The sequence below is a fragment of the Lycorma delicatula genome, chromosome 12, assembly GCF_047948215.1.
Source record: "Lycorma delicatula isolate Av1 chromosome 12, ASM4794821v1, whole genome shotgun sequence".
Classification (NCBI taxonomy): Eukaryota; Metazoa; Arthropoda; class Insecta; order Hemiptera; family Fulgoridae; genus Lycorma; species Lycorma delicatula.
Window position 1 is genome coordinate 20,894,100 of NC_134466.1, and position 113,670 is coordinate 21,007,769.

General features: G+C 32.9%; 1 protein-coding gene across 4 annotated transcripts; it reads right to left on the reverse strand.

Moving 5' to 3' along the window:
- Positions 1 to 373: 373 nt before the first annotated feature.
- Positions 374 to 108,210, reverse strand: LOC142333180 (uncharacterized). 4 transcript variants are annotated; one of them, XM_075380132.1, is made up of 18 exons: positions 108,021 to 108,210; positions 96,436 to 96,492; positions 91,707 to 91,742; positions 78,829 to 78,876; positions 77,188 to 77,226; positions 68,784 to 68,804; positions 64,622 to 64,720; positions 61,217 to 61,240; positions 54,197 to 54,238; positions 51,544 to 51,573; positions 48,070 to 48,108; positions 46,093 to 46,122; positions 33,821 to 33,856; positions 29,528 to 29,563; positions 26,657 to 26,701; positions 17,278 to 17,389; positions 8,232 to 8,375; positions 374 to 622 (listed from the first exon to the last, which is right to left on the reverse strand). In XM_075380132.1, exons 1-18 carry the CDS (start codon positions 108,086 to 108,088, stop codon positions 578 to 580), a joined length of 951 nt encoding a protein of 316 aa, XP_075236247.1. In that variant the 5' UTR covers positions 108,089 to 108,210; the 3' UTR covers positions 374 to 577. The 4 variants fall into 4 exon arrangements, with proteins under 4 accessions (XP_075236247.1, XP_075236244.1, XP_075236245.1 ...); XM_075380129.1 differs by having other exon boundaries at positions 17,230 to 17,389; positions 108,021 to 108,208; XM_075380130.1 differs by lacking the exon at positions 91,707 to 91,742 and having other exon boundaries at positions 17,230 to 17,389; positions 108,021 to 108,208.
- Between the last annotated feature and the right edge of the window lie 5,460 nt (positions 108,211 to 113,670).

Consider the following 113,670-nt stretch of genomic DNA (forward strand, 5'->3'; position numbering starts at 1 on the left):
GAAAGAGCTGCTGCCCTCTTTCAGAAATCATTTCTTATTCTGGCTCTCAACAGATACCTCTCTGATATGGTTGCACTTAATCTGTGTTTATATAGAGAGATATTAACCATTCAAAAGAAAGATTAAAATACGTATTTATACCAGCAGTTCCCAAAATGCAAAATTTTCTAAATCAATTACAGATATATTCCTGTACAGGGAAAATAATAATGCAGTAAATCATGCTTTTCCTTTTACACTGACAGCTGAATGTCTGTGTAAAGGAGAAGTATTACATTGTAAAGTTCTCTAGATCCTTGCTGTTTTACTTCAGAATTAAAATAAAAAGTAAAAAAAAAAGAAAGATACAGTTAAAGGATAGTTAATAAACCACTCTCTGTTACTTTTTTTTATTTATTGTAACAATAAAATTTTTATTTGCTATATAATTATACTTTTAATTAATTAATTTTTTTAAATATTTTTTATAGGATGCTGGATTTAATTTTGTAACAGCTGTAGGGTGCTTCTACTATTAAACAGAATCACTCATCAACAGCATTTTCAACACTACCCCTTGTTAGTAATTTCTGCTTTATCAAACTTCAATCTTGTATAAAAAGTATTCATCTAAATCAGAAACCTAAAATGAAACAAAACATGTTTAAAATGAAGTAATGCACAATTTAGTAAATTATATTGTTCATAATTAAGAGTTATATTTCTGGGAGATTTTTATGGCAAAATAGGTAATAATCAGTCATTTGTGAAGGAACAATTCAGTACATTAACCTTTTTGATAGTGATAGAACCAATACTTATAAAAAATTTAAATGATAGAAGCATCAAATACAAGTGGCAGAAACTTGTTAGCGTATTTTGCAGATTTTTCATAATTGATAATGGTAAGGTAACAATTAGTGCACCTTATGTGAAGTAGTATCATTTATAAGCTATTTTCATTGCACTTAATGTTATAGTTTTTAAGAATTTTCATTGGGGTGGGATTTTTTTTCTGATCAATTGGAGATGGAAATTTCTTTGGAGAATATAATGTAATAATCACTATAATATTCTTTCTTTTTCTGTTTATGCTCTGGAACCACCATAAGGTATTATTTCAGAGAATGGATGAGGAAGATATGATTGAATGTAAATGACGTGGTGTAGTCTTGTATAGTCTCAGGTCAACCAATAATAACGTAATTAATAATGCTCTGCCATTTTAAATCGATTACTCCTTGCGAAGTTAAATGTAATCGCATGGTATTATTGTTTATTGCTGCCACTTTATGAATGCTGAACCAATTTACATGAAATATTTATCAAATTATAACCACTGTGATTATGTCAGCAATGGGGATCATGATTTGAAACAGAACAAAGTAGCAGTAAAAATTTTATTTTGGCATTTGTAGCTTAATTCTATCTTAACTATTTATTTAAACCTATGTTCCAAATTTATATGTCAAGATCAGTGACTAGTATGATTTATAAGCAGTCTGAAATCTAAAGGCACATACCTGTGCCTCAACAACTCTTTTAAAGAATGTTTGAAATGGCTCACCTTTTGTATTCTTGCCCCTTAAACCTTCTTCAACTTTCTGTAATGACTGTATCCAAATATATGCATTCATATACATTGCTCCAATATGTATACACTGTTACCTTGCATATCTCTGTTCAAACATATTTTTATATAGCAATACCCCTTGAATTTCATGTTGAATTTCACAGTGTACATATTATGAAGCCAGTAGCAAGTAATGTTCAAGATGGTATTTCTTCCTTATCTTTTTGCTTCAATCTTTTTCTTATATCATCCATTTTTTTTTTGTCTTCCGTCATTTGACTGGTTTGATGCAGCATTCCAAAATTCCCTATCTAGTGCTAGTCGTTTCATTTCAGTATACATCCTACATCCCTAACAATTTGTTTTACATAATCCAAACATGGCCTGCCTACACCATTTTTCCCTTCTACCTGTCCTTTCAATATTAAAGCGACTATTCCAGGATGCCTTAGTATGTGGCCTATAAGTCTTATAGGCCTCTTATAGGTCTAGACTTATGGGTCTCTTCTTTTAACTATATTTTTCCAAATGCTTCTTTCTTCATCTATTTGCCCCAATACCTCTTCATTTGTCAATTTATCCACCCATCTGATTTTTAACATTCTCCTATAGCACCTGTTTTCAAAAGCTTCTAATCTTTTCTTCTCAGATACTCCGATTGTCCAAGTTTCACTTCCATATAAAGCGACACTCCAAACATACACTTTCAAAAATCTTTTCCTGACATTTAAATTAATTTTTGATATAAACAAATTATATTTCTTACTGAAGGCTCGTATAGCATGTGCTATTCGGCATTTTATATCGCTACTGCTTCGTCCATCTTTAGTAATTTTACTTCCCAAATAACAAAATTCTTCTACCTCCATAATCTTTTCTCCTCCTATTTTCACATTCAGTGGTCCATCTTTGTTATTTCTACTACATTTCATTACTTTGGTTTTGTTCTTGTTTATTTTCATGCGATAGTTCTTGCGTAGGACTTCATCTATGCCGTTCATTGTTTCTTCTAAATCCTTTTTACTCTCGGCTAGAATTACTATATCATCAGCAAATCGTAGCATCTTTATCTTTTCACCTTGTACTGTTACTATGATTGTAAATTGTTCTTTAACATCATTAACTGTTATTCCATGTAAAGATTAAAAGGTAACGAAGATAGGGAACATCTTTAACGGACTCCCTTTCTTATTATGGCTTCTTTCTTATGTTCTTCAATTGTTACTGTTACTGTTTGGTTCCTGTACATGTTAGCAATTGTTCTTCTATCTATGTATTTGAACCCTAATTTTTTTAAAATGCTGAACATTTTATTCCAGTCTACGTTATCGAATACCTTTTCTAGGTCTATAAACATCAAGTATGTGGTTTGATTTTATTTAATCTTCCTTCTACTATTAATCTGAGGCCTAAAATTGCTTCCCTTGTCCCTATACTTTTCCTGAAACCAAATTGGTCTTCTCCTAACACTTCTTCCACTCTCCTCTCAATTCTTCTGTATAGAATTCTAGTTAAGTTTTTTCATGCATGACTAGTTAAACTAATTGTTCTGTATTCTTCACATTTATCTGCCCCTGCTTTCTTTGATATCATTACTATAACATTTTTTTGAAGTCCGACGGGAATTCCCCTTTTTCAAAAATATTACTCACCAGTTGTGTATAATCTATCAATCGCTTCCTTCCCTGCACTGGGCAGTAATTCTACAGGTATTCCGTCTATTCCAGGAGCCTTCCTCTCATTTAAATCTTTTAATGCTCTCTTAAATTCAGATCTCAGTATTGTTTCGCCCTTTTCATCCTCTTCGACTTGCTCTTCTTCCTCTATAACACCATTTTCTTATTCATTTCCTCCGTATAACCCTTCAATAAATTCCACCCATCTATAACTTTACCTTTCGTATTATATATTGGTGTACCATCTTTGTTTAACACATTATTAGATTTTAATTTATGTACCCCAAAATTTTCCTTAACTTTCCTGTATGCTTCGTCTATTTTAACAATGTTCATTTCTCTGTCCACTTCTGAACACTTTTCTTTAAGCCACTCTTCTTTTGCCAGTTTGCACTTCCTGTTTATAGCATTTCTTAATTGCCGATAGTTCCTTTTACTTTCTTCATCACTAGCATTCTTATATTTTCTACGTTCATCCATCAGCTACAATATATCGTCTGAAACCCAAGGTTTTCTACCAGTTCTCTTTATTCCGCCTAAGTTTGCATCTGCTGATTTAAGAATTTCCTTTTTAACATTCTCCCATTCTTCTTCTACATTTTCTACCTTATCTTTTTTACTCAGACCTTCTCGATGTCCTCCTCAAAAATCTCCTCTTCCTCAAGCTTCTCTAAATTCCACCGATTCATCTGACACCTTTTCTTCAGGTTTTCAAACCCCAATCTACATTTCATTATCCGCAAATTATGGTCGCTATCAATGTCTGCTCCAGGGTAAGTTTTGCAGTCAACGAGTTGATTTCTAAATCTTTGCTTAACCATAATATAATCTATCTGATACCTTGCAGTATCGCCTGGCTTTTTCCAAATGTATATTCTTCTATTATGATTTTTAAATTGGGTGTTGGCAATTACTAAATTATACTTCGTGCAAAACTCTATAAGTCGGTCCCCACTTTCATTCCGTTTGCCCAGCTCGTATTCATCCACTATATTTCCTTCCTTGCCTTTTCCAAAGCTTGCATTCCAATCTCCAACTATTATTAAATTTTCATCTCCTTTCACGTATTTAATTGCTTCATCAATCTCTTCGTATACACAATCTACCTCATCATCATCATGGGCACTTGTAGGCATATAAACGTTAACAATCATTGTAGGTTTAGGTATCATCCATAGCTGTTAAAATAGAAACAAAGTTTACTTACTATTTATAAGCAGTGGAATATTACTCTCCTGGACTAAAGTTTGTTAAATCCAAAACTATTCAGTTTGAAATAAATATTTTTCTGTCTTTATTTTTATATACATATAATTACAATTTTTTTCCTAATTTTCTTTTTTTTGCTCTTTTAAGAAAAGCATTTAATTGGGCTACAAGGATAAACAGCTCCCTCAAAAAAGTTAAATTATATTTTTCACAAAAGTACAAATGAAATAAACATTTTTAAATGTTGTAAATTTTGAAAATTTTATTATTTAAATTTCTGAAAACTTTTTTCTGATATTAGAAATCAAAAATTATATCTCCAAGTACAATGACAATATACAAATGGAAAAGACTTAGCTAAAGCACTGTTATGCAGGTGTTATTTAAAGGGGCTACTACAGAACAAATTCCTTGCCCAAAGTGGATGTTATAGGATATTATTTATTTCAATTCACTTTAACGTAGCATTTTAAAATCGTTATTGTAATATATTTAAAGATACTTTGTGCAAATAAAAGCAATTAAATTACTTGTCTGTTGTTACAACTGTTGCTTAATCTAAAAATGCCCAATTGTTTATTTTTTAATAAATTCGGTTGGAAATACAATTTATTTGTACTGATTCATCTTTGTAAACACAAATGTTATATTTACGTTTGTATGCATAGAAGTACACAGTGAATTTGATAAATCTTGCATTAGCACTATTTCTTTTTCAGCTTTTCAAATGAAAGAAACGTACAACATAAAAGAGCAAAGCGTTCATGATTCTTTATACTATTGCAGAATGATTATATGTAAAGTTATAGTATAATAATAAAAGACTTACATTATTTATTTTTTTAATAAAATCAATGAATCAATGAAAAAAGTATTGTAATGCTCCTTAGACAGATCAGATATACATGTGAGTTAATATGATGAAGAGTAGTCAATTGAATCTAGCCCATCTAGATGGGTCTAGTGGTTAACTTTTCACAAGTCAACTGATTTCGAAGTTGAGAGTTCTAACATTTAAATCCTAGGAAACTCAGTTACTTTAATATGAATTTGAATACTAGATTGTGAATACAAGTGTTCTTTGGTGGTTGGGGTTTAATTAACCACACTCTCAGGAATGATCAATCTGAGACTGTACAAACTACATGTCATTTACATTCATACCATCCTCTGAAGTAATACCTTACAGTGGTTCCACAGGCTAAACAGAAGAAGAGAAAGAGAGAGTTATTTGAATCTGTGATGTAAGTTGAAATCATCTACCTGTAAGGTATGAATCTAGTATGTAAAAAAAATAAATTGTAACATCATCCTGTACTAAATTCATTCTTTCTCAATTCACTTTATTTACTCAGATTCCGTTACTTTTATGTTTATGTTCATCTCTCTTTTAAAATTTTCTAATTTCTTTTTTTGCAAAAATGTTTCTACATTATATGTACCTACATGTATTTCCTTTCAATCTTTTTCTGACTTCCAGTTGTTGATTACCTAAACCAGGTTGATAAAACATAATATTTATAGTTATTAATTTTAATTTCTATCGCATTTAAAAGACAAAAAAAAAGTCAGGAAAAACATATCCCTATTTATAAGCTGTTAAAAATTGCTTTCTGCACTCTATAGTAGATGTGGTTTCTAGTAGTCTGGCTCTCACAAAGTGTTATTTTCTTGAAAACACTGCATAAACCACTCTACATCATTCTGTTTCACATGTATCAGTGAGTAAAAAAAATCATCAACAATTTAAAAACTGAATATAATCTTTAACTTTCAGGCATACAATACAAAAAGTACATCATAATATTAAATCCTAACATTGAATATTTATACTTTCTCTTCATCCACCAGTTGGCCTTCATTAAATAGTTAATTCCTTTTTCCACCACCACTTTCAGTTCTCTTCAGTATCCTCTTTAAAACCTCCCTTACTTTATACCCTAGCATTCGTTATGACTTATCAGCACCATCCTTGTCACTTAACTGCAGTTTTAATTTACTGATCAGGCAAACACTGTTTTATTCACTCCTAAACAATCACTGACAAAAAACATAATAAACGAACTGTTATCGCTACTTTCTTTTGGAGCTATAATTTAGTATCTCTTCTTGCATGTTCAACAACAAAGACCTTCTTGCCATGTATCTGGATAAAATTCATGGGTTATTTATTTATTATTTGAATAATTAAAATAATCATCTGAATTGCGTATGAGGTATACTAAGTCTGGTACTTTAGCAGCTCCTAAACCATGCGCATGTTTATCAAGAGCCGCTTAAAAACTTTTACAGGAATTGTGCACAATAGGTGTACGAGTATGTATCTTGTCCCAGCATGTTGACTAATACAACTGGTTTTGTTAATTTTTTTCCCATAAAAGTTTGGAAGAACTGTGGGAGTTGTCTTTTTCCCCAGAATTTATTAGTAATTCATACCGCATAGATAAATTGCTGCCAATTTTGTGAGTAAATTGCATAAATATTACTACAATACTGAATAGTCACAAATAAAATCAATAATTTTATTGTAATACCTCATTAATGGAGGAATGAAAAAGTATTAAACAGTACCTACCAAATTCTAATGAATACGCTATTAAATCTTCATCAATGTCTATTGAATGACACTGGATTAAAGAAAATTTGAAAATGTATTGATTGATTTTTTGCAAGAATAGGACACCGTGGTTCAACGTAATTACATATCGTGATTTAAAGATCACCACAATTATGGCCTGTGAATAGCATTGGAAACTGTTGAACACATGAAAGGTTACAAGGAAAAAATACTGAATTAGTATAACAAGTAATTATTATTTTAGGACTTAAGCAGTTCGCACAAGTCAACACGACATGCAGCACCTGAATTAAACATTCCTCGTTCAATTACTCATAATGTCTTTAGGAAGCTTTTAAAATTTGTTCTTGTCAAGTAGTGCCACCAATCACACAAGAAGATAGGATTAATTGTAAGAATTCTGCTTGATTTGTTTGATGATGACAATTATCTTAATGAAATAACTCAATCTTATGAGGCTACTTTTCATTTACTTTTAAAGGTAAATAAAACATCAGATTCTGGGGTTCAGAAAACTCCCATTTCAATGCTGAGCACATAAGGACAGTTTGAAAATTAATGTGTGACAATTGACACTGGTAAGATCACTTCATTTTTCCTTATGAACATTTACCTTGATATATTGGAAAATTTTGCCTTTCCTCATCTACAGCATTTACAACTTATATTCCAGCAATTTGGACCATGCTACTGACACATCGAGTATAACCGTTCATAAATTTCTGAAGAACAATGTTTCTGGTAGATTGATTGGTCGCGGCCAAGTGGTTAAACAGTCTGGTCTATATGAAATAGACCATAGCTTGGAATTTAATAATCTTAAAATTTAATAATGGTTTTTTCCAAAGTAAATAATTTTTATAAAATAAAATAATGAATTACAACAGCTGCAGGCTTTAGCTAAAATATTACAGCAGCTTTTTAACTTAATTCAACAAATAAATTTTTGGACTGAATAAATATACATCAGGGTAGACAAATGTAAAAGTTATGAGGAAAATAAAAAAGGTTTTGTGTTTTTTTTCTGAATAGCATTAACCATATTCATATATAGGTGACTATATAAATAAAATAGTTTAATAAATGGTAAACTCTTTACATAAAATATACAACTCTTTTTTACACAAAATATACACTGTAAATTATAACAAGCAAACAATTTTTTATAATGCTATTAACCATAAAGAGAAGGCTAATTGGATATTACAAAACTTACATATTCTTCAGCATTTTGATGTTTCAAACAGTATGTAAGACCAAGACATTCAGGTGTTGCTAATACTCCTTTATGATGATAACCATTAACGGTGAAGTTTAATATTTTGTATTGTAAAATATTTTTGTTTGAAGAGATCTGCAACTGAATAGTTTTATATATTAGAAATAAATAAATAAAGGATATTTACATAAACATAAATTAAGATATTAAATAAGGCACCTAAAAAAAATTAATGGTCATTGGAATTAATAAAATAAATAAATACATTCTTTAAACAATAGGTGCATTTGATGTAATAATTCATGACTGTATACAAAAAGTTGTGTTTATAAATCACACACAATATATATGAAATGTGTGTTTAATAATGGACCCTACAGTCCTAGTTTGAGTTAGTACAGCTATAAAGTATGATAAAGAGTCACGGGTAGATCCATAGTCAAAGATGTACTGATCAAATCCCAAAAAAACCAGGATACATCAACTCAAGCTGATCCTGATAGTGGTCTCGGTATGGATCTAACAGGCATCTGGCTGAACACTACATTGAGAAATGATCATAGAAAAGAAAATAGTGGGTAATAGATAAGGGACCAAATTCTCATGTTGACCGCAATACAAGCTCATCCAAAGATCTTTAATGCACTCTTCAATCCGTATCCATATATTTTAATTTCTTCAGGAAATTGAGGTATATTTATCAGGATAGAAACAGCCCATTAGTGATATATATTTTTGCATTTATTAAGTTAATTATGCATTATTTATTTAATGTTTTGACCACCTCAAATATATGCTTTGTTTTTAGATACTAAGGAATCAGCTGAGAACTGGTTTGGGCTTCCTGAAGAATTTTAGAACCTTCACTTGAATTTTAAAACGCTCAGAACTACATAAACTGAATATAAACTACTTAACCAAACCCTAAATGTAGCAGTATGTTTATTAAATCCAATTGCGAGATAAAGTTATTAAAAAAAAATAGACAGAGGATATATAATCAAACTAGAAATATTACTATTAAAGAGTAGGTAGTACTTTGATATTTAAGATTAAAACAGAATAAAATTTGTTAATAATAAATAAGGGATTAAAATATTACTCTAACACGACTATGAAATTAGATTTATGTAGTAACTTGTTATATTATTTTCTATCTCATTTAATACACGAATCTTTTCAGGGCATCCTCATTCTTACTTATTTATACTTAAAATGCACCAAAATGTTCATCACTGTTTACAAAACATGTAATACTATTACTTTATTTACAAAAATATAAACCTCTGGGAACAAGATTGCAAGTGCAGTTGCATAATAACATAGGCAGTAGCCTGGATTTTCTCCAGGGGGGAAAATATGATAATGTTTTTTGTTAAAAAATGGTTTTGTATGAACATTTTAAAACGCCAAAAGTAATAATTGCAATGCTATTCGAACCTATCTAAATCATAGTTCAGCACTAGCTGAACTATGAGTTCTGAATTAAACCTGACAAAATTTCTTCTCAAATTTATTTTTAGCTTCCAGAACACTCTTTTTATACACACTCATAATGCAAAGCCGATTTTCTATCATTGTTGACCGTAACCAAGTTTTTGTCCTGCGTAAGGTGCTGAAGGATCTTTCGATAGTAAACGTTGTGGAAGTGAGATAAATAGCGTCTGTTTTTTGGATGGGTAGAACAATTGTATTTCTTTAACTACTGCATCTAGTACTACCTCCTTCAGTTCGGCATTTGGGACATTTTTTCCTTTCCATTGGTTGTACTAAAATACAGCTTCACCAAGAAAATCATTAAAATTGTTGTTAACTAAAAAACTTGTAGTTTATTTAACAAATCCTCATATGTCATATAAAGCATTAAGTGAGGGTGCAATGTAAGCAATGAGAATGCGGGCAAGTTCTCAGAAAAACTCTGTTCCAGATACATTATTAATGAATCTATATGTGGAATAATTAGTGATCTTCGTCAATACCTGCCAGGAGTCTATGCTGGAGGATTCACACGATGTTTCTGCTGATTTATGACTCGTGGCATATTGAAATCTTTTGTAAGATGCTCAGCGATTGTTTCAGCCTCTGCTATCACACTTTCACTTTCAACAACCGCATTTCTCATGATGAAGTCATGGTGTTAATGATTTCCACACTAAAGTAAGTCCATACTTGACTGAAGAGCATGTACCACCGGTTGCAGTGATTCCGACTATTTTGCTATGAGACAAACACTAAAATGAATTTCTGATTTTGTAGCAGCATAACGCATTTGAAAACCGCTTTTTTCGTTGCATTGTTACCATCTGTTGACAATTTTTCAATCGCCATAACAGTTTGCACAAAGTATAATGCTCTCGTATTCTAAACTCGAATAATTTTCTGGTGGACACCCCCATCATTCCCTACCATATTTGAACACTCATAGTAAACTTTTCCAATGCACTTTTCTGGATAAAGGCCTACCTTTTCTACAAAGATGTTAATTGCACATGAAACAGATTTCGCATCATGTCAATCAACTCTACATAAACTAGAAATTCCTCACGAACCTTCATATTTTCATAGTCAAAAAATTTAACCTCAATGGAAAAATGCTATTTACCTAATATGCCGGTGCTCTTGTCTGCCAGGATACTGTAGCACATGCTTTATTTATGTCATTAGTGATGTCGTCCCCAATAACGTCGTCACATAGGCTGAATATTTCATTTTTAATCCATGGTGACAAGTGGGATTTTTTGTTTTCTTTATAATGTGGTCTTCAACGTCAAGTTTGAGTTTCTTCAAGTCTTCAGAAACACCAAAAATAGGTCATGTGTACCACAAAACATCACAACAGAAATTAATGATTCAAAAAATTTTCTTGTTGCGTTCTATTTCTTGTAGGTGGACAGAAATCAGATGTACGTCAACGGTTATATTTTCAACAAAATATTTTGCTGCTGTGGCCGCCAATATGTGCCACTGAGACGAAGTGTGAGATTTCACAAATTAGTGGTGTCTTTATAGCGAGCGAGTAATAGGGCTCAATATGAAAGAACCCAAAGACCATGCACGTTTGTTGGTGGAAACAATACACATTAAATGTACAACGCGACCTTTAATTTCTTGAAGTACGCTAGCCGCGGAGCATAATCCGCCAACCATCTGTATTTGAATTTTCTTTTTAATTGCACAGCATCCGTAGCAAAGTCATAACTTGTAGTTGGTGAGAAAAGGTTTTTTAAAACTTCCATTTTTAGAGATGAGGTCATACTCAACGAACGTCCAAGTCGGTGATCCGCATCGTTATCAAATATGTTTGATCCTATACACCAGAACCAGATGGTAGTGAAGATCCAGTTGATTTTTCACCAACATTCTGTTCGATTTCTCTTCTCGCCGCTATCGCTTTCGCTGTTACTTTATCAGGTTGTGTTCTCTTTTGTCTCCCTAAAAGAAAAAAAAATAACTACTACTACACTTCGCAAAAAAATTAAAGCAACTAAGAATTTAAGCTTCTGAACGGAATCTCTACTAGAAACTTCAAGTTAAATTTTTTTTTTTTTAACTGGTTCCATACAATAATTTTTCACAAAATTACAACGTTTTGAAAATCATTAAAATATGTTTTTCGTTCGTGAAAATATTCTTAACCTAGATATTTGTTTATTGGTTTCAAAATCTTCTAACATGTCTTTATTTTCATTTCTACAAAGGTGTACTAGTGGAATAAGTGGAAAAAATACAAGGAAACTGATGGATTGTTCAAATCTAACAGGCTCTGGCTGTGCACTGAATGAAATTACTGCGAACCAAACGGTTCTGATTGAGGTTAGAAAATTTTGTGTCAGATTGTGTTGTGTTTAACATAAGAACTTTTGTAGTGATTGAACTCGATCACAACAAAAATTGGACTATTATGAATTTTGAACTATTCATTACTAATTAGCTATCGAACTCTTAATGTTTTTTATTATTGAAGGACGGTATTTTTAATCAACCTTAAATATTTTGTACAAGTTTGTTTTATTATTTGCAACTAGCAGAAGTAGCTATTTGTAAAATCAAACATTTCTAAATTCAAAACCATCTACTTAAGCAGAACTGCTGAAAAAATAGCTAATTTCAAATTTCAATCGTTATTCAAAATTATTGGAGTGTGGTATATTTGTTATTATTTTCTTATTTAGTATTATATGATTTTTCTTAAAATTTCAATAATAAAGAAAACAACAAAATCACTAATATTAGAAACAAAAATTCAGTCTTCGCATTTCCTGAAAATTTTAGGTTGCTTTAATTAGATGGTTTTGCAACTCATCTATTCAAATGAAAATAATGAAGATACATACCGTTCGTGTCCAGTAAGTTTTTGATACCATTTTAGATTGGTATTGTTACGGGATTGTGGCCTCAACTAGCTCAAATGCGTCTACTCTCCCAACTGACTCACTCGCACTGATTGCAGTGTTTAAATAGTTCAACCTATAATTCAACCTAGTTCATAATTCAACCTCGAACATTCTATAATTTTCGAGTTTTTTTCCCGCTCAAGGCAGTCCAGAAATTTTTTTTTTGTTGATACTCTACTTTCCTGGGCCGGTCCGACTGGTTGATATTACGCCTCCCAGGGGAGTGTCTGCTACACTCTAACGAGCCTTCCCGCCTACCGGCATGGCAGGTCGGCTCGCCAGTCAGATCTTTTGAGTACTTATTTTATTTTTGTCCTGTTTTCTGACACCACGCCATACCATGATTTGTTTTCACGTGGTGTCGGGTCTTTTCTCTTTTATTTAATTTAATTTTACAATTATTCCCCTAACCTAAATAACTATGGAGTCCCCAGTGGATCCTTGAAGCCGGCACACCTCAGCATGCCGACCCACACCACTGGGGCTGTCCGCCCTTCCCTATCACTATCCCTAAAAACCTAGTGTCCTCTCATCCGCATCCTTTTGTGATATAACCCCCCTCGCGAAGTCCACCACATTCCTCCAATTATTCTCGTTGACCATCATATATCTAAATACTTCTATGGGGGTTTTCCCATCAATTCCTGAGGTGGCCCTGAGTGTACTCCATTTACCACACTCAAAAAAGGTGTGTTCGGCACTGTCTTCTATCCCACAATACATGCAGCCCGGTTCCGGCCTTCTTCCAATTCTAACCAGGTACTCGTTAAAATTTCCGTGACCGATAAAGAACTGAGTAAGATAGAAGTCGACCTCTCCGAATCTTCTATCCAACCATCTAAATAAATCTGGGATTAGATTCTTTGTTCGTTTGGCGGTCCCCAGCACTCTCCATCTATTTTGCCACCTCGTCCTTAATCTATTTTTTGTTTCTTGTACCTCTATCCCCAGCATCTTCTCTACCCTACTTAATGCCATTAAGTCTATAGGGGGGACCCCAGACAGAACACATAGCGCCTCATGAGACTGTCATGTAGGGTGCTGAGACCACCCCCAGCAACAGTCTCCTATGCATCCCAGTAAGTCTGCGAAGATTTCTCTTTATTTCCACCGAAGGCCACCAAACTGGCACCGCGTACAATATTGATGATACCACTGTAGATGCGATAACTCTACTCTTTGATGGCCTAGGAGCTCTCTTATTAGACATAATAACATTAAAGCTCTTTGTCATTATCTCTGCTTTATTGCATACATTCATGATATGTTGCGTAAAAGGACAGCTTTTATCTAGGGTAATGCCCAAATATTTAACTGAATGGGCTTCTGCTATTGCCTGTCCATTTAAAGTAATGAGCGGAGATTCTAACTGTCTTTTCCCTGTAAACATTAAGAATCTGCTTTTTCCATAGCTATCTCTAAACCACATTCTGCTACCTAACTTCTGATTATCCCTAATGTTATATTCGCTTTCTCCTGAACCTCATCGATAGTTTTACCCTCTACAGTAATCGCCAAATCATCGGCGTAAGCCAATACCTGCACTCCACATGGATACCACATTTGTAATATCCCATCAAAGGCCAGGACCCATAATAAAGGACCTAATATTGAGCCCTGTGGCACCCCGCCATATAAATCAAATCTTAATATCTCTTCCTGTGCTTCCACCTGACTCCTTCTGTCTGAGAGGTACTCCCTAATTTGTCTGTAGATATGGACTTATAATCTTCTGAGCCATAGCTTCAATAATTAATGACCATCTAATGGTCCCAAAAATCCAGACCTTGAACCGTCAGTTCCCCACTCGTTCATTTGAGAGCTCTCCCGTTATTATTTAGACTTTTTTTGTCGCGCATCATATATAACCAACTGAAATTAACCTATAATTTTTCGCTTGACCAAATGTGGCAGGGGGGTGCAAGGGTTTCACCTATACATAATAAACTTAAAAAAATAACTGTATGCATATTTTACATTGGTAATGTGTATGCATATTTTGCTCAGCTTTAAATTTGCAACTAAGAGAACTGAGTTTTCTTTGCGATCTAAACTTTAGTATTTTGAAAGTTTATGTTTTGATTAATTTTATCACTAATTAACGTCTTTTTTTTAACTATAATTATTGGGGTAGTGTTAAATCCGATTTTCTGATTATATATAGTGGGTTTTATTTATCATGCACATCATGATACTATACACTATAAGTCCACTATGGACTATAATATACATATACATATCGTTTGATTCATGGAATGTAGTTTTGCACAACTGGTAATGGCTTACAGCAAGTGTTGGAAATGTCCACCAGTTTCCTGAAGGCAGGTCCAAACCCTTCATACCATATCTTTTGACCGTCATAGGAGATCAGGGATAATGGAATATATCTCAAAAATGTAGTGTGAAGGATTTGCCTTCAGGGAAATTGTGGACATTTCCAACACTTGCTTTAACACATTACCATTTGTGCATAACTACATTTCATGACTCAAGTGAAATGTGAGTATCTCTGAACAACGTGGAGTTATAGTGTATAGTATCATGTTGTGTATCTTTAATATAGTGATCTCACTATATTAAAGAAATCTGTTCATTAACTACATGTAAAACCTAAACTTGGTTTTCTGTTACTAAAATGATACAAGAGAATTTATTAACTTCAGATTGAAAACAAATTTGTTCTGTTGTGAAAAAATTATAAAATTTTACTAGAATAAGCTTCTTGTTTTGATATATTTATAAACAGATGTAATTTAAAACACGTCCTTACTCCTTTGTGACGATTTCTATCTCCACACTACTTCCTCCATTATTAGCCCTGATGGACTTCACCAAAGTTCGTCTTATTGATCCTCTGACTGATATTACAATCATCAGTTTGACATATATCAGATGCCACCGAAGCAAATACCTCGATAGACATTTCCATCAGTGTTTTAATTCAATTAAAGGTACCGTGTACTTGCGTATATTTTATAAAGTAATTAATCGAACAGTAATACATAAATTTAAAAAGTATTTCATCACAGTAAGTCACTGCAAAGAACCGAGTAAAAAGATGTTTTGTATTTACTGATTATATAAAACAAAAGAATAATGACTTATGTCGACAAAATTTGATTTCATAATATTATTTCTACGATGCAGTACCGGACAACACTGCATTCTATACCGTGTTATTGAAATAAGATAAAGTATTAAACCATAGTACAAACTTTACTAAAACCCGGCTTTTATCAACAATCTAGTATAAAATCGGTGGATATATTTGAGGCACAGGTTGCAGTGATATTAATCGATGTCTACAAAATAACCTATATATCATTTTCATCCTAACTTAAGAAACGTATTGTTTTAGTTTTTTTTCACAGGAAATATAATTCGAGTTTTTTTCTTTAAAATTATTTACGTAGTTTAGTCTAACAAAATAAGATTGATCAGAATACTGACATTTCCGTGTCAAGTCAAGTAAATTACCGAATTTCATTCCAAAACTGTCTTCCTTACTAAACAACCAGTCATAGTTTAAAAAATATATTTCATATGTTGTTCCCGAGTGAACCACTGTCATAATAAAATCATGGTAAAAGTGTTATTTTCTATTCAAACAGTTATTTAGTTAACATCACATTAATATAGTTGTATAAAATTTTTCATTATACTGAAATGGTGTGGAGTTTGGTTTTAATACAATTATATCACTGTCAGACACGTTTTTAACCTGTTTGATTGCTGAAATAGCAATATATTTGTGGTAACGATTGTTAAAATGAAGGGTATTCTGCTCGCTCCAGTTAAGAGCAGGCTTGGCTTTGGCAGATAATATATCTACATTTTTTAATACTTTTCATTTCCTGTAAGCATGAACTGTTTAGCTATAATAGCAGAGGATTCATAGCAATAATACAACTAATAATAACAGCATTTGGTGTTACATTATACTATGCAAGTGAAAGTTTGATTATCTGGTTAAATGTTACTTATCGGAGTTTAGGCAGATCACGACATTTCAAAAACAAAAAAGTATCTATAATTTTAGCATTCAAAACTCTCAGAAAGATTTACGTACATTTGTATAAATGTTTTTTTTTATTTTATTTTTTACACTTTTCTTTTTGTTGATATCTTTAAACCGGAGGGAGGGATTTGGATGCAATTTGTGAGAATGGTTTTGTATATGGAGCATTGATGCCTATTCATTTTGGCACAGCAACTCAGGGTCGTGGAGAGAAACGATCATTTTAATTTCCGTTTCTTAAATTTTACTAAAAGAGTAGAATGATTTTTATACACAAATCTTCTTTACATGCATCCTCACATATTTCAATGTTCTACTTTAATTTCCTCCTACGTAGCAGTTTGTCGAAGGCCAAGATCTCGGTAGTGAGAAAGTTATATGATTTTCCCGTCTTATGTATATATATATATTTCAATCACGAGCATATAAATATATATTTATATTTATATACATATTCGTGTTGCGAGTGCGTGATTGAAACAAATAGATCATATTTTATATTTTTATTTTCCTAAATACTTACATTTATAACTTTTCCGTTTTTAATTGCTACATATGTATATTTGAATAAGTGTATACTTACAGGGCTAACAAATTTACAAATGTATGAAAACCGTAATTCAAACCGTACATAGGTAGAAAACAATTTTTGCATCACTTTATCTTCATCTGTACTTGTGAGTGGAGTTAAATTTACAAAAAAATCGTTCATTATATCTTTGCTATTTAAACGTAAAGTACATCTGAAAACAAACGTGAGAATTAACAAAACTTAGGAAATTTTATAATTTTTATTTACCATTAAACACACAAGTTTAGGCTCATTATGAATTATGCATTAAAATGATAAATATATTTTTGTATGTTTTCTAAATTATTAAAATACTTTAATAATTTTACCACCTTACCAGCAAATTAATTGTCTCTTTTGATCTTTCAGTGCTTAGACCATCGTCAGGAGAATAAAATAAAGTCAAAAATTTTAAATGATTAAGCAGTCATGACGGTTAACTAGTATAGTAGTTGAACTAGCAAACAGTCATGACTGCTTAATCATTTTAATTTTTTGACTTTATTTTATAATATTTTTATTTTATTTTCCTGACAATGGTCTTAGGACTGGAAAATCTAGAAAGACACATTTAATTTGCTGGCAAGGTGGATTTTCACTTTTATAATAATTTATTTATTATACCAGCGGTAACCATCTTTCAGAAATGTTTTTTTTTAAATATGTTATTTAAAATATTTAACGGTCTAAAAATTTCATTCAAATAAAAATGAACATAACACATACAATTAAATTAAATGACAAATTAAAAAAAAAAAAAAAAAAATTAAACGAGTGCCCAGGAAAAGTAATCTATCGTTACTTTCAACTGCGTGTTAAACTAGAAAAGGGTGCTGAGTACAAAACACCTAAATACTGGAAATTAATGTAATAATTAGTAGCATAATATGTCAGCGCTTCAATCGTCATTTTGACCTTTGACTCCTTGAGTCCAAGTTGAAGCAGAACCTTAACGTATGTTTTCCTAGATTATCCTTTGTTTGCAGTTTAATTTACACGCTGAAAGTGTGGATTTACTGCAAAATATATAACAAAACACGGGTTTGAGATGCATCCAAAAATTCCAGAAGAGAACCAACTACGAAATGACGATTGAATCTGGAAGTCTTTTTTCACGGGTTTATTCGAATACATTAAAGAAAGGTTGCCTGCAATGAAGGATGTGTGTTCACGTTAAATATACATGTTGAAACAGTTGATTTAGTGAAAAATTCGTAGTAAAACATGTGCTTGTAATGCTCCATGAGGTTTTACCTATTGTATTTTTTTATATAGATTGCTGATGACGTCATGGGAATCCCGTTTCTTATAACATGACGTCAGCTGTCAATCATTCTTTATATCGTTGACCTTTGACCCTACCATCTGACTCTAATATAGTATTATTTTAGCAAACGATAGTGAAAAGCTTATATCTATAACACTCAAGAATAAAATATCGTATCGATTTATAGACTCATATAAATTTCTATCTTTTAGCCTTAATGAACTAGTGCAAAGTTTATTTCATAGTTGTCGTAAATTGTCAGACGGTCACGTAGCATATATATGCTTTAAAACAACTTATCCACAGTTTCAAACTGATATAAAAAAAATTATAACGATAATAAAATAAAAAAATAGATGTATTAAAGTTGTTAATTTAACGTAAAGATATTTTTATCCATATACATATATTAAATCGGCAACTCTTTTTGATGAAACACAACTGCCGCCCATCGAAGCGTTTTATGATAATTGGAAGAAACAAAACACCTCCGAATCGGATTATATGTACGCCCAAAACGTTTGGAATCGATGTAAAATTAAGACGCTCGGTGAATACAATGATTTCTATATGAAATTGGGTGTCACGTTGTTGGCTGATGTGTTTGAGAGTTTTCGTAATAAAATGATTGAAATAAACAATTCAGATCCGTGTAATTATGTATCTGCTCCACATTTACCGTGGCTTGCAGCCTTCGAGGCTACGAAGGTGCAATCAGAACTCGTTACAGATCCCGATAAGTATTTGAACCGATAAAATTAATTAAATATTATGTTGTTAGATCCCTTTATGGGAAATGTATGATTGAACCGTTGACTGTAGACGGATTCAGATGGTGTGATGAAAACGAAATTGAATATTTGTTCATAAAACGTCTAAACGATGGGAAAATTGATGCGGAAATGAGTTTTATTTAAAAGTCGATTAAGCATATCATAAACACTTACACGAATCGCGTAAAGATTATCTACTCGAGCTAGAGAAAAAATCCATTCCCAAAAGTATGATTTCTCCGTTTGTATCTGATGAAAAACGAGTAGCATGAGCATTTTAATCAATTTTGGGGGATAACAAACGTTTCAATGAAAGAAATCGAAATGTTTACGCATCGAGTAAATATGATATAGGTCGTTTAAAACATGAAATGAAGGGTCAACCAAAGTATGTTTTTGTTGTGTTAAGAGCTAAAATATATTCATTACTTTCGGGTGTGACCGATTATTATTTACAACAAAAAAAGACAGCCTAGGAGATAAAAAAGGGTTCTCATATATTTGATAAAGATTATAATTTGAAAATTTTAAATCATGAAATGTATAAAGATTGTTTATTCAATAGAAAAATTTCATATTCCACATCGAAATTAATACGTACTTTAAATCATCAAATTTACACGATTGATCAATGTAAAAAAGCGTTCTCTCTCCGTACAATGATAAAAGATTCATATTAGAAAACCTTATAGATATACTTGCATACGATCATAAAGATATCGATAAATATATGGTGAAAAGAAGAAAAAAAATAGCCTTCATCTATTCTATTAGCTTAGTTTAGTTTCACGGTTGAAAATAAAGAATCAGAAGAGTTAATTGAATTTTATAAAAGAAAGCCGATGCCGGAATCACAACTGCGGCTTTTGACGGGATAAAAGCCGATGCCGACTGTGGAAACATTTGGTAGCTGGAATTTCGACAATCAAAATAGTTTATATAAAAACTAGATTAAAATGATACAAACCCGAAATACTACATTTACATCGTATTTTATTTTTATCAGTTACAACAATTACGCGATGGAGTTCTAAATCTACATTTAATTCAAAATGACAAATACATTACATCTCTCTAAATTGCATACGACTTAATTTGTAACATCAATACCGCGTTTAAACTCTACATCAAGATAACTATATCCATTAGACTGTTTTTTCAAACTCTTATAAATTATATGTAGATAAGTTGATTGATCGATTTCATTCAAATCTTTGAGATTAATATTTTTCTGGAAACTTCAATTGATGCAATAATTGAATCACTATTTTGGCTCTTTGTAAACTCCACTTTTTCAATTCTATATTGCCTATTGTAGACCATTTCACTAATACTACTTGTATAATTTAAACTATTCGATTTATCGAAGATATTAAACATTTTTATGATTCTAAAAATAAAAGTAAAAATATTTAAAATCAACATTTTATTATTGATAATAATTATGGTTTTATTATAGACTTACAAATGAGTTTAATAGATGTGTGTTATGAACAGATTAAAGATAACTATTCGTATGATATCTTTGGTGATTTTAAGATACGGGTTATTTAAGGAGATACGGATTTTTTCAAAGCAACAAAATTATGTCATGATGGTGGGAAACAATTTAAACAATGGAATGAAAATAAACAATCTAAATTGTTATTACAATATATCTTATCGGCCGGAATTCCGGCCGATGAAATAATGTCGTAAGTTACGGGTGGTAATTTCCAAATTATAACAGGAACGTATGTTTGTGTTTATTTAATACTAGCAATAGCATCTTGGATATCCTAAGTTTTTATGTTCGATGTAATAAAATTATAAAAGATTTTTTCATCAAAGATTTTAAGTCGTATCAAAACGATATTATTCTGCAGAATTCGAAGTTGCGATATAGAAAATAAGCAAGAAGAATTGCTAATCGAAAATAAAAAAAGTAGATGAAAATTTAAAACGTAAGTTGCAAATTGACGAATTAAAAGGTAATGTAAAAAAAATTAAAATCATGACAACACCATATTTATCTACACTTTTTCCACTCGATGAATGTGATAATTGCATTATAATTTTGAATTAAATAAAGATAATGATCAGTATAAATATTACGTTATTAGCGTTCAATATAAAAATTTAGATCATGCATTGAATAAACTAAAAAAGATAACCCAATTTTATAAGAAATTAAAAGATCCAAATTGTGTATGATTTTTTAATATTGCTTTTAAAGATCTTAAATATAAAAGAAGACGTAGTCATTTTAATACCGACATGGAATTTGATGATTTTATAAATATGAAAAAACTTTTAATAAGTTACAAATCGCGGCAACAGCAAGGGAAGAACGGGAAGACGAGTCGGATTAATCTAATAAACATTATTATTTATTTTAATACGTTATTATTTATGTTATTTTTTCTTCTTTTTAGTACGGGAATAGCTATCAAAGCCGATTTAGCGAAAAAATTACACAAGCTGGCTAGCCGTAATTATCCTACTAGAAAGACCGAATTCAAGGTCTACCGACCTTGTACAAGCAGAAATAGTCAAAATGATACCGTATTTCGAACCAATAAGGATTATAAATATTTTTTGACTGCTATCGATTGTTTTATTAAATTCGCGTACTCTATCCCGTTAAAGAATAAGACGGGTAAAGAGGTCGCGTCCGTTTTGCAACCAATATTTGAAAAGCATAACAAGAAACATTTTCAAATTGATCAGGAAAGGAATTTTATAATCCACAAGTGAAAGTTCTATTGAAACAATTCAACATAAATCATTATTCTACATATTCAGATAAAAAAGCTGCGGTAACTGAACGCTTCGATAGAACCTTAAAACGCAAACGTGGACTAAATTTACAGAAAAGGAAAGCTGCAACTGGATTGATATGCTACAAGCTCTACTTGAAGAGTATACGATAGAAAAAAGAGTGTTGTAAAAATTAAATTTAATGTTGGCGATTACGTTCGCATAAGCAAACATAAAAAAGTATTCGAAAAAGGTTATTTACCGAATTGGGCGAATGAAATATTCAAAATACATACGGTGCACGCTGAATCTCGATCGGTTACATATGAACTAATTGATAATAGAAATGAACTCAGAAAAGGATGTTTTCATCAACACGAACTGCAAAAATCTGAACACAAAGATGTATATCATTGAGAAAATGCTCAAACGAAAAGGCAACAAGGCGTATGTAAAATGGCTCGGATTCCATAAATTTTATAATTCATAGATAGATTTGAGTGATGTTATTTAACCCAATTTTTTATTGCCAAAATTATCGTGAAAACAAATTAAAACAAATACATTATTGATAATACATCTTTACTGTATATATATCTAGATGATAATAATATGGAGCTTTTTGATAGTATAGTATAGAATCTGAATTTAACCTTCAAAAAAATAAGAATATTAAATATTCATTTTACTCATCTAACAAACCAATAAAACGGGAAATTAAAGATCGTATTGAAAATTTTGCAAATGATATTGAAAAATATTTTCATTGGGATATATTGCATTTAAAAATAATTATTCATGGATGGTTTTTGGGATTTTGTTGTAATAAATGAATTTTATGTTTAACCTGATGAGCGTTATGCTGATTTGCCAAAACATCCTTATCATTTCCTTCCAATTAGTAAAGTTGATGTAGTCATATCAACGTCGGGAAAAGATCAGTAGTTTATTGATTTAGATTTTTAATCATTTATAAAAGAGATAACAATACATCCACGAGCACTCATAAATTTTATATTAGTTATTCCTTTAAGGTAAGGAATAAACCAATAAAATCTCAAATTACTCAATTTATTGATGATTTTAATGTTTTTTGCTCATTCAATAATGAGCAAAAATGCGTATTAAATCGCATATTGATGCGATGAATTACGCATAATAATAACTCTTAATAGTAATGTTACTCTTGATTACATAGCATTAGAAGAATACTATCATAATAAAAATGATTTTGTTGAGGTATTTGAAAATAATTTATGAAATTGTCCTTATTATTTACTTTCAATTAAATAAAATACCGCGTTCAGATGATTCCGTAACATATAACCAACTCCACAATCGTTATTCATTGGCGAATAAAATTGAAAAGGAGATTAAAATCCCTATAAATCAACCAGATATGTTTACGGTTTCGGGTGAAAGTTATCTGATTTTTTTTTTGGAAAACTTGTCGGAGCAAACGGACAAAAATTTACTGCTTCAGAATTAGTTAATTTTGCCGTCATCTTTTTATTCCAGGATAAATGATATCTTATCAACGCGCAAGAAGTAGCCTCAGTAAGATATGTAGGCATAACGACCGGTATCAAAAACGCTCTTTCAATGACAAACTTTCTACTACCATCGGTCGAAGTAGACGGATGGATCAGTGGAAAAAATAAAGTCGATTTTGATGAAAATGGTACTTTTAATTTACGCATATCATTATTAATGTTGTTGGGTTTCGCCGATGATTATAAAAAAATAATCATAAACAATAGACAGGAATTAGTGTCGAGACGTTTCGATAGCGATATAAATGCGATACGCGCTACGGTTTCCGATCGTAAATCTAAGATAGAATTAAGAGAAATCGTGTGGGCTGTTCCATATTTAAAAGTGGCGCCTGAATATGAATTGAAATTAGCTAAGATGATAAATGAAAAGAATGATGTGAGTATGGCGTTCAGAGCGTGTGATCTTCATGAAAATACAGCCGTTCCTCAAACGAATTCTTTTATATGGAGCGTGACGACGTTGTCGCAGATAGATAAACCGTGCTATGCTATTGTAGGTTTTAAAACCGATAGGAAAGATAACGCTATGAAGGATGCGTCAGAATTTAATTCTTGTAACGTGAAAGATATTATTGTTATGATAAATTCAAATAGATATCCGTGCTGTGATTTGCAAGGGAATCAAGCGTTAATGAATAGATGTTTATTAATTTTCAAAAATCATACTATAAATAAACAGGCCCCATGTACATTTTCCTGGTTCTTTGTCGTAATTTTGGACGCGTCTCAAACCCATGTTTTGCTATATATTTTGCAGTAAATCCACTCTTTCAGCGTGTAAGTTTAACTAAAAAACAGGGAATAATCTTGGAAAACATACGTTGAGGTTCTGCCTCAACTTGAACTCCAGGGATCAGAGGACAGCATGACGATTGAACCTGGACATATTGTACTACTATAATTCTATTACATAATAAGCTACTGCGAAGAGATATTTTTACCACTCTTATATTAACTCGCTCTTGGACTATGTATGTGAGATTCATGGTACGGAACCATTCAGTCGAATTTTGGAGCACTTCTGTTTATCCATTTGCTCTGAAATTTTGCATATAGGTTTGCTCTTGATAATAACACATTGTAGCAACATTTTCAGTTCGCTATGATGTTCCAAGTTGCTAAGTGAAAAGAAAATTCCCCTTGAACTTATGCAACCTCGTTAACATTTCAATCAAATTTTTAAATACTTCCGGTTATTCATTCGCTCTCAAATTTTGCATACAGATTTGCTTCTGATGACAACACATTTAACAACATTTTCCAGCCGCTAAGATGCCCCTAAGTTGCTAAGTTGCTAAGTGAAAAAATGCTTCTTTAACTTATGAAACCTCGTTTATATGCATATTTTCTTAGTGAAACAATTATCCATGTTTGTGATAAATTTTGGGCTATATCTCGGGAATAGTTTGACCAATCCCGGATCTGTTTGGTATTGTATCCGGTTTGGGCCCCTTCCAACCCGGTCCCCTCCGCAAACCCCTCGTAAAATCCGAACCGCAATTTTTTGCAATTTTTCTAAAATATAAATTTGACCCTGATCCGACTACCCAAGCAAAAAACCATCCTACAGCTCCCAAACCCAATTTTTCGTTTTAAATAGAAAAAACGTTTCGACTTCCACCCCGCTAATTTGACCCCTACCACGTTTTTTCGAGTGAGGGCTCAAAAGAAGCGCTGTTTGACATAGAATACACTGTTGACGTCTTTTTCATTATGGAGACAAAGAGAAACCCGAGATTAGCGAGAAAACAAGTTGGGTCTACAGAGGGAGAGAACAGATGGAACGTCAGTTCCCTCAAGCCACGTTAAGGCGGTAGACAAACCAAGTACCTCGGAGAAGATGGAGTGAGTGCAACTGACAGAGCCACCTCTATAGGTGCAGGCGTTTGCCTCAAGAATTATTGATGTTTGTGATATTGTCGTTTCAATTGATTAAATTGAACGAAAATATTTTTTTCTACGGCTGAGGCAATAATTCAAATTTCATGTAACCTTTACATTCAGTATTTATGTCTGATGATTCATCAGACAGCCCGTGTGAGAGCAGGATGGACTGAATCCAAAAGCAAATTGCTGCGTCCACATCTAGATTATGACAAGAATGAAAGGCAAAAAACCCCAATTTCTCCATCTTGCTCCAGTCAAGTGTATATGAGTATATACAGTAATATTTTAGGATGTACAAACGTTTAAAGCTGTCTGCGGTATTGGAAACTGGAGGCATGAAACTTTCGAAAGATTGCTCAAACCTGTGTGCTAGCGCAGCTGTAAAGTATAATCTTATGAAGACTAAAAAGTAGACTAAAAGAAATGAAAAAAATAGTTTTAAAACACCACTTTTTAATTAAACGCACTGAAAGCTAAAAAATAATTTTAGGACGGTATCCCAGACTGAATTTGACAACAAACTTTGATAATGATATGCAAGATTATGTGAAAGTTTTAGCTTCAAATTAAAAATTTGATCTTTCTGTCAATTTTTTATATGCGTGATGGTTGACGTAAAGAGGTGCTTTGTCATCAGCACCCCACTCTTTAGGGCATCCATCACGCATATAAAAAATTGCCAAAAACAATATGTTTTTAATTTAAAGCTATGACTTTCACGTAAAGCTTGTTGTCAAATCCATTCTGAGATACCAGCCTAAAATTATTTTTTACCTTTTGGCGTTTAATTTAGGAGTGGTTTTTTAAATACTTTTTATTTTCTACTTTTTTAGTGCATTTAATATGAGTGGTTTTTAAAAACATTTTTTATTGTCACTTATACTCAGAGTGATGGGTACCGATCGATGTGAAATATTGAGTCGTGAAATATTCAATTTTGGAGCATGATACAATCAAAATTCTATGACCACAGTTTCAAAATTATTCTTTAAATTATTCCTATATTAGTTTCAGTATAATTTTCGTTATACCATCTCGAGAATGTAACTTCTCTTATAAAATCAGTAGAAAAAAAATCGCTACCAACGTTGTTTAATCGAATTAGAAATAAACCCTATTTCACGCTGAACTTCAATAATGAAATTAATAAATGACAATATATAACTTAACAGATTTTTCTATTTTTATACTATTTCACTGAAAAAAAAATTACTTACGGGATGTCAATTTTCTTAATTATTTTTTTTTCTGTTTCTTCATCACTGAAATATAAACAAAAATTAATGAGTTAGAATTCTTAACAATACACTTATAATCCGTGCTGTAGTCACACTACATCTTTGCCGATGAGTTTGAATCTTAATGATTTGCTTCATACGTACATTTAACAACTTTTATTTATGATATTCCTAATATATTTGTTGTAATCTGGTCAGCTAGTGAAAATAAGCAACCACCCTATGGCCCAATTGAACCCCAACTACCAAAGTACACCGATATCCATTGTCTAGTATTCAAGCAACAACTTTACTAGGAATTGAACCACAGAACCTTCGACATCGATAATCACCTGTTAAACAAGTGATCTTGCGACGACGAGTTTACCACTTGGTCAGCCTGGTGGGCTATGCATTAAAGATAAAAAATAATTTTTACTTATTCATAGTTTCTTTCGTTATTTTATTTACTAACAAAAAAGTTGAAAGATTTTAATATTTTGTGCGAAATCGTTTTAATAAAGCAGTGAGGTGGGAAGAAAGCATAATAATCAAGAATGATTTGTTATTATCTGAGTTATCAGTGGAGAACGATTTCCAATCACATTTGTGATGAATGCGGTATAAATTTAATATTTCTTTTAGTATTCTTTAGTACAGTGCTTTCAGAGAGCTGCTGTGCACTGCAATTATTGACGTGTAATGACGAAACCTTTTTAATTATTACTTTGTATTTTTATTCCATTATTTTACAGGAACGGATAATACAATAACTGCAATAGTTTATAAAAGGTGTTGAAAATGACCTCTGCAAACATCAGTGCCATATTGCACACCTTTCAATTTGTTGTGAAACACTTTAACCAAGTGATGTACTGCAATATCTCGTACATATGTAAATCGTACGTGGTCTGTATTGCCATACACTGCTATTTTCGACGCTGCTATAGAAAGTAATCTTTTTCTTTTCTGTAAATCCTCCCTTATGAAACCATTCTTCATCTGTTAAAAACGTTACGTTGAGGACACCTACGCAATTTTGGCCTATAAAACGTTTAAACCATTGAAAATAATTTAGTCTTTTGGCATGATGTGTAGTTTTAATTTCTTGAATACATATTATTTTGCAGGAGAAAAGTTTTAGTTGTTTTCTTACTGGTTTATGTGCGGTAGCCAATTTGATATCTTGCTACTGTGCTAACCTACGCATTGGCTTTGATGGACTTTTAGTGATATCATCCGAAATATCAAGCAGCTTCTGTTCGTTTAGTTTAGATGGTCTTCCAATTCGATCAGCGTCTTCAACAGAGACTGTTGCCGAAATTTTTTCGAGAAGATTTCCAATTGCATTACGGTGAAAACAGGAGTATTTGGAAACTTTTCTGAAAAAGTTTCCTAAATCAGTATAATTGTCATCTTCACGAAAGATGTGTTGCGAAAGAAAAATTCATTACACTACTGAAAAAAACCACTGTATTTCTCGCATCTAATGATTGCGATAAACGAAATAACACAAAACGAAACTAAGCATGTTCAATCGCAACTCAACAACTGACGTCTTAGTTTATTAGTGACAACGCTCAACGGACCCACAGGGCAACCAACCTAATGCCAAAAGAACAAAATGCAATACATAATTCTATAGTATGCTGCACATCACAACTTTTCGAGCCCAGTGTATAATTTTGAATACCGTTTACATATCTCTTACGCAACTAATAGATTATTCATTCAACATTTTTCTCATCCGATCCGACGCACTTCTTTTTTATTCAGATTTTCTTCACTTTTAAATTGATTGTCATATTACATACACTTTTTCTTTAAAAATATAAGTTAGTTAAGTCCTTTTTTAGTAACAATAGTAAAAATTTATGCAAATAATATGTTTATAAGAAGGTACTTTAAATATGTAACTGCTACTTAAATCTTTTTTTTTTGTTGATTCAGTTGAACTAATTTATGCTAATAAAATCTTTATAAAAATGTCATAAGAAAGGCTTGTATCCGTGGTTTTTAATATCATCCTGTTGGAAGGAGATATACAGGTAGACCAACATTATGATGGGTGTCAGAGTAGAAATATTGATAATACAAAAGCCTAATATTTTACAAATAAAAAATAAACTTTTTTAATTCAGATTCACGATTTGCTGTCACAAATTATAAGAATCAATCCTTTAACCGCTTTTAAATGATTTTATACACTTAATTAAAAGTAAACTCTTTTATCCGTCGCAGTATGGTCCTACAATAAAAGGCGTTCCACAATATTTTATTTTTGTAGTCGTTAGTAATAACAGAAAACTTTACAACTTGACGTTAACTTTGACTGAAGAATTTAAAATGGAGGTCCCACAGTGTCATTTCTCAATTATAACTTAACAGATTTATTTTTTTAATTATTTATTATATTTGTTTCTTATTGTCATCGAGATAAATTTACAAAAAAATAAAAAAATAAATAAATAAAAAATATTACTATAATTATGAACGTGGAATTTTTTTTAATCATTATTAATTATTTTTTGCTTTTATTAATAAAATTTCTTTTTAACAGATCGCAAATGTGTTTTTACTATTATTTACTGAGTTTCATAAAAATAATTGTTCAATATTAATTGCAATACAACTGTGGGATCACTTTTTTAAATTTTTTCAGTCAAATTAAATTTACCAGCGTCGTACGTTGATTAAATATTGTTCCCAGAAAATGCAGTACCGCCTCGCCTTGAATTTGGAACATAATTTTATCCAAACTCTGTTTTTAAAGAAGTTTAAATCTTTTCAGAGGACTCCTGATAAACATTTTTTATAATATAGAAAATAAATATTATTATGCACCTATAATTTTGTTAAAATAATGCTTACCTTAACCGAAATCCCGCTTTCGTCAGATTATCTCCGCTGAAAAATTATTAAAATGTAACCAGTTATAGAGGTAAAATACTTATTGCATCATTAACATATGACTTACTTAGTAATTATAAATAAATTTCTTTGCTCTGATTAATAGAATGTGGTTCAAACATAAAAATTAAAAAAATATGTTGTGAACACCACATGACTTCGTTGTACACCTATTAAATTACACGTACACATTTTTTTTAAATGAAGCACATAAAAGTTTATTTCATTAATAACTTCTGATATTTTTTCTTTTTTTTTATTGTCATTATTGAATTATTATTTAATGTAATTTTTTTTTACAATCACAGGTGAATAATTATTATTAAATTTATAAATTAAAAAAAAAAATTAAAAAAAGGAAATGAAGTCGAATTTAAACCGATGTGCCTTCCCCTTGTAATATTATAATATTTCATTAGTTAAAATGTTATTTGGCTATAATTCTGGAGCCAATGAAAATAAGTACCACTTATTATATATATATATATATATATATATATATATATATATATATTGTTTAAAAGCTCTCAATGAAAGCTTATTACTGCAGTTAAGAAAAAGTCCAAAATCTAACTTTTTGGATTTTGGGCTTTTTTTGAACTTTTCGGTCAGTTGTTTGCAATTAAAATGAGAGATGCACAACTACACGTTAAAACAGTCCTAAATCTAAAATTTCAACATCCTAAGGTTAGTTGTTTTTGAGTTATGCGAGATATATATCCACATACATACGTACAGACGTCATGCTGAAACTAGTCAAAATGGATTCAGCAACGGTCAAAATGGATATTTCCGTTGAAAACTGAAATCTTTGGCGATCACAATACTTCCTTCACTTCTTACAAGGAGGTAAAACAATATCAGTAATTCTTATGGATAGTCATAAATAATTTTACATTAAATTAAATTTGGTTCTTCTTTCCTAATAAGAACGTAGCAATCTGTTCAACAAGAGGAAGAAACCCTTCGTCCAATGACTGCCCAAATGATATGAGGGTGATAAGTGTGGCATATAAATGAGGTGTAGTCATCTACAGTCAGGTCGACCGCCTGAGACCTCTGATTAATTAAACCCCTATTGCCAAAGAACACCGGTATTCACTTTCTAGTATTCAGATCCGTATAAAAGTAACTAACGTTTAGTAGGATTTGAACTTCAGAAATCTTGACTTCGAAAATTGACTGTAAAATAACTGATTTGCGACGATAAGTTAACAAAAAAAGTACTTTTTTAAATTTATGGTACTGATTTATGCTAATAGAATATTTACAAAAATGTCATAAGAAAGGCTTGCATCTGTGGTTTATTAATATAATACTTTGGAAGGAGACATAAAGGTAGACCGAAATTATGATGGCTGCCAGAGCAGGAATATTGATAATACTAAAATATAACCTAATCTTTTACAGATGATAAAATAAACCTTGTAAATTCAGTTTCACAAGCTTCTGCCACAAATTATTAGAATCAATCATTTAGCCGCTTTTAAATGATTTTACGCATTTAATTAAGTGAAAACTCTTTTATCTGATACTAAATGGTTCTTAATCTTTATCGTTAAAAGTCGTTGCACAATATTTTATTTCTGTAGTCGATTCTGTTTAGTCATGAGCATGCAAAAGAAACTATTTATCTAACGAAGATTTTACTTAAGCGCATTACAAGAGCCACCCACTTTTTTATTTCATTGTTATATTGTGTTATCGATTCAATACGTTATACATAAGTTAAGTTTACTTATAACCGGTCGATTTATGACAAACAAAAATTCCTCAATGTCATGAGAGGCTTTGCAGTATTATAAAGAGTCATCCACGATATGATGCTGCCATTGGACCTCCAGTAAACCATGCAAAATATGAATCCAGACAATAATTTGCACTTGTTTCATTGGTCGTTTCATTTCCTATGATTTTCGTTTTTTGGGTTATTTGTATGACTCCGGTTTTTAAGATAATACCAATAGTTAACTTTGAATTTTTGGAACCCCCACCCATTTCAAATGTGGTAATATAATTCACTAATCATAAACTCGATCATATGTTTTTTTTTTTTTTGTATTTATGAACTGAAAGAACAATTCTTCCCCTCTAAGGACAGTAAATCCAAAATCATTAAATAAAAAATTACATGAAAATACCTAGTAGGCCTGATTAAATGCCCGTAAGTGTTATCATATTACTGACTGCGTTGAATCGATTGTAAGAAATCCCTTTAAATTAAAAGTCCTCTTAATTAATTTACAGTAACAATAAATAAACATTAAAACTTAAAATGAACCACTGTTGTACTACATTACAATATCTATCCTTCTAATTCACCGGTTAGTAAATAGATTAAGTCGATACGGAACATGCATTGATATCGTATTATATAACATAATAAAGTTCGGCAGACAAGGAATTTGGGAGCAGATGTAGAGGGCTGTGAGACTAAAATTTGTAACATAACTTTAAACCATTAAATAAACAGATAACTACCGAAAGTACTTATTTTTACAATATTAACTATACTTATTGTAAAATAAATAGGCGAGTAGATTATCGCTTACTTGCATACAAATCACTGTTTAAATGTCCGTCTGAATCCCATTTTTTATTATTTTTTGAGATCATTCTCGTGTTTAATTAAATAAAATGTTAAGGTAGAATTTAGGCATATGTTAACTGAGATGGTAATAAAAATAATAAAGAAAGATTAAAATTTTAAAAAAAATTCCTTTTGGCCCGCCGGGAGGCGGAGGTCGATTTCACCGGTGCTAAGCAAGGGATAAAAAATACTTCCACCTTAAAGTTAAGAAAAACTTCAAACTTACTCAGTACGATAATGGTTGCATGTGAAAAAAAGTTTCACATGTTTAGCATTCGACAAGCACCACTTCTCATAATTCCAGTAATATTTTGGTAATCCCTTGCCATAATGGTTGGTTATATCCAAAATTGTTTCAGACAAAAGTTTTAGGTAATATTTAGAGGACTAACGAACACTATAAACTGCTCCATACGGTGCTTATTAAGGGAGGTATGATTTATTTTGTCTTCGAAGCCCCATTTTTTCAATCGCTTGAGCCAATGGTTAGTGATATAAAAAAACTTTACTTAGATAAGTTTTAAACCTTTATCCAAAAAAATAGTAGAAACTTTAAACGAATTCGATATTCTATTTAATGAGAAAGATATAGCGATATTTTTTGTTGAAAAGCCCCCCCCCCTTTTCTACCCCCATGGTCCGATTTTGCCCATTAACGAACTTGACCGAGAATTTGGTCGTTATATTTTATGTATAAATTTGAAAGTGACTGGCACAATATTACGGCAGTTATCGTGTCCACAAGAAAGTAATATATAAACCTTTGAACTGACGGTGGTTTTGGGGTCTGGGGGATGCGAAACGCGAAGATATGTCGAGATTTTCCGGAAGTCGAATCATGGTACCTATTACAATAAGTAGCCTTCTTATTAAATCTACATATTATGCAGGAAAACATAATGAGATTATCAAACATAAATAAAAAATTTCAGACCCGCAGTTTTATTACGTTTAAGCGAAACGATGTAATAATTCGACAATACATTTTTTTATTGTCTGGAAAGTAACTCGTGACTCATTAAATTTTCTTAATGAACGAAACATGTCAGTTTTAAAATTTTTCAACGATACTCTACGTGATTTTACAAATTTCACAGTAAATTTGGTTCAAGTAAAGCATCATTATTTACTGGATTTATATTACTCCACCTAAAGAGGTAGTGCAAACAATAGTAGATACACCGAAGGATTACACTGAAATAGATTAAAATTATATATTTATTCAATTATTTCATAGCTGTGGTCATTTTAATCGGAAGATGAAGTTTTGATGATATGTAGTAGACATCAAATTTTACCGACTTACAACAGCGAAGTCATGTCGGTTCATACACCAATAATTGCGCATTAATTGGGGATAAAAAACATTCCCACCGACTATTTATTTTACATAATTCTTTATGAGCAGTATTTTGTTTCAGTTTGTTCTGTTCATTATTAACTATGTATTACGACCATAAAAAGAGTAAAACCATTTTTTACAATATTTATTTTTTTTTTAAATCTGACGTTCAAGTATAGATGTGAATGTTAAATTTTACTAATAGAATTTGCCTAATTCTTTGACAAAAGACAATTAATAATAATGTTGTCATAAAATATCACTTTGTTCATAAATTTTATTGTTTTTCATTACGATAAAATAGGCTAATTTATCAACTTACCATTTATAGTATCCATAATTATAAGTATCGTCCATTCTGGAACAAAGAATAATTAAATATTATATAATTTCAATGATATTACATCTTGTTGTTAAATTAGTGGAGAAATATTAGAGAAAGAAAAAAAAACACGTCTGTCAAATCACATAACAAAACTGCTTATTAATATCTCGTCTTACAAAAACACGGATTATTGTACTTCTATTGTTATTAACAAAAACTTACCAACCTGTACTAAATTTCTTTTGACTAATTTATTAAAAATTATACTAATAATAACATCTCGTTACACTAGCAATATTACTTTGATATATATTTAGATAACAAACGTTATAAATCATAAAATAATATTAAAAGAAAAATAATATTAAAAAATAAAAATAAATTTGAATTAACTTTCCAAATTAATCTTTTGTTAATGATTCTATTTGATTATTAACTTCACAATTATTTCGTCTGTTTGTTATTACTATGTGCTGCAATTGCTCCTTATAATAGGTCAAACGTTTTTTTTTAATTTTTGTACACCCTATGATGAAAAATCAATATTTATTTTATCTGCATAAGAAAAAAAAGGTCCAGTTTCCATATTCATGTAAATTCTTGTCATTATAAATTCGGATCATATATATAAAATCATGAAGTGAGATGATGTAATAGTAACAACAAAAACTTGTGTACTAGTAACTTAAATGAAGCTTGCTAATTTCAGGGTATAAATAATAAGAAGACAAAAAATATATACGAGGAATATCACAAAAGTGGGCGGTGGGACACTTGTCATATATCACTAAAATGGGTAGGCATATCCCGTCAATTACTATAACATATATAAGTATCAGTAATTAATTTATCTTGTCAAATGGCATTCCGGGAATGTCAGTCCCAAACATCCGTCAATACCAGGTTCCACAGCAAGAGATCGAGAACGTAGCCATTCGAGCTTCCGCTGCTGACAGGATTTTCCACAAGTAGGTGCACATTCTTAAACAGAGCCGTGTGATCCGACAGGTAGTCACGTAATATGGCCTGCAGGGTACGGGAACATTGCGGTGTTCCAACTCATAGAGGACCGAACTCAAACACAGGAAGGAAATGCTGCCTTTATGTCAATAAAAATTGCCAAAACATATTTACAGACGGCTCTTTCCACCTTGGTAAGAGCATTTCAGATGCAGCCCTCGGTGCCAACCCCTTTCATGAAGCCATACTGGCCTCGAATTAGAAATGAGTTCATATCGATACTTTCCCAGAGCCTTTCCACAACCACCCTTTCAAGCAACTTGCCGATTACCGGAAAGAGGCTAATGGGTCGATAACTGCTGACATCACTCGAATCCTTTCCTGATTTTACGAGCACCCTCACCAAAGCCATCTTCCAACATGTCGGATAGCAACTCCAGTTTAGTCATCCCGAGAACAGTCTGCCAAGCGGCTCTTTCATGACAGGCAGCAGATGATAGAAAATATCTGGGTCAAGTAGGTCAATCCCCGGTGCTTTTCTCAAAGCCATTCTCAGTGCAAAACGAGGTGTGGAAGAAGAAAGTACGGGTGTATACCGGAGATTATATTGCAATTAGAAATTTATATTTCTACAAGATTAAAGAGGCAAAGAAAAAAGCATGCAAAGAATTGGAAGCTGAAGTTGACACAGATTCCTGGGGATGAGGGTACAGAGTCATCACAAAACGACTTAGTAAATGATTTCCGATACTTACAGAAGAGAGGGTACGAACTTATGTGGCTGCCATGTTTCCGGCGGCTCCTGAACCATAGAGGGATTTTATAGCTGCTGAACAGATAAGAGCCTTTCCAGATAGAACTTTTTGCCGCTCTACGCAAAATGAAATTAAAAAAGAGTTCAGGACAGGATGGTCTCCCTGTTGAATTGATCAAGATTATGATAGAGGTAATACCGGTGGTTGTTCTTGAATTAATGAACAACATATTAATAAGTGGAGAAATTCCAAGGTCATGGAAAATAACCAGAACACTTTTGATCCGGATGCCTAATACTGTGGATGAAAATGAAGCCTACAGAACGATTTCGCTGACTAACAATATGTGCAAACTGCTAGAAAGAATGGTAGCTAAACGAATTCTTGATGATGTAAAAGAGAAAGGTGTAGAGAGAAAACCAATACGGTTTTCGTGAAAGGAGATCGACCATTGACGCGGAAAATTTTATTATTGAAAAGGCAGACCAGGTTGGTGCTGGAACGCGGAGAACCAGGCGAATACTTGTGTTGGTTACATTAGATGTAAAGAACGCTTTTGGTTCCCTTCGAAGGGAGTCGATTTTCACGGGTGTTAGAGATTAAATATATGTGGCTCTTTGCAAAGACTCATCCAAAATTATCTATCCGATCGGTTTTCAATCTATATGATAGGTGATAGGACAATAAAGTTTAAAGTCAAGTGTGGTGTTCCGCAAGGGTCCGTGTTGGGTCCCATATTGTGGAATATGGTATATGATGGGTTGTTCAGCACGTATTTCCCGGGAGGATCTACGGTCTTAGCTTATGCTGATGATATTGCTATACTGCTTACAGAGAGGATTGAGAATGAAGTAAGTAGGATTGCAGGAGAGACGGTGACGAAAATCCATGACTGGATGGGAGGCAAAGGTCTTTCTCTGCGTCCAGAGAAAATATCATTGTTGCCCATGACAAGTAGGAGGAGAATTCTGGATATTGATCAACAAGTAAACGGGCTCCGGGTGGAAGTTCAAAATGCGGGTTAATATCTCGGGATCGGGATGGACACCCGGAGGTCCTTTACGAGGTACACAAAAGAAGTATGTCTACGTGCAGAGCGGGTAGTTAGAGATCTAAGTAAACTGATGGCGAATGTATTGGTCCACGTACATCTAAGGGGCGTTTATACGCACATGTTGTTAATTCTATTCTCTCACCGGTGTGGCACAGGGTTATCAATATAAAACATAATTGCCGAATTCTGGAAAGTATGCAACGTCGATTGGCTCTATGGGTAGCAGCTGCATACAGTTCAGTTTCAACCGAAGCCGCTATGGTGATTGCTCGAATGATACCGTTAAAACAACTTGCTGAACACCGTAAAAGAATTTATGATGGAGAAGACAAAAAGCAATCTTTCGAGATCATAATGAATGATTGGCAGATGAGGTGGGATGCCGCTGATAATGGTACATGGACCCACAGACCAGTTGGACCATTTCACAATGGTCCAAATGGAAAAGCCAAAAATTGAAAAAAAAAAAACAAAAGATAACTAAGATATAGCCTTTGGTGATATTTTGGCTATTTTTGCCATAAAGGAGAAGAAAAATGAGGATCAGTCGAAATAGCTTCGTGCTTGATTCAGCACTTAACAGAGCACGCAGAAAAGGCTGAATAAGATAACTTAGAAATCGTATTTTATTCAGATAACTGCGGCGGCGGTTACTTCTTCTTATTTGAATGCAGTAGCAAATTTTAACATAAATTCCATAACACAAATACAATAATTGTTAGACACAGAATGAAGCGGATGCATTAGATTCCATGGTTAAAAAAAAAACTAAACTGTCCTTAAAATTTGGACCGATCTACATACCTTATCAATGTGCGAGTCTGATACGTACAGATAGAAAAACCGGTCCTCCGTTCAAGTAAACTGAAATGTCCTACGATTTTAAGATTCAAAATTATTAACTGATTGCACTGTGATAAATTTTAATATTAATTTTCGACTAATTTTACGTAAAAACACTGAGGGTGAAAAATTTAATGTAATGACATTAGCGTTGCAAAGGGAAAGAAAAGTTTTAATGGCATTTTAACACAAATTAACTTATAAAGATCGACTCAAAACGGTGTGTCAAAGAAGGACAACAAAAATTACAGACCACTTAAGAAAGAAAAACGAGGAAGTACAAACAAAGGTAATGTTTTACTTTTTAAATACAGTAAAAAGAAAGCTTATGTAAAGATACTTACTATAGCGTATAATAAGTTTCAAGATCTTCAAACCCACTAAAATCTAATTTCATTCCTAATTATAATTTTCATTTTTATAATTCATTAATTCCCATATTAAACTAGTGTGGAGCCGACTTGTGGGGGAGGTCCTATGCTGTTCTAATGAAGTAAGCAGTAAGACCCAGAGCTATAGTTATGAGGTGTCCGCAAGAAGTGCTGAACATAGTTGATGGGCTCTTCCCCTCGGGGAACGAATTACTTCCAGTGGTGAGAAGCGAAGCTGGGACTAAATCGCTGTTTCGCGCCACTGGAAGCGGAGAACACACGAATATCGTTGGCAAGGACGCCAGGCCCGGTTCTTTTGCCTAATATGGTTATAAAGGTGGCGGCTCAGGCTGAGACAGAGGCGTTTCTAGAGACAAACAACACCTGTTTCAAAGAGGTAGTTTTTACTGGCAAATGGAAGCGTCAGTGGCTGGTGCTAGTTCCTAAACCGGGGAGGGATTTGGGACTTCCCTCCTCGTACCGGCCGCTGGCGATGATTGATGCACTAGCGAAAGTGCTGGAACGTATGCTTTAGCAAAGGTTAGTTGGTGTACTGGAAGAGCAGGGCGGGCTCTCTGCGAATCAGTATGGATTCGCAGGGTAAGTCCGCCCTGGATACTGTGACTGCTGTCTGCGACTTGGCGGGAAGAGCCTTGAGAGATGTGATGGTAGGATCTGCGTCCAAGTCACACTGGACGTATGAAACGCGATTAATTGCATTTGACACTCAGCAATAATGGGAGCAATGGAGTGCCTTCCTGTCACTTCATACCTGCGACGGATTGTGCGAAATTACCTTTTCAGACGTCAGATGATCTGTAGACTGCATGATGGGTATGTTGAGAAGAACCTCGTTAGAGGGCTGCCACAAGGGTCGGTCCTTGGACCGACCCTCTGAACCATGGATTATAATGGGGTGTTTCGGGTTGTTCTCTCACAATCGGTTACATTATTTGGCTACGCAGATGATATAGCGTTGCTAGTGGAGCAGAAACAGGGAATGGGACTGTAGGCAAAATCACTGAGTCATATACAAGGATTAGTGAGTGGATGGCTGAGATAGGACTGAATTAGGCTCCTTGAAAGACGGAGATGGTGGTGATCTCTGCCGCCAGGAGGAGGCTAACTTTAAGTCTGATTCTTGATAGCAGAGAAATTGCGTCTCAGGTCACCGTAAAAAACTTGGGAATTTGGGTTGACACCAGACTAAGATTAAATACTCACTTACTCCGGGCTTGCGTGAAGGCGGAGAAAACGAGGAGGGTTATTTCGAGCCTACTCCGGAATACAAGAGAGCACCCAACATAGGAGGAAACTACTTATTGGTGAGGTCTATTTAGCCCTACTATATGGCGCAGAGTTGTGGGCGGGCGTTGTTACATTTGACTATCCCTATACTATCCCAGGACTATCCCTGTAACTACAGGGATAAATTGGAATCCATCCTTAGGAGGTGATGCATCAGAGTAGCGGCCGCCTTCAGGACGGTGTCCAGGGGGTCGGTTGAGGTGATTGCTGGATTCCCGCCCGTAGACTTGATGATAATGCGGCGTAACAGAACTAGGGAACTGAGAACATTCCCATTAGAGGAAAGGAACCGTTCTGCTGAAGTGGACCCTTTGCCTTGCTGGGGAAAAGGGGATTGGAGCCGGAGGACCCATAGCACGCTGAGTTTTGAGTTAACACAATTCCTGGCTGGTCTTGTGGGTTCAGGTCTTATTTTTATAGATTCGTGCTCGATCTATCTAAAATTTTCCGGAGTGCGAGCTGGAAGAGACCCCCAACATGTATTTTTTGTGCCCGCAATTCGCCATAGAGCGTAGAGAGATGGTCGGAAACCTGAGACGTGAGCACATGTTCCGCCCTGAAGATACCCTACGAATCCTATTACAAGGTGAGGCACAGTGGAAGACTGTGGAAAGATTCATCAGGATGGTCATGAGGAAGCTGCTATTATATGAAAATTAACGGAGAGGAGAATGGCACCTGACGGCGCGGGATTGGACAGGTTCTCAGCTGAGTGCCTAGGGGTACCCCGTACGTGTGGGGGTCGCCTGGGTGCGATGAGGTCGGAGACACTCTTCTTTGCGTGTGATGGTGGCCACTGGCAAAATGGTGTGACTATTTGAGATTTCTTTCTTGACTGCTGAGTAGATATGTAACGCGTGGGTGTTGTGGATGTTAGAAGCTTTGTCCTGTTTTCTGCAGGGTTCTTGTGTGATGCCGGTGTTTGCATTTGACGTGCTGTATGTGTTGCTTCCAATGGTGTGTGACATTTGTTTGTTTGCTATGACTGTCTGTTAGGGCGATTCTCCCTTCTTTTCATGAAATGTCTTTATAAGCAGTCCCAGGAGGATGGAAGCCAAGGTTGGAGGTTTAGTCGGTAGTGCGGAGGACTCTTGGTTATAACTGGCGGAACCTGTTAGCGAGCCCGACAATGTTTATGCGGCCGTAAATGTGGTTGCTCCAACTTTAAAAAAAAAATTAATTACTGTGTTTAAATTATCAAAACTTTTAGTTTTTTCTGCATAATGTTCGGTTTTAATTTTCATGTAATTTTTTTAAAACCATTACAATTTTCATTATCTTTATTAGAAAATGTTTTTTTTATTTTTCATAAATCATGAATATTTTACAAGAATATTATATTACAACATGATCATAATTAATTACTATACATTTTCATAAAAAAATTAAATAGTATTGTTAAAAGACGTGTATGTTTTTTTTTCATAATTATGTAGTTAGGATTTGTCCTTAATATAATAACAGTGACTCAAAGAAATAATGATACAACTGGAAGAAGGGTTGTATGGTAAAACTCATCCTAAAATTCAAAAGATGACCCTAAGATTCAAAAGAAAATTTAAAAGATGGGAAGACACCCATTTTGTAACGATCCACATCGTTCCTAGCCCTGATGGGGGCTTTACCGGATTTCGTCTTTTAGACCATTAAACTTGATAACACAATAAAGCGCAATCCCCGCGCCTTCCAAAACACCGAAGGATTCACACGAAATCTCTTCCTATATCTAACTTCAATTAGACTATGAACTCAGATCATTACTTGGTCGAGTCTTTAAACACAAAAAATACTATCCTCATTCCAACATAACAAGTCTTGATCGCAAGAACGACAATTTTGTGCTACAATTCAATTTACTCAAAGTTCTCTTGTTTTACTTAGAAATAAAAAAACTGATTCACAAATTTAATTAGCCTCTATTGAAAACATACTTTATCTGTGTCTGTTCTCGTTCGCTTCCGAGAGCGAGGTCAGTGCCTACACCCTCTCGCACTGCAGCTGGATCTCAGAGTTTTCCACACATCTCATTCATCTCATCCTTACAGAGAATATCTATGCCTACAGAGCTCATTGCCCAAACTATCTTGGCGAACACCCAGGCGGGCCCCTAGCCACCGGGTTGCTATTATATCTATACATCAATAACATCATCAGGCCCCTTTAGCCATCCTCCGCAAGGCTGAGAATATAAGGATGCCAGAATCTATACCCACTACTTTGTTGCACATCATCAATGGCCCTACACTCCGGTCACAATCCAGGCCTTTTTGGCAGCATATTGAAAGTGCTCTTTGAATCGAAGATTCTCATCAAGGATAACGCCTAGATATTTCGGTAGCGGAACCTACCTAATTCGATGAATTGCCATTGATATTCGAAGTCGTTGTTTAATAGCTACTCTGCTCTTGAGTAATTTCATCGTTATTTTCTCTGCGATAAACACCATATTATGTTGGAAACTTCACGGCTAGAGTAACTTGCAAGCCTGGGCTGACCTTAATTCGATTTTATTTCTCGAATTTCTTTAACAGCAAAATCACATCATCCGCATACGCGATGACGCGGTATCCACTGGTAACCTCAACCACATCAAAGAATTGAATTCTATAATTCAGTGCAGGGGTCCTAAACCACTTCTCTGCGGACAACCTTTAGATAGCGTTTTTCCTACTTCTGGGACGCCGTCTCGAAGAACAACGTCTCAATTGCTGCATTATATATATTATATATATATATATAATATATTCAGCTCATTCTGCATACAATCAAACTTCTGTAACTAAAACAGGGAAGAGGACCACCACAAATTATAAAAATCTCTTGATGTTTCCATAGAAATACTTAACACAATAATCAGACTTACTAGAAGAAGCAATATTTATAACCTTCAGAATAGCATCTTCCGTGCCTCTGCCTGTGGTAAAAACATACTGATCATCCATCAGCAACTTTCTAGAATTCAATTTATCACTAACACGAAGATATCATATAACGCTTGCTGTTTAGGATGACTCTTCCACTGAGCAGTTCTCCTGAGATAGTTCACACGGACTGTTTCAACAAGGATAACTGTTTAGTTCACCGAGGAGCAATTCTCTTTCAACTCGAACTACGGGGAATTGAATTCTCAGCGGCAACGATGAAAGATACAGAAAATTGTCTTACTAGGTCTACTATTTGAATATCAAGAGTTTGGTCTGAGACACGGAGTCTAGTAGAGAGACTGTTACAAATGTAGTTCAGTCCGCCTTCCTATTCAGGAAGCGCTCCTGATAAACAGGGTATTATGTCTATAGGCGTCTCGAAACTTCCTAACCAACTCAAAGATGATTAATTGAAGATTACTGGAACAATCATCAACAACAGATCACGTACAACCTACCAGGAATATTCCTACCAACAGTTATATCAATATTCGTTCCAGCAAGTAATCTCCTTTCATCTACCATTCTAGTATATGTTGGTAAAATATTAAAGACCTTTAAACCATACTGCACAACAAAGCCTTCAACTAATTCACCGTTGTCATCTGTGATTACAATATGTCAAAGAAGACCAAGTATTCTGTCCCACATTTCTAAATATTCCTCAGTGGGATCTCTATATTGGAAATACGAACTAACAACACAGAAATCAAGCTCATCCATAACATGTATAACAGAGAAATGAAAAGTATCAGAAACATGCAATGAATTAAAATATATCTCAACAGTTCTCAAGCAATAACCACAGGTTTTACTATCGACCGAGTGCTTGCAATCCTTGAGAAATCTTCCGCAACTTACGCAAGTAGAACTTCAAATTTTTCACGAAACACTTCACAGTTATATTCGTTGTCACCATAATGCGCACAAAGTAAAGCATACTAACCGAATTTAGCAGTATGATCAAATCTACAAAACTTAAAACATCTCTGACATCAATGTACTGCTGATCTACCTTGACCTCCAACCTTTTACTAACTACAGATTCTGAAATAACTGTTTTATTGCCATCCGCTACGCAACCATACCTTTCCTATTTTCCTCTATGTTCCTAATTTTCAAATTTGACCTCTTGCCCTGAAAGGCAGCCAGAAATTACTCTCTAATTTCTTTAATTGTGTTTTTGGAGGCCTCCTTTCTGCATAGGAAGATAACTTCCGTCTGCTTGCGGACTAAGATGCTTTCCGCTTGCCTTTAAACACCTCGGCGTAGCGTTTCCGCTGCGCCATAATAGACACACTACTGGTACTGGGACTGAAACTGAATCTTTAATTTTAACCTCTCCGACTTCATTCGGCATAAAGAAAGGCCCTCAAATCCATTCGCCAAAGCAGAGAACATTGCCCTAAACTCATGAAGCCTCGGGATCAGTCGGGAAGCTTTGCATTCGTTGAAGTAGGAGAAGTCGGAAACAACGTCCACATACCTCCCGACAACGTCTTCATTTCTAACGCCTCTGGGTGTTCCCTTAGATTCTCCAGACTCTATAACCGACATCTTCGCCAATGCTTTTCTAAGTAAATAAAATAAGCTAAGGTAATCTATCCACATTCTCGCTAATATCTACTACTTTGTCAGGCTAGCCCAGAAATGTGGCTATTATTTAATATGCGTGTATATTATTTAATATACTTGTAGAGATATACGGGAAGCCGAAGGCCTGGTTACCCTTCTGTCACCCTACGCATCTCTTAGTCGCTGCTGTTGTTTACGCAAATGAAAGCAATAACGAAAACACAGAAATCGGTCCCCGTTCTAAATCAACTCAAGCAGGACTAAGGCGTACACTACCTGCTCGAACTCTTGTTTGTTACAGATCACAAGCAGTCGTTGCCACATCTTCGCTACGTGCCTTGGAGAACAAACACTCGATCGCTTTATATGGCTCTCTATGAAGCTCGTCTAAATCAGACACCAGATACCAAGAGGTATTTTGGCGAAAACGAACAAATAATGAGTGCTCTACATTTTTATTAATGATTTGCGAAAATAATTTGCATATTTATATCTCTGTGTTGTGACACGACGTTATGTTTTTCAAATAAGACTTGTAATAACTTCATAAAACAAATTTGGCGTTCATAAAATCATGGCTTGCTAGTAAATAAATAAATTAAATTGTACTCATAAAAAGAATTATGTTACTGTTTGGGTGAAAAAAAGACCGACTGTACGTTTTTGCCAAAGTTACAGCCTAAGTTGTGTCGGTTATTGTAAGTGAAATCAATCTACTAACAGGATGACACACGTTATACAGCATTTAATTTGTTCCTCGATTAACTAAAAAATATTTCAGAAATAAATAACCCATATTTTCTCCATATGTATATATATATATAAAGAAAATTCTCGAAAGAGTGATAGATGTTGGCAGAAATTAATAACTTTTGGTTAAGTCGGTATTATTTTCTCATTTGTCAAATTCATTCATTTATAAAACAAAAAATAAAGTAAAATCTTAAGATGACTATCATACTGAACATTAGTGAATTTAATTTATAAACAAACCGTATAAAGCATTAGGGACCGACGATAAAGAGTAGATCATGTAGAAAAGTGAAGCCCTGTTACAGAAATGAATAGTAACTGTGCATTCTGTTCCTGTTACTTTTTAATCTGTACAAAGAAAAAAATACAGAACAGAAAGGTTAAATATGAGAAGGGAGTAACTGTCCAAGGAGAAAAGCTAAATACATTTTTTTTTTTTTTGACTCTCCTCCCGTGGGCCGGTCCGACTGGTTGGTATTGCGCCACCCAGGGGAGTGCCTGTTGTACTCAAATGGGCCTTCCCATCTACCGGCTGTATGTCCGACATGGCAGGTCGGCCCACCGGTCAGTTCTTTTGAGTATTGATATGCCCATCCCTATATATCGCCACGCCATACCATGATTGTCTTGACGTGACCATTGGGTCTTTTCTTTGATCTTTCCTATCATGAAAACTCTTGGAGTCCCCAGTGGCTCATCGAAACTGGCACACCTCAGCATGCCAGTCCTCACCACTGGGTGACTACTATCACCCGTATAACTACTAATATACGAAAAATTTCCTGAGTCCTTGTTTACAGTTAATTTCAGACTGGTATTAGCCTGTCGAATAACAGAATAATTTGTTATTATAAGCTCTATTATAACCACAAAAAACTGTTAACAAAGTTATTGTGCAATAAGTTTACTCACTTTTACACACACTGGTAGTCTTTTCGTTATTGATAAAAGTCACCAACACTTTAGCACACTATAATATCTAAGATTTAGCGAGTAAAAAGCACAAAAATATTGATCTCACTAATGAGAACCAAAAACTATTAAAAACTTGATAAATCCGTAACCAAATAACTCAAAAATGATAGTCCGTATTCCTTGTCCAATCCATTTAAAGTTCCAGTCCACCAAATCAATGTAAAAACCAAAAAAAACAACAACAAAAAAGGCGGAGCTCTAGAAAGACACCTCTACACACCGTGCAGTCCACAACTCGACTCTTAAATATATTTTAATTCACTAACGACACTACCCTTTGAACAGAAATCAAAAATAGTGGTTGAGAAAATAGCAAAGTGCACATATTCACTGCCTGGAGAGAAATTCAATTTGAAAAAAAAACAATATAAAAAAATAAGAGTGAACAATCATAAGGAATTGTAATAAAAAGGGTAGTAATAATAAGGAATTAAATACTAGTGTAAGGAAACATAATATAATTTTTATCGCAGGAATTTTTATATCAGGATGAGTGAAGTACTGTATTCATTGAAAGCAGACTAGAATCCCAGAAGAAGGAGGCTTTTAGGAAAAAAGCCAGTATGAAATCAAAAAATATTTCAGAATTAGAGTTATTCTTAAAAATAAATTTGTGGATTGTAGTAAAACACGAATGTCAAGTAAAAATAAAAACAACAAAAGAAGCTTTTGAAATGTGATGTTAAATGAAAATGATGACAATTAGGTTACGTGTTTGATGATAACGTTGTTATAGAATATAAATACTTACACTACGAATTCAAGATCAGCATATTGATCCCTGAAACAGAAATATTCCAAGGTAAAAATGATAATAATATTCATTTGTATATTTTTATTTCCTGATGATTCCTCAGCTCCTGAAACATCTTCTTGAATCTTTGAAAATGATGGGTATAAGTAGAGTGAATCAATAATAGTAATCCACGAACAATATAATTAACTTCACATTTGATGCTGTCTACTGAAAAACGAAACAACAATAAATTGCATAAATTTCTCGGCTAAGGCCGTCAAGTTACTCAATTCGTTTTTGAATTATGGCAGTTATAAAGCGATAACTAAAATTATTAATATTAGTATATTAGTTATAATGCCCAATAATCGTCTTACAAAATAAATATTTAATTCTTTTTTTAAAAGAAAAATTGAAATTAATTTGGCGGAACAGCGTAACATTGATAAAAAAAGCAAAACATCTCAGAAAATGAAATATCAGACAGAAAATTTTATAAAGAGAAAATTGAAAAGGAAAAAAGATAACGGTGCTCAAGGATAGGCGTAAAAAGAAGAGAACAACAGGAATGAGAGAAATTTTGGGCAAAGAGAAAAGTGCAAAGAAAGTGAAGACTACTATGTGGTCTTTTGGAGGTCAAAATCCCCTCAAAAAAAACAATGTTATGGTGCATAACTAAAATAGATCAATTTTATTTTCATTTTTTTTTTTTTATCGATCTATCTACTTTCTCGTACTAGGAGAAGCTGCTATAGCGGCATATATCGTTCTAAATGGGAAAGTAAAAAATATTGAAACACATACTTTTTTTGTGACTTACTCACCATCAACATAGAAATAACAAAACACTTAACACTGAAGCAGGCTTAAAAAAAACATTAACACGTAAATTAAATCAGATAAGAAATTTTAAGTAAATAAACTGAAGTCATGTAGAAACAATTTAAATATTAAACTTAATAAAAAATATTTTTGTGAAGGCATAACTCCAGATTAACGTCATATAACAAAAATCATGAATTAGGAAGCGGTATTAAATATACAGAGTTAATCGTTGACTGCAATATTTGCAATTTTTGGATATGGCTGATCGCAATATTTGCATATTGAAATATGCAGTACTTGCAAAAGATAAAAATTAACTAAGAATTATTGACTGAATGAACCGAGAAACTGTTTTAACATGACTTTTTGAGTTTGTGATGAAGGTAGAGCCAAACGGATTTTTCAATTTTAATAAAATTTTTCAGTGAGACGTTTTGCTAATAGGTGAATTTGTTCGTCATGACTTTTCACAAAATTTTCCATTTCAAAATGGTAACTGGTGTTTTTTTCAGATAGGGTTTGATGTAGTGATTTAGTGGAGATGAAGTTTTACTTCCCAAAAGAAAACAAAAAATACAAAATATTAGTCGAGTAAATATTTTTTATGCTGATTACAAAACTCATCATAACTGAAGGGTCATGTTGAAAAAAATAATTCAAATATGCAATATTTTTCATTTGGTCGCTTTCAAGGCTTGAGAGCTAGATGCCCTTCAACTACAAGAGAGCTTGAAACACCCAGATAATATATTTTACATTTGTTTTGTAGTAGATTGTAATTTGACAAAGTTCGATACAAATATCAACATTCCATGATTTGGTAATTAGGGGCAGTAAAAGAGGCCTTTAGAGATAAAAAGAAAACTAAAATCTTTGTTCACCATCTTGTTTTTTAATTCTTTCTTAACTTGATTACACTCTAAAGTAGAATAGTCCCCATACACAATAATTATAATTCTCCTCATCTGCTAAAATATTCAGCAGATAGTCTTAGAAATTGAATGATTAATATTTCAATTGATTATTGTTAAGTCAAGCAGTTTTTACAGAAAAGTAAACTTAATTTAAAAAAATTAACACCATAGAAATAGCAAATTAGCTTAGAACTTGCTTACTTAGAACTACTATTTATTAAAGCTATATTATTAAGGTGTGGTAGGTACATACCTGGAATAACACAGTACTTTTGTAAAAATATTTCCATAACTGAAAAAGGAGATAAATAAATATTAAAATGAATCAAAATAAATAAAATGTGACATGTTTTTTTATTTTTTTATTGACAAAATTAATTTATAAGTTTATAGGAATTGAAGTTGGAGTATGTGAAACAGAGTATGGTTGTGAAAGAAATATATTGCTAACCAACTATCCAGTCACTTCATTGTGACCGTAATAAAAAAAATATTTGCAATGGTAAATAAAGTAATTATATAAATCATTATTATTAAATTAATTCTAGTGATATTTTGTGGTGTAGAAATCATTGTTCTAGGAAAAGTAACATATTCTGCTAGAAATTGAATGTAATAGTTATTGAAGATCAATCTGCAATAATTTTTTTTCATCTTTTATGATTAACTGATCCATCTGCATCCAGTCTTGGTGTTTTTCGAGTCGAGATTTGACTCTACCAGCTGTTTCAGAAATCTTAAATCTTCAGTTGAGACATCCTAGTCTCCTCTGGTGCATGATATCAGTGGTAGGCTCTGACTCTGCAACACGCTGTTGTTGAGCACAATCAACCAATGCCCATCTTTCTTGTACTTTCTGTTGATGTAGGTTCTTCCAATTCTTCTTTAGATTTTCTGGTGTCTGTCGGTCTTTGATTGTTCGTTCAGGTATTAGTGTTTCTGCTGCATATGTGATTTTCAGTTTTATAATTGAGTTGCAGTCTCTTATTTTTGCATTTATAGATAGACTTTTTTTACTGTAGGTGTATCAAGTTAATTTTTGTACATCAGCTAGTATGTTTGTTGTTGTTTGGATTGCGGATTTTACGTTTACCTTGTTTGTTATTATTTCTCCAAGATATTTGCATTGGGTTATCATTTTGATTTTATGTTTTCTATTTTTATTTTTTTGGGGGTATAATTTCTGTCTTTTCAAGTGATATTTTGATGCCAGTTTTATTTACAATATTTTGAAGTTCTAATATCTCTGTTTTACCTTCGCCGATGTCATTTCTTTCTTTTTCCTGTTCAGCCTCCGGTAACTACCGTTTTAGATAATTCTTCAGAAGATAAATGAGGATGATATGTATGAAAGTAAATGAAGTGTAGTCTTGTACAGTCTTAGTTCGACCATTCAAGAGATGTGTGGTTAATTGAAATCCAACCACCAAAGAACACCGGTATCCACCATCTAGTATTCAAATCCGTGTAAAAGTAACTGACTTTATTAGGACTTGAATGCTGGAACTCTCGACTTCCAAATCAGCTGATTTGGGGAAGACACGTTCACCACTAGCCCAAGATTTGCTAGCACTGCCAAGTCATTGACAAAATCAAGGCAGTTTGTTTTTTTTTTGGGCCATTTTTATTATTAGAGAGCATTTTTTGAGCCATTCCCTCATGAAAATTTCCAGAGAGCAGTTAAATAATAGCAGTGAGATTCCGTTCCTTGGTGCCTTCCTGTATTCTGAGAGTTCTTAGAGTTCGCCTCTGAATTTCAGTTTTGACTTAGTGTTTATGCGGGTCAGTTTTATCATGTTTATTAATTTGGAATGTAGTCCGAGATGTCTCAGAATTTTTAGTAGCGATTCTCTGTGGCTTTCTTGAATTCCACAATTGTTATCTCAATGTCTCTGTTTCTTTACTGTTGTAAGTAATCTATTATTAACTTGAGAGTCATGATCTGATCTGGATAGCTCCTCGCAAGTCTGAAACCTCTCTGGTATTCTCTTAGTTCTTTCTGGAGTTGTAAACCGATACTATTAAGGATGATTCTTGAAAGAATTTTGTATGTTGTGTCTAGGAGTAAGATTCACCTTTAGTTGTTACGGTATATTTTAGGCATTTTTTTGTTTAGCGTGTGGAAGAGGGATGTCATCCACTGTTCTTTTAGTTGTTCTTTGATCCAGATATTGATAAGCTGTTGATAAAGGGAGATTTTTTCTTGTCTTCCTGCATGTCCCAAGATCTTTACAAAGGTCTGATCTTCTCCTGCCACTTTTCCTTTATCTCATCTCGTGCTTGGTACACTTCTTTTATTGCGTGAGGGTTAATGTTTAGTGGTTGTGTTGTTATTGGGAAGTTGGTTTTCTTACTGGGTTCGGTCAGTTCTTTTACAATTTAGGAGTTTGTTGAAATATTTTTCTAGGATTTCCGCGTTGTTTTTATCGTTACGGGACAGTTTATGGTTTTCATCCATCATTAGACGTGTTGGGGGTTCGTATTTTTGGAGTTATTTTTTTTTAAGATTTTGTTGTAGTCTCTTTTGGAAGGTCTCGTTTTGGAAGGATGTTTCTGATCTTTGGGATCGACGTAACAGTCATGCTTGATATCTCTTTTCCACTGTTTCGTAGCATTCGCTGTTCCACCACTGATACTTTATATGAGTTTTTATTGGGGGCCAATTCTTCTGCGATTTGTTTAAGGTTGTTACCTTATTAATAATTAAAATTAAATATTATAACTTCCTCTGTCAATAAGTTTTTAAGTTTACGATTTTTAAGATGAAAAACGCCTGTTTTCTGTGGATCTTTGTTTACCTTTGAAAGCTAATATGTTTTCGAATTCTTTGCATTAATCTGTTCCGTAAACTTTAATCATCTTACACTTTATTTTTTATTTGGAAGGTTCACATATTTAATTAACTGTTTGTTATTTTAAGTATGTACTTTAATGAACAATATTAATCTTTTTTTTGTGAAGTATATCCGTCCTCTGCCACAGAGGACGGATTTAACGTAACTGACGCCTGGCGTCAAGAATGGAACACAAAGCACAATAACCAAATCCCATGTTTTACTCAAAGGCCGCCGGGTTTTGACTTGCCACGTGAGACATTGTCAACGCTAAACAGAATACGAACTCAGCATGGTAGGTGCGCCTATTTCCTGTATAAATGGGGTAAAACACCGACGTCTCTTTGCGAGTGTGGTGAAAATCAAACTGTTATACACATCACAGAAGTTTGCCCTAGGACAACTTATGAAGGGATTCCTGAAGATTTCCTGATGGCGATTCCAGAATCAGTACCTTATATTAATTTGTTAAATCTTTGTTTGTATTTTTTGACTGTAAATGGAGTTGTGTTTTTAGTGCCATACGCTAAATAAAATAAATAATTTTTGTGAAGTTTAAAAATAATATATATCAAAATAGTAGAGTCACTTGCTACTGATTTATAACAGTATTCAACTTGGAGTCTACTACGTATGAATCTGGCTTACATCGAACATTCCAATGAATGTCATAGATCTATAGAAGTGTGCGCATGTGTGTTGATGATACACACACACACAAACACACAGATACAGACTCAAACACATACATAATGTAGTTCTTTAGTATGTATTTCAACATTATTGTTATTATAATATTATCCTGTTTAATAAGAATATATGTACATAACACACACACACACAGACACTTATCCAATATGAAAACACTTTAATAAATTATAAATTGTACTTACGTAGTTGAGTGACTAGGTCTAGCTGAAATTCTGAAATTATAATAGTAATTTAAAAGCATCCAAATTATTTATTTAATACAATAAAAATTAGTGATCTGTTCAATAGTAAATATATAAATAATTATTAAATCTGATGTACAAAGCATAATTTTATTATATACGTACAAAATTTATCTGTACATATAAAAATCCTTCAAATGAAAATACCTCTAACAATCTGTTTAATCATGGCTAGGCCTGTCTAAAAATGCAATATAAAATACTTTAATTTTAGTTTCTCTAAGTAACACACAAACCAATTGGTTTATTATTCATTGAAAAAATTAATGAAATAGGATAAACAAGAAAATAATTTTAAAAAAATCATTAATAAAGAAAGGATTATTTTTTGAAAAGCGTAATTTTTATCATTATAACAAATCGATTATCATATATCACCATCATATAGCAATTCAACATTTAAACTATGAACTTCTGAAACATTAACTGGAACAGATTTTTGAATTTCCAATAACTCACTGGACATAGCCACAGGGTTGATTGAGAATATTTGGAAATAAATTATAAAAAATTATTTTGGCTCGGTTTGTCATTTCAAAGGTTTATGTTTTTAAATAATCTTTATTGTCAACCCTTATGTAGAACATGCTTATTATGGACAATGGAGTACGCCTCCGTGGGTATTTCTTATACCGAGCTAAATGCCCAAAAACATCACCACATTTACCTTCTCCATTCTATTAAATTCACCTATATATCTTTGAAATAATTTAAATGCAAGAAAATGATTCTCGTAAAATCTGTCCAATAAGTCATCACATATCATCTGGAATTCAATTGAATCGAAAATAAAAAAATGTTACGATAGAGAAATCAAGTTATGGGACAAATTTCTTATCTCAAATCTACTCTGATATGTTAACCAAGTCTAAATATTTTCCATTGCTACGAATGAGAAATATATCTTCCTAAACTACTTGGTATGACCTCAGGCAGAGGACACTATCTAGGAAACATAAATTCATAGAAACCATAAATATTTATACAACAAAGTTTAAGGTGAAATAAATAAAAATAACATTTTTATCTAATTTTAATATAAAAAGGATGGTCATTCGGCCAAAATTAAAAAAAATTCTATTACGTTTGATAAGACTCAGGGTTATTTAAATGACTTATTTAATTTTTAAATATTCTTATAAATGTTCACATTTTGCTGCTCCTGTTTAAATGTTGGTACTTTAATTTTTATTTATTATAGGACATTTTAATTTAAAGATCTTCGGCTTCAGTCGGATTCCCTCAGGTCTTTACACTTCACTCGGATCCTTTGGGATACACTCGGCTCCTGATGAATCAGCGGCCCCACCAACGTTACATAAGCAAGATCTTCACTGCATTAGTTCAGTCCTAAGCTAGTTATAAGTAAGTTCAGTTCCAGCTCAGCCTCAGTTCAGCTCCAGTTCTATTTCACTCATTTTGTTTACAGATATATTACAATTACAATGAAAAAGTTATAATTAATGTTATATTTCAATCATATTCAAATTATTAATGATTTTATATATATATACAAATTATATTTCAATCACAATAAAATATTTATAATAGCAAGAAATCAAGATTTAAATCATTAAAAGTGTCAGCCACAAATTTTTCAACAACGTTAAAGATTGATTTATTCACATGTAATTTTGCAAAATCGATGGTACAGTGATGTATTATGAAAATAAATGCTTTGATAAATGTAGGGGTGATGGAGTACAATTTCAGATTTCAAAAAATGTAACTGAAAATTTTGTGCTTTGTTTAAATAAATTTCAAAGGAATAAATTAAAAAGAATTCTTTAAATGATGATTGGCATCCTTTTAAATAGTTTTTTTTTAATATAAGAATATATGTTCTTACAACTTCTGTAGTGATTTGAAAAGGAAGAGACAAATTCATAGACTCCGTATAAAGTAACTATAATGAAATGCCGATGTACTATTTTGCCGCAGTATCAAAACGTGAAAATCTAGTGGCAACCTTCTTGCACATCTCAATCACACGAAGCAAAAACCAGATCTTTACCTGGTAAAATAATGTGAATGTACTATTGGAATCTTTTTGGGGAGGGATACTCTACCAAATTTCCCTTACAGAACAAAATCTTTTTGGCGAGGGATACTCTACCAAATTTCCCTTACAGAACAAAGAAAAATCATCACTAAGTATTACGCCATTGTCTTACAAGATGAAGGGAAGCCTGGAAGGTCTTGTTCCAAGCGGATAATGTTCATATTACATTTTTACTTTAAGTTGGATGCACTGTAAGAGCTCAATTAGTATGTGCTACTCCCCCTCCACTCGACGTAGAGCTAGTTCCATCAAGTTATCATCTGTTTGGTCGACTTAAGAAATTGTGAAAAGTGAAGAAATTCGATTCTAATAAGACCCTATAGAAATGTATAAGGGCATTTCGAATTTGTCACTTCTGAGAAAAAAAAAGTTTCACTTCCTTAGAATTTGAGTGTATGAATCGTAGTACTTTGAGATCGCACAGAAATTAGTAAGCAAGTTACTTGACTGAATTCCATAAATGAAATTCATGTTCGTATTTCAACCTTTTCGTTCATCATGATGTAAAAAAATATAATAAAACTTACTCACGTTTCAGTAATATCGATTCCTGATACTAACGAATCTGCCTCACTGAAAGAAAGTGTAAATTTATTAAAATATAATTTCAAAGTCATTTATAAAAAATTTAAAATACATAATACAAAAATCGGTACGTATTTTATGACATATTAAATAATATTTTCTTTAAATGATGGCGTGATACAAGTTTTCTATCCGCTGCTTATCTGTACAACATAAAATATAGATTTTAAAATAACGAAAATTGTTATAGTAATTTTTTCTCATGTTTTACATTCATATTTTTTTGAAGTTTCAGTTTTATAAGCAATTGAAATATGAAAAATTCTTACATTTTCCTTATTTTTTTAACCTTATATTCACGGTCACAAGTGTAGTTGCATTTTTTCATTTTCAAAATTAATTAATCAATGAAAGTAAAATATAAGAACGGAAACCATTTTAGTACTGTCAATATATATATATATATATATATATCTGTACCTGTAAAGCAACTTGTCCTGACTGATTGATCCATCAACGCCAAGCAAAAACTACTGAAGATAAATTGATGATAATTTGTATACATCTTCCTCTTACGGTGTAAGTGCACAGTAAAAGGGATTGTATGAAATTCCGAGTTAAAGGGTTAAAGTGGAATAACAATTAAATTTATTTTTTTTTTATTTTTTGATAAGTGAAGATATCGACTTAGTTTCAAGTGTGTGTAATTTTCTTGTAAATATCTAAAAACTAATTTCTAGGTTTTTCAAAATTCGACTTTGAAAGCGGTGGGAGACTGTAAAATATATGAACAATAGCTGCAAATTTTCTCCATTTCCGATTACGCTAACCGGATATTAACTACACTTGGGCTGGATTCTATGAATAAATATCTTAATTTTTTTTCTTTTTCTGTTTAGCCTCTGGAATCATTTTTAAGGTATTACTTTAGAGGATGATATGTATGAATGTAAATGAAGTGTACGATTATACAGTTTCAGGTCGACAGTTCCGGAGATGTATGGTTAACAGAAACCCAACCACCAACAAAAAACACCAGTATCAACGATCTTGTACTCAAATCTGTATAAAAGTAACTGACTTTTCAGATAAATATCTAAAAACAATTTTCACCTCCAATTAGTTTTTGTCTGGTAATGGTAAGACCCGAAAAAAAATACACTTTTACACGTACGAACTACGTGTAACTAATTATAACTAATATTTTTTAGATGGAGGCCGAATGTATTGAAGCACACATTCTTAGATTACTCAATGTTTCGGGTGTAGAACTTTTGCTGAAAAATTTACAATACACTGAATTTTTCGAGCGAAGCGAGCCTTAACCGGCTAAATATCCCCTGACTGCGAGGAGAAGTGCAAGTAAATAAACCACACGGGCGAAGCCGCGATGGAAACGCGAGTATATATATAAAGTATAAATGAGAAAGAAGTTAAAGAAATAAAAGCTGAAATCTGAAAATTTAAAGAAAACATTTTTAAAATTTCGAAAATCTGTTGTTTATTTATTAGAAAAAAATTCAAACGATTTTCAATACTTATAGAATCTTACGAAGCTGAAGATAAAATATTTAAGGGGAAAATGAATTATTAGGGACCGCGGTTTACTAATTAGAACAACGATTAATCGAACTACAGCAGTAAAGTAGGACTGAACGATTTGAGAATTTACGAAATCCTGAAAATAATACTTTTTTTTTTGTCTTCAATCATCTAACTGGTTTGATACAGCTCTCCAAGATTACCTATCTAGTGCTAGTCGTTTCATTTCAGTATACCCTCTACATCCTAGATCCCTAACAATTTGTTTTACATATTCCAAACATTGCCTGCCTACACAATTTTTTCCTTCTACATGTCCTTCCAATATTAAAGCGACTATTCCAGGATGCCTTAGTATGTGGCCTATAAGTCTGTCTCTTCTTTTAACTATATTTTACCAAATGCTTCTTTCTTCATCTATTTGCCGAAATACCTCTTCATTTGTCACTTTATCCACCCGTCTGATTTTTAACATTCTCCTATAGCACCACATTTCAAAAGCTTCTAATCTTTTCTTCTCAGATACTCCGATCGTCCAAGCTTCACTTCCATATAAAGCGAGATACCAAACATATATTTCCAAAAAAATTTTCCTGACATTTAAATTAATTTTTGATGTAAACAAATTATATTTCTTACTGAAGGCTCGTTTCGCTTGTGCTATTCGGCATTTTATATCGCTCCTGCTTCGTCCATCTTTAGTAATTCTACTTCCCAAATAACAAAATTCTTCTACCTCCATAATCTTTTCTCCTCCTATTTTCACATTCAGTGGTCCATCTTTGTTATTTCTACTACATTTCATTACTTTTGTTTTGTTCTTGTTTATTTTCATGCGATAGTTTTTGCGTAGGACTTCATCTATGCCGTTCATTGTTTCTTCTAAATCCTTTTTACTCTCGGCTAGAATTACTATATCATCAGCAAATCGTAGCATCTTTATCTTTTCACCTTGTACTGTTACTCCGAATCTAAATTGTTCTTTAGCATCATTAACTGCTAGTTCCATGTAAAGATTAAAAAGCAATGGGGATAGGGAACATCCTTGTCGGGCTCCCTTTCTTATTACGGCTTCTTTCTTATGTTCTTCAATTATTACTGTTGCTGTTTGGTTCCTGTACATGTTATCAAAAAATTTTATTCCAGTCTACGTTATCGAATGCCTTTTCTAGGTCTATAAATGTCAAGTATGTTGGTTTTTTTTTTCTTTAATCTTCCTTCAACTATTAATCTGAAGCTTCCCTTGTCCCTATACTTTTCCTGAAACCAAATTGGTCTTCTCCTAACACTTCTTCCACTCTCCTCTCAGTTCTTCTGTATAGAATTCTAGTTAAGATTTTTCATGCATGACTAGTTAAACTAATAACTCTTCAATATATTCCACCCATCTATCGACTATACCTTTCGTATTATATATCGATGTACCATCTTTGTTTAACGCATTATTAGATTTTAATTTATGTACCCCAAAATTTTCCTTAACTTTCCTGTATGCTCCGTCTATTTGACCAATGTTCATTTCTCTTTCCACTTCTGAACACTTTTCTTTAATCCACTCTTCTTTCGCCAGTTCTCTTTATTCCGCCTAAGTTTTCTTCTGCTGATTTAAGAATTTCCTTTTTAACATTCTCCCATTCTTCTTCTACATTTTCTACCTTATCATTTTTACTCAGACCTCTTGCGATGTCCTTCTCAAAAATCTTCTTTACTTCCTCTTCCTCAAGCTTCTCTAAATTCTACCGATTCAGCTGACACCTTTTCTTCAGGTTTTTAAACCCCAATCTATATTTCATTATCACCAAATTATGTTCGCTATCAATGTCTGCTCCAGGGTAAGTTTTGCAGTCAACGAGTTGATTTCTAAATCTTTGCTTAACCATGATATAATCTATCTGATACCTTGCAGTATCGCTTGGCTTTTTCCAAGTGTATAGTTTTGTATTACGATGCGTTGGCAATTACTAAATTATACTTCGTGCAAGACTCTATAAGTCGGTCCCCTCTTTCATTCCTTTTGCCCAGCCCGTATTCACCCACTATATTTCTTTCCTTGCCTTTTCCAATGCTTGCATCCCAATCTCCAACTATTATAAAATTTTCATCTCCTTTTACGTGTTTAATTGCTTCATCAGTCTCTTCGAATCACCATATACCCACTCTAACTCATCATCATCATGGGCGATTGTAGGCATATAGACGTTAACAATCGTTGTCAGCTTAGGTTTTGATTTTATCCTTATTACAACGATTCTATCGCTATGCGTTTTGAAATACTCTACTCTCTTCCCTATCTTCTTGTTCATTATGAAACCTACTCCTGCCTGCCCATTATTTGAAGCTGAGTTAATTATTCTAAAATCACCTGAACAAAAGTCGCCCTCCTCTTTTCACCGAACCTCACTAATTCCTACTACATCCCGATATGGCCGTTTAAGTCATCCTGACTCACGCCCCTAACAACTACTGAAAGAGCTGCTGTCCTCTTTCAGGAATCATTCCTTAGTCTGGCTCTCAACAGATACCTCTCCGATATGGTTGCACCTTCGGTCCAGCTACTCTGTATCACTGAGCACTCCAGCCCCCTCACCAACGGCAAGGTCTCATTATTCATAGAGGAGGTCATAAAATAAATGACAAAAACACTACAAACTGAAATATATGAACCTAAAGTTAACGCAGCGCATGCGATGTTAGTTAAACAAATCAAAACCTTCCCCATCATTGACACTTCCTATTTTGTTCATTATTGATGAAAAATGGTGAAGATATAAAGTGGTGGACAGTGAAGATTCAGACAAAAACTTAAAAAAAAAAACATTTACGAACTTCGCACATTAAAGGAAATTTACCTGACGGACCGGTGTACATCAATGAGATCCTCTCGCAATACTGCCGAAACTTTCTCAACGAAGTCAGACTGTTTATTAAAAGGTACAGTTGTGAAGATTCCAAATTGGAAAAATTTTTTAATAGAAAGGAGAACGGTCCAAGAAGTTGGCGGATATCAAAGTAAAGGTTTGGAATCACTCGGAAATATACCGACAAATCTGACTACAAGATGTTCGTCTGCTGTCAATTAATGTGATTTTGAACTTTAATGATGTTTAGTGTGTTATTCTATAAAATTTTATGTCTGGATTTAATTATCTGGGTAATATTGTGGATGATTACGTTCGCATAAGAGACAGTTATTTTGGTTACGAATCAAATTTTAGGTAAGCACGATGTTAAAGTAGTTGATAATTTACACATAAATATTCTTACCAATAATAAGAACTTAAATAAAATTTTTTAACTGTCATATAATTTTAAAACATATTTTAAAAATATATTTTTAATAGTAACTAACCTAACTCTTGATATGCGTTTTTATTTTAGTTTAGAGGGCTTAAAAAGTCATAAAAAAATGCTGTAAACTTAAAAAATGTGATGGGTCGTGCATATTTGTCAAAAATAATATAAATTTCATATCGTTTCATGTGAATTGTTATTGGAATGTAACGAATTAAGCATTAAAATAAAATCTGATAATTGTGATTTGTTACAACCGATTGTGATTTACGTATCGCCTTTCGAAAGTAACGGAAACTCATTTGTGGATATTTTCGATAATTGCATCAGCGACGTTACACGGAATACGAGGTTAATATGCTTGGCGATATTAACATTCGTATTAAGTTAACGACCCTTTAATTTATGAATATATAAAAGTTATGAGCAAAATTGTGTTACAATCCTCCATTATGGTTATACGATTTTTAATGAATTTTTCAATTTTATATTTTATATTTTTAATGAAAAATAAAAAATTTAATATAAAAAATGTATAAAATTTCATAAAAAATTTTATATTTTTTTAATGAAAAATATTATAATACTTTATAGAAAAATATTAGTAAACATTTAGGAAAGTAATTTAATTACGAAATATCTTAAAAACTACTATAACTGGTGACTTTTCCAATCGATTTCCCCATGGGTTGTTGCAGTAATCAAAATATAGAATATAATGTTTAAAAAAATATTATAATACTATTACAATATTTTTCGATTCAAGAAAATTGTGATAATTTGCGTAGTCGTAAAGATGATTCGGGGATAAATATTTGGCTATTTTATTCATATTATCAAATTACATTGAACTTTGAAAACGGCCGCTAATGCAACCCATGAAAACGACCCTTAGAATACTGAATTATATAAGGTTTAATTAACTAAAATATTATCGGGAACAGAATATTTAGTAAACTAAAATGGGATGTTTCAATACTATATTTAAAAAGTTAATATAAATATTAAAAGAATATTAATCGATAAAAGAAAAGGAAATCTGAAACTAATAAATATTGTAATAAGGACTTCACTATGTACTACATCATAATAAGAACTTCATCACAGTTGTTGCCACGGTGATCGACGAAGATCGTTACGTGACAGTGAGAGAAATCGTAAATGTAACCGGAATGAAAAAAATATATTTCAGTCGATTTCGTTTGAAGAACCCTTCGCCATTCACCATAAAGTCCTGATTTGCGCCCTCCGGATTTCGATCTGTTTCCTAAACTGAATTAACGCTCCTCGGTGAACGTTTTAGAGTTTGAAAAGTTATAGGCTTCCACGATCCAGGAAACTCGACACTTCCACAAAGGTTCTTCTCCTGAGAGAAACCCAAAAGATGCTAAACAATTGGATGGCATGCATTTACACTTGAGGGGATTACATCGAAGAGCTGAAAATTTGATTTCCATTTAAAATGTTCCTCAAAATGGTCTATGTTAAAGTTGTTTTTACAACCTTCTTTTATACTAGATTATGTAAATTTTGGAATAATATGTACCAACTTACTCAAAACATAATCTACAATAAACTGTAAGAAAATGTGTTGTTTGAAGAATATATTTTCTCTCAGACAAAAAGATTTGTACTCGTATAAACGGTTTGTTTTTTTAATATTTTCGAATTAAAATTTTTAAAGTCCTTAAAAATAGAAGTTTCCGCAATATATTAGTACAGACAGTAGTGCTTGTTCTCTATTTACTCTACTGAAATGCAGGCCACATTCAAGAAAACAATAAGAAGTAAATAACTGGCAGAGTATTCAAATGTATAAAAGTCGATCGTATCAGATTGTACTACAACATTTTATATTCGAATAAATTTTGTTAAAATACTTGAATATATGAAAGTTTACATTCTAAATCAAAATATTCTGATTAAAAAATATATATAATATTCATCAGTGTAATTACGTTAAACAAAGACTCTATTGTGATAAAGACTTTCTGAAGTTGCAGTTGGAGATGTGAACATAAGTCTATTGTACGCTTGTGATAATTTTAGGGTTAAATACTCGTATATTGGTATAGAAAAAAAATAAATAAATAAAGAGGTTTTAGATGAACTATGTAAAAAACAAAGCATTTTGCAAACAATAATTCCAGTAAATAGAATCTATTAATTAAATATTACTTTTTGATTACTTACGTATTTATTATTCCTCGTTTGATTCTGAAAAAAAATATATTAGCTTTAATTTAGTATAGTATCATTGGAATTCGCAATCTTATTTTTTTATTAACTAATATTTTCTTTCTGTTTTTGTTCCGTACACTGATGACTCGGTATTAAATATAGGTTGGAAAAAATAATACAATGATTATTTGAAGAGATGATTATTTCAATAACCCTCTGTCGATGACTATTCTAAGCGAAAAGAGGTTCGTGTCTGTAATGTACAAAAACATCATTGTATTGACTGCGTTATTTATTTTAAAGATTAAGGAGGACTTATGATCTTTAATTACTAAATTATGACGAATGAGTTTTTCGATAGCTTATCGATAAAATTACGTAACTTCTTTTCATAGTATTTTTATGAGATTATAACCTAGTGGATCACATCCATATTGCATCCCTTGTATAAATTACGAGGCTCGGCTGATAAATTTTGTACACTATCGTGCTGCACGGAGACAAAAGGTACCATCGAGTAGAGTGTGGCTGCACATGATAGCTAACATTCCCCTCTATAAACCTGCGATAATGCTTTGAAATCCGTTTAAATGCAGTTAAAATGTCGTCAACAATATGTCGGCCAATAAGTCAACACGGTTAAAACCGGACGACCGGTTTCTGTGGCTGACGAGAAACGTCGGAAGGAGGTGGATGATATGCTTCAAAGTGACCGGCGAATCACTCAGCGAACATATCTAAAGAACGAGTAGGCCATATTATTGAACAATTGGGTTAACGTAAATTCTGTGCACGATGGGTAACGCGCAAACTCTCTTATGGCTCTCCACAACTGAAGTTTGAGTCTATTTTGCATCTGCTGTACTCGCCGGATTTGACTCCATGCGACTTTCACTTCTTCCATCATCTCAAGAGGGATCTCAAAGGTAATCATTTCATCGCTGACGATGAGGTGAAAGAAGCCACTTCGATCCTAGAAAGACCGCCAGAATTTTTCATTGAAGGAATGCAAAAACTTGTCACACGTTGGGAAAAGTGTTTCATTGCAAACGGAGATTACATTGTAAAATAATACTGCATTTTGTAGCTACGGTATTTTACTTTTATTCATTTTTATTTCATTCCAGTATATCTTTTGGTTCCAGTGCTAAGCATACATGTGCAAAATTTATCGGCCGAGCCTAGTATTACTTAATTATTTTTACTTACTTTAATATAAAATAATCCGAATTTAATATTGAAATCCACAGAACTAAGACTTAAATTGTACAATTTGGGAACGATAACTTCTTATTCTGTCTTCGACCTCTTATTTACTGTATGTGGTATCACAGACGAAAAAGGACAATGATAAGTGAGACACCTCTTTTACGTAAAAGTAGACAGGACCCGACACACAAATAATGGTATTTGTCTCAATTCTTTGTTTAGTTACGTTTCGTAGATTTAGACAGTGTACTGTATACAATTAAATGAAATATTGTAGTATTCCAAAGACAAAACACCAGTGCTGTATGTACTTTTAGCCGTAGCCGTATTTACTTATTATGATGTAAAATAAATTTATTAATTCTAATTCTAATTCTGCTTTAAACGCTATTATGTCCAAGGAAATTGGTAAGAATTTTTCTCTTCTGTATCCATTGCATCCATAAGCTTTTCTATAAACAATATTAATAGAATGATTATTGTTAATTTTCATTTACCGAAGCAATATTGTTCTGCTCTTCATATATTTCCATATAGATGAAAAATTCTAACCGATTACAAACTATATTTTTAAATAATTTCCTGTTTAAATAATACGTACATAATATTAATGTAAGCATAAACTTTAAATCACCTCAAGAATATTCTAGCTTCAGCTGGAATTATTTGGATTTATGTTTTTAAATATGCAGCCGAGATGAAAATGAATTTGTAAATTCTGAAGAAGCTCACTCAGCTATTGGCTTTTGTTATTTCGATCGCTATTGGTTTTGTCTCTTAATTCATTATTTGCATTGTCGTTTATCTATAAAGCGTTAATAAAAATTGATCTGAAGTGCAAGTGAAAACGGATTCCTCCAAAATATTAAACTTGTGACCCAGTTTGATTGCAAATTTTTTTTTCACTTTAAATTATAATTTATATTAAATCTACGTATGTATGTGGCGTGCTTTTGTAATAGGCGCGACTATTTTTGCATTTGTTATATTCAACTGTTATTCAATTCATTTATATAAAACTTAATTGATTATATTGGTGTTCATGTACAGAAAACAAGAATCTGTTTTTCTTTGGTGTCCGTGAAAAGTAATAGGATATTACTGAAATCCATGGCGAATCCCGTGCGAGATTTCGTAATCTTCTACTATGTTAACATCTACAAAAGCTGAAATAAAATTTGAAAATATTGGCATAAAACTAGCTACACGATTATTATCTTGTTTGGAGCAAGATGGGGATCCTCCTCATTATGTTCTTCATAAAATTTTATCTCGATAAAACATTTCCTATACGGACAGGGCGCTAAGGAAAAACGTGTTGATGTTATTTGCCTTGCAAATATTCAACCTGCGAAATTGTTAACCACATGGTTTCTTCAAATGAAATTGACCGGAACCACCTCAAACAGTCGATTTTATAAAACTGGACAAAACTTTATATTAGAAAATGTATAACTCAGCGATTAAATCTTGCCACGAATTAATAAAAGCAGAATTACAACACAATGAATAAAACAATATTATTATCACGGAGTTCGGTTGAACTTCGTCGGCAAGAGGCGACAGCGGCAGCGAACTACGTTTACAGTTCTAAACATGACCTAACCTAGCAGTGAAACGAAAACGGGGTAAAAAATAAGTGGAAAACATTATATTTCAGTTCAGTTAGATTAGTAATAAAACATACTTTCAAAAAATACCTCGAATTTGGTTAGACAACGTTTTTTTTCCATTTGGTGAACCGCGGCACTCGAATACGTCTTTTATTCATTTTTTTAATCTACCTTTACGAATCGCACCGTAGATCGTACTTGATAGTACAAGGAAACGTACAAAAACTTTATAATGTACTGGAAATAATAAAATTTAAAAGAAAATATACTACATGTATTTTTTTTTTAATTCTATATTAATAACAGATATGGTAATAAAATGTAGTATTTTACCATTTTTGATATCAGTATCGTTTTGTTAAAAACATTTTTAATTTTATTACAGAAATTTTTGTTTCTTGAGCCAAATAAATGATATCTGCGGGACTCTTACCGTACGGTTTACAATTTTATTGTAATTATTTTGGATATAAGGTATCGGTATTTGTTTTGTTTAAATTTTATATATTAATTTTTTTCTTACTTGTGGCGGGAGACTAACTTTTATCCCACCCGTATATTTATGATATTTGTTGCAAAAATAATATTTTCTTACACAATGTTTTCCGGAATTGCGTCAAGAAGGTGTAGAAGTGTCGGTAAAATTTTATTTTTTTTTTCACCGGGATACATCTCATAAACCTTTAATTGAATTCTAAAATGAAAATGAAAACAAAGAAAATTATTAAAAAAAAAAAAATTATGTTCAATTTGTTTTTCATTAGATAGTAAAATTATAAAAAAAGTTGTTATTAACATTTCTTTCTAATCGAAACAAATAATGCAATAAGCAAATCTGCTGATATTTTATAAAATTCTAGCGATATTTTTTCTTAGATTTCGTAATATAATAAATCAAAATCATAAGCAATATTTAAAAAAAAAATGTTAATAAGACAAATTAAATATTTTATTATGCATTTGTACTCTTATTATTAATAATAATTAAAATTTGATTAAAGTTTAATTAAAATTGAAAGAATGATTTTTAACTGACGATAGAAATTTTGAGGTTTTTCCCAAAATTTGTGTCATCACTGGTTGCAAATAGATCGTCCAATTGTAACAGTTTTAGAAAAGTTAAGTTTTATAATACCCTTTCTATTCTACTTTTTAATTTGATATTCACTTTCTGTTTAATTTTCTTTCCAGCGACCAAGCAGTTCAATTTTCTACTTCCAGAATTTAAGGCAAAATAAGTGTTATATATTTATTTTAATTTATATTTTCTATTTTTTTTTTTTAATATTATAAATTTATAACAAGTAATTGTGTAAACTCAATAGAAATTAAAACGTAATTAATGAAATTATAAAAACAAAAGCATTTAATTCATTTATAGCAGGGTGTTCATAAAGTCCTTCCATGATTACAAAAATTTATTATAAAAACAAAAAAAAACTATTAGATTTACAGCTGTGCGGTTTGCGGAAAAAAAAGAAAAATTATCAAGGTTTTTTTATCATGTCAATAAATAAAGTACAACATATGCGCCTTTTGTCGCTCGTAGAACGCCCAACCGATAAACAATTTCACGCTATGTCTTGGTCAACATTTCTTCGGTAACCCTAGCAACAGCTTCAGTTATTCTCCGTTCAATGTGTCCAGATCAGCTGCAGGTATTGCATAGACTCTATCCTTAACATAACCCCAGAGGGGTTATATGTTGCGGCTATCCAGGAAAATGTTATTTGTTATTGATTGCTCGATGAAAAAGAAGGGACTAATGATTCTGTTGTGCATCAAACCGCACCACACATTCACTGTACGAGAATCTCTAATTTTTCCCGTGGTAAAGTATGAAATTTTCTGAACCCTTATTCTTACATTATGCCTGGTTACTTTTCCTGAGGTGTGGAAAGTAGCCTCGTCTGAAAAACATAACAGATGGACGCCCTGTTCGCGGAAGATCAACTACACTTCCACTTTCCTTAAACTTTGCATACCACGCAACGATACTCTTACTATCACGTGATAGTCGTTGGTATTCCCTTCTTAAATTTCGCTGCATAGTTATCGGTGATTTCTACTCGTGGTATACATTGCGCTTTCTCCTGGATTGACGCCATCATATTAAAAATTGCTTCACTACCTGAAGCAAACCAATATAAAAAAAAAAATCGATAATTTTTGCTTTGTTTTGCCGCAACCCGCACAGCTATAACTGTACCACATTTTTGTAATCATGGAAAGATTTTAAGGACATTATATACATATATATATATATATCAGTTAAGAATATGATATTTACTAGATATAAGCGTTAATAATGGATTGTGTTCCTAGTAATCACCTATTAGTATTCATTTGTTTCTAAGAATTATTATTGTACTAGAACCTTGGTCTTTATGTAATATTTCTATTTAATATTTGTAGAACTCACCAAGATAACATTTACGTTTATTAAATAAGAATCAGGTTACGCTAAATGTTTTAAACTAAAGGAATATTAAATATGAATATTTAATAATTATGATTAAAACCATATTAATTGTAAATAAAATAAAATCGTTACTTCGAAACGTAATTCGTTAAGAAAAATTGTGAGTATATATATGTATAATTATTAATAACTAATACTTTTTTTAATTATTTCACCTTCATGCTAAAAGGGCTTTTTACACCACATTTTTGTTTTACTGTCTTATTGAGCTTGTTTTTAGCTATATTTTTAAGGGGGTAACAAGTCCTAATCTCCAAGACAAATATTTATAGAGATATAAATCAGGATATGCCCTTTTATAAGTTATGCATGTTTTTTTTATTTATTTTTGTGAAAAAATAGGCTAATCTTGATATTAGCCGTTATTTTGCACAAAAATAACTTTTTGAAAAAAGAAACATTCAGAGATAGGCCGTTATAAACATCTTTTTACATGCCAAATTGTAGTTTAGTCTTACATATTTAATTTGATTTCTTATATATTTAATTTGTAAAAGGATTAATATGATTTGATAACGTGCTTTAATAAGGGAATTTTTGTCAATTATTTCACACCAGACTGGGAAGGATTGTATGAAAAAGTCTACACAACAGTTTGACCAACCGTCGAAATTTTGCTCATTATGAGGTTTGGCCCAGCGACTAATGGATCTTGGGCCAGTCAAGGAATTGTCCAGTCAAATAAACATCTAATGTGACTGCACTGCTCTTGGGAGAATTAATTAAGATGCCAATCTATCGCCTATAATTGTAGGTGTTAGAACAGCACCATGGCGCGTCTTGGTCAAATATTTCATTCGGTCTTACCAGACTATACACCCTCCAGCATATTTTATATTTTAACATAGTAGAGATTTAAAGTTTGCCAAAATAAAATTAAAACTAACTAATATTATAATGAGTTTTAAGTCTCCAGATACAAAATCCAGGTTGTCATTAGGGACCCAGAGAATGTGTAGCAAGAGAAATGCAAGTTAACTGATAATCCATAATTACGGACTCAGCTATCTGAACTTCAGTGGACAGTGAGTAGTTTTGGTGAAACTGGACTAAAACAACAACTGTAGTCTCATTACATAATATCGATAGCTTTTCAGAATATTGAAATGTTAATAGGTGCACTAAATACGTATAAAACTGCTCTATATTTTTATTTGACCTGTATTCCTTGCACATAGTGTTTTGTTGTCCTGTATCACACAATGTCTGATTGACTTATGCATGTTTCTGCATAAATTGCTGAGTTTACAGCTTTAAACCTGTTTTGTTTCTTTTTTATGGAATTAATGAGATGAGTAAAAAAAAAAATCCTTTTCGGCCAAAACCCGGAGGTAGATTTCACCGGCGCTAAGTAAGGTATTAAAAAGATATCCACCTTAAGGTTAAGAAAAATTTAAAAGTTACTCAATACGACAATGGTTGCATGTGAAAAAGTTTCACACGTTTACCATACGACAAGCCCCATCTTCTTATAATTCCAGTAACATTTTGGTCATCCCTTCTCGTAAGGGTTGGTCATATCAAAAATTGTTTCAGACTAAAGTTTAAGGTATTGTTTAGAGGACAACAACACTTAAACAACCACTTTAAACCGATTCGATACTGTACCTATTATGGAGGTGTGATTTTTTTTTGTCTTCGAAACCCCATTTTTTTCTATATCCTGGGCCAATGGTTGGTAATATCAAAAAACTTTGCTTATATAAGTTTTAGGTCTTTATCCAAAAAATAGAAATCCGTATAGTAGAATAGAATCCTTATATCGAAAGAATAGAATCCTTATATAGGTACTTTAAACGAATCCATATTTTACTTAATAAGAAAGTTGTAGCGATATTTTGTTTTTTAGAAAAAGCTCCCCTATTTCCACGGTCCGATCTTGCTCATTAACGAACTTGATCAAATTTTGGTCGATATATTTTATGTATCAATTTGAAAGAGATTGGCGCAAAATTACGGCAGTTATCGTGTTCATAAGAAAGTGAAATTTATATATATATATATATATATATATATAAATGTATATATAAACTTTTTTTAACTGACGGTGGTTTTGGGGTCTGGGGGATGTGAAACGCGAAGACAAGTTGAAATTTTCTGGAAGTCGAATCATGGTACCCGTTATAATAGGTAGCCTTTTTTTTGATCTACCTAAATAGTAATCTTTTATAAATTAAAAAATGGAAAAATGTAATAAATAAATGGTATAATATTTGTAAACCTAAGGAGTACTTAAGGCCAATATTTTAGAAAAATAAATGGTATCGGTACTTACACTTTATCCTCATAATATTTACTGCAAAAAAAAAAAAATATATAAAAACAAATACCTGACAAAAATAAATACATAAAATAAAATGATCCAAGCCTCAATAATAATGAATAACATAAAATGTTACAGATCAATAACTATGAGTATATCTAAAATTAATATTTCCTGAAAACCCTCTTGTTTAATTACACTCTTTTTTTAATAAAAAACTGATGTACTTATGTTCACACTAATACGCGAATACAATGTTTTGGAATCTTATACATCAGCACTGTCACGAAGTCATAGGAAGGGAAGTAGTATCATGTACTTGTAATCTACATTCTTCAATTGCTCAAATGGATAACTTACAATAATCGTATTAAATTATGCAGATTTAAAAAAAAATATATTCTGAACTTCAAAATACTCCTAATGTACAGCGAATATAAAAATAGCTTCCCTTAAATTCATCATATAATGTTCATTTTCAAATTGTTATAAATTCATCTATAAAGTTAACAATCTATAATGAAAAAATTAAGAAATTTGTATAAAGTTGTTGAAATATTACATTATCGCATTTTCATTGGATTTATATCTACAGGTGTGATTCATAAATCAGAATTTTAAGTTACATTACATTTTATGTATCAAATGTTATCAGAAAAACTAAAGATAAATCAGTTGAAAATAATTTTAATTTAATTGACTAGAAACTATTTTGTTATATTTTTAATTGAAAAAAAATGCATCTGATGGTGATTGATCCATCGGAAATCCAGAAAAATTTACCCTTAAATTAATGGCAGCTACTCATTAAACATTAAGTTACGGAATTTGAAAGATGTCGCAAAATTATGATACTACTCAATCTAAGTTGAAGAACTAAATTTTGCTGAAGGTGTTGAAAACGATAGGCTTCAGATTGAAGATGATTTTGTTTCTTAGAATGTAAACTACTGAATGCATTAAAAAATTGTTATATTTGTGATAACCTAAACTCAAGTCAAAATACATCTCACACTTTTGCCAACACTATTCAGTTGCCACCAATCAAATTACCATCATTTGACAGGAATATTCTTTTGTGGTAATATTACTTTGCTATGCTTAACGACTTAGTTCATTCTATAAGTGATCTCTCTTATTTTAATAGTCGCATTATCTTTATTCTTCATTAAAGGCTACAGCATTTGACACGATAAAATTTTATTCAAAACAAATGAGAATTATCTAGTGACAATTAAAATATTAGAAAGTAGATTTAGTAATAACTTACAGTCATTCATTATGTACAGAAACTCTAGAGATTCATTTCAAAGAGAGTCTTTGTCTACTTTTCTGTTTATTAATATGATCAATTAATCCGTAAATTCACTTAAAGCCATGAATTTTCCAACTGACGTTGAACTAATCGTAACAGATTCTAACTTCCAAGTGAGACCCTATCATACGTAATAGTCAATTTGTATTTTTATTTGAAAATTCTTACCTACCGATTGATATTTTTTCCATGTTAGGGGTGATGAGGGAAGCTTAACTCTATATTTTTAACATCCTCCCTCCCATAGATTTTTGAAAAACTCAACAAGGTTTTGAAATGCGTTTTTCTCTGAATCTATGCATTTTAGAGAATAGTTTTTCAAACAAAAAATGTTTACAACATTCTCCTCTACAATTAATGTTTTTGAAGTTATGTCTTATAATTTGAAATTGAAATACTAGGTAGCGCTGAAGTTGTAAAAAACGTGTCTTTTCGGTTTTTTCACCGGAAAAAATTGGTAAAAGTTGTTAATCTCAAAAAAACATCCTTTATTTAAAAAATTTTCTTGTACGACTTACCGTTTTGGAGCTGTTCCTTGTGAAAGTGTGAAAATGTTGTGAATTGGGCACGTGTTCGAAACCGGTCTACTCGTTTACAACGTTTTTTAAAATTTCAGCGCCGCCTAGTATTTCAATTTCAAATTATATGGCATAACTTCAAAGACATTAATTGTAGAGGAGAATGTTCTCTACATTTTTTGATAGAAAAACTTTTCTTTGAAATGGATAAATCCAGAGGAAAACGCATTTCAAAAACCTTTCGAGTTTTTCAAAAAATCTATTGGGCGATGTTAAAAATCTGAAGTTAAGCTACTCTCATCACCCCTAACGCATGGACAAAAAATCAATCGGTAGGCAAGGATTTTCAAATACAACCTATATTAATGACAAATTTTCTGTAATATAAGTTGTGGAAGGAAAGATAATTTTGTTCAAAAAATACAGAAATAAAAAAAGTAAGACAAATATTGGAAAACGTAACTTTTAAATAGGATTTCAAAACCACGCTTCACTCACATTCAGTATTTCACATAAATTTAACGTTATTATAAAGGGTAACCAACCATTATATTTATAAACGTAAAACAACATTTAAAAATAAATATTGCAAGGAAATTTAAGAAAAAACAAATATTTTAATTTTTTACACCCTGGCCATTTTATCAAGGAATGTGTCAGTAAACACACGTGTAAAACGTTTTTGGAAAGATAACATTTTTTAATTCATGAAAAATTTGCAAACCCCTTCTCAGAAATTACATTTAGAAATGAATATGGAAGTTTTACTGCAATATTTCGAAGTAACCTAAAAATGAAAATAGTTGATTCTCTTAACTATGCCAAGCAAAGATATTTAAGCTTAGGAAAAGCAAGCTTAACCGCAATCTTTTTCTCAATAACAATAATTGTCACTTAATTGATGAAAACTTAAATTTAGAACATGTGTCTAAATTTACATGATTGGTTAACTTCAGATTTATATGTCTTTCAGTTACATCATCCCGTATTAAAAGCCAAGTTAAACAATTAAACGAATTGTTTTTCATGGTGCAGTTTAATATTAAAGTATTTCATCACTTAAAGACAGATTATTAATTGGTTCTATTGTTCAGCAGCCTTTTCTCAGTAATTCTCAGATGTAAACTACATAAGTGATTTCACTGTTTAGCCAATGAAATTGGATAGGCAAATTTTCTTCACATCTAGACAGCAATCTACTAAGAATTTTATGGCGATGTCCCGCTGACCAAGATTTAAAATCTTATACATTACGAACTGTAACTTATAGTTCAGCTAGTGCGTCCTTCTTGGCTACTAGATGTCTTAATCAGATTACTAAGGACAACAAGGATGAATTTCCTGCTCCCGCAGTCTTACTCAGCTACACAACAGCATCCTAAACAGCATCACACCTACACTCGGTGGTGCTGCCACACATAACGCAACGCAACCGTAACCCAAGGTGGAAACTATCGTATCGATAGGCGGATTGGCTCTACGTACTGAGTTTCAAACGATCTCCTCTGGGCACCCGGTTCAACCTAGTTGTACGACGCCCTAGCTCCAGTACGCGTGCACTCTGCTGGAGTAGTCTGTTAAATCATCGGTACTCGGCGAACCGTTTGATAAAACCAACAGAACCAAGGGTTTGAAGAGACTTCGTCCGACGTTGTCAGCCGAAGATTTAAGTAGTGATAAGGAAACTAAAAATGTTAGGAGACTGGTAAATTTTCTTGTATACGGTTTCTTGTTTTGAGATCACGGACCGATTGATAGCTCGGTAGGTAATAGTAATTTGCCTCAGTCAGCCACGCAGATGAGGGGTTGAAAAAGCAGACGGGATCGAGTACAATAATTGTTTTAGCCAACTTGATAAGAGTGGTAGCGCGATCTACCAACTTGCCAATTTCACTTGATAGTGAAAATGAATATACACTTGACACTTGATAGTGCAAATGAATATATTCACCTAACATCTAGCAAGTTACATGTACGTTTCGTACAAGTCCTGTGGTAAGTCTGCCAGTGAACAACGATTAGCCATGTCTTTAGTAAAGACGAAACCAAACGATCTACTCCTATGTTTCCCGCATTAAGTCGCAACCAAATCATACGAATTTTGGCATGGTGTTCTCCAAACAATACAATTATGAACGGCCAAAATCTAGTGCCCCGCTAGGCATTAAAGCTAATCGTCTTTTCTTATCTCTGAATTTACAATTTCCTCCAGTTCCACATTATTACCCCTATTTCCTGCCTTACTTCGTGAATTATTGGTTTAATTTTTGCCGATATTGTAAAAAATACATGAATCCGGTTATCTTACAAGAAAAATTCTACAATAATGTACATAGGTTGAATACAAATGCTATTGTGTTTATACCGACGGCTCTTAACACGATTGTGCTTTAGTGTTGTTGCAGTGTTGTGCTTTTGTGCACAACATTGTGCACAATGTTGGTAGTGCTTTTGTGTTTTGCAATAGAACATATATGTTTGGCCTGGGGATTGAACAGAAGCAAGGAACTTCTGTTTGTTCCCAAGCATAGTTGGAATTTCAGGCAATGAGCACGCTAACCGTACGCCAAAACAGGCTTGTTTCCATCTCCTTTCATTGATCGTGTTATTTCTGAAGGTATTGTCGGTCTCCTGAAGACGGTGGCTCATGATGAGTTGCAAAGTGAATAGCATGATTTTATTTTGCTTTTTGCATATCCAATAGACGTTTTAAATCAGTTAAATTTGTAAGTTAATTTTTAGGTGCTTACGATAGTAATATTAGTTTGACCGTGCGATGAGAACGAAACTTTATTGTGCGCTAAAAAAAAAATAAATAATCTTGCTGCTTGTGAAGCTATATTAAACGACTTTTATGGCGATATTCTCATAAGAGAACCTGGAAACTTAGATGTATTAAAGAAGTACAAGGCAGATATAAGATATATGTTAAATCAGTGTTGGTCTCCAATACGTAAATTGTTAACTAATAATTCAAGCATAATTCAATTAAACGATAATTAGGTACTTTATGGAACAATGATTCAGACAAATGGTGGTTTTTAATTTACTTAAGGGAAAAATAACGTACTGACTAAAAAAATGATTTATGATTACTGGAATTTACGACCCATTGGACTTGATTGGGGAGATAGTATTCTTGTGCAATCATTCTACTCAACAACTGCGGCAAATTAAATGTCATTGTGATTGAAAGCTTAAGTGATAATTTATTGTCCCAGTGGAAATATCTATACAATAAGTTTAGGTTAGTTGTCAACGTTATCATTAATAAATTAAACAGTAATAATTCTGTTAAATCATTTTAAATTTTTGGATTTACCAACGCGTAAAGTAACGTGTAAGGTAATGCGAGATGTGTATATGTAAGAACCATTTATTCTAATTGAAATATTTCATCCAATCAGTTCAAGGGTTGTCTGGGGTTGCACCACTCACAGATCTCTATACCATATTTAAGTTATTTGCTTTATTACTATTAACTTGTTTAACTAATCAGTTGGTTGCATCTTTAATACTCACATCGATGAAATTCACTTGTGTACTGACTTCATGATTGCACTGTACTGAATTCACAGTGAATCATTAAGTTTGAATATATTCGTTGCTAATAGAATTTTAAAAATCCAACAATTCAACTCAACATCCCAAATGGCATCGCATCAATTCACCTGATATAGTTTCTCGAGAACGTTTTCTGAAAAGCTTCAAAATTTTAATTTATGGTGGCACGGTCCTATTTAGATTTTACAAGAGCTAATACACTGGGCCAATAATAACTTTTTCTGTAATAATTTTACTCTTTCACCTGAGTAATTAGATGAGGAACGTAAGGGATTCAATTCTCGTTTGCTTCTACTTTACTCAGAAATATTACTGATGATTTTTCATCATTATTTAGATTAATTCGTATCTGTGTACGAATATCACAGTTAAAAGTTAAAAAGTTTTCCTTCAGAACTCAATGACATTCAATGTGGAGACAGATTTCAAAACAAAGTAGGTTATTCTCCCTCGATCCATTCGTAGTTTTATCAGGCATGTTTCGTGTATGGGGTCGCCTTCAAAATTCAAGCTATCATCAATTAATAAACATAAATTTATCTTACCTCCTAATGAACATTTAACAAATATAAGAATCCAAAGTGGATATTTGTGACTTTTGCATACCTTCATTCAATTACTTTAAAATTCTTAACGTAAAACTTCTGGATTGCCAATGGTAAGATCGTTGCACGATCTATTATTCAAAAATGTATAAAATGCTTTCGTTCCAGTGCTAAAAAATTAGATCAGCAACTTGGTCAATTCCCAATTATCGAATTAATTTATCTAAACCGTTCTCTATTTGCGCTGTCGATTATAGTGGTGAATTAATGATTCGGTGGACAGAGATCAACAGCCGTACCAAAAACCTATTCGTGGCTGTTCATATGTCTTTTAGCTAAGGCTCTACATTTAGAATTAATATCAAATTTAATATCGGAAGCATTCATTGCCGAATTAAAGCGCTTTATTTCTCGTAGAGTTTACCAAATCAAATATTTTCCGATAACGAACAAACTTTCAAAGCTGAAAACAATATTTTCCATGGATATTGTTTACAATATTTAAATCAAAGGACATCCAATCAAACCAGTACAATATTCATTCCTTTCCACATCACAAGGTATAAATTGGGCGTTCATCCCTTCTTCATCTCCGCATTTTGAAAGGTGTGAGAATTGGGCATAAAACGGTTTAACTTTCATCTTAACACTTAGATTATCGTAGACATCCTATTATTAATTTCCAAAAGTTATACACCGTAATTTACTAAATTTAAAATTATTTAAATACACCACTACATGTTCTTACTGAATCGTTTCTCACCTCGATCCCTATCCCCGATTTCACTGAGATTTTTATTAATCATTTAGACCGTTGGCAACTAACGCAAAAATTTACGCATTCCATTTAGAATTAATGGTCAAAAGATTATTTAAATTAATTGCAACAACGTAACAAATTAATAACTCCTAAGAGGAACATCCGTAAAGGAGACTTAGTATTAATATCAGATGAAAATACTTCTCTTTACAGTGGAAACATGGCTTAATAGCAGAAATATTTACAGGATCAGACAATTTAGTACGTGTTGCGATCGTGATAAAGTCTTTTGGAATACTTCGTAGATCAATACACAAACTAAATTTGCTACCAGTCTTAAAGAATTGAACAAGTGCTTATATCCATGGTGTATTTTCAAACACAGAAATTATTTATTTAATCACTTATTCGATGAATCTACTTATTCAAGTGATTTGCTTCTTCAAGGTATCAACTTATTCTACGACCTTTAATTAATTCAAGGTTTATTTATTCAAATAATTTATTTGTTTCTATTCTTATTTGTTTGAACTTATTTATTCAAGTTTCTATTTGTTTAATAATTTACGTGTTTAAATAGCTTATTATATTCAAGATTACCTATATGAGATTTATTATTTCTTATTTCATTATACAAGTACCAATGAACATTCATAAAAAAAATTCAGATTTTTAGGCGGGCACTCCATTCAGATATGAAATCAAGTAATGATTTCTTTTTTATCTTGTAAAGTGTCCTGTGTTCATATAATTTGTTATTATCCTTTATCGTGCTGTTCTTTGTTTCTTCAGTCTAGAACGGTTTATCAAACGATTCACATGTCTCGTCTTTTTAGGATCTTAAAAGTCAACCTATCTAAAGTTTTCAACGATGTATCAAATCTTTACTAGTATGAATTTATATCGTGCACAGGCTCTAAAATATTAAAATAAAACTAAAAAAAATTATAAAACATTATAAACTAATTTAAATAAATTAGTTTGAACTATAAATATTTTGTTCACTTCATTATATACCCAACCGACAACTCTGCTTAATTCATTGGTTAAGCCAATATGCACGGAAATAATTGTAAAAGTACAATCAGTATAATTATAAAATTGAGCTATAATCTTAGCAATATTATGAAGGTATATTTATGGATTTCCTTTTTTTTGACTAATACAACGAAAATAAGTTGCAGTATATAACATAAAAATTCATTTATAAATGAATATATATAAAAATACAACTAAAATACAAAAAAAACATAAACGAATAAGCCATAAAATTTATAAAAAACAAACCAAAAAAAAAGAAAAGAAAGTAAAACGATACAAGTTATTTAAATTAGATAACACAGAAAAAAGGAGGGAATACAAACGTGTTAAATTGTACTATGATGAAGTCTTGGAAGAAAAGGAAAGTAAATCTTCGTTTAATCATAAATTTGAAAGATAAAAATTATGAATCGAGTGTTCTTTAGATTTATCTGTATTCAAGTAGGAATTTTAAAAGATAACAGAAAAAAGGAAACTTTTAAAAGGAAATAGAAAAGTAATAACAACTTGAAATGGAACTCAACTGTATTTGGGAAATGAAAGAGAATTAGGAGAGGACAAATGCAAAGAACTAGTTGCCTCCTATTAAAAGATAATTCTGTAAAAGGAGAAATAATAATCATATTATAAACTATCCAATTTTAAAAAAAATTGTTTTATAAAGACTACTTACTGTCTTTTTATTTTATCAAGATCAGTTTCTCCAAAAAGTCTGTAAATTATAAACAAATTGCCATTTTAATAAGTTAATAAAAGAAATTTAAAAATGAAATGCCGAAATTTCCTTAAAATTAAGTTAATAATTAGACTCTATAGTCATTGTTATTATTCTCCTTCTTTCCTCATAATAATAATAATTTATAAAAACTATTTTTAATTCAACGTTCCTTCTTTATTTTTTAAACTTTCCATGATCTTTTTCTGTTACCTGTTCAAATTTTTTAATTGTATAAAAAATTAGAACTGTTTTCATTAAAACTAAGATTGATCATAGAAAACGTTGCGAAAACTAGAACTCCGAATATTATAGAAAAATTGTTTGTATCCATTCACTTACCAGAAGGTACAAATATGTACCTGCATTTAAAATTTAAGCAGTTTTTTTGATATATTAAAAACGTGACGACAATTCATTAAACCATTGTTCAACTTGCAACAAGGCGTTTTCTTCATTCATTACCTATAAAAATACAGTCCAACCTCGCTCTAAAATCTACTAATCAGTACAAACTCCTGAGACTGTAATGCACATGATTCAGTACTCAGGAAGCTTATTGATTCCAGAAGTGGAGGTCTGTCTGGTGAATGTTGACTTGCCCTCACATAGCATCAATGAGTTGCTTGTTCAACAGTTTATTAATTTGGCCAAACATTATAATTAATGGAATTTTATCTTGATATAATGGAGTGCAGGTAGTATAGCTTCTCGAGGTTTTGTACTGTTTTCATATAGTTTCAGTGTGTAAAGGTTAACATTGTTGTGACAGGAAGCTAATTGTCAATTGGGTGATTCTGTTCTTAGAAGCATTTAGTGTATCTTTTAAAATTATGGCATACGATTGAGGAGTGACAGTTTTTAGTTCGAAAGGCAAGGTATCATATTATCCATAAATGGAGAATGATTACCATTATTTTTCAAAATGAAAATGTGCTTCATCCACATCTATGATGGATGGATAAAGCTTGAATGTCACTATTGTTTTCATTGCAAGTTATTATACAGACTTAATGACCTAACTCTATGCTTTACTTCTGTAGAAATTATTCTGTTATAGTAAGAACAGAATAGATATTTTATTTTTATGTTGAGGCTGCAAAAACCAGAGAACTTTCTCCCTATATTTAAAATTTTTTAGAAATTTCTAATAATCATTTGTTGACATTTCTGAAGAAGCTCTTCAACTTCATTCTGGTGTCATTGAATGACTTGCATTGTTAATAATATTTTCTGGACGGAAATACATGATTGATCATCTTCGATTTGATTTTCTAGTCTTGTATAAATATCAAATGAGACTACTTTTATCTTAACTAATATATTATTCCTATTTTTATTGTTGATTCAAGTGATATAATCAAATACATTAATACGATAAGACATATATCTTAAACTTATTTTAGTATCAGAGCATGAAAGTTCTTATTGCTATTTCAATCATACTTGTTCAAAAAATAACTCTCTTGGCCATTTAACATTTTAAGAAAAAACAAATCAATAAAATTAATTATTTTTTAGAATAAAAATTAAATAATAAAAGATATACAATAATTACTTTAAAACAGTGTAAATAGTAGTTTAAGTATATATACTCACCCTGATATCCAACATGCATTAAAGTTATAATACGTGTCCTTTATATAACTGTAATTAATTGACAATCATTATTAATAAAATTTTAATCCAATAACCTAATTATCAATAATTTAAATTTAATATGGTTTTGAGTACACTTTGACATTCATTAAGGAATTAATAGAGCATGCGGTAGACGTCATTCAAGCATAGAGAGCTTTATTAATGTGCTCAAATATCTTGCAGGGCAACTGCTGGGGAATTTATTAAAATATATAATTTATTAAAATATTACGGTCTAAAATTTCAGTGTTGATAAATTTTAAACAGTAATAAAAATAAAGCCATCAATCATCAATAAAAAATTCGACTAAAGAGGTTTATTTGAAAATAACATTTTGATACCATACAAATAAAACTTAAGCTATATAATAGGATTCATAACAAATACGATGCAGGAAAAGAGAGGAAAGCCAGGGTGTGACGGACAGACTCGTGGGATGCTGCTGTTCACCGGTGCTTGCACGGGTGGGCAGTGACTATTAGGCACGAGTACTCCAGAGCCCCCGAGCACTAAAAGACCACAGTCTCGGTGGGGACACCCCCTCCTGGGGTGTCTCCTCTAGAAGCGAGAGCATAAAGACTGAGTCCCGGCTTCTGGAGTGAGGAACATCCCAACCCCATATGGGAAGACACCCGTCTTATGACGCTTTCAATCGCCACCCACCCGCACGTTTTTAGCTCTGGTGGGCTTTAACGGGAGTCGCCTTTTGCCCTCTAACTTTTTACACCTCATAGTAATAAGCCAGGCCTCGTTGGGATACCACTGATTTGAATGCGTCGGTATACATTTACATCATCATAAACTGCCTTTGCTGCAGGCCTCATCCGGACATCTTGAATGTCCTACATCGTTGCACTGTTACGTAGCCAACCCAGTTCGAGGAAGCACGAACCCCGGGCCAAGATCTACATTTTATAGAGCCAGTTCATGTGTAAATGTCTCATTAATTTCGAAGCAAATGAATAATAACATCCCGCCCTGAGGTAGATAATCCCCACGTCCGGAACACAACATCTACGTTCCACGTCCAGGGCGGCAATAGCTGTACTCACGTACATTACATATAGCTGGCTAACGGGGTTCCGAGTGTTATCCTCGGATACTTTCATTTTCGGCAGAATTACATCTACAGGCTGAACTTCAGGGCTGGATTTTGCGGCCACCTGCAGGTACGAAAATTTTACGATTATGGACATCGATTGATACCACCTTTAGCGCTGACGATGTGGCGGCCACGGTCGAAGTTATTTGCAGGTATAACGGAGGCCTTTCGTTGTCCACATGCTCCCCGCGATGGCAAGCATGTAGTTAAGGTGCCCATGTTTTCGGGGCATGGGAGCCCTGAAAACCTCGGTGTGTAGGGGCCTGGGGGCAGTGAAGAGACTGCGCATCCGCTCTCTGCCAAGACATATGCCGGTTCCACCGGAGTAACGGAACGGACCTCCAGGGTTGGTAGCCCTGGAGTGGGGGTGTACCCCGGTGGCTAGCCTTACTACAGAAGGGATTGTTCTTCAATGCAAGTTGAACAACCAAACGTGGCAGAGGGTTCACGGAAACACCCTCATTTAGTACCGGCCGTTTCGCCTGAGGCAAAACGTCGAAAGAGTGCTGAATCTAGGCGTATTGAGGTTGAGGCAAGAAAGAGCTTGCAAAAAGCTTTTTTCAAGAGCAACGTACCGAAACCTAAATACTTAGTGATCACAAAGGAAGAAGGTAATTTCTCGAAAGTGAGTCCTTTCCTCATCGCTCGAGAAATAAACAAAAGTGCTAGAGGCCCTGTTAAGGAAATTAGAAAAACTTTCACGGGACTTCATGTACAGACTGTAAATGATATACACTCTCAGAAGATCCTAGGGCTGAAAAAAATAGGAGATTTGGCTGTACATGTTGATCCCCATGGCACACTCAACACCTCAAGAGGTGTTGTGGTCTGTCGGGATCTTTTAAATTGTTTGGAGCAAGAGATTGTAGAGGAACTGGCAGCACAAGGAGTAATAGAGTGTCGTCGATTGAACATGATAAGGAATGGCGTAGTCTTTCCTTCAGCATTTCATGTTCTCACATTTAACCGGCCTACTTTGCCGGAAAAAGTAAGAGCGGGAATACATCGGTTGGATGTGCGGGAATTTGTCCAACAGCCGATGAGATGTTTCAAATGCCAACGTTATGGTCACACCACTCTCAGATGTGAGAGACCACAAATATGCGTGTGCGGCAATGAGATGCATGAGGGAGAGCCATGCAAAGAACCTCCTACATGCATCAATTGTGAAGGAACGCATTCTTGTAGATCCAGGAACTGTCCTGTCTACAAAGACTAGGTAGCTGTGCAGGAAGTAAGAACCCTGCAAAAGGTCAGCTACTTCAAAGCAAAGAAGATTGTTAACGCCCGCAGGCGTAGAGCAACAACAACTTATGCTCAGGCTGCGGCTGCCGTTCCTGTTCCTGCTCCAGTTGCTGACGATGAAAGTCAACTCATCAGTAAACATGCTCCAACCTTGGCTAATATGATTGAAAGAATTATTGATAATAAAATAAAACCTTTCAATAGTAAAGATCCTATAAAGCCAAAGATATTAGTACAGCCTCCTGAAGATAAAACACCGAAAGTTGCTCTTGTTCTGAAGAAAACAGACGCCAAAGCAGAATGCCAAGTCCATCTCAGTGAGATACTTAATTACAAGGTAAAGGTGATACCTACAGAATCTGTTATGGAGGCTCCCAAGCTTCCTGTAGCTGAAGTGGCCTCTAATCCTCAGAGGCCACAAAAAATTTCACAGGGGGACGAGTGTCCCCCCTTCCTCAGGCGGTGCCCGGTGCGACCCCCGTACTTGGGGTCGGCCAAGTTGCCGCCCCACAATCGGCGCCTGTAACCGGTGCCCATCCATGCCCGTCGTCGTCGGCGGCTTCAGTGGTCTCCGATTCGGAGACCGGAAGCTTCACGGGCGACGACCTTCTCCTCGAACACGATGCTGTTCGTAAGATGGAGAAAAAAGGGACAAAAGAGTGGCCGAAAGGCAAACCCAGACGATAATATAATTTAAAATCAGCGAGTCGATAATACAATGCAACATCAATGGATGTTTTTCAAACATCCATGAGCTCCAACGCTTGGTACATGATGTAGACCCGATTTATATATGTCTGCAAGAAACGCATTTCCACAGAAATGAAAATTTAAAATTAAAAGGATTCGATACATTTCGCCGAGATCAACCGCCAAATATTAGAGTTAGAGGTGGAGTAGCCATACTAACATCGAACAAAGCTACCGCCGAAGCTGTTGATCTAAATACAAACCTGCAAGCGGTCGCCATTAGAATGAAGCGTCCGTTTCAGGTCACTCTTTGCAGCATATACTTGCCGAATTTTGATTGAAATAAGAATGACATAGCAAGATTATTTTTTGAGCTCCCCCCACCTGTTTTACTGGTGGGTGACTTTAATCCTCATAATTCTCTCTGGGGATCGGATCGAGTAGATCCCCGCGGAAGAGAAGTGGAAAGGTTCCTGATGAATTCAGAACTTATTATTTTAAACGATGGATCAGGAACCTTTTTCAATGCCAGAGATGGATCGACGTCCTGTATATATCTTGCACTTATAAGCGGATCGATAGCACCGAGCTTCCATGTCTTAGACGATTTGCATGGAAGCGATCATTTCCCGGTGCAAACTGTAACTGATGTTACAAGAAAAACACATCCCATCTCTAAAAGATGGTTATTTGATAAGGCAGACTGGACGATCTTCACAGCTAGAACGTTACTCCCTGAAACAACTGGAGTTATCGGCGACGATGTCGACGCCATAACAAATACGATACTTGAGTCGGCATCGAGATTTATTCCCAAAACATCTGGGAAACTTACGAAGAAACCCGTTCCATGGTGGAACGAAGAACTAAGTGAAGCTATTAAAAGAAAGAAAAGAGCGTATAACGCCTTCAAGAAACGTCCTACCCTACAAAATCTTATTGCCTTTAAAAAATACAGGACGTATGCAAAACGTCTCATGATTGACTCGAAGAAACGATCCTGGCAGCAATACATGTCATCCATCGACAGAACCACTACTGCGTCAGATGTTTGGGGGAAAGTGAAGGCGATTTGTGGGCGTAAACATTTTGCGCCCATAACTAGCCTTCAAGATGAAGATCTAATTAAGAACACTCCAAACGAAATCGCAGAGCTATTATCCAATCATTTTGAGAAAGCCAGCAAAACGGCCAATTACGAGGAAGGTTTTCGGACCAAAAAAGAAGAACACGAAGGTCTACTAAATTTTAGAACTGAGTATAATTACTCGTATAATCTACCATTTAAAATGGAAGAATTCACGAAAGCGTTGGAAAAAGCAGGTAACACAGCTGCTGGTCCGGATGAAATCCATTATAATATGATCAGGCAGCTGAATACCACTGCAAAACGCAGATTATTAGAACTTTATAATCAAATATGGCGGGATGGAATGTACCCGCAGCAGTGGAAAAAAGCTCATGTTGTTCCAGTACCAAATAAAAATAAAAATTTAGCAGATCCCAATAGCTATCGCCTTATAGCGCCTCCGTGACGTGCGCTATGGGAAAAAGATTCGGAAAAATGATTAATAATCGTCTCGTTTGTATTTTGGAAAAAGAAAACCTGATATCACCGTATCAAGCAGGATTTCGACAGTACCATTCCACCACCGATCAAATGATCAGCTTAGAGGACGTTATATATAACAGCTTTATTACAAGGAAACATTGTGTCAGTCTTCTTTGATCTTCAGATGGCTTTCGATATGACCTGGCGTCATGGTATAATGCTCCATATACATGAATGGGGCATTCGTAGCAATCTGCCAGTCTTACTGAGCAACTATATGAATGACCGTACTTTCCAAGTACGAGTCAATAGCGAATATTCATCTGTAAGAAATTTGGAAAATGGGATACCACAAGGTTAGCCGTTGAGCGGTACCATAATAAATTGATATTAGCCATTCCAGTAGAAATCAGCAAAAGCGTCTATGTTGATGATTTGGCAATTGTGTATACCAGCAAAACAAGACTGCTATGGTGAGGTACAAATTGCAACGATCAATGCTCTAAATAAAGTTGCAAGGAATAACGGATTCCAATTCTCACCAGAAAAAACGTGCTATGTATACTTTTGTAGGAAGAGAATTCCTCATCAAAGTCCTGCGTTGACAATTGATGATAATCCAATACAATATAAAGACAACGTAAGATATTTAGGAATAGTATTGGATAAATCCCTTACATGGGGCTTACATATACAGGACTTGAGTGATAGATGCAAAAGAGCCCTAAACATTATAAAATGTTTATCGAACTTAAATTGGGGCTCTGACTAAGAGATATTATTGAGATTGTATAAAGCATTGGTTCAATCTAAACTAGACTAATGATGTATCGTATATTCATCCGCTAGAAAGTCGCACTTAAGAAAGTTAGACGTAGTTCATAATAGCGGAATAAGATATGCAACAGGCGCTTTCCGCACAAGTCCGGCGGCTAGTCTGATGTCTGAAGCCGGAATAATGCCACTACATTATAGAAGAGAGATCCTTTTACTAAGATACGCAGCAAATATATGGGCTGATCCTGCCCATATAAATAATAAACTTTTCAACAATCATCCTATGGCTGCATTATACGAACGTCGTGCTACCTATTCCAGACCAGCCGGAATTAGGTACCACGAATTAAGAAGTAAATACGAAATTGCCATTCCTGATACATTGGCAATTTCTACTAGAGAAATACCGCCATGACTCTTGCCAGCGGTAAATATAAGGTTGGATCTCTCTGAAGGAGAAATAAAAAAGAAACCAGCAGTGATCAACCAACAGGAATTTTTGACAACCGGCAGTAGTTACGAAGAACATATTAGAATTTATACTGACGGTTCTAAAACCGAACATAGTGTTGGATGCTCAATATATGTAAATGGAGAAGCCAACTTTTGGAAACTGCCAGATGTGGCCAGTGTCTACACGGCAGAACTCACTGCAATTCAGCAAGCTCTTCAGCTACGCTGAACAGTATTGCGAAGAGAGAATGCTAATATGTTCCGATTCTTTAAGTGAACTTGTCGCAATTCGGAACAAGAACATTAAGGATGTCCTAATTGCAAACATCATGTCCATTTTATACGTTCTAAATCAACGAGGACAGCAATGCGTGTTTGTATGGACTCCAGGGCATGCTGGTATTACAGGTAATGAAATCGCAGACGAAGCTGCTAGAAAGGCAACAGTCTGCGATGATTTGGGTGCATTTCCTGTAAGAGTGGCAGATGTTTAAAACCGTCTAACAAACACATTAAAAAACAAGTGGCATGCTGAATGGAGGAGTTTAAATACGAAATTAAACTCAGTAAAAACCTCTCCATATAAATGGAAAAGCGACTTTAAGTTGACTCGCCGTGAATAAGTAGCGGTGACCAGACATAGAATCGGTCACACGCGATTAATATTACTGCTGACCTGGATAATGGAAATGAAGAAAATATAGTTGCATTTTTACACGCCAGTGGACTTCTTAGAAGTCTGTAATAGTGGAAAATTTTAAAGTTGTGTTAAAGAATCTCTAAGAGGTGGTTTCATTTAAATGTGGAAGTCTCGAAGCGTGGCACGTGTAGTAACGGGAGGTAGCCCTCTTGCCTAGGCCATTTTGGCTCACATGCATTCAAGAGCAATGAGTTGGGATGTGTCCGATGATGGCATGGGGGACCCTCAAGTGTGGATTGAGGGCGCGAGGCTATGGGTATGCGCAGTGCATGCCTGTAGCCTGTTTATAAGAAGGTGTGTAGTTTGTGCTTTTAAATAAAATGTAAGGGCCCTTAACACCCTTACATATGACGATCCAGATGATGATACAAATTACTTTTAAAGAATATGACGAGGGCTAATGTCCTTAGCAGTCGATGCCCGTAAAAATTCAGTTAAAAAAAAATAATAAAAAAAAAAATAATAATAATTATAATATTATAATAATATTATTATTATTATTATTATTATTATTATTATTATTATTATTATTATTATTATTATTATTATTATACACGCTACTGGAGAGAACTGACGGAGACCGTGGATGCAGACCCTTGGGGGCTAGGTTACAATTTAGTAACTCGGCGATTGGGGGTCTCGCGGTCACCAGCTCCACTTGACCAAGCTAAAGCGGAACACGTCGTTAAGATGTTGTTCCCGGCCCACTCGGTCCGTGCCGAGCGGGACTTCAGCGGCATGGGCGACTTCCCGCTCTTTTCGATGGAGGAACTGGAAGGAGTCCTACGGTCGCTGAAAGGCAAAAAAGCCCCTGGTCCCGACGGTATACCTGCCGAGGTACTCAAACTAGTGGGGCGCTGCAGGCCCCGTCTTCTACTAGACATGTATAATGCATGTCTGAAAGCTGGGTCTTTTAGCGCCAGGTGGAAGACCGCGCGTCTTATGCTAATTCCCAAGGGAAAAGAAAACCCAGAGGCGCCGTCCTCCTACCGCCCATTGTGTATGCTTGAGACAGCTGGGAAAAAGCTGGAGAATCTGTTAAAGAAAAGACTGGTTACGGCGATGAATCAGGCAGGTGGCCTGTCACCTAACCAATACGGCTTTCGGCATGGTCGGTCAACCGTAGACGCAATTCAGGAAGTTGTTGAGGCAGTGCGGCGAGCGGAGGACCACAATCATTTTTCGCGACGTGTGGTCCTTCTCGTTACGTCGTACGTAAAAAACGCGCTCAACTCCGCACGGTGGAGCGGTATGATATGAACCCTGGAGCATTCGTTCCATGTGCCTCAATACCTTCTCAGAATGCAGATGCATACCTGATGCAGATACATCTAGATGCATACCTGAGGAACCGCGGCTTCATTTACGAGACCGCAGCAGGCTGGCGTAGGACTACGATCACGTCAGTGGCGGCGCAGGGGTCGATTCTCGGCCCCGACCTTTAGAACGCCGTCTACGATGGCTTACTGGGGCTGGAGATGCCTGAAGAATCTGCCTTGGTTGGGTACGCTGACGACGTTGCGCTACTTGTCGCAGACCACGACGTGGAGACCAACTGAGGCTCAGTCGAGCCATGCACAGAGTCGGTGCCTGGCTGGACGATCATGGATTGTCTCTAGCCCTCAGCAAAACGGAGATCGTAGTTCTCACAAAGAAGCGTATCGACACCCTTCTCTCTCTGCGGGTCAGGGTAGAGGTTGTCGAGACCAAGCCGGCCGCAAAGTACCTCGGTATGATGATTGACCGGAAACTCAGCTTTGCTGAGCAGCTTCGTACAGCCGCCGAAAAAGCTGCGAGAGCCGTAACTTCTCTCAGCCGGCTTATGGCGAATGTTGGCGGACCGAAGGCCAGCAGACGGCGATTGCTGATGTCCACGGTGCATTTTTTCCTGTTATACGGATCGGAAGTGTGGGTCCAGGCATTAAGAGTTGCGAGAAAATGGAAGCGGCTCGCGCAGGTGCAACGTACCGCAGCCTTGCTAGTCGCTTCCGCGTATCGGACGGTCTCCGAGCCTTCAGTACTTGTGGTCGCCGGCGTCATACCCATTGCTACTTTAGCAAGGGAGCGCCAGGTGATTTACAGGAGGCGAGGGGCAGGCGAAGACCGGTGATCATTGCCAACGAGGAACACACTCGCACGTTTCTCGCACGGCAAGAGACCTGGCACCACAAGACCAGAGGACGTAGGACCACAAGGCTTATCCCTCTGGTCAGACCGTGGACGGAGCGACGGCATGGAGAATTGCACTACTACATGACCCAATATTTAACGGGCCACGGGTACTTTCGCGCTTACCTCCATGTCATAGGGAAAGCGCCGTTCCCCGACTGCCTGTATTACCCCGGTGTACGGGACGACGCTGAGCACACCTTTTTCAAATGTGCTCGGTGGGCGGCAGATCGAGGGACACAGAGGCGGATCACGGGGCACTGAGTCCCCACAACGTGGTTGCGATGATGCTCCGTGACCTGAGCAGCTGGGAAAGTGTAGCCCGATTCGTCGGAAACATTCTCAGGTCCAAAAAGGTTGAGCTGGATTGTCCTGAAAATTAGGTAGCACCTAATCAGGCTAGTATAGGAGGACTCGACCGCAAGTAATGTGTTAAACGGTTCCGGGCCGAGTCCTGATAGAAAGGGGGGTAAACTTTCCTTTATTAATCTGCTTAACATCAGGTGCAAGAGAAGCTAACTGTATGACGCTATTAGTTTTTTGACTATCAGCTTTGAAAAATTAGCTGCTATTTCAGCAAGAAATCTTTAAAAACTTAGTAGTTGATGATTGTAAAATTATACATAAGAATCAAGAAAAATCATTATTACATTGCAGTAAGTAGACAAATGTAAATAAAAATCCTGATATTGAAACTCGATGGCAGTTGGTAAAAGTTGTAATGACTTTTTAAAAAAAGTTGTACCTTGATTGATTACATTTCTATCCATTATATAAAATTTCGTAGAATCCTTTTATTTTAAAGTACGTTTTACGAATTGATTTAATTTATTTTATTTCAAGTTACATATTAAGATTTTAAATAATTTTTTCTAAAAAGACACCGCATTTTAATCATTTTTCTCAATTGGAGTTGCTCAACAGCTCGTCATTCAGCTAGACCGTCCATCTGTTGTGCTACATTGTCGGAAGGATTTAATTTTTTCAAGCACTTTCCACGAAGTTATTTAATTCATTTATACATTTTTTTTTTTTGTCTTCAGTCATATGACTGGTTTAATGGAGCTCTCCAAGATACCCTATCTAGTGCTAGTCGTTTCATTTCGGTATACCTCCTACATCCTCCATCCCTAAACATTTGTTTTATATATTCCAAACGTTGCCTGCCTACACAATTTTTTCCTTCTACATGTCCGTCCAATATTAAAGCAACTATTCCAAGATGACTTAATATGTGGCTGTAAGTCTGTCTCTTTTTTAAGCTATATTTTCTCCACATGCTTCTTTCTTCATCTATTTGCCGCAACACCTCTTCATTTGTCACTTTCTCCATCCATCTGATTTTTAACATTCTCCTATAGCACATTCTTCTCAGGTACTCCGATCATCCAAGTTACACTTCCATATAAAGCGACACTCCAAATGTATACTCTCAAAAATCTTTTCCTGCTATTTAAATTAATCTTTCATGTAAACAAATTATATTTCTGCCTGAAGGCTCGTTTAGCCTCTGCTGTTCGGCATTTTATATCGCCCCTGTTTAGTCCATCTTTAGTAATTTTACTTCCCTAATAACAAAATTCTTCTACCTCCATAATCTTTTCTTCTCCTGTTTTCACATTCAGTGGTCCATCTTCGTTATTTCTTACGTTTCATTACTTTTGTTTTGTTCTTGTTTATTTACATGCTGTAGTTCTTGCGTAGGATTTCATCCATCCCATTCATTGTTTTTTCTAAATCCTTTTTAGTATCAGCTAGAATTACTATCATCAGCATATCGTAATATTTTTATCTTTTCACCATGTACTGTTACTCCGAATCTAAATTGTCCTTTAACGTTATCAACTGGTAGTTCTATGTAAAAATTAAAAAGTAACGGTGATAGGGAACATACTTATCGGACTACCTTTCTTATTACGGATTATTTCTTATGTTCTTCAATTATTACTGTTGCTCTTTGTTCCTGTAAATGTTGGCAATTGTTCTTCTATCTCTGAATTTGAACCCTTATTTTTTTAAAATGCTGAAAATTTATTCCATTCTACGTTATTGAATGCCTTTTCTAGGTCTATACATGCCAAGTAAGTCGGTTTGTTTTTCTTTAATGTTCCTGTACTATTAATCTGAAGCCTAAAATTGCTTCCCTTGTCCCTACACTTTTCCTGAAACTAAATTGGTCTTCTCCTAACATTTCTTCCACTCTCCTCTCAATTCTTCTCTACAGAATTCTAGTTAAGATTTTTGATGCATGAGAAATAGTTAAGCAAATTGTTCTGTATTCATCACATTTGTCTGCTCCTGCTTCTTTTGGTATAATGACTATAACACTGTTTTTGAAGTCTGACAGAACTTCCCCTTTTCCGTAAATATTACACACCAGTAATAATCTATAAATCTCTTCCTCACCTGCACTGAGCAGTAATTCTATCGGTATTCCTTCTATTCCAGGAGCCTTTCTGCCATTTAAATCTTTTAATGCTCTCTTAAATTCAGATCTCAGTATTCATTTATTTACTAAATAATAAAGTTTTAGTTATTAAATTATTTATGAATAGGTAAAAATAAAAATGATTCTTTTAAGTAATAAATACCGTAAAAGAAAGCTGCATTATTGTCAGGCTTTGTCTCGATAAATCAAACAAAAAGATTTTTACAACCATTCAACTAAAAGATTATTTATGCTAACCGAGAAGTGTAACCAAACCGGAATTGCAGGCGGATGTCAGAAGAAATCGAAGATGCAATATTGATAAAAGTTGTTCGTAAGAGTACGAAAGTGCACGCAGATTCACGAATGAGGGTTAAAAACAAAAATTAATTAGCCTCTTTGTTGTATTTATACTCGTTTTCGCTACGATAGCTCATAAAAAATTACAGGAAAAGTTATTTAACTTAGGCGTGAGCGTAAAATGACAAACGTTATCGTTAGTTTATACCATCAGGCCAAACTTTTAATAAAAATTGAGGGTAGTGAAATCGAAACAGTAAAAATAATCTGGGGTGATTTCGAACAAGACTGTTTAAAATCATGTTAAACCTATATATATCAGATGTTGAGATTTTTTGGACTACCATTGTTTGCGGGACTTTGAATCAATGGTAGTTCAAAAACTAGTGAAAGGTAAAGAATCAACCAACTTCATCCACGAGTACAACGATTGGAGATAAAGTTTTCTGTGGAAACAATAAGAAAAAACTTTTGAAAAAAATTGAAAAAATACGAAAAAAGATTGTTCCATAAAAACCGATCCAAACGTTTAAAATCATTTTATAATAACATAAAAATTAGTTTTTTGCAAAAATTATCCATATCTGTGTGTAGTTTAATATGCCAAACCGCATTATTAAAATATGTCTTACTTCTCGGTAACACAAAACTAGTAACCGGTGAAATATTACGTGTAACGGAAAAAGGATAAACGCTACTCTGGATTTGTAGGAATCGCCTGCTTGGGGCTATTGCCATACCTACTATAATTTTTTCTCGTCAGTTATGGATTTTTAATTATGCAGAGCATTGGACCACTAAAATCGATATTTTCAAACTAGTGTTATTTTTGAACCGTTTCTCTAAATCGAGCTATAGGTTGGAGAATCACTCAGAATACATTAATCTATTCAGCGGTAAAGTAAACCGATTAAAGATCCTTGAGACAGCTAATAACCGTTATTTATACTCACGTTTTAAAATATTTCTCCGGAAGATATTTAACGATATTTAATTGATATTTTAATGTGAAAATTTTTCGAAGGAAAAATGTATTAAATTTACATGATGTATTATATTATAAATATTATAAATGATGAGGACAAATTTACGGCAGTTTTATCAAATTTAAATAGTTTGACAATAAGCAATATTTATTTTTAGTTTGCAGAAAAGTGATAAATAAAGAAATGAGGTTGGACATTGAAATTTAAAAACTGGTGCTTTAAATCGTTCTGTCATTTATGTAATCGATTTTGAGCTGAATGTTAGTCGCGATATAATATGACATATCACCGCTTTTATACAGAGATGGATTTCATGTTTTAAATGTGTATCTAACCGTTAACATTTTGTAAGTAAATAACAGATTTAAAAACTTATTTTTGCATGTGTCTTTAAAAAATAAATAAAATTAACTTTCTCTCATTGAGTACTTACTCTAGATTACCATTAGTCCACGTAGAACTGCCACAACTGTGATAGAAAATGAATATTTAATTAATTAATAATTAATACTGATCGACAGTAATCTAAAAACGGGGATCTTAAATATACTATATATATATATATTAAATGATTAATTAAAAAATAAGCACAATAATAAAGATATTTTTACTATTTTTAATCATCCATCCATCGCTTTCAAAAGAAGAAAGAAGTTTTATTATTAAAATAAAACTTCCACTATGTTGCTACCACAACATAATAAGTATATTTTATTAGCTTATTTTGTAATAAATTGAGATTCTTCGTACTTTAAAATTGAAGTCACGATTACTAAAATAGAAAAGTGATAAAAACATATTATAAAAAAATTAATGCGCACACTAATCTAAAATGATATACCAAAAAAAAAATTGATACTCTATTCTGCCGAAAGATGCACTAACTATTTTCCGTTTGCTCGAAATTAGAGTTCTTTAAGAATAAAGTAGAACATTTGTTTATAACAATTTTAACTGAAGAAATTTATAGGTTTCTCTATAAGGGGACCTCGAAAGTGTCAATCATTGGAAAGCATTACAAGTACTACTGGAAATGTACAACTGGCAACACAAATATTTTAACAACACTGTCTGCAATTTGGCTGTCTCTAGATCGTCCCGGGGCAGAATAATAAAATTTCTTTTACATCTATTCCCGCTGGGATCATAAATTTTCTGTCAAATGGAAATCAAATCTGTCTACGCTGTAATGTTGTATTACTTTTCTGATGTAATATTTGTACACTGACAAAAATAAATTCATTGAAATCGGCATTATTTGTAGTTTACAATTTGCTTTTGTTTTCGTTATTCAAAAGCTATAGAATTTCTTAATGGCATCACATTAACATTTTTATCATTATAATAAAGATTTTATTAAATTTTCCAATTTTTCTTTTTAAATTGAATCGCTAATTTTCACATTTTCATAATTTTTCAAAATAATGTATAGAATAGCAACATAAAATCGAACCATTATGAAACCGCTACCCACAGCTAGTTATGAAAGACTCTCACGCAACTGGCGCGGCTAGTGGATGTATATGTTACTACTGATTGTTGCTGCCGTTTGTCAGATGGTTACGTGTCAGGCCAATACACGTTTTGTTGCAGTGCGGTATTGTGAGTGCAGCTGTGTTTGTGCATCTTCCCAAATCAGCTGATTTGGAAGTCGAGAGTTCCAGCGTTCAAGTCCTAGTAAAGCCAGCTATTTTTACACGAACTTGAATACTATATCGTGGATACCGGTGTTCTTTGGTGGTTGGGTTTCAATTAACCACACATCTCAGGTATGGTCGAACTGAGAATGTACAAGACTACACTTCATTCACACTCATACATATCATCCTCATTCATCCTCTGAAGTATTATCTAAAACGGTAGTTACCGGAGGCTAAACAGGAAAAAGAAAGAAAGAAGAAAGTTGTGTTTGTGTAAAATGCCTTAGTAAATCCAGGAGATAGCTATAGTTGAGGCCAATATACTTTCTAGGTCGTTTGTGAAGAATCACAAGTATTCGTAGAAAAATTTCCGAATTCCAGCGAAGAGTAGAAAACACGATTTAGTTAAAAATTGGCGTACAACTGGTTCAGTTTCAAATGAAAAACTAAATAAGCAACTTGCCCTTAGGACTCCACAGACCATTGCCGATGCAGAAAGGAGAATTACTGCCAGTCCAAAAAATCGCTACGCAAGTTATCCCAACAATCTGGTGTTAAATACACATTTTGTCGAAAAATTCTTCACGAATTAAAATTGAAACAGTACCGCTTTACAACTGTGCAACAACCGAAGGAGATAGACAAACCGAAATGACTTCATTACTGAAACTGGGTTCTCGAAAACATTGTTGGTGGACAGAGGTCTGTACTTGCGATTTTTTACCTTCGGGCTACTTAAAGGAGAGTATTTATTCATATAATTCCCACAATATTAATGAAATGAAGGTGAACATTCAACGAGAAATCAACGCAATTGACAACATTTGCATCAGACGACTTTCGATATGATCAGTCGAGCACAAAAGTGCATCGATGCCCAGGATGTTCATTGTGAACATCTTTTGTTGCAATAAGGTAAATAAATGCAACATTTAATTTACGTTTTATGTTTTTCTTATTTAATTTATTCGTATCATGCATAAAAATTCATTCTAACATAACCTACCGATTCTGCAGCGGTTACGTTATGGGTTCGGTTTTATGTTGCTCACTCAGTATCTTACTATAACCAAAATGAAATGCCTACATATTTATGATATGTTGTGTACAGCAAATCATAAAACAACACAAATACACTGATACCGGAGGGAATGTGAATCAAAGCTGAATATATTTAGTTCAGTTGGTATACTTGACTGGATCTGTGGAAACTGATAATTTACGCAAAGAATATACGTCGTTTAAAATATTTGTAATTTTTATTTAATAAACGTAAAAACGGATAATCAAATATTATTTGGGAATATAGAAATTCTCACAGATAAAATCGTTAACAGAAATAATTTATAAATGTTTGCTAAATTATTACCGAATATATCTTCCGTATTCTGGATGCAAATCGAATAAAGAGTGAACAAACTTGTTATATAATCTGACAGGTCATATGCATTCATGGATGTTTTATATTTCAGTAGTTTTATCCTTAAGGTTTTAATGTTGAAGATAACAAATTTATTTTTCATAGTTTCCTTAATAACTATCATTTTATCTGATGTTACCTTGGTTTATAGGGAGCTAGATGAGATGAAAGATCAGAAAATTTTTCAATGTAAAGATAGAGAATGTGGGAAATTTATTAAAAGGTTCTTAAAGAAAACGATTGATGCTAACCGGAGCTAGATAAATTCATTAGTGAGGAAACGGTGGCCGGTCAAACTTTGAAGTTAAATTTGGGAAATTGAAAGAATTTTTGAGTGGTAAGCGATTCGCAAGAAACTTTTGCAAGAAACATTTTGGGTCATGAAGGCGTGTTAACTAATGTAATCCCTCAACTTAATTTTTCTGTCAATTATCCATTTTTAAAAAAATTGAAAGTTCTTAAAACAGCAAAACATTAAAACTATTATGTATTATTTTTTTATTATTGTAATATTTTAATTATATGAGAGGTTATCTCTAAAGTAAAGACCGTTTTATTGTAAAAAAAATTATTCTGAAAACTTTATAAATTTCTTTTATTTATCTCAAACTTCATACCTTATACTAATTCTCTATATAATCGCCACATGAATTAAGTCATTTATCGTAGCGATACACCAGCTTTAATATACCCTCGTCGTATTCTTCTGCCGCCAGTCCATTTAGCCACTGATTAACAGTATTTTTAAGTTCAACGTCACTCGCGAATCGCTTACCACTCAAAAATTCTTTCAATTTCCCAAACAAATGGTAATCAGAAGGAGCTAAGTCCGGACTATATGGTGGTTGATCGTAAATTTCCAATTCAAATATTCTAAATGTGGACATGTGCAACGTGTGGACGTGCATTATCGTGCAGCAAGACGATGACGTCGGTCAGCTGTCCACGTCGCCGATTTTGAATGACGCGCCGTAACTTATGTAAAGTTTCGAAGTAGGCTTCTGCAATTATAATCGTTTCACGCGGCATGAAATCGATCACCAGTATGCCAAACCGATTCCAAAAACTGTAGCCATCAGTTTGTGTCCAAACGACTGTGGCTTTACCTTTGTCGGTCTGGTTGGTGATTGAGGATGATGCCATTCACTTGATTGCCGTTTCCTGTCTGGCGAGTAATAAGAAGTCCACATTTTATCACCGGTAACAATTGAATTATGGAACTCATTACTTTTTTCTACATAGCGCATCAAAAATTCCGAAACAGATCCTATTCGGATTTTTTTGTGACGTTCCGTTAAGATGTCCGGCACACGACGTGCAAAAATCTTTCTGAGGCCTAAACTATCGTCAACAATGCGACCGGTAACAACTCTTGAAACATTAGGAAAAAGAAGGGCCAGGTCGGAAATCGTTGAGCGACGATGTTTTGTGATTTCATCATTGACCAATTTCAAAAGTCCTCGGTGATTATCGGGACCTCTCCGAATGTTCTTCATCGTGCGCATTAATTCTGTTATTTCTAAACCAGTTGGGACATTTCTTTCATTTATTACATTATTACCGTACACAGCAACCAACTGCCTATGAATTTCAACCGGCTTAACTTTTTGTTGGTTTAAAAAACTTATGACCACGTATTCCACGGTTGGCGACAACATCGATTTTCCTATTCGTTTTATAACGTAATTACTCACACGTAATCAAAGATACTACAACGCGACAACTTACAAATAGCAATGCAGTGTGTACATTATTAGCGTGGCCATGAACGACACGCGTTCACCAACCTTAAGGAGATAAATTTCCCTGCGGTCTTTACTTTAGAGATATCCCTCGTATAAATCGTTTGTACTATGTAATTCAAAATCGTAATTAAATTCAGCAGACCGAAAGTAAACACACGTAATAATCCTAAAATTTGTTTAATGTAAAGCTGTTTTGTAAACATACTGTGAACATTTTTTTTAAAATCCAGTGGGCATACCTTGAAATTAAAAAAGTACTATTCGATTACATGTTATAGTGTCGATGCTATAATTTATAAAACTATAGATAACAATGAACAGATGGATTTATATATATCACATATATATTATAAATACCTCGCTTGAAGATTTGGGTATTTTTCATGGTGAATATACGTCATAGGTATAAATATGCTGAAATTTAAACAGGTAAATAATGTATTATTCCTTAAATCGATATTTACTACATATTATTTATTAACTTAAATTAACGCTGTCAAGATAAACAATACATCAGAAACTATCCCATAATGGATATACCATAATGGTTTAATTGTAATAATTTTCATATTATGAGACTTATCAGTATTAATAGAATTGTAGAAATTCTACTTTAGCTTTTGTAGCAATATTAATGTTAATTTGTTATATTTGCATTAATAATTTTTTTCGTTATTGCTGCGTATGTTAATTAATATTAATTAGCTAACAAAGAAAACCGAACAAATCTTTCTAAAGCTGTACAATTTTTTATGATATGTTAATGTTTATATTTAAGAAAACGTATAATGATGGAGTTTTTTGATTTTTGTCAATCAACCCATGGAAGTAACTGCACATATGAAAAGAACGAACAACACTCTCAAAGAAAGAAAGAACTGGGGGAATAATGAAAATTCAAGAAAAGGAAATATAACCAAACCTAATCTATCTTACCCTCTGAATATTATTCATCAGAGAATAGGTTTAGACATTTAATAGATGTAAGGCCTTTAGAATCAGAGCGCTAAAACAAACTCTCCAAAAGTTTTTGATTTGGTGATAAAGTTTGTCTAATTACAATAATTAAAATAGTACAAAACATGTTGCCATTAATACGTACTTATTATTTACTCATTAGTACTTATTCATGCTCTACTGCAAAGTTTCCTTACCGATTAAGCCAATATATCTTTTCTGTGATAAGCAATCGTGAATCGCTATTCAAAATATTAGAAATTGGAGTAGGTAGTAAACCACTAAAGAAAATTAAGGATACTTTAACAAAAACAGTTCCAAAAGTTAAATACTCGGAGAATTTGTCCCTGATAAATACAGCGAAGAAAGGATTCAAGGTCAGTACTTGGGAAAATGTGCCTTGCTAAGTAACTAAAATAAAGGGTCACTGCAGAATAAGAAATTAGGAAGAGGACTGGCATATAATAGAAAACAAGAAATCTATTTTGAACAATAAAAAAAGTAATTATTGCGCAGGAGTGAGACCAGAAGTACTGCGTGCAATTAAATTCCATTCTCTGAACGGTATTGAACATATAAAATGGATTAAGATTGGGGGGAGGAGAATATTAAGACGAGTTCTTGGACCCAAAGTGAAGGAATGTACAAAATGGAAGATGTAATGAGAAAAAGGAGGCAAAACTACTTCTTACACTTATACAGAATGGATGGAGGAAAGCTAACTAAAACTATCTTCAACTACTTCTATATATATATGTATAAATAAATATATATATATATAATAAAACAACATAAAAATCACTGGATGGAGAAAACAGTAAAGAATATTGTAGAGGTGAACATTAAAGAACAAACAATTTTTGGCAGTAGAAATTCAGAGAAAAAGAGAAAAGTTTGAAGGTTTTTAAGGATCGTAACAGAAGAGAAGGAGCGGGCCACTTAGAGAAGAGAAGAAAAGCAGCGATAGATTCAATGAAGTATTTCGGAGAATCTAAGACTGTGAAGAAGAATGAGAACAGTAAAACCTATAAAAGTATTGTTATATGTAATTCGTAGATGGCAGACAGAAATAAAGATAATTTATATTTATTTTATTATTAATTAATTAAATTTTAAACAAAAAAGTGTGCAATTAAAAAATTTTTTAAAAGTTAAATCTTTAAAAAAAATTATTTACCTTTCACATTTACAATGTGCGATAAAGTAATTTTAATATAAAGTAATTTTAATTTTAATATTGTACAAAAATTATAATATTTTCCCCCGAGAAATACAGAAAAAAATACCGGCTGAATAGTCGATATACCTGTTAGCATCTTGGCTTCAGATTATATTAACTAGTTAATGTTTTAAAAACTAATTAAGGTAGGGGAATTCCAAAGTTTACTTGTATGGTGTAAACGAGGTAAGGCCCTACATACAAAACAAATATCCTGTAAAATTTATAATATTATGCCGGTTTAGGACGATATGTCCTAAATTTGTTTAATACTGTAACCGGCTGCGTGTTTTTACTTCTTCTGTGAAGTAAAGGTAGTATTTTTATCGCGAAAAATTTCTGTTTTCAGATTTCAACGGAAATATCCATTTTGACCATCCCTGAACCCATTTTGTCTAGTTTCGGCGTGACGTCTGTACGTATGTATCTCGCATAACTCAAAAACGATCAGCCGCAGGATGTTGAAATATTGGATTTAAGACTATTGTAACATCTAGCTATTGCAATCGACTGAACCAAAAGTGTCAAAAAAAATACCAAAGTCCGAAAAGAATTTGATGCCCTCATTAAGATCTTTTCAATTAAAATAAGTACGACTTATTTAAGAAAATAAGTACATAAAAAAGAAAATAAGTATATATATATATATATATATATATATATATATATATAAGTGTGGTACTTATTTTCATTGGTTCCAGAGTTATAGCCAAATAAATTTTTAATCAATGAAATATTTGGATCTTATATGGGGAAGGCACATTGGATTGAATCAGACTTCATCTCCTTTTTATAAGTATTTTTTAAAATTTATTTATTTAATAAATTTAAATATATTAATTTATTGATAATTATTAACCCGAGTTTGTAAAAAAAATCCAATAAATAATTATTCACTAACAATAAAAAAAAATATGAAAAAATTAGAAGTTATTAGTAAAATAAAATGTTATGTACTTTTAGAAATATGTATATGTAATTCAATAGGTATTATTACATATGTTTATATGTAATAGATTTGGTGAAACATTTGATTATTTAATATTAATTGACAATTATAATTTAGAATCGTATTATTTTTGGATTGTTAGTTTAATTTCTGTTTAATTTTATTTAATTATTCTGAATTTTCAGTTTAATTTTATCTACATTAAAGTTAACTACAGAGTGAATGAAAAATAGACCTTCACAAGAACAACACGCACACACACACACACACACACAGGCGCGTGCACATGCGGCCGCACTGAGGCACACCTGCCCGATCATTAATAAACTGGAAAAGATTCTTATCTTTTAGTTTATGACTCCTCTGATATTGTCAGACAATATTCTCCCTAGGTCGGAGTTGATCATCATTTCGTTTATTTGTTTTTGTTGCAAATCATTTAATCGCTCTTTGGTTTGATATAATACTTCCGATTTTAATTTGTGTTCACTTTCTCATTGTTTTCAAATTTTGTCTCACTTTATATTCATCATCCTCCCTTAATCTTTTATTCTTCCCTTGTTCTTAACGGTTTCTTCTTCATAGCCAACTTCTTGTCGTTTTTTTGAGATATATTTCTTCATGTTATCTTTCATTTTCATTTTTCATTATTCATCAAACAATCCAATCATACAGACGGATTATTTTACACAGTAAGGTCGAAATTAACATTTGCATCCAGTATACAGGACTTCACTAATCGGAATAGTTTAATTATTATTAACTATTATTTATACGACACACCAGAAACCTGAAACGTTTGTTAATCGGTAACTAACGAAGATACGAATAATACTGATCTAGTAATATCAGTAATAAACGGACTTTTACTCTATTCTAATATTTCATGTAAGATTGTTGAATTAATAATTGTATAAATATTTGTTGATAATAAAAATTAATATTTCAGCGATTATGTTACTATTCACTTTATTAAAGAATTGGAGGATCGTATCACACTTTTAAATGAAATAAGTTTAAACCAAGTGCAGCAAAAAATGCGTATATGTAATTTAATAAGCGTCCAAGGAAGTCATGCTGTGTCAAAATCAGATTTTTCTAGATGAGCTGGTAAGAGGTCAAAGTAAGAGATAAAACCGATCCTATTAACTAGAGAGGGATCGCTCTTAATAAAAACTATTGTCAAGTACTTTACATTTGTTCTAATCAGGAGACAGACACGGTGGTGGAAAACAGGAAAATTTTGCCGTAGAAGCAGAGTGGATTTAGGTATGATAAAAAATACATCGATAATATTTTGCTTTTTAGTCTCCTGATTAATATTAAACTTAGGTAAATGACAAAAAAAGTTAATCGCTGTATTTGTTTATTTTTAAAAGCGCATTTGATACCGGAAATAAGAATAAGTTATTTTAAAAATTATCCAGCATCGGTGAAAATTACAAAATGGTAAATATTTAAAAAAGATTACTATTTCTAACTCAAAAAAACCTTAAATAGCGATTAAATTCAGCTAAAAAAGGCATTTTTCAGGCTATATTTCGCCCTTGTTATTTCCATAAGATTAGCGTAATTTTTTGAACAGAATGTTGTTAGATAAGTAAGAATAAATCAGGCAAATTAGATTAATATTTTGTTATTTGCAGATTATCTTGTCATCCTTTCTAACTCATAAAAATTGAAACACATTTAAGTGGCAATGTTAGTACAGTGTTTTTATATTAATAATAATTGTAAGTGAATACTGCGAAGACGAAGGCAATTATCTTTTGACAGAGAGGGAAATCTAAACAAATGAAGCCTACAAAATTGGAGAAATTGAAAGACTTGATAAATAAAGATACTTAAAAATACTTTTTTATCACCAGGAATTACTCATAAGAATATTGATTATATGAATAAAAAAGCCATGTTTGGAACGGTGAATATTTTAGGTTATTTAACTAAGCATTTGCCACCGTTAGTATTAATACAATTGTATAAATTAATGTTTCACTTACTTTTAAAACTATATACCAGAGTTCTTTCGAAGCCGTTACTCCCTCATCGGTGATTTCCCAAAATATGTTAATTCAAGTTCAAATGTATAATAGTATTTAAAGTAAAATTATTACGTTCATAATAGTCGGTCGTCAAGAAACCAGACTATTAGAGAAATTTTATGTATATTTGAATAAGAATAAATTGATGAATGAACAGGTCAGATTCGATAATGATATCCTTTATGAACAAATTATATAATAATTAATTATTAATAGGTTGGTTACATTTCATTTAATATTAACTCTATTTCATAAAAGTCGCAAACCTCTTACAAACATGACGTTACACTCTTATTGACGTACAATTTAATTTTATTTCTTGATGATGGAGTAACGGCTCCGAAAGTACTCGGATATATACTTTTAAAATTGTTGGTATGTGAAAAATTAATTTATGCAATTATAGGTTATGTTTAGAGCTAAATCACAATCCTGGTTAAAGAAAAATACGATTATAATTTGATGGTGGATTCAGTTTTTTTTTATACTCATCCGAAATCAGGGCACCTTTGTGTTTTGAATAATTACATAAAGCAAAATATAGAGTTCTGAACGCTCTATTTCAATAGGAAAAATCTACTCTTTAACCGTTATATTGGAAGTACAGCATTTAAGAAATACCAGTTGCAAAAGATTGTTATCGTGGTTAATTAAAATATCAATTCGTAGACTGTCTATGCTACGGCAGATGATGCCGGATATCCGACGTGGTAATGCACTCTGTTACGATTGTTACAATCAAATCAGAAGATATTAAATGCAAGCAAATCGGAACGGAGAACAAATGTTAGCTACAGAAAAGGGAAGGATGTTAGAGGATTTTAATAAACACCACAAATTACTGGATTCTAAACAATTCGTAATTCGAATTGTAGACAATCGACACAATGCCCTGCGCAGTCCATAAATTTTTTTTAAAATGGTATTTAAATATACAGGTTAATAGTCCTGTTAAATATTTCGAAAAACAAATTTCTAGATTATATTTGAATAATACCCTAAATAAATGTGAGTATATTGATAATTGTACAATATGCAAGTTATAGTTTCCTCAAAACTTGGTAAACGTTTTTATTAGAACGTCCACTGTACTGACCATAAAGGATGAATACTTATTATGTTACACGTGTGAGAATAAAGATAAGTGCCAAAACGTAGAACATAATTTCTGATAAAGAATATTTATTGATCGTGTAAACAAATTGAGTTATTTTACTATTGCGTCTTTAAAAATCAGATAATTTATTTTAAACGATGCATAAAATAATGGGAATAATCACATAAATATAAGTAGTATATTTTATTTTTTGTTATCTGTTATTTTTTTTTTATTTAATTTTTATTAATTTGACATTAAGTGTAAATAAAATAGGTTAACTATGTATTATTCTTATTGTTGTCTCATGAAACACGTATAATAAAAGAAAGTCATTGTACGTATGTATGTTTGTTTGTTAGACGTCCGTACCGCAACAGCTGAGGGACTGATTAGGAAAGGGAACACTGTTACATTATTACTATTATTTTCGAACACTATCATATTTTGGAAATTTGTAAAATATCCTAAACTTTTATACAAAATTTTGGAGTATTCTACATTGTTTTACGTTATAGCACATTTTTTACCTGGAACTGTTAAAAAATACGGAATTTTCCGAATGTTTGTAGAATATTCCGCATCATTCCTACTACAAAGAAGATCTCGAAAGTTCTTCAGCAATATAAAACGGGTGTGTGTAGTAGCGCATAAAAGTGCGTAGATTAAGATAGAAGGCGAAGAGTAAAACTTAATTTCTTGACATTAAATGAATTGAGAATCACTTAATGTTATGTAAAACGTAAAATATTATTGAGAAGTGTATAAACATTACCGTAGTGAACGGGTTTAAAAGGATACGTAAATCTAACGGTGAAATACAAACGCCAAGAAATTAAAGCTTTTGCGAACAGACGAAACAGATGATGAATGACAGCAACGGCTTCAGAGTATGAAAGAACGTATCAAAGGCGGCTGAATCTGCGGACGAACGGGAACATCGTTTACAAGAAATGCAGTCATTTCTTCGATATCACTTCGCGAGAAACTGAATTTGAGGACCGACGTGAATGTCCGTCTACAGGCAAAGCGGATCTAAGCTTTGCTTTTTAACTAAATTAAATTAAAATTACATCATATTAAAAATTAAATTTTACATATTTATACAGCTGCATGTATACAATACATTTGTACAAATTTGAGTAGTTGCATTGTTATTGTACTGTATTTTATTCGAATGTCAAAACACATGTTCTTTTTTCAAACTCCTCGCGTTTTCATTCTAACCACACTGTTTAGGGTAATAAACAGGCTAGTTTTGAAATGTTATTTACAAAAAGGTGTGGTACATAACTTAAAATCTAATAATGTGTTAAACAAAAAGGTACACCGATTTATAAAACGAAAGGAGATGTCAACAAGTGGGTGGAATACATTGAAGGGTTATATGAAGGAAATGAATTAGAAACTGTGTTATTGAGGAAGTCGAAGAGAATGAAAAGGAAGATACAATACTGAGATCGGAATTTAAGAAATTATTAAAAGATTTGAATGATAGAAAGGTTCCTGGAATAGCCGGAATATCTGCAGAATTTCTGCGCAGTGCAAGTAAGAAAGCGATGATAGATTATACAAACTGGTGTATAATATTTACGAAAAAGGGGAAACTCCGTCATACTTTAAAAAGTGTGTTATAATTAATATACCAAAGAATGCAGGAGCAGATAAATGTGAAGAATATAGAACAATTACCTTAATCCTCAATCATTACCTCAATCATCAAAAATCTTAATTAGAATTCTGTACAGATGAATTGAAAGGAGAGTAGAAAAAGCATTAGGAGAAGACAAATTTGATTTCAGAAAAAGTATAGGGACAAGCGAAGCAATTTTAGAGCTCATATTAATAGTAGAAGGAAGATTAAAGAAAAAACCAACATACTTTGCATTTCGAGACTTAGAAAAGGCATTCGATAACAAAGACTGAAATAAAATGTTCAGCATTTAAAAAAAAAATTAGGGTTTAATTACAGAGATAGAAGAAAAACTGCTAAGATTTACAGGAACCAAACTGCAAATTTAATAATCGGAGAAAATAAGAAAGAAACCGTAATAAAAACGGATTCTGACTAGGATGTTCCCTATCTTCGTTACTTTTTAGTCTTTACGTAGAACTAGCAATTAATGATGTTAAAGAACAATTTAGATTCGAAGTAACAGTACAAGGTGATAAGATAAAGATGCTGCGATTTTCTGATGATATAGTCATTCTAGCTGAGTGTAAAAAAGATTTAGAAGAAACAACGAACAGCATGGATGACGTTACACGCAAGAACTTCCGCATGAAAATAAGCAAGAACAAAATTAATGAAATGTAGTAGAAATACTAGATGGACCACTGAATATAAAAACAGGAAGAGAAAAGATTACGGAGGTAGAAGAATTTTGTTACATGGGAAGTAGAATTACTAAAGATGGATGAAGCTTTTAGTCTAAAATATAATTGTTTACATCAAAAATAAATTTAAACGTCAGTAAAACATTTTTGAAAGTGTATTTGAAGCGTTAGATTTATATGGAATTGAAACTTGGATGAAATGAAAAAGTTAGAAGCTTTTGAAATGCGTTGCTATAACAGAGTGTTAAAAAGCAGACGGATAGATAAACTGACAATGGAAGATTTGTTGCGGCAAATTGATGAAGAAAGAAGGATTTGGAAAAATATAGTTAAAAGAATAGGCAGACCTATAGGCGACATCTTACGGTATCGTAACGGTCTTGAATAGTCGCTATCCTATCGGAGGGATAGGTACATAGGAACCATTTTGCCAGCAGGCAACATTTGGAATATGTAAAATAAATTGTTAGTGATGTCGGTTGTGGGAAGTATGCCGAGATGAAAAGACTGGCACTGGATAGGGAATCTTGGAGAGCTGCATCAAACCAGTCAAATGGAAGAAATACAAAGCAGATTTATGTTCGTTGACAAAAGTTACTGACAATTTTCTAAAAAAGAATTGGAAGGGCTTAGAAGAAATTATGATCCCGAGCAACGCCGGCTATACAAGCTAATTTATGATAAATATGTAAGTTATTGTTTGTGATTAATATGATTGATTGCAACATAATAATATATTGTGAACATAATAATTATATATGAATATCAGTTTTATATTTTGGAATAGCTTTTCAATTCTTTTGTTGCGAGACCTTGTATCCTAAGCATCAAAAAATTTTACGTTATGTTAAGATTAGTTAATGAAAATCCCTTCATTATTTAAATATGAAGCGTTAATTAATAGTAGGCAGCAGAGATTTCACAATAATTCGAACGTATATCAGAAGAGATATTACGAGTAAGTCCGTGGAATTCCGTAGAACAGGTTTCTTTAAAATTATTCCTAGGTGGTTCTGAACCCAGTACAGACGAGTCAAAAGATAAACTTAAAAGTTAACATCAGACCTAAACCCAGTGTTTACCTAAGCTTATGATCGGAGAGTGGAAATAATTATTCAACTGCTCCAATCTTTTTAATAAATGTTTCATCTTGTACGGATTTATCCGTGAAATTTGGCTCTACATATGATGGCTTACATACAAAAATGTTGTTATAAAAATTAACATAACAAAAATGTTGTCTGTACGACAGACTTTCTCGTTTAAATTTCATTTGCTGTTTCCCTGTAACCGAAAATACATAAACAGAAATATATTTTTGTTCAGAAATATATATTTTAACATAAAATATTTAAACTGAATACTGATTCATCATATATAAAACGTGGATGAACTACTCATCCTTAAAAGTCTGTCAACATAATTTATAATTCCTTATACTGACCAAATATCTAAAGACTATCTTTTCAATCCTAATCTTTTCTAAGTTTTTTTAATGTTAATAAATAACCTTCAAATTGTAAAATCCCATAACTGATGAAACTTCGGGTATTTGAATTGGAAAAATTTGATTAAAGAAAAAAATCAAAATTTATTTTTTATTTTCAGTCATTTGACTGGTTGATGCATCTCTCCAAGATTCCTTATCAATTACCAGTCGTTTCATTTCGATATTCTCCCTACATCTTACATCCCTACTAATCTATTTTACATATTCCAAACTTTGCCTGCCTGTACAATTTTTCCCTTCTACTTGTCCTGCAATATCAAAGCGACTATTCCAGGATGCCTTAATAAGTGGCCTATAAGTTTGTCTCTTCTTTTAATTATATTTTTTCAAATGCTTCTTTCTTTATCAATTCGCCGCAACACCTCTTCATTTGTCATTTTATCCACCCAATCTAATTTTTGACATTCTTCCTGTAGCAATCAAAATGGGGGTACACAACTATATGTTACAACAATCCTAAATCCAAAATATCAACATCCTAATGCTAATCGTTTTCGTATTATGCGGGATACATACGTACGTACAGGCGTCACACCGAAACTAGTCAAAATGGATATTTCTATTGACATATGAAAACCGAAATTAATCGCGATCACAATACTTTTTTTACTTCGAACAATGAAGCAAAAATCAAAGTTTATTAATGATAATTAAAAGAAAAACTTATTTGATAAAATGCAATAAGGAAGGTTAGAAAATTTTATAAACTGCAATTTTACGAGTAACCTTCAACCCTTTTACAAGGTTTGAAAATTCTTTGTACACTGAGAACCTTCACCCAAGTAAAAGCGAAGAATTGTTAACAAAAACGCTATTTTTAAGGGGAAAATAATGGTTTATATGGAACAATTTTCTATCTGCTTTTCCGACGACATTTTTTTTTATTAGTCTAAAAAAAAGCTAAAGTAAAATCCAGCTCAGCACGGCATTTTTCATACGCCGATTTAAATTCTCCTAATACAGCATCATAATTACAGATTATAATATAATTATCGTACATTAAACTGCACACGAAACATTAATTGAAACAGTGCCAACCCTCAAAGACACATACTTCACGTAAATGTTTGTAACACCATAATTCCAGAAATTTTGGATCCGCATAGAAGGAAAAAAAGAAGTTAATAGGTTTTTACAGAAAAAAATATTTTCCGTCCGTTATTGACAACAGCCGGAAACGTAAAAATTATTTTTTATCAGATTCATGCGAAGAACTTAAGTTAAACGTTTGCAGGCCTACCCGAAATTTAAATAAAACATAAATAAAAGATGTAGATGAAATAACATATTTAAATTAAATTAAATAGATTTCAAATAAGCAATTGTTAAAAAAAGTATTTTTTGCAAATGTATTTTTTATTAAAAATACTTTTTTAATTCTTCTTTAAATTTTGTTTTGTTTTTTTTTTCTTTAAAGAGTGCAGTGAATAAACACAAACTACAAAAAAATTAAATACTGGTGCAAACTTAAAAAATAGTAAAATTTAAATTAGTATTTAAAAAGTTTTTTTTTAATAAGTTTATATTGCTTTTAAATTAATATGTATTTTTTTAAATTTATTTCTTTTAATCTTTTTTCATATGTGATTTTAAACCGCTGAAGTACTAATCTAGTAAGACTATCCTATTTAAAACTACATTCAGACCAAAATAATCTTTTGATAAATCTTGAGTATTCTGTTTTCCCTTTCTGATTAACCAAAATACACAAGCCAGGTATTTAGAATTAAATTTTTTAAGGTAATTTTTAAATACATCTTATTTTATAAGAAAATTCTCAATTTAATAATTCTAAACACACACACAAACACACAGATCTATAAAGTACTTACCCATGTCCATTATAAGCATTCTCCAGACCGAAGATAAAAAAGTTCATAACGTAGAGTAAGATTCGCATGTTTAAAATTGTTAAGTTTTTCGTAGAATACGAATAAGTGGATAAATTTTATAACCTGATCTATTCAGAATACAACATAGGTAGCTACTGCTAAATCGAATATTGTATGTTCAGTATATACGGTGTTAATGCTTATATATTTTCTCATACTTTGACGTCATAGGATTGAAAATGACGCTTATTAACAGTACAAATATACTCGGCAAGTACACAGAATAGGATACCCCCACGATACTTCATGAATATTAATTTTATATTTCAATACGTGTTTTAAATAAATGGAAAAGTAAAAAATTTATGATGGTGACAAATACATTCTTTACTCTCCAATTTTTCTAGCTGCCTTGTTCCCGATCTTTAAATTAAAAAATAAATAAACATTTTTCAAAACTAGATAGGCTTTTACAAAGATTCCTCTAGTGGTGAATGCGTCTTCGCAAATCAGCTGATTTCGAAGTCAAGTTCAAATCCTAGTAAAGGCAGTTACTTTTATACGAATTTGAATATTAGATCGTGGATACAGATGTTCCTTGGTGGTTGGATTTCAGTTAACCACACTTCTCAGAAATGGTCGACCTTAGACTATACAAGACTACACTTCACTCATACACTTCACTCACCCATACATTTCACCCTCATTTATCTTCTGAAGTGATTTATAAGAATTTAATTTTTTTCTATTTTTTAGTTGTAATTATAAAATCTAATATACAACTAGAAGTATTGATATATTATGAATATATTTTTTTTTTTTAAAGATAAAGCATGAAATAATGTTTATTTATATTATGTTTCATAGCTTTCAATCGTTGTATTTATTAAAATGACACAAGTAAAAACTTATAACAAACTTTTTAAGCGTCAAAATTCTCAAAAAGTTTAAACAATTTCTCTATTTAAAAAGTAACGTTATAACTCAACAGAAAAAATACCACGAATTTTAATAAAAAATTATTTCATTTTATAAAAACATTACTGTGGAATACATATAAATTCACAGAAATTATTCCATAAATAGATCATACAAATTTATATCGGTAGTTCTTTTTCTTGGGGAGTTGGTGTTTTATGAACATGGGTTTTTATTTTATTTTTACATACGACTTATTTATTAAATTATAACTAAAACGCCCTTAACGGATTTGTGAACTCTCTAACTCTAAAAATATATGTAACAATTTATTGCGTAAATCCAAACAATTTTTTTTTGCTGCATTATCAACAATTATTTTTAGATAGGCTTAGCCAATCGGTTTAGTAACCGATAACCGAATAATTGAAATTTCTCCCCGCCAACCACCCTCCGGGTCACTTTACAACTCTAACCAGGAGTCTGTTATTAACTCTTACCAAATGAAAGTTAATTATTGCCTATTTAATTTAAATTTAACTGAGATTAGAAAATAAAATAAGTCAGAGACTGTATATGTCTTTCTCAATCCTAATCAAGAGTGCATCCCCTACACTCAATCTTACATCAACTAATAAATTAAGCGTATAGTAACAAAAGTAAAAAGTTATAAAATTAAAATTGCACGGGGGCGAAATCCCTTCGTTAGATGGCTCGGCCGATTTTCAATTACCGATCCATCTTTCAGGTGTACGAACGTTTACAGGATTAATACCGTTAGAAATAATTTGAATAAACATTTACTAACGGTTCTGCAAGAGCTGAGCTTTCTTCAACTTTATTCTATTTGAACAAGGCGATTTCATCAAGGAATTTCTATATCGACCACCGAAACGGCTCTAGCCGCCAAGCTTTGCAGGCAGAAAGACCAGTGTTCCCACCCGACGTGAACTTCCAGGATGATATTTCCACATATTTAATCAGAAACCATAACATATTCGTTAAACGTTAACGAAGTACAGGCTTCTTTAAATGTTATATCAGCACTTTAAATGTCTAGGAAAAATTACTTGGCTTCAATAAATCAGAAAATAATCAGCGTATATCAGAAAAAATTATATTAGTCCTTACAGAGATTCTGATGTAATATATCCCCTTTAAAAATACATTTTCTGTGATCTCTACGTTTTCCCTCAAAATTTTGATTATTGCAAGTATTTAATTTTCACAAATTTTAGCGATGAAAAACTTGTAATACTGTTAATTAGATCCTAATGTATAACCCGTTTCCAGCTGTACATCAATATATCGTTGACGCAACTAACGAAAAAAGAAAATAAGTTCTAATATTAAATTGACACGTACAATAAATATAACGATATATTTCACGTCATATAATACACCGTATATATACAGAGTGTTTCTAAAATGGTGGGCCGGCTATACTTTTCGGATTCTAATTGTAAATCGAAGTAAAAAATATCCTTACGAAAAATGGTAATTTCTCCTTCGTTTTCCTACTGTCCTCAATTTTGTTGTTTTTATACAAAAATTTATATTTGTAGTTCGGATAGAAGAATCATATTTAATATTTTGTTCGTCTTGGTAATAAATTTTTTAAATTATCAAAAAAACAGGAGTTAAATACTTTTCCAAATTACAAAATGGCGGCCATGTTTATTTATCAATCCGTTATATCTCCATAAATATTATTTTATCAAAATATATGTTATTAAGCCTTTTATTTTAAATCAGATGACATTTTTTTTTAAATCGGTTAATAAATAGCCGTTACGGTAGAAAATTGATATAATTTTTTGTGTGTTTTCATGCCCTCCATTTTACGTTCAATTCGATTTAAATATTATTTGTTTTTGTTTATTGTTAATTCTAGTACGATTTTCGACGTATATTGATTGGGCATTCTGTAACCGGTTTCGAAGAACATTAATTGAAGACCGTTTATTTTAAGCAAGATATCTGTTCGTAGATGAAACTTCTTTCAACAGGAATGGTGTTCTAAATTATCACAACCAGCATATCTGCAGCGACGAGAAACCTCGTGGTACCTTTCAAAGTAGCCATCAGTAAAGGTTTTCCCTGAACATACGGGCAGGTATTTTTAAAGACTATCTTTTGAATCCTATCGTTCTACAAAATCGTTTAAATGGAGAAGAGTATCTTCCTCGTTTGACCGAAAATCTTCCACATTTGTTGGAAGACCCACCGCTACAATTAAGAGAAAAAATGTGGTTTCACCACGATGGAGCTCCAGCACGTTTCAATCAGTTGGTATCAGATTTCCTGCCTGAAACTTTCCATGAAAAATGGATAGGCCGCGAAGGGTGTATGTTTAATACTTGGTATGTTTTATTTTAGCAAATAACATAAATTTTGATAAAACTAATATTTACGGAGATATAACGGATTGAAAAATAAACATGGCCCCCGTTTTGTAATTTGCGAAGGTATTTAAGTCCTAATTTTTTGCTAATTTTAATACTTTATTACTAAGACGCTTGACTAAATATTATATATAATTTATATTTAAAAAAATAAATAAATAAACAAAGATTCTACCAATTTAAAAAAAAAGCAGTGTACAAATAATAATAATAATAATGAGGAGATTTTAATTCTATGCGAGTCCCTAATATTATTATGTTCTCTGCAGCAGAAACTGCTGCATGTTTTTATAAATTCTTATCTAGCAGAAACAACACTAAAGAAATATGCGACTTTTTTCTTTATCTTTCGGAACATGTTTTAGAATAAAAAACAGGTTTTAATAATTATGAAAAATTTTAAAAACAACATATTCAGGATTTTTTTAACGTTCAAAACATTTTTTTTTAATATAAAAAAATATTTTACGAAATTGACAAACACATTTGATTAATCTAACCTGCCAATTTATATAACTTTTATCTAGATTCTGAACAATCTGAGGATGTAACACACATAAAAAAATTTTATCGATCGGAACCCCAAAAAAGATTCGTTCTTCATTATATACAGAGTAATTACGTAATCTTTGTACTTAGACCCTGCTATTTGAATCTCGTGTATTTTGAACCGACGTGCAAAACATGTTAGATACCTGCCATCAAATAAAAATCGTTTCTAAAAACGATCTATGAAAAGTGACAAGAAAAAAGCTTTTCCCGTCGTCTTCTTCATTCAGCCAAACTTAATTCTGTACTTCGGTGTGCCATTCTTAGCCTACCAAAATGCAGAAAATATGTAGTCCTATAATCTCAACTGCATTCTTTTCTCCACTGAGGCTGGCTGCGTGTGAACATCGGTATTCTTAATTGAATAACTCTATTAGTGTTTCTAAAAACTCAGATTGTTTACATGCGTCACAGCCATAAGAAAGACTGCGATCGGTAATGAAAAGCAGCAAATAAACGAACTCCTTCTAACAAGAAGCAGTGCATTTATATACTTTGCATCTTCTCAGTAAAGGAAACAGCAAAAAAACATGTCTACAGTGTTTCTAAAATGGTGGGCTGGCGATACTTTTCGGATTCTACTTGTAAAATTAAACAAAAAATATCCTTACGAAAAATGGCAATTTTTCCTTCGTTCTCCCACTGTCCGCCATTTTGTTGTTTTTATATAAAAATTTATATTTCTAGTTCGAATGGAGGAATCATATTTAATATTTTGTTCGTCTTGGTAATAAATTGTTTAAATTTGCAAATCAGGACTTAAACACCTTCGAAAATTACAAAATGGCGGCCACGTTTATTTTTCAATCCGTTATATCTCCATAAATATTAGTTTACCAAAATGTATGCTATTACTAAAATATTAAGCCTTTTACTTTGAAAAAAATGACGTTTTATTTTTTTTAAATCGGTTAACAAATAGCCGAGTTGTGGCAGAAAATTGAAGTGAAATTTGAAGTGCTTCTGCTGAGAGGTCCAGTCAAATGAACACCTGATGTTTGACTGCCTTCTCTTGGGGGAGGGCAGATACCAGGCCACCCTGAAACTTAGTTGTCAAGGGGAAAATTGGCCACTCACAAGTGGCGAGTCCATCTGGCAAGAGCCGCATTGTCAGACCGTGTGGGAATTCGGGTAAAACAACGCTGAAAAGACCAATATTGCGATAACTCGAGACCTTTTAACAATAACATATTTTCCTTCCAGCATCATTAATTTTATAATTTTACCTTTTTGGCCCGCTGTAGCGGGGTTGGGCCATTAAGCGGCCTGGTTTTCTATAAGATTATAATTTATTTATATTTTTATTTTTTCATATATCTTTATTTACGGTATAAATACATTACGTCTGGGTTCGTTTTAAAAAATTAATTTTACAGCATACAACTGATGTCTTACAAGATAGCAAGTACAAAGATACTGTTTCTATGTAATAATTTTTAACAAAGGAAACTACATTCCTATTCCAACAAAAGCTTTGCAATAAACTTATATTACAAATAGTACGCTATAATTTATAAATATATACAGGATGTATCATGAAGTTCTTCCGGACTTTCATAAGCTAGTCTTCTCGTAAAAATAATGAAACAAATTCATGTAAACATATATCCTAAAACGCTTCATTTGTGAATTATGGATAGTGAAAAATCCTTTAAGATTTCAACTACTCCGGTGAAATAGGTCGTACTGAGATTTTTAGGAAGTTAATTAAGTGACAGAATTAGTGATTTTTTATGGTTTTTGAGAAATCTAGAGTGAAAACCAATAATACATGACCA

What these genes read in the sequence shown, in the direction of transcription:
- LOC142333180 (XM_075380129.1), bottom strand. Translation starts at nt 108,088, where the DNA reads ATGCGAATCTTACTCTACGTTATGAACTTTTTTATCTTCGGTCTGGAG. An exon ending in GCAATTCCGGAAAACATTGT is followed by an intron (nt 61,241 to 64,621) that starts GTAAGAAAATAT and finishes ATTTTTTTTCAG; the next exon opens with AATCAAACGAGGAATAATAA. An exon ending in ATCAAAATGCTGAAGAATAT is followed by an intron (nt 623 to 8,231) that starts GTAAGTTTTGTA and finishes GTTTCATTTTAG; the next exon opens with GTTTCTGATTTAGATGAATA.